Here is a 101,708-nt window from a genome sequence, read left to right as displayed (position 1 = left end):
TTGACATACAAAGTTGTCTCATATGTGAAGGACTAGTCTGGTGACAGTTCTAACTAGAATCTACAAACGCTGACTTTGTTAAAACCTTGCACTTAGTTTTCTTTTGTAGTTGTCTCTTTTTTTCCTATTTTCATCTATGACGATATCTATACATTTGGTGTATCCGGTGTGCACAGAATAGGAAGTGCTGATTAGCTATTATTTAGAAGCTATGCACACAGACCTATATATATCATACCCAGAGTATACTTGGAGTTATCTCTCCTAGATGAACTGCTATCCCTAGCCAACGAGCTTCATCTACCCGGGTTTAGAGTTAGAGCGCCTGATATTCGCTTTTTGCAATTATTTTCCCTGGATTTCTTAGATGTTTTTAGTAAATATACTAACCACTGGAATATCCCACCTCATCCTCCATGACTGAACACCAGTTGGTCCACCGCTATTTATTTGGTATTCAAGGCTAACTCTGGCTAACCGTTATATCTAAGGGTCCTTCACAATCCACAAGCTGAAACAAGTCGTTTGTTTTCTAAAGTAGTTATAAGAAGTAAAGTTGTGTTTTTTTTTCAATCCTAAACTATTTAATTGAACACCGAAAATAAGAGAACACTTGTCTCAAAATTATTATTTTGCAATTTTTAGATAGGCCTTCCTCCTCATGATCTAGAAAGATCTAGATAATCAATCTATTAAAATGTAGGGCCTACAATCTAAATCATAAGATGATTAACAGATTTGAATTATTTCGATCTAGGAATTTCGAAACGTTATCATAATGGAAACTAACAGGAAATGGCTTCATGATTAACAGATTTGAATTATTTCGATCTAGGAATTTCGGAAAGTTATCTTAATGGAAACTAACAGGAAATGGCTTCATATCATAGATTTGTGTAAATATATAGTTCTGTAAATAATGTTAATAACAGACCATTCTATTTAATCCGAAAAATGGTATTGCATTATTATTTATTTATTTTTATTAACGGTGATCTTTCAATGTGTAGTTATTGACATTTTTTAAAATCAAACATTTATTATGAAAATCTCAAGTTACTCTATTAAACCATTGTCAAGGTGTAAGGCCTAATTATAAATTATGATGACCTCATCGTTGTGTTGCTAGAACATTTGCTTCGAAGTGTCAAGCCTGCCGGCAGAAATATTTGAACCCCCCACACAAACGGGCATGTTGGGCCCCTCCTGCCTCCCCCCTCCTCCACATGCCAAAAAAAACTTCAAAAAAGTTTAGGCTACAAGAGGCATAAAAAAAAGCGTGAATCCGCCCCTTTTTCTGATAATGACCGGACTAAAGTCCTGATTGACCCCCACTCACCACCCCACCCCCACCTCCGGCGGCGGTCCTAGAAATATTACAATCTTAGGCCTTTCTGTGAGAATGTTTGCTATGGGAATGGGTGTGGGGAGCATGGGCGTCATGGATGAAAGAGCCTCAGGGCCACGTTCGTCAGCTCTTCTAAATAATTGACATGCTGCACGTAGACATTTTGTCCAAGAGTGTAGTGCAAAGATTGGGTGTATATAGGCCAGTGATGATGATATATCGTATGAATTGATTGTTGATATGACATCTTCGTGTCGTTAGCTGTGTTTATATGTAAGATTTTCTAGATTGTAAAGAATGAGTTACTTTAAAAAAATAATTTACTAAACTAATCTACATCTTCGTACTGTTGTCATTATATATCTAAGGCTTTGTCATCGTGTCCGAAACTTAAAGACGAGTCCACGTGAGTACTCATACCCAACGCGTTTGACGCCAGTCTATATGTAAAATTGCAAGAAATAAGACTGCCATAAGTATTTTTTAACTGACAATCGGATTGCGCAGACCAGTACCACTCTTTAGACTACATTTCGGCCAAAGGCTCATTAGGTTTGAGACTCTGTAGCCATTCTGATGCGTTGGGCCTACTTGTCAATGTTGGACGGCCATTTACATCCTAGAACCATAATGGAATATCTGAATTACGAATGGCACAGCATTGCCGTGATAGAAAAACAAAATAATGACACTTGCTGAATGGTGTTTGAAATCATGCCAAAGCTCTCTCTCTCTCTCTCTCTCTCTCTTTCTTTCTCTCTCTGTTCCACTCATTATCTCTCTCTCTCTCTTTCTGTCTGACCGTCTCTCTCCCTCTATCTTTCTCTCTCGGGTAAAGTAAATTCACTCTATCATTCTTGATCCCTCTCTGTTTCTCTATTTCTCTCTCTCTATCTCTGTATGTGTGTGTGTGTCTCTCTCTCTCTCTCTCTCTCTCTCTCTCTCTCTCTCTCTGCATGCATCCACTGAGTTTTCTAGCCGCACTGCACTATGAAACAAGGTAAACGTGTTTCAACATATTGGAACGAGGACAATTCCAGATAATTCTCACAGAGCTTCCTCAGCCAACCCCCTCCTTTCTTTCCTCTCCAAATGTAATCTCTCTTTTCTCTCCTTATCCTGCCAGACTCTACACCAGAGAATTTTAGCTGGCAGCCGTCTGCGTCCTTGAAAAAAAAATGGCAGCCTTGATAAACCCGCGCGCCCTAGCGAGTCGATAAAACATTTGGGATGGCTGCGAGACCGAGGCTAGCACAAGGAAAGCCAAGAACCAAGCGCTTGGCACAGAGAAGTGCTCAGATTTTCTCTTTCTCTATACCCCGGCACCTGACTCGAAATTCCAGATATTCCAACATAATGAACATCTCAAAGAGAAAAAAAATTATAATTTGAGAAAATAAAATGCGAAAAGAAAATCTTGCCGATTCGAAAGACGAATGAAAGGTATGAAATGTTGAACACATTTGATGAGGCTATAAGGTTGTGGTGTGTTCAAGAGAATACAATGTTTTTTTTTATATTTATCTTGCGGAAGATTCAGTAATACTGAATAAAGATGAATAACAGATATTCGCAGACGAAACATGAGATGACAAGTCCATAGCAAGCTTTAAAAAAAAAAAAAATATAAAAAACAAGCTTGTATTGAGTAAAGGGAGAGGACCGTCTAGTGGCTGTCATATTTCTTAATAATGCGAGGTTTATCTCCCTTTTTTCTATATAACAATAAATTAAATAATTACCACTAATTGATTAACTAATTGGTTATTGTTTTGATTGATTCACGTGTTGTCTTAGACAATGAATAATTGTGAAAAGTTTCAACTTGATCCGAGAATAGAAAGTGGCAGAGAACGAATGTGTAAAAGAATTCACCAAGACAAGAGTCGATATAAGCTTTGGAGAAATGACCTTGGAACAGCTGTACAATTTCTTGACTAGACATCCATTGAAAGAGACCAGTGTAAATCAATGAAAAGAAAACGAATTACATTTTGAAGTCTTCACGCCAGTAACATTGAAAATAAATAAGAATATAAATTAATTCTAAAATCATAAGAATTGGCATAAGTGATCTAGTTACATTGGATGGCTGTCTGGTCGTGCGCTATGCAAGCTGGTCCTGGGTTCATACCCTGCCCGCTGCCATCCCCCGTTGTCCTGCGGGAGGTTTCACTAGTGGATCCAGGTGTGATTTTTTCCAAACCATAACTCAATGTATAATAAACGTATATATATATATATATATATATATATATATATATATATATCTGAATCGGTGTGAAGCTCACTAATCAAATAGTGCTTATTGATAGGTATTGGTCAACTCTAAAGGATAAAATCTTAAGTTACAGACAGTTGTACTCAGGTACTAAAATGACAAAATATCAAGTATTATTTTGTAGTGTAGCTCCTTAATGCCATACTTAATAGTAACTACCATTAGTTGTAGGGGAAATCGACCCCCCCCCCTCCCAATCCCCACCGCCACAGAATCGCCCAAGATACCAGAAGAGGAACGACATAATATAAAGATTATATATATATACGTACATAGGTATCAATAATTAGCTTTTATCATATGGATATGTAACAAATTGTCTGCAAAAATAAAATTGGACTGCCCCTTTACACTCGAAATTTTATGGGGGGGGGGGGCGGAATTGACGCAATAGGCCCACCCCACCCCACCCCATTAAATTAGCAAACATACTAAATGGAGGGGGCGATATTATTGAAAAATAGGTTAGAATATAAATAATTATATATATATAATATATATATATATATATATATATATATATATATATATATATATATATATATATATATATAGTGGTCCGTCACATCTGCCCCCCCCGCCCCGAAGGATCCGCTAGCGGGAGGTTTGGACTCGGAAGTAAATTATCTTCAACTCTGAAGGAACATCCGAAACATGTAAAACATTTGACAAAACACATTTACAATGCAGAATGTAGGCCCCACAGCATTTTTGTTTGTTTCAAAGTTCTAAATCAGTTATTTGCTTGATAGTTTTGAAGCATAATTTAACACTAGACGTGAGAATTTAAGTAGTTAAGATGAACGCACGCTGGCTCATAACTCCAACAGGATTTAGTGAGGATTGGAACTCGAGACCATCGGGACGACATTCTGAAGGGAATTCCTCATGGCCAAGCGGCCAAATAAATACATGCGTCAGCATTAGACTTATACATTACAGACGTTCCTTCATTAGAGAAGATAATTAGGTCGTATCTAAGTGTAAATCTAGTCCTGCATGTTAATTAGAAAACGTTGTCCTGGCTGACTCAGGCAGCCCGTTCCATGCTCTAATGGAATTAGGAGGGAAGAAGTATCACTTACGTGAATTTGACTTTGTATATGGATAGAGAAATGTGCCTTTATTTGTTTGTGTATTTCTGAGTATTTTATTTGGTTGTGTTTTTTGTGTTTGTAAGTTAGGCTTAGGGTTATATTTATTATTTGTATGTCCCACTTGAAAAATCGCCCATTTTAAGTGCGGGCATTATTTTTTTTTTTAAGATCCACTGGGACTTATGGAATTGTCTAAAGGTCATGTATTCTCCAGCCCAGCCCAATGCGCGACAATTCCAGACTAGAATGGCTCTATGCGACAATGTCGATTTATTAGTTACACCCCCATACCTTGCCCCCCCCTCTCACACACACACAAACACCAGAGCCGTACTAAGGTACTCCTCGGCCTAGGATCAGGAATTTGTATGGTAAGCCAACTTCCCTACATTGAACATGACAAAAACAAATCTAATTCATACATAATGCACTCCTATGTACGTAAGTTTACTACCTTCATGAAGCTGTCATGACATTAAGTACTTGTACGATCCTTGTAAAATTACTATTAGGTGTTTCATATTGTCACGTAATGGTTTCAAGGTTTCATTGTTGGAATAATTAAGATGTTTAAAACAAATAAGTTGACAATATATTAATATTACTAAAAAAAAAAAAAAAAAGACATAGGTTGTTTTCTTTGTACTAAAATAGAAGGGTAATATAATAAGTGGGGTCTGGGAGTTGATTAAAAAAAATAATTTATCAAGTCTAATTTTGTGAATCTACTATTGAAATTAAATTAAATTGTATGTTTATAGTGTGTGTTCAACATTTTCATGATCTCAGTTTAAACGTGTATATTTGGTAAAGAGGATTTCTGCTCTGATTCTTCGCTTAAATATCTCCGGCAATACGGTGGAGTTTGTGTGTTACCAGCGATAGTTCTGAAAATTAGTAGTCAAGTTTACCTACACCATATCTCATCACAACATTTATCAACAAACAAATGTTTTATTATGTATTTTCATGTGTCATAAATTTACATTCTAACAAGTCGGCTTGTATGGAAACACAAACTCAGAGTCGACCCCCGAAGTAATACACACGGGCAGGTAAAAAGGCAGAGCTCAATATTTTCAGCAAGAATATCAGAAGTTATGAACTACAAACTATCAAGAACTACAATCCGACAATACAACAAGAAAACACTTGTACGTAAATGAAAGTGTTGCCAATATTATTATATTGTTAGACCTAATAACGACTTGATACCACAGGATACGGAGCTTTAATATATATGTAATTATTGTTATAGATTAAAATGTATGTATGAATTCAATGAACCGATTATTATAGAGATATGGTTTGATGTGAACCTGGCCTAATAGCTCAACAAATGTTACCGGATGACCATCTGATTTAAACGTATATACAGCGCTTATAAAATGTTGTTTAAAGATCTAAAATATCAAGATTTTTTTTACTATCTTTTCTGTTTTGTTCTTTTTATATCTAAACGGAACGGACGGACACGAGGGACAGACTAAATGTAAATAATAGCGGTTATTTCCCTTTCGGGTGCCGCTAAAAACTGTTGAACAATGTTACAATATAGTACTGTGTCCATCAGTTGTTAACCAGCTAAGATCAAATTTCCATTTACTTAGTATATATATCAAAATAATAAAATTAAAGCTTTTTACCATCAAGTTATTTCCCTTTCGGGTGCCGCTAAAAACTGTTGAACAATGTTACAATATAGTACTGTGTCCATCAGTTGTTAACCAGCTAAGATCAAATTTCCATTTACTTAGTATATATATCAAAATAATAAAATTAAAGCTTTTTACCATCAAGTAAAACAAAAATAAATTATGAATTAGGCTGTTTTTATCGCTAAATGAAAATAATAACAGTTGGCGCCAACCTGCTTTGTATTTTAGAGCTTTTATGCTTTGTAATTTATAATGATAATAATAATATAATTTATACCGTCTGCACCCCAAGTCTTCCACCACCAATCGGTAATATCTGACTACAAGACATTAGGCCGTGGTCTACGGAACATATATGGGGCCTAAAAATTGTAAAAGATGCGAGTTTTCAAAACAAGATTTAAATTCTCTATCTTATATAATACAGACGTTACTTCAAAAAAGAAGATGAATACGTCCTACGCGTCATGCACCTTGTCATGCATGTTAACCAATGACTTAAATTCTGCCAAGTCACTGGTTTTCCTGGCTGGCTCAGGCAACTCATTTCATGCTCTAATAGGGAAGAATGAGCATTTGTGTAAAATTATCATAGGATATGGAATGAGATGTGTATCATATCTTTGATTCTTTCTGAGTATTTTATTAAATTTTGTTTTTGTATTTGAAGATTATGGTCCACTATTTTATGAATAATTGCTACTTTACTTTTGAGTCTTATCTGCTGAAGGCTTTCTAAATTTAGTAATTTCACTAAAGGTGTTACTCTAGTCAAATGTGAATATTCGTTTGTTATGAATCTTAATGCTCTATTTTGTGTATGTTCCAGTTTCTTAATGTTTTCTTGAGTTGGGGGGTCCCAAACAGAGGATGCATATTCTATTATTGGCCTAACCAAGGTTAAATAACATTTTAGTTTTATGTTCTTATTTGATGTATAGAAATTTCTTTTCATAAACCCTAATGCTTTGTTTGATTTTTTGATAGTTTCATCAATATGGGGATTTAAAGACAGTATTTTTCGTTTATTATAACACCAAGGTATTATGTGTTTTTAGTTTGTGTTACTGGTTTACCATAAATAGGATAAATGGAATTAATTTGTTTTAGTTTGTTTTATTTTTTTGTTACTCTTAATAACTGACATTTTTCTGGGTGGAAAGACATGCTCCAATTTGATTCCCATTTCTGTAATTCATCTAATTCTCTTTGTAAAATTTCTGTATCTTGTGTTGTTTTTATTGTTCTATATATTATGTAATTGTCTGCAAATAATCTGCCTTTTGTTCCTGGACTAATGCAATTAGGTAAATCATTTATGTAAATTAAAAATAAATAAATAAATGACATATTCTCCTTACATAGCAAAAAACGACTCCAAGGCGACCCTACTGAACCTGAAAAATGTTGATGTTGTTATTGGTTTGAATGACGCATGGCTTGAGATTCACCAATAGGAAGACAAGGTACTCCACGGAAAGATCACGGCTTTATGGCATGGCGACAACATTGACGAGGCTGCTTCCCCTGCATGGATTAAAGTTGGCCAACTTTACGCTGAAGCAGAAGGCGTTGTGACCGTTATACAGGACAAAGCTATTAGCACTAAAGGTATATCCTGAGACTCAATATTATTGAAAAATGCCGAAATTGCGGAAACGTATGTGAGTCAAAAGAGTAGACCTATATAATAGCAGGTTGTTCAGCTCTGTCAGAATCTGCCTATCTAGATGATCATAATTTAGTTGCGAAACTGAAGTTACTTCAGCACCTGGCCTTGACCCATGACCCGATTAGAAAACAAAATACGCCCCCTTATTAGAAATACGCGCCAAAATTGGTTCTCATAACTCATGTTTACCCACTATCTACTATACTGATCACTTTTGACTGACAAAACAGTGAATTTTAACCCATCAGATGTAGTCTTCATTAGCAAAAAAATAAAACAAAATGTGTAATGGTCATCGACAACACAATAACACTATCCCATAATATAAAAACAGAAAGAGAAAATAATTAACAAAATACGAAAACCTAAGCTTAGAGATTAAGAGACTACGGGAGTTATATAAAATAACAATATACCCTGTCGTTAAATCAACCGAGGGGAAAGTGACAAATGACCTGGAAGCCCTAAGCAAGCCAAAGAAGATCCTCGTTACCTGTCAGAGGGCAGTATTGCTGCAAACCAGAGGCGTAGTGAGCAAAACGTTCTCCCGGGGCAAGGTACCTTACTGGCGCCCCCCCCCCCGCCCTTTAAAAGTGAACATCACTAGAAATATAGGATTATAAATAAAAAGTATTTCATAATAGTATAATACAAATAACCTTAGAATGTATTACCTAACTAAAAATGTCTACCTACAACATTTTTTGTGGCGCATCTCTGCGGCATCGTGCCCCTCTTGGCTTCCTCACTACGCCTCTGCTGCAGACCTGCCACATCATCACTGGACACTGTTGAAGGGACTACAAGGATTTGTGCTTTCCTAATAACGAAGCTCGACTCTGGCAGTGACAGTGACTATGAAAATTAATTCATTTCTACAACTCTACAAATAATATTGCGCACATTGGTTGAAGTAATTACACTTAGATGATGACTGCTCCATCAAATCAAGGAGTTTTCAGTTTATTTTAAAACAACTAACGATTTAAATGTTCAATGCTGTTGTGTGGTCACCTTGCGTTGTTATAAACGAATCACGAAACAATATTCAAAATCGAATCTACATTTTTTAGGTCTGAATTACTTTGAATGCCGTCAAAAAGTTATAGAGAATTTTCTTTTCTTTTATTTATTTTGTGTTTTTTGGGCAGTGACTTGGTTTTGAGGACGATATAAATATTTAGTACTTTTGATGTTTTTGCTTAAGAACTTCTTCAAACACTATTTCTAACTTGAAAATAAAAAAAAAATCACAGCTAAGAAATTGTCTCTATTACTTCTGTCAGTGAAACCACGACAGTGTTGCCAACTTAAGATTTTAAGTAAGTAAAGTTCCCCTTTCAGACTTTGTGATCTATAGGGCAGATGATGTAACGGTCATCGGTTTCTATGGCCAACGGTTAACAAGGGTGTCATGTGACCAGCAACTATTGTCAGGTAGACATTAGAGCTGGGGGGACTCAAACGCCCAAAGATTCCGAAATTTAAAATCCCAATCTTCACCAAGATTCGAACCTGGGACCCCGGCTTTGGAAGCCAAACACTTTACCGCTCAGCCACCGCGCCTCCTAAGAGTTTAAGTAGTCGGTAAATAATAATAATAATAATAGTAAAAAAAAAAACACGTTAAATTGCTGACCCATCGAAATATAGATTTGGGGGGGGGGGGGGGGGGGCTTTTCCTTTGGAGGCTCCAGGACGGTAGCTTCGCTTCTGTCTTTACTAGACGAGATGATCAGAGTATCAATCAACTCAGTCTTTTTTATTTCTTTACACTTCTCTCCGTAATCTTGCATCAGAATGATGAAGTTCTATTAAGTCTCCTACAGTTCATATTTAGTAGGCTACTTCAACTGGCGTTCTAAAACATTCTTAGACCTCCCGTCCGACTTCGACCTCTTACCCCCCATCCTCCTCCATGCCCCCCCACCCCCTCTCTCCTACTTGTCAGCTAAAACCCTTCGTATTCCCACACTCCTGCAGCCTGCTTATAACACACGGTACAAGCACATCTGCTGCCCGGCCGACTCGTTGAAAACGGCCAACCCCCTATCCACGCTGGCTCCCGGAAACCTGTCGATGTTGCGGGAGTCGAGCCTAAAGGGAAGCCACCAAAAGCCAGCTGGTTCGTTGTGGGCTTTTTAAAAAACATGAACGAAAGAAAGAAAGAGAGAAAACAACCAGAGCCAAAGTGAATCAAGGTGCTCTTGGTTGCCATCCGCGCATAAATCCATTTTCCTCTCGGATAGCAACGCATTTCATCTCCAGCGTCCCTCCCTAGGGCGAAAAGCTGGGCTATTTTTGGACAGTGGTTTAGATGGCTAGAAACTTCTGGTGATCTATGAAAACGTAGCTTTGACGCTTAAGCATATTTCTTGACATTTGCTCCTATAAAACAAATAACTTATGTTTATTAGAGATAGTTCCCTACTCACTTAGAATATTGTATTTGTCATCTCTTTATTAAGCAATAGCCCTAATCTAAGCATTGAATCAGTACTCTATTATTATAGTCTTTACATCATTATCTCCTAGCTCTAAACTCATCTTATTTATAATCATCAAAATCCGTTTGCGTGAGAGCTTATGAGACTCAAATGCTCCATTCTAAAAAAAAAACCTAGATAAGAAAAAGCAACATAATAGTCTACAATTGTCGTAATAGACCTGAGACAGGATGTCCAATAGGCCTACACTAAAAGTATGCACAATCGAGGACATTTACAAATTGGGCACGTCTTGCAATTACTTTTGTAAAAAAAAAGAAAGCTCAAGTACTACCATTATTGAGATCTTTCACGGTGAAATAAATAATTTTAAGGACGTTACATTTAATTTCAATGTTGCCAACTAAACTTTAAAAAATAAGCTACAGACAGGAAAGCTTCGAAAATTTGATTCTGCTGTCTTAAAAAGCGCACAAAAATAATCATATGGCCTACCCACTGATATCATATCTAGACTGGACATGGAGATCTGTTAACATTACAAAAAAAAATGTGAAAAACTTCAAAAAAAAAGCTGAAACAAGGCGAAGTAAAGTTGTTTTATTCAACCCTAACCAATGTAACATATAATTTAATGCTTAGATCTAGATATAGTAATTGAGCTTCGAAAATAAGAGCTTTCTCGTCTCATAATTATTATTTTGCAATTTTTAGATACATTATCAATCTATTTAAACGTGCACAAGAGGATTAAAATCACTATACGTGAATTATTATTTCGATCAAGCATTTTATCTCACTGGAAACTAACAGGAAATAGCTTTATTTCATAGATTTACGTAAATAAATAGTTATTTGATTAATAGCCCATTCTATTAAAAAATCCGCAAAATGGTATTGTATTATTTCTAAACTTTGAAAACTAAAGATCATAACTTTTCTGAGACAGAAAAAAATCGATTTTCCTAGACTTGGGGCGACTTCCTATGCAGCTTGAAAAAGAGTTACGTACATAACAATCTATATATATAGATATAGGTCTGTGATCTTATCATTATCGGATAAGAATTTGTTTCCGTTTTCCAGTCTGGATAAATATATATATATATATATATATAGGTCTGTGGGCCATTAAAAAAAAAAAAGAAGGAAAAAAAGTAGTTTATCAAAACTTTTTTCTGAACACCGAAAACACCAAAAAGCTAGCTATTTATAGTTTTGAAAATCTCTAATTCGATATGACAATTTTAGGCTTGCTGATTAGCTGAAAGCATTGCATAATAATCAGATATAGTGCCTGACATGTCCGATTCGTATTGTCTTGTGCATTCACGTGCATTCTTTCACACAGTGCTTCAACATAAGAACTCATCTTTGATACATTACTGGTCTCAATGTAAACGCACAGTGCCTAAAAGGCAAGGCCTCATTATCTATATTTAATTATTTGTTTTGTAACGTTAGATAATAAAGACAATTGAAACTATTGTTTTGAACAAAGCGAGTCGTTGGATCAATATTTTGAGGCTAATGGGGGAGACTGTAAAGCTTGGAACTCTTTGGCCTGATCAATAGCTTCGTTATTTTGTTGATCAAAAAAAAAATATTGTCTTATTCATTTTTCAAATGAACCTTGACTAATTTCTCTTCTCTGTCTTATCGTGGATAAACAAAATATTAGAAACATTTATTTTGAGGAATACACAGCAACATAGCAAACAGATAAAGCGAGTTCTGTTTCAGTACTCAATGGTCTGCATAAGTCTTGCGTTACCAGCCCAGGGACTGATGTTAACCCAAGGTTTCATAGACACTTAAGAGGGCCACAAACACACAAAAGGTGAATCCCAATTTGTAATAGGACTATCAAGTGTCCTATTACGTACCAAGTCATTTGCGAAACAAGAACTTTGAAAATATAAATATTTTTAGAAAGAGTAGAATACCTTGTGAGTATGAAGGATTCTTTGCGATTCTTTTCAGTCCCTTCTACACAGTGAGGTCAATCAACGTCCCAGAATAGGAGTACAATCATCCGAATTCGTACAATATCCACAGCCGCAGTGTCGTCAATCTCTACAATATCCCAAGCCTCCACCGTACATTAAGTTCAATCACTACAATACAACCAGTCGACATCGTACAGTGTGGTCAATCTCTACAATACCCCCAGTCGACATCGTACAGTGTGGTCAATCTCTACAATACCCCCAGTCGACATCGTACAGTGTGGTCAATCTCTACAATACCCCCAGTCGACATCGTACAGTGTGGTCAATCTCTACAATACCCCCAGTCGACATCGTACAGTGTGGTCAATCTCTACAATACCCCCAGTCGACATCGTACAGTGTGGTCAATCTCTACAATACCCCCAGTCGACATCGTACAGTGTGGTCAATCACTACAATATCACCGGCCAAGGCCTGTCCTACAGGTTGTGGGGCCCTATGCGAAACGGATTGCGCGGGGCCTAATTTGGGTTGTGATAATAAGTGAAAATTAATATTTATTAATGGCCCTATCAGAATCAGCCTACCTAGGTCGCCATAACCAAGTTGCAAAGTTAATACACCAACACCTGGCTTTGACGTACAAATTTTGATTTGTTTTTTAAATAAGAGGTCGAGATAGATTTAGATCTATATTTGTATGCTAATGACTATTGAAGTAAATTAAATATTTGAAGTTCTTGTTTGCTTAAAATTCAGCGAATTTTGCGAGTCGATAGTAAATCTAAAAGGCAGATCTGAATGTTTATCGGCTTTTTGTTGGAAAATTACTATCTACTGTAGATGACTCGTAAAGTTAATTTGACAGTGATTTTTTACTTAGTAAAACTATGAATAAAATGCAAAGACGAATTTATTTTCTAATACAAAATATTAATTTTAAAATTCAGCTTATTTTTTACATTTTTATTAAATGAAAACTTACAATGCCTTTTTTTTTAAAAAATCGCGAGTAGGATTTGTCTTTTCCTATATTGAATGACACATTAAAATGACAATTTTGTCTGTTTTAAAATTTGCATCGGTTTTCAGAAGATTTTAATAATCTCAGGACATTTTCATGTCTTTTTCTTATATTTTATACTTTCAGGAGAATTCAAGGAACCCTTTAATAATAAATTAAAATGGTTTAATTTAATAATTTACACCTAGAATTCGCATCGCGCGGGGCCTATGAAAGTGCGGGGCCCACTGCAGCCGCATAGGTTGCAGTGGCCTAAGACCGGCCCTGTCCCAGCCGTCACAGTAGAGTGTGGTCAATCACTACAATACGACCAGTCGACATCGTGGGGCCTACTATTTGACAATGGCCAGTTGCATATCAAACAAAGTGGTCAGTCGTAAGTAGTCACGGGTCAGTTTACAACTATAATACGTGTCGGACATATACGTGTGTGTACACTTACCTCCCTTTAATGTGTCAATGCGATTGAAAAGAAGCGAATTTTTAAAATGTATGGAATTGTTTGTAATCTAACACAAGAACGAAATGCCAGAAAATTTCAATAAATGAAAAATTTTTAAAAAATTAGACCTAAAAATAAATTCAAGGACATCACAAAAGCATTTTATGTATGCCCTTTTATAAGGGAAGGGGGTGTGACAACAGTAGTGACTGTGAAAATAAATACAATGGTATGGAAGTAAGTTATGAAATAGTGAATATAAGCCAAACAAAAACAAAGCTTCTCTTTAAATGCAACATGATAGGAGGATTTGTACTTCACTGAGAATGAATCAACATCTTGATAGTTATTTGTACGATACTCCACCACAAACACGTCAGCCAGCATCACTAGCGGATCCAGAACTTTCGGGGAGGGGGGGGGGGAGACGATTTTATTCCAAAGGCAAACCCTAACGCCCAGTAAACCCTAACCCTAAGCATAAACGCGAGTACAACATATATATATATATACCTACGCCATTTTTATTGAGGCCTTTCTCTTGACAGCTAAGGGATCTGGGGGAGCGTTGTTACCTCCCTCAGTGGGGTCCGGGGAGAAGACCTGACGCCAAAAGCGTTTTCTTTACTAAAATTCATCCTCTCCCCCCCCATCTTCGGGGGGAGGTCGGCCGAGTGGGAGGGGGGAGCGAATGCCCCTACCGCTCCTCCCTCCCCCCTGGATCCGCCAGTGACCAGTATTGTCCTGAGTTTTATTCCCCAAGATCGATACATGACTGCCGCCTTATTCAGCTGCAAAGAAATTCAATCATCTACATCGATAAAGCTAAAAATAAAAAAAAAAGGTCCTACTCCATGTTTAGGAAATAGCTTATCGATACCAGTGTCTGACACTCGCGCGCGTCAAGCTGTTACCTGGCCTAACAAACATGGTTAGCATAATGTGCGCAGATTCCAACCCCGGCGTCATGTGTTCACATCCTTGTTAGGATCAAGATTGTTTTCCCCTGACGGCTGTGGATTAATGTGAGTGTTCGCTGTCATGGCAACACAAAATGCGCTGATGCCATGGAGACAGTGGCTCCGTCTTGAAAATAAAATCTGCTTCTACATTACCAAAATCTTTTTGCAATACTATTCAACTGCTCTTCGATAAAGCTTGCAAAAGTGTCAGATATACGATATCCTTCTGTCTCCTTTGAAAAAAAAATTCCATTAGGGAATCGGAGCGTCTATGCATTTCCCATGTATCCCATGACCGTTGGAAAGGATTTCTCCCAACAGACAAGAATGGACATGGAGCTCTTCATCCCAAGTCCTGTCTGAAGGTTCCAGAATGGCTTTAGCCATTACTACGATTTGGTCGTGCCATATATAAGTAGCACGGAGCCCCACTCCTGAATCTGCTGTAAGCGTTCGAAAGATGCACAACTACGGGGGAATGTCTTCATAGTCTTACTCTGTAATCCCCTCAAACCTTGTAAAAGCCAGCACTCCAGCTACAGGAATCCTCGCCCTACTGTCACCAGATAATGAAACACTATAAACAGGGCCGGTCTTAGACCACTACAACCTATGCGGCCGCAGTGGGCCCCGCACTTTCATAGGCCCCGCGCGAATTCTATGTGTAAATTATTAAATTAAACCATTCCTAGAATTCTCATGAAATTACAAAATATACGAAAAAGTCATGAAAATCTCCTGAAATTATTAAAATCTTCTGAAAACTGATGCAAATTCTTAAAACAGACAAAATTGTCATTTTGATGTGTCATTCAATATGGACAACGCCAATCCTACTCAGCTTTCATTTAATAAAAAATGTAATAATAAGTCGAATTTTAACCAAAACAAGAAGTTCAAATACTTCATTTACTTTAACTATAGATATAAATAAATCTATCTCGACCTCTTTAAAAAAAAACAACAATATTTTGCTACTCGATAGTAGGCCTAAATCTAAAAGGCAGATCTGAATGTTTATCTGCTTTTTGTTGGAAAACTACTATCTACTGTAGATGGCTCGTAAAGTTAATTTGACAGTGATTTTGTACTTAGTAAAGAATCAATAAAATGCAAAGACGAATTTATTTTCTAATACAAAATCTTAATTTTCACTTATTATCCTTATCATAACCCAGAATGGGCCCCGCGCAATCCGTTTCGCATAGGGCCCCTCAATCTGTAGGACCGGCCCTGACTATAAATGAATTTAGATTAATGTGCGACAATGATTTCAAAATGTTTCCCTTTGAGATCTTGCGATCAATTGGGCTGATGATGTAAAGGTCGAAATGCCCAAAAATCCCAGTCTTGACCATGATTCGAATCCGGGACCCCTCGGTTCGGAAGCAAAGTGCCCTAACCAGTTTGTTTTTGTCAGATAATATTCATCATTGGCCTCCTACAGTCGAAAGACGACTATGGCTCATCTCGTAGAGGTCGAGTTGATAGCGTTGTTGTTGGCTCTGGTCGAAACACTGTCGCCCACGCAGAAAATATGATAGTGGATAAACCCAATTATGCATATTTGTACGATACATTTTAAACACAGTGATTTCTTCTTTTTTTTAAAAATAAGATTTATAAGATATGGTTTGTATTCTTAAAACCATAGAACACAATAAATAGTCAAAGAAGAGAAAGCGATCTGGGGAAACGAGGAGGGCAATATATGGTAATATAAAAAAAAAAAACGTAAGAAAATGTAGATAAAAAAATAAACTGGAGAGATTTTGATATAAAGATCGCCACATAGAGAAATCACTGTTGCCAACTATATAATTTGAATTACTTTGTGGTGCAAGCTAAAAATCTAGAAATTCGATTTTACAAAGATTTAAAAGTGCACACAAATTATCGTATATCCTTTAAAATGCATAGCTTAACACTACATATATTCTGTACACCGGATATACCAAAATAGCTAGTAATATTAGTTATCTGAAATTGACGTGACTCTTCAGTTTAGAAGACCAGGAAAAGGAACTAAATGATTTCAATATCGCGTCATTGCTTATTGTTTAGTGAGCGCCGGAGATCGTCACTATTTGACTTCACTTGTTGTCTTCACGCGAATTCTACTTCCTACTTTTTCTAAAGGAACGTACGAGCCTTATTCTTTTGCACATGACTAAACTCCCTTTCCATTCCCTCCAAATAAAAAGACCAATTAATGCATTTGTAAGGTTAGAAAAATTTGCATTTAGCACAGCTTAAATATATATCAGGTAAAGGGAATGAAGACTTTTTATTTCTAAGTTCACGGAAAAGTGTTGAATAAAAAAAATCCTTACAAAACTTAACACTGACTTTATATATAATTGTAATATATAGATCTATATATCATAAAGAGAAGATATTTTTAAACCGCTTTACCACAAAATGTTAATTTAAAACGTGTTCGTGAAAAAGTTATTTTAAAACGCTTTTCTTTAACAGTTTGAAACAGACCGCCGATGTGAGATGTCACATTCCAAAATGTCCTCAACAAAAATAACTTTAAAATCCGGTTGATAGTCTAGTTTGTATGTCGTCCTACGAAGATGACGTGGAGTGCTGGCAATAGGCAAAGATCTGATCGTTACTTGTATACCGCGTCGTGTTGAAGCTGTGCTAAACTTCCTAAATGGAATTGGTTTCGATTAATAAGTATCAGACTTTCAGAAATGAAAAAAATATGAAGTCCTGGACCAATCCTTCTGCAGAACAAGAGAGAGCAAGGTTCTAACTCGGGACTATCGTAACGACAATGCGAAATGTCAGATTGTAGTTCAGCTTCCGTGTTCGAATATTTAGATCACAATCTACCTAATCTGCATTCGTTTTAAAGAGTTTTGCTCAGAGCATAGACTTATATAGGCCTACTATATAGATGAAGGTCTATGGCTCAGAGATACAAATGAGATCAATATTTTTTACTTCAGTAATTAGCAGTTCAAAAAAAAAAATATATACCTATAATATATAAAGGCTATTCAATATTTATAAAATTAAGGACTCGTGATTTTATATGTGGAAAGGGGAATAATCCCAAAGAATATTATTGAAGCTTTATTTTCCCCACTGCACATCTGCAAAGATTGAGAGCCCTTGCTGCTTGAAATGCCTCGCTGTTTCTCTCTCCTGTCTTGAGCTGAATTAATGAGCCAGTCCCCGAATCCCTCTTATCCTTGGCTAGCTAGTTCACGTGACCAACATCTTGCCCCAGTGAGACTTGTGCTACACACGTGTGTCAAAAGAGAACCAAGACCCATCAAGGGCGATAAGGCTTGAGCGGGAGAGGGAAGGAAACAAAGATGGCTGCTCTTGTACGAGCCATACTTGCTGACTCATTCTTTTTTTTTCTTCATTGCAGCTCCTGGCACATATTATAGGTTTTTGCTTTAATGGGCTTGTGTCATTTGTTTGGGATTGATTTCCTCTTGCATGGCGTTACAGTTTGTAGCTGGCTTGTCCACCTTTAAAACGTCGATTTTATTCATTTATATAAACTGGGCGCGACCACCTTCTTTATTGTCGGGTGCCAAAATCGGCCAGGGCATTTCTATACAATCCGGCCCACAAATTGTTCACCATATGATGGGCATCCAATCATACCTGTCCTCAAAAGCATTGTGTGAAATGTAATAATGTATCCAAAGTAGTAGGCCTAAGCTTTATAGATAATTTATTAGATGATAAGCTCGATTACTAAATGAATAAAGTATAAAACTTGGAATACGGAATCTCTTAAATGTGAAAAAATTCCTGCTACCATATACATTAACATATTGGCCTACATACACTTGACATTCAGATTCAAGGCATCTGAAGATCCACCATCAACGAACATATTGTTTAGGATTCAGTTTCACTTCTTGCCATTTTCTCAAGCGTATAGACTTCAGTTTACAAATACACCTCTTCATCTTCCATTATTTAACAGCCCATCTCACAAGGTCATGGGGGCGCAGTTGCAGAGTGATTAAGCGCCTGTTTTAAAAACATGGGGTCCTGGGTTCCAATCTCGGTGAAGACTCTAACAGTCACCTGACTATAGTTGAGGAAAGTAAAGGCGATTGGTCGTCGTACTGGTTACATGGCACCCTGCTCGTTAACCGTTGGCCAAAGAAACAGATGACCTTCACAGCATCTGCCCTATAGATCACAAGGTCTTAAAGGGGAACTTTACTCACATGGTCATAGACTGTGTTAATTATCATGAACGAATAATAACAAGACTCTGGATATAACTTATAAGACATGAAATCAGCTTTTAATCTAACGCCATCTTGGTTGACAACAGTTACAAGGGATGTTACTCCCAAACACCGAGTGGTGCAACCTATATAAAACAAACATCAACATCCTTCCCTTTCTATATCCAACAAAACATATCAGAAATATTTGCTCGTTAACCGTTGGCCGAAGAAACAGATGACCTTAACAGCATCTGCCCTATAGATCGCAAGGTCTTAAAGGGGATACTTTACTCACATGGTCATAGACTGCTTTCTCAATAACTTGGGAACCTAGTTTGACTGTCTGCATCTTCATATTTTAGCCTCTTTGTATTTCGACTTAATTCTATATCTTTGTCGTCTTGGCATTAATGTTTCTTATGGCGTAGAGCCTGTTCATTCATAAATGCTGTTATCATAAAATTGATGAATCTTTTGTGCTTGCGAGAAAAGATTAATAATTTTACTAAATTTTTTTGGTTCAGGATTCTAGCAACAGTTGATTTTTATCTTATTTATTCCTGATTCTTCTTTTTCTATTATTTGCATTTTGATCCCAATCATTGCATCTCTACACTGTTCAAGATAATATAATTGTGTAATTTATGAAGGACTTTGTAGCGGGGCCAACTCGAGATCATGTGACAACTCCATCAAACCAATAAAAATTCGTTTGTGACTGGACATGTCATCTATAGGACTTGGAACGTTGTTTCTGATCGCTTTATAGATTCATCCGAATATATTCAATATAATATACACTAACGTCGATCACTATAAGAAATGAAAGACTTAAGTTTCTTCTTCATTGTTTAGTATGTATAAGGAATTGAGTCAATTGACGTCTACTAGAAGCACTATATACGGATGCAGGGTATTTACGACAATGCTTTAGATTAGGATTAGACTTTAAAGTGTATATCATGTTTGTTGTTTTTTTGTATCACGACGCTCAAAGTGTTGATTTTAATTAGAATATTATAAAATCTTAATACAATTTACTGGCATTCAATCGGCTCTTTCGGTGGCCCTACTGGTCCAGTTGGGTACCGGCCCATCGGGCATTTGCCCGAATGCCCATATATCCCCCCCCCCCCTTTTTGTTTTTCCCACTCCGAATTTGAAAACGTAATTTTGTATTATATAGAAAGTCAAAAAAATATATTTAGCAGATCTTCAAAGATGTGAACACGTGGCTGGCATTAATAACGGACGTTGCTATAGACTTGTAAACGCCATCATGAGATCACCATTGCTGTTGCCTACTAGAAGCTCTAAGGCTTGTCTTAAAGAGAATTTCTTCCATTAAAAAGCAGTACCTTTAATAAATTAAATTTTATAACATTTTTAGGCCAAGGTTTTGAAAGAAAAATAAAAAGATGAAGGCTACATAAAAAAAATGCAGTATCAAAGCTGGTTGCTATATCATCCAGCAGGCGGGAATAAAATTAGCGAAATATGAATCCAATGGATCACATTCCAATGAAAGTTAACCACAGAGAATTGACAAACTTCATGAACTCGTTCTTATTGCATTTCATCCCTGGATATTTATTTACCAGCATTGTACATTATGATGGAGTTCCTGAGAAAAAAAGGAGAAAAAAAAAAAGAAAGAAAAGGATTATTCAATCGTTTTATTGAAGGAAAACGGGACAGTCTGATTATGACATCGCGATAAGCTTGGCTTTTGATAAATAGATTTATGAGTGTTACAAAATTTTAGTCAGTTGTATCCAGTTCCTGATATACGATTCTTTTAACTCTTTCTCTCCGTAATTATTTATCACATTCTGATGGAATCAACGCTGGTATCGTCTGTTAGGAGAGAAAGAGTTAATCCTTGCTAAACTTTATTCTATTAGTTAGGCCTACTTATTGAGTCTTCAGCTAGTTCCAGAAAGGAAAAATTAAAGACTGGGAAGTAATCTACATCAAGATATCTAGATCTGTGAAGAGAGAAAAAAAAAAGGGGGGGGGGGAAGGAGTCAGTGTCCTTTGGTGTTGAATTGAAGGGTTCTTCAGTACAACTCTAGCAAGCAGTCTAGGTAAGGCGTCGTGAACTTTAGGCTCCGGGCCAACAGATTGTCAACTCGTGTGTATGCCTACACAGGCAGAGGGAGTGGACTCGTAGCCTTTAATTTACCATAACGACCAGATAGTTGACTGACCTACTTTTCAAAGCCGACGGGCTGCTGCCAGGGTTAGTCACCAACAAATTGTGGCGTACTAAGGTTGCAGGGCGAGCAATACCATTGGAACCCTAACAAATCGTGGCTTATTTAAAGCGTTTTTAATATACCGTAGTTATAACAGATTTGGATATGTTTTTTGATATTGTTTTTATCAGTGTCCGAATCTATTTATAAGACAATAGCTATATGACTTTATTATCTTATAGATTACAGACGTTACCGATACTTCAAAAGAGAAGATGATAACGTCCTACACATTTCACTGTCAATTTAGTCATGCATGTTAATCAGTGACTTCCACTTTGCTAAGTCCTTGGTTTTTCTGGCAGATTCAGTCAACCCATTATGCATCGTTTTAACAGACAATTACACGACCATAGGAGGACTTAGGAGAGCAAAGATTTATAAAATAGGGTGTAAAAAGAAAAGCTGCAAACCTACTAGATGATGTCTACATCAATTTAATGTTTCTCAATATTCTACAAGAGATCGTCCCCTTGGCGAAAAGCAAAAATCTCTTTATCCAGCTAGGTGTTCGGAAGACGTTCTTTAAAAACATTCACTGATCTCGATGTAAACGGTTTTATCTATAAAAAATATATATATATGAAACTCACAGTTCAAGGAGAAGTTTGTCCAAAAAAACGTGTCTTCTTTCTGCCTTGATTTCAAATTTGCAATACTGATCAAATATCTGAGCATCGCTAGCATCAATACCCAATTCCTTTAAGTACTGTATGCATGACAATCTATTTCTTCTTTCTCTTCCTCGTTCTCATTTTTATGTTGGAGCGTTCAGATGACTAGACCAATATATGAGATGAATAGCTTAGTGTTTTCCACATCAGGGAGCTATAAAGTTTTCTTTCTATTGGGGTGTTTTGGGGCCAGTGTCTTGTACGGGCCTCATGGTAAAAAGAACAGCTTTGAAGGACACGGTCAGCATTCTCTGGTGACACTCCACATGGCCATATTTCACTGGTTACATTTTTGAGCTTCCGGAACATATATTGTCTCATTCTGTTGTGTCCGGTCTTGAGCCGAAGGCTTAGACGTTGATCTTGTCGGGATAGCTTATAATAGGCATAATCTTTCTTGTGATTCGGATCAGAAGACTTCAATTTCTCATTTATTTTATTCACGATTAGTTTCTTTATTTCTTCTGGATAGAGTGCAATGGTATTTTGTGAGTTTGTTCTCCCTCTCTTGGCGAGTGTGTCAGCCTTCTCATTTCTTTCTAGTTCTATATGTGCTGGTAATGACAATATATCATTTATGAGGAGTGAATTTGTGTGTTAGGTAACGAAGGATTGAATTGGGCCTAACATCCATAACAGAGTGAAAGCCGCCGGACGTTTTCACTTTTTAGGCTAATCCTGCTGGACGGAAAACATGTCCACCTTTCGCCGGAAGTCTGGTAACGCTGGCCTAACAAATCTCAGAGGTAGGCTGCAATAGATTTTCTCTGAGTTCATGTACAATATCATATTTAAGATATGCAAGCAAATTAAATGAAGTTATCAGATTTAGGAATAATCAAGAAACTCAGTGTAATAGAAGCAAATTAAATAAAGTTATCAGATTTAGGAACAATCAAGAGATTCAGTGTAATAGAAGCAAATTAAATAAAGTTATCAGATTTAGGAACAATCAAGAGATTCAGTGTAATAGAAGCAAATTAAATAAAGTTATCAGATTTAGGAATAATCAAGAAACTCAGTGTAATAGAAGCAAATTAAATAAAGTTATCAGATTTAGGAACAATCAAGAGATTCAGTGTAATAGAAGCAAATTAAATAAAGTTATCAGATTTAGGAACAATCAAGAGATTCAGTGTAATAGAAGCAAATTAAATAAAGTTATCAGATTTAGGAACAATCAAGAGATTCGGTGTAATAGAAGCAAATTAAATAAAGTTACCAGATTTAGGAACAATCAAGAGATTCAGTGTAATAGAAGCAAATTAAATAAAGTTATCAGATTTAGGAACAATCAAGAGATTCAGTGTAATAGAAGCAAACTAAATAAAGTTATCAGATTTAGGAACAATCAAGAGATTCGGTGTAATAGAAGCAAATTAAATAAAGTTACCAGATTTAGGAACAAACAAGAGACTGAGTGTAATCGAAAATACAGTTCCCAATAACCTGGCTAGGCCAGTATAGTTCATTGAAACTTGAATACTTTGGACTCTGTTGAAATCTGGCACATCTGGACTAAGTTAATTAAATTCAAAACCCTCCCACTAAGGTAGACGTCATCAGGGCATCTGTTCACTTGGATGACATCACCATACTCCTCTGGTAGATGTTAGAGAAGAATGTTTTTTAAAAAAATGCACATTTGATATTTATAACATATCTGTACATGAACCTTATTAAACAAGTGCAAATCTCAAAATGTGTGTAGAAGCACGCTTCAGCAGATCCAAACTGCAATCGTTTTCTCTCTGTTCTATAATAGCCATTTGTTTTTTTTAGCGCCACCAATTTTGAGAGATTGCAGATTATTCTCGTCTGGAAAAGGAAGGGGACAAGGTGGCTGCATGATAAATAACTTGGCTTCTGAACCAAGAAGTCTCGAGTTCGAATCTCTTTAAAGACTAGTTTTTTGGAATTTTAAGAAGCCCCTGCATCCATACAACTTTGATGGTTGCTAGCCATATGCCAGCCCTTTAGGTCCCAAGGTCTGAAAGGGGCAATGTTATGGGAATTGCAATAGTTAAATCTCTGTTCTATACATTTGCACTGTCCAAATGTTGGTTTTTCGTCACCGCTTTGAGAGATTAAATTCCTTTATGTAATTTTTAAAAAGGTAGATGATGACTTGAACTTTGATGTTGCCAACTACATAAACGCTACAAATGGAAGAGCTTTAAAAACATTGAGATTCTGAAGTGCTGAAAAGTTGCACAATAATTATAATTTAACGTTTTTAAAACCATAACTTGAACAACTCTAGTATAGTATTTGCACACCGGATACACCAAAAAGCTTTTCTCTATATAGATTTGTCTCCGTGTCTGAAAATCTCCAATAGAGGCAACCTCTTGTTCAGAGCTGAGATTCGTCAAAGGTGAAAAGGTCAGGTGATACGTACAGGTACTAACCAACATTTGTGTTTAAACTTTACAAGCACAATGCAGGAAATAGTTGTAGATCTAGATCTAATGAGATATTATGCATCGGAAACTGTGCATTCCAGATCTATCTAACGCAAAACGATGCGAATAGACCAGTCTGTCTATGACTATTCTAAGAGGTCAACAGAAGGCCGAGACAGAATGTGCATGGTTCTAGGTTTAAAGCCACTTAAATCCACTTCGTCTAGATGGCCCACTCAGAGCCTGCTTAAGTTTGTGTTTTTTTTCCTCCCTGTGAATACAATAAACACTCTCCAAAATCAGTAAAATACATGAAAGATAATATATTTGTATTTTAGTTTGGGTTAGAAAGAAGAAGCCAAGAATATGGTTGAAAAATGTAAAAGCAAATCAAACTTTTGTTTTATAAATGAAGTTGAAGTTTTAATACTAGCAGAACTAAAGGTACCAAGGTTAGGAGAGAAGAAGGTGAAGAAAAGAAGGATGGGGGCCTCGAACCACTTACCCCGACCCAGCGCCATGGCCTAGCAGCGACCAGGTACCAATCTAACACCCTCTTTTCCTTCCGGCTCTCAACAAAAAAGGGCTTTCAATCGAGTTTTGTTATCTGGTCACGCATCACCACCCAGGGCCACGCGATATTGTACCTCCCCCAGAGCTCGCTCATATTTCTATCCATTAAAGTCCCCACAATCAATTCGATGTTTAGGGTCAACAAATACTGGACAAACATAAAGGCCCCAATTTAAATTGCATCTATCTCTTTATGGATAGGAAGGTGTGTGGGCTGGAGGGGGGGAGGCGCCGCGACGTTAACATCTTCGATAAGAATAAAGCATCTATTACAAACTAATATCAATAAGTAATGCCCAAATTACGACCCGCGGGATTAGCCTACTCGTTGCTGGCACCTTCTCATATCAAGCCGCAGAAGATGAGTTATATATGGAGACGCGGTTTGAATTATGGTGAAGACTGGGTAACTGACATTAGTTGGGGAAAAGTAAAGGCTGTGCTGACCACATGACACCCTCGTCAACAGTGGGCCACAAAAACAAATGACCTTTAAATCATCTTCCCTATCGCAAGGTCAGAATATATATATATATATATATATATATCGGTAAGCGGCACATAGCACGTGTCGGAAATCTTTTTTTTCCCCCGGATGAATACATTTGGACACTACGGAAATAGATGGAGATACATACATTGCTATGTTTCAAATGAATAAAAAGTACGTGTTGTTTTAGAAGGTGGATTTCATTCGTTTCTTGGTCAATACAAAACATGGATAGCGTAAGGGTTACTAAGACCGTTGTAATGACAAACTACATTTTTTTTCCTTGCTGAAGTGAATTTTTGTTTTTGCAAATCGGAAATAGTCAGGAAATTTAGTCCAGTATCTAGATTATTCTTGAACATCTAGAATCTAAAATGTTTAAACCTACTATTCGGATTTCACTGTTCCACGCATTATTATTTTTTTTACTAAGGGTTCCTGATCTTGATACTAAGATAAGATGTAATACTAAAAAAGAAATTGTTTTAATAATCACTTGGGGTCTTGATAAGCTTTGATGTAAGAATCACTGATTCTTCAAGCAATGCAAGCGTTAAATCTTTCGAATAACTTTTACGATATGTTAGGTCACCAAAGATGTGACTTCGAACGAAAAATGTGATCAATATAGGCCTACATGCATTGGTTTGAGAAGTAGCGATGTGCGGACATGTCAAATGGATGACACACCTGAGACACGACCAATGCGTATTCTTTTAAATCAGTACAACTGAAAAGAGAGTAGGCGGGGAGGGGGTGAGAGACAGACACCAATGCTGCCTTTTTTTTTTCTACAGAATATGATAAAATAATAATAAAGTCAAGACTGCAAGTGCAGGAGACGTGACCTACAAGATATTCTCCACAGCTGAAGTTTTTAAGAGTATTTCTAAGCCGCAACCACTCCTGAGAACAGATATGTTGCTACATCCGTGATGGTTCTTATAAATAGATCTAGCTACATACACCGTCTGTGTGCCTGGTCCGGTTTTTCTGGGTTGTTCTCACTGGCCACAATCGATTTAAGTTTTCACTCTTCTTGGCTGTCACAGCAGCGTCCGAGAATCCGGCGATCTCTCGACAGTTTGTAGACCGCTGCTTCGTGCTGCCACTTTCTCGATAACTCATTTCTCAAAGCACTTCTGTCATCGACATATTCTTCTTCTTAGCATTGAGTATTGATTTGAATGATATTTTATCCTATGTGCGTCTATCAATATTTGATTGAGAGGTCACATGGAAAATGTACAGCCTAGCAAAAGAAAAAGATCCAGAAACGTCCTAAGGAATCGACCAATTTGGTCACGGTACACAAGCATTTCTGTGTAGTGTCAAATGTACTTTAACTTATATCGTAGGTTAAAATGTATAGACCACATCTACGCTGGAAAAAAAAGGGGGGGGGGGGGATAGAATCCGTTTTGGTTTTAAACAGTATTAATAATATTTTAGAAGTTCTTTACAAAGCATGTTTAGGTGTTCATATAAGCCTATTATGTTCATATAAGCCTATTATATCCACAGAAGCCTATTATGTCCATACAGCCTATATAGGCCATGCAGGTTTACAATGGATTAACGTGTCTTTGAAAAACTGAATTGTAGAAAGACGTTCTTCTAAAAAAAACTAAGTAAAAAAAAACAAAGCAAAAATAAAACGTAACCTGGTTAATAGAGTTCAATGCATCATACAACTCTAAGAAAAGTCAAAGAGATGCTTTCTCAGGATGTTAAGACAACGCAATATTCGTTACCTTTTTGACCACTTTATTTTACTTCATTTTTTATTTATTAGTCATGTAAAGATGGACCCTTTTTATTTGTGCATACAGGACTCTAAGGCTATAACTATTAACAGGCTGCTTCTCGAGAATTTTTTTTTTTTTTTTTTTACACTTGAGGCCTCAGGTGACCATATTCCGCCTGATGGGCAATTTACTTCTGCTATATTTTGTGCTATGAATTTTCCTTTTAGCAAATAATTCATATGCATATTGTAGTTTTAAAAAGGTGTATATGTTTGAGTTTGTAGAGGGTAGGCCCTTGGTAGACGAACTGCTGTAAATCTGGAGCTGTACCGTTTTTACATGAAGTAAAAACAAGCATGCCACAACTACAAACGGACACCTCTTAATCACGTGACATTGTTGCCACCCGACGTAAGATTTAAATTGTTAGCGTTAAAAATGAGAAAAAAAAATACTTAAAAGTTTCTGAAATGTCGAAATTTCGATACATTTTTTCTTTTGTGGAGGGCCCTTTCTTGCAGTCTCCGGCGTTAGTTTGAATTTTAGCAGAACCCCTGCAAAATACGTAGTTCCCAACTGAGACAGCACAAACTTGTGAAATAATTCACTTAACCTAAATCTTCAGTCTAGAACACAATACCTTAGTATAAATATTTTCTTTGCGCCATTTTATCGTTTACTTTATAATATTTTTCTTAGATCTTGAAAATTATACTTTTTAAATCTACGAAACTGACAAGAAATGTACGTTTAAATAAACACCAGTGGTCTCAAAACTTTCCGACATAACAATGAAACGTGTAGTTTCTTTAAATTTATTTATATTTTTCTACTCCAATCTTTTAGATCTATGCACTTCTCCCAGCGATGTTTCCACCATTCCGACCACCTCGAAACTTTCCATTTAGCAGGCCTCTAACTGGCTATAATATAGCGTCTTTCCTGAAGCGCTCCTGGGATAGAGATATTTTCCTCTCGTGACGAGGCCATCACCTTTGTAAACAGCTATTTTATAGAGGAACACGTTAATGCTATTTAGTAAATAGTATCAATGAAATAGAAAAACAGAGACGTGATGACGTCATCATTATGTGAGTGGCTTATGAAAGGAGATTCTGCTTGTTGAAATCAGTAAAGCATCGGTTGAGAAGCAGCCCTGACAAGAGCACTTACAATGAAGGATTTCCAGTTCAAAGCTGGTAATAAAGACATTCTACAAGATATTGAAGCGATCATCGTAAACCAGCAGCCATTTGACACAGACAAATAATCGTCAGCCATCTTGACAACTGTTTGTCAACATTTGATAGCGGTCAAGTTGTATAGGCAAAAATGACAACAGGACGTCGCAGTGATCAAGTTGTATAGGCAGAAATAGCAACAAGACGTCACAGTGGTCAAGTTTTATAGGCAGAAATAGCATCAGGACGTCAGAGTGGTCAAGTTTTATAGACAGAAATAGCAACAGGACGTCAGAGTGGTCAAGTTGTATAGGCAGAAATAGCAACAAGACGTCACAGTGGCCAAGTTTTATAGGCAGAAATAGCAACAGGATGTCACAGTGGTCAAGTTGTATAGGCAGAAATAGCAACAAGATGTCACAGTGGTCAAGTTGTATAGGCAGAAATAGCAACAGGATGTCACAGTGGCCAAGTTTTATAGGCAGAAATAGCAACAAGACGTCACAGTGGCCAAGTTTTATAGGCAGAAATAGCAACAGGGTGTCACAGTGGTCAAGTTGTATAGGCAGAAATAGCAACAAGATGTCACAGTGGTCAAGTTGTATAGGCAGAAATAGCAACCGGACGTCATTTGTTTTTAAACTCGGAGATTGAGGGGGAAGACATTGTTATGGTTGGCAAAGGAAGGCAGGTAGAGACTTTTATTAGGGCAGGAACAGGCTGTTGGTAATAAATCGTTTCTCCCACCCAGCATTTAAAAAAAAAAAAAAATAAAATAGATCTAGTTTATGTCAATTAGCGTCATTAGCGATAACGCCAGCCAATCCACTCCCTCCTCCCAAAGTTTTGCTGCTGAGGCTATAGAAAGAATCAAAATACTACTTTATGAATAATGAATAGCGACTTGACATGAAATCATTAGTAACTAGATCTAGATACCTATTACACACATACCACATTACGCATACTCCTTGTGTGATTTTGGTGAATGCTGCGGCCGCTTTCTTATTAGAATCTTGATCTATATCCTCTCCTTACGTTTTTGCTGATTTTTAGCACTCATCCTTCCCCGTCCATCATGTAACATCTTGTAACTAACTCCTAGATCTGCTTTGATCCAGTAAATCAATGTTGCCTTACGGATCAAACATCATTATGCAGCCTACCTGGCTATGAACCAATTATCATTAGCCATTTGGATTGTTACTGATCACCTTCCGCGGACATTGTGTGTGTGTGTGTGTGTCACTGTGTGTGTGTGTGTGTAGGCCTATTTATTCCACACATTTTTTAGCAAGGGTTTTAACTTCGTAAAATGTAATATCTACATTAAATGAAAATTGCTAATTTAGGGAAAGTCTTTAAAAATAAATTGTGTCCTGGCAGTGCCCTCCATAAAGACCTAATTATTACCCAAAGAAAATGAGGTCTTTAATTTTTTCCTACCCTGACATAGATCTAGATCCATACTGAAGGGGGAATGTGCTTCAAATAATTGTTCAATACTTTGCAAGAACATGGATGCTTTTCAAGTCTATCAGCTAACGCTCTGTTGTAGGCCTACAGTTTGTGCGATCACTGAGACTAGGAATCTATATCTTTCGAATGCTGTACTTTGGCTGGAATGTATGGTCTGAAGAATAAAAAAATACAACGCAACGCAGATGATAGTGTGACTGTGACTGAGACGGTGTCCTCTTCTCGTGGCCTAAATTATCGCGACGCTAAGCACTGGCCAGATCGTGTGTGTTAAAAAACATTCAACAGTCATAGCCACGGCGTTATTATTACTAGACTACAGCACGAGACAGCAGTACAGCACTTAAAATGCGGGAATGAGGCCGTTTGCTGGTTCAGTAACAGACCCGAACAATCTCGTCTGCTAGCTAGCTAAACTTGTTTGCCCTGTTACAATGAAAATGTATAGGCCTAAAAAAGAAACTAGGAGAGGGAAAAAACCCCAGCCGAGCAGACGTTGGGCCAAGTTTATCGCCCTTGGCTTCTGCTGCGGTGGTCTAAAGCTCAGCGCTGCTTACAGAGAGAGGTGGGAGTATTGTGGCGGTGGTATCGGCGAGAGAGGGTCTGAATAGTTCAGATTGGATTTCATCGGCCGGCTGGCCAGAGTTTTAGTAAAAAGTATTGTCAGACTTTGAAGACATATACTAGATCTAAGATCTATCAGTAACTCTCAAAGATCATCCTTAATCTAACTAGACTGGGAATGCTAACATTAACTTAGCTGTCTAAAAATTTTAATAAAGAATCTGGTCATAATTTATTTTATTTATTTCAATCTGTTGCCAGCTTTTTTCTAGACTCCAAGCTTTTTTGTAGCGAGTTTTTGAAAGGAGTTGAAAATCGTCTCGGGGATAGCAATGAATGTACGCTGGAGTTAAGAGAATGTGTGAGAGAGGGGGGGGGCGGCGAGGAAGTAGAGTTGCTGTCAAGGCTGGCCCAGATGCGATCGACCTCTATCGCTGACGCTTCCTTCGTTTCTTTGTGCAGAGCGGGGACTAGCTCAAGCCCTGGTGCGAGTTCAGGAAAGTGGATCGGCCTAGCGCTGAGAGGAGGGAGGGGGGAGGTTCGATGCGCGAGGCGGGTAGTGGGGAAAATGGTGAACAATAAAGTCGCTCAACGACGAAGCTTGCTTTGCTGGGTTTCCCCTGAAGTTTTAGCCGTTTGTGCTGGTGGAGTGTGGTTGATAGATGACGCGGCCTAGCCAGCGTTGAACTTCGCTGTTTTTTTTTCCCTTCTCTCCCGCATGGGCTTGGCCTGGCTGATAACGAAACACGACAAAGCTTCACTGCGTGTTGCGACTGCTGGTTTGATCCTAGAAGACATTGCTTTGCCGTGTGCTTGCTCTTATCGCTGTACATGAACTGTTTAACTTAAATGGCAGTTTAGTTCGTCACCCATGAGGTCGGTAAATATAATCTTATTTGTTAGAATTTACGTTTAAGAATTAAACTCTTTGGAGATAGAGTCTGGATTTAAATTAGGGCTAGTCTCTTGATCTAGCATATGATGAAAATGGTGACTTGAAATTTTTCGTTCACTGTGACCTCTCTCCAAAGGGAAATGATGACGTCATAGTAATGGCGGCCAATCAATAAAACTAAAATAAAACGTTATATAGTTGTGATTGGGAAAATGATAGAATCTAGTCGTTTTAAATAATGATCTTTGAATTCTCCAGGGTCAGATCTAGATGTAAATACCATAGTTTAGATTCTAGATTTAGACTATACTATAACATCTAGATCTTGAGTAGATCTAGAATTCTAGACTAGATCTACATTTTTTTTACCTGGTCTGGATCATCAAAAATCAATCATGATCATGACGTCACATGATCATATCTAGATCTAGACATGACGTGACGTCACATGATCACATAGATCTAGTATACTATTATAACTAAAGGAACTAGTCTAGAGCTGTTAAACTATCTAGATATCTAGATCTTTTCAATCTTTTTTCTATATAAATCTAGATAGATTAAAGACATACATTAATTGTAACCTTAGCCTTAACTGAATAGCTGTCTCTGTTGCCTGAGTCAGGCTGAGTGTTACACTCTGTAGTAGTCTAGAAAGACTACATTATCTTGTCTAGAGGAGTCTACATGCATGCATCTAGACTCTAGTCTTTACACTATAGATAGATCTATATAAAGAGAAAATTAGAGATCTATTTTATTATCTAGACATTCTTGTGTAGATCTATCTAATCTATTTAGCTCTAGATCTATATTTTATTATTATACTAGATATAAAAATCTATATAGATTTATATCTAAAAAAAAATTTCCTAGAATGCCTAGATCAATCCCCCAGAAATAAATAGATCTAGATGATAATCTATGTAAACTATGTTTTTTTTTAATATAATTTACTTTAATACTAACCATCCAATTATGATTATGATGTTTTGTGACCTGTGTAATTTTTAACAATAGCTTTGAAAGTGTCTTATAGATTTCATGTTATAGTTCTAATAGATCTAGCACTAGTTTAAGTAAATTACTATAATGTCTGGGAAAGAAATGAATAATAAAGTATTTTGATGGTTGGCATTTCAATTTCATTTGATCAGTTCATATTTTAATTTCCATAACAAATTTAAAGTTAAATAATACCTAATAGTTCAATCACATAGATCAGTGTTGATTAGAATAATGAATATACAAATTTAAATTTTTAAAATAAGTATTTTCATGAAGATCTAGTCTAGTCTTACATTATGTTGTCACTGAAGTTAGTTCACATTGTAGTCATGTTTGCTGGGAAGGCCCTTTTCTCCCTTTTCAAGTTCTCATATCATTGGATCGAGTCTTCTCAACATTCACTGTCATTCACAAATTTATTTATATAAATTAATAAAATTATGTATACTCTCTCCAAATTATGAGTACTTTCCAACACAGTATGCAAATTTGTGGTCATGCTCCCACAATGCAAATCTTGATAAGAAGTAGAGTTGGCTGTTGTAATAATTTTAAAAAAATATATATTCACCTTAGCTATTTTTCGCAATTACCGGTAGCCTAAACTTCTATTGATGAATTGTGTAGAGTTGTTCACTTTTGATCATTATAAAGGCCAGATTAACAGACATGAAGTGATAGGCCAAGTTGGCCGAGGCCAGAAATGATTTTAAAAAATGATCTTGATGCTTCTTTTTGGCAATCTTAAGAAAACCATGTCTCACTCTTGGAAGACAAGATGAGAGCCTGCCATGACATTGGGTATAGTCAGAACAAATTGTCCACTTACAGCAATTCTCCCCCACCATGCAGCAGTTTGGTCCAAAGGAATGTCAAATAGCCTAGTCAATACAAAGGGAATGCATTGGGGGGGGGGGGGGGCTGAGAACAACTATGCTAATGAGAACTTATAATGTTGCATTATTATCTCATAGAAAAGTACTTGTCATACAGAAAACAATCATTTCTCTCTTTCTTTTTGTATACAATTTTCTTGAGTGACCCAGTAAGTTCAATGAAATATTTTGTTATTTTAATTTGTCTTTGTTTCTTTTCTTTTTATTGCTAATTTTTTATTTTTTTTATTTATTATTTTATACATGTACATTTTAACAGAGTGTAGTGAGTTCTCACTGGGCCATTTTAAGTCCACCCACAAACCAAATCAACTGATTTATGATGACAAAGGGATTAAACTAGAATTTCATATCTACTTATTCTCTCTATTGGCCACTGTCACATCTACTTATTCTCTTTATTGACACAATCACATCTACTTATTCTCTCTATTGACCAGTTACATCTACTTATTCTCTCTATTGGCCAGTTACATCTACTTATTCTCTCTATTGACCAGTTACATCTACTTATTCTCTCTATTGACCAGTCACATCTACTTATTCTCTCTATTGACCAGTCACTGCTACTTATTCTCTCTATTGACCAGTCACATCTACTTATTCTCTCTATTGACACAGTCACATCTACTTATTCTCTCTATTGACACAGTCACATCTACTTATTCTCTCTATTGGCCACCATCACATCTACTTATTCTCTCTATTGACCAGTCACATCTACTTATTCTCTCTATTGGCCACCATCACACCTACTTATTCTCTCTATTGGCCACCATCACATCTACTTATTCTCTCTATTGGCCACCATCACATCTACTTATTCTCTCTATTGACCAGTCACATCTACTTATTCTCTCTATTGACACAGTCACATCTACTTATTCTCTCTATTGACCAGTCACATCTACTTATTCTCTCTATTGACACAGTCACATCTACTTATTCTCTCTATTGACACAGTCACATCTACTTATTCTCTCTATTGACCAGTCACATCTACTTATTCTCTCTATTGGCCAATTACATCTACTTATTCTCTCTATTGACCATTCACATCTACTTATTCTCTCTATTGACCAGTCACATCTACTTATTCTCTCTATTGGCCACCATCACATCTACTTATTCTCTCTATTGGCCACCATCACATCTACTTATTCTCTCTATTGGCCACCAGTCACATCTACTTATTCTCTCTATTGACCAGTCACATCTACTTATTCTCTCTATTGACACAGTCACATCTACTTATTCTCTCTATTGACCAGTCACATCTACTTATTCTCTCTATTGACACAGTCACATCTACTTATTCTCTCTATTGACACAGTCACATCTACTTATTCTCTCTATTGGCCACCATCACATCTACTTATTCTCTCTATTGACCAGTCACATCTACCTATTCTCTCTATTGACACAGTCACATCTACTTATTCTCTCTATTGACCAGTCACATCTACTTATTCTCTCTATTGACCAGTCACATCTACTTATTCTCTCTATTGACCAGTCACATCTACTTATTCTCTCTATTGGCCACCATCACATCTACTTATTCTCTCTATTGACCAGTCACATCTACCTATTCTCTCTATTGACACAGTCACATCTACTTATTCTCTCTATTGACCAGTCACATCTACTTATTCTCTCTATTGACCAGTCACATCTACTTATTCTCTCTATTGACCAGTCACATCTACTTATTCTCTCTATTGACCAGTCACATCTACTTATTCTCTCTATTGACCAGTCACATCTACTTATTCTCTCTATTGACACAGTCACATCTACTTATTCTCTCTATTGACCAGTCACATCTACTTATTCTCTCTATTGACACAGTCACATCTACTTATTCTCTCTATTGGCCACCATCACACCTACTTATTCTCTCTATTGGCCACCATCACATCTACTTATTCTCTCTATTGGCCACCATCACATCTACTTATTCTCTCTATTGACCACCATCACACCTACTTATTCTCTCTATTGGCCACCATCACATCTACTTATTCTCTCTATTGGCCACCATCACATCTACTTATTCTCTCTATTGACCAGTCACATCTACTTATTCTCTCTATTGACACAGTCACATCTACTTATTCTCTCTATTGACCAGTCACATCTACTTATTCTCTCTATTGACACAGTCACATCTACTTATTCTCTCTATTGACACAGTCACATCTACTTATTCTCTCTATTGACCAGTCACATCTACTTATTCTCTCTATTGGCCAATTACATCTACTTATTCTCTCTATTGACCATTCACATCTACTTATTCTCTCTATTGACCAGTCACATCTACTTATTCTCTCTATTGGCCACCATCACATCTACTTATTCTCTCTATTGGCCACCATCACATCTACTTATTCTCTCTATTGGCCACCAGTCACATCTACTTATTCTCTCTATTGACCAGTCACATCTACTTATTCTCTCTATTGACACAGTCACATCTACTTATTCTCTCTATTGACACAGTCACATCTACTTATTCTCTCTATTGGCCACCATCACATCTACTTATTCTCTCTATTGACCAGTCACATCTACTTATTCTCTCTATTGACACAGTCACATCTACTTATTCTCTCTATTGACCAGTCACATCTACTTATTCTCTCTATTGACACAGTCACATCTACTTATTCTCTCTATTGACCAGTCACATCTACTTATTCTCTCTATTGGCCAATTACATCTACTTATTCTCTCTATTGACCATTCACATCTACCTATTCTCTCTATTGACCAGTCACATCTACTTATTCTCTCTATTGGCCACCATCACATCTACTTATTCTCTCTATTGGCCACCATCACATCTACTTATTCTCTCTATTGGCCACCATCACATCTACTTATTCTCTCTATTGGCCACCAGTCACATCTACTTATTCTCTCTATTGACCAGTCACATCTACTTATTCTCTCTATTGACACAGTCACATCTACTTATTCTCTCTATTGACCAGTCACATCTACTTATTCTCTCTATTGACACAGTCACATCTACTTATTCTCTCTATTGACACAGTCACATCTACTTATTCTCTCTATTGGCCACCATCACATCTACGTATTCTCTCTATTGGCCACCATCACATCTACTTATTCTCTCTATTGACCAGTCACATCTACCTATTCTCTCTATTGACACAGTCACATCTACTTATTCTCTCTATTGACCAGTCACATCTACTTATTCTCTCTATTGACCAGTCACATCTACTTATTCTCTCTATTGGCCACCATCACATCTACTTATTCTCTCTATTGACCAGTCACATCTACCTATTCTCTCTATTGACACAGTCACATCTACTTATTCTCTCTATTGACCAGTCACATCTACTTATTCTCTCTATTGACCAGTCACATCTACTTATACTCTCTATTGACCAGTCACATCTACTTATTCTCTCTATTGACCAGTCACATCTACTTATTCTCTCTATTGACACAGTCACATCTACTTATTCTCTCTATTGACACAGTCACATCTACTTATTCTCTCTATTGGCCACCATCACACCTACTTATTCTCTCTATTGGCCACCATCACATCTACTTATTCTCTCTATTGGCCACCATCACATCTACTTATTCTCTCTATTGACCACCATCACACCTACTTATTCTCTCTATTGGCCACCATCACATCTACTTATTCTCTCTATTGGCCACCATCACATCTACTTATTCTCTCTATTGACCAGTCACATCTACTTATTCTCTCTATTGACACAGTCACATCTACTTATTCTCTCTATTGACCAGTCACATCTACTTATTCTCTCTATTGACACAGTCACATCTACTTATTCTCTCTATTGACACAGTCACATCTACTTATTCTCTCTATTGACCAGTCACATCTACTTATTCTCTCTATTGGCCACCATCACATCTACTTATTCTCTCTATTGGCCACCATCACATCTACTTATTCTCTCTATTGGCCACCATCACATCTACTTATTCTCTCTATTGGCCACCAGTCACATCTACTTATTCTCTCTATTGACCAGTCACATCTACTTATTCTCTCTATTGACACAGTCACATCTACTTATTCTCTCTATTGACACAGTCACATCTACTTATTCTCTCTATTGACACAGTCACATCTACTTATTCTCTCTATTGGCCACCATCACATCTACTTATTCTCTCTATTGACCAGTCACATCTACTTATTCTCTCTATTGACACAGTCACATCTACTTATTCTCTCTATTGACCAGTCACATCTACTTATTCTCTCTATTGACACAGTCACATCTACTTATTCTCTCTATTGACACAGTCACATCTACTTATTCTCTCTATTGACCATTCACATCTACTTATTCTCTCTATTGACCAGTCACATCTACTTATTCTCTCTATTGGCCACCATCACATCTACTTATTCTCTCTATTGGCCACCATCACATCTACTTATTCTCTCTATTGGCCACCATCACATCTACTTATTCTCTCTATTGGCCACCAGTCACATCTACTTATTCTCTCTATTGACACAGTCACATCTACTTATTCTCTCTATTGACACAGTCACATCTACTTATTCTCTCTATTGACACAGTCACATCTACTTATTCTCTCTATTGGCCACCATCACATCTACTTATTCTCTCTATTGGCCACCATCACATCTACTTATTCTCTCTATTGGCCACCAGTCACATCTACTTATTCTCTCTATTGACCAGTCACATCTACTTATTCTCTCTATTGACACAGTCACATCTACTTATGCTCTCTATTGACCAGTCACATCTACTTATTCTCTCTATTGACACAGTCACATCTACTTATTCTCTCTATTGGCCACCATCACATCTACTTATTCTCTCTATTGGCCACCATCACATCTACTTATTCTCTCTATTGACACAGTCACATCTACTTATTCTCTCTATTGGCCACCATCACATCTACTTATTCTCTCTATTGGCCACCATCACATCTACTTATTCTCTCTATTGGCCACCATCACATCTACTTATTCTCTCTATTGGCCACCATCACATCTACTTATTCTCTCTATTGGCCACCAGTCACATCTACTTATTCTCTCTATTGACCAGTCACATCTACTTATTCTCTCTATTGACCAGTCACATCTACTTATTCTCTCTATTGACACAGTCACATCTACTTATTCTCTCTATTGACACAGTCACATCTACTTATTCTCTCTATTGACACAGTCACATCTACTTATTCTCTCTATTGACACAGTCACATCTACTTATTCTCTCTATTGACACAGTCACATCTACTTATTCTCTCTATTGGCCACCATCACATCTACTTACTCTCTCTATTGGCCACCGTCACAATTTATTGGATATAAAGATAGCAGGAAAGAAAAAAAAAGATGCTCTTAACATTTTTTTTTGGCTGAGTGATAAAATGTGGGATGATTAAAACTAAACCCCAGCCAGTTGTCAGGTATCCAACAGGTATTGGTACCCTACCTGTGCTCTGGACCTGAGTGCGAGGTGGCAGTGGCTCTCCAACCAGATATTGATTTCTGCTCTTGCTTCTCAGGGGAGGAGTGTCCTGGGCTGTGTTCAAGAAACATGTCTGTGTGCTGCTGGCTCATAAAGGAAGTGCCGGCCTCACCCGCTCCCCCCCCCTTCTTTCCCGCCTTGTCACACACGGTCCCTGGCAGAATATTAAGTGTCGATGGCAATACTTTGCGGATGCCTTACACTATCTGGAGTACAGTCTCTATTGATTAGTAGCTTGGGTTGGATTGGAAAAGGCATCTCTTTAAACTTTTTTAGGGATGTCTTTAACCAGCCAGTAGAGTAATGCTCGTAATTATTTTTGAATATGTAAACTAGTTAACTTAACATCATAATACCAGTACATAACAAGCTTATTCAGACAAAGACTGGTTAGGATGCTTTGAAGAGAACTATCCCTAGTTACAAGCTTTCAACTTAGGATACGGCATATAACATTTGGGGGGGGGGGTCCTTCTTTTATTTTTTAATGTATAAGTGTGTACATGCTGACAATTTATATTGATGAGAAATCTACTTTGGTTAAATAGTGTAAAGAGGTAGATGTTCAGCTTCCTTTTTTTTCCCCACTTTTATGCAAGCTTCCTGAAACCAATCTCTTCTGGATGGCTGCCTGGTCGTGAGGTATGCTGTTAGGACTGCCATCACAATGATCCAGAGCCTCCAGCACCTGCCGTCCTCTGGGAAGTTTGGACTAGGGCATTACAACTAGTCACTTCTATAGAGGAATAAACAAAACTCATTTTCAGATCTTTCACCTCCCTACAGTATTCACGAACATACTTATTACCCAACTAAGAAACGGTTTACAGCAAAGGGATGAGCACGCATTACCAGTTCTGGTAATTTGGTTTTCGTTCTGGTTAAATATAGTGTTTTATTGTAATAATCATCCACTTGTAAAGGGGTTTGGAAAGCTCCTTAGTCCACGAGGTCATGTCCCGTTATGTTCACGGTCATTTTATTCTGGGGACGCATTCCTGTTCTGTAACAGCTGAGTTTCATTGTGCATTAGTTGGCAATACCGGTACTTTGAATGTTGGTATGAATACAAGATGTATGTATACAATTGAAGTATTTTATTTGAGCGGGATGCAAAGAAACTACGTTTTTTTTTTTATTTTCCTTCTGTCGTTTGCTTCGAATGCGACTTCTTTGTCTAGGGAAGTAATTGTTCCCTGTATCTGCATTCTAACAGCCATGAACTGATAACGATTGGGTGTGTAGTGAACAGAGATAGCAGAGTCTCTGCATTGGCTGCGATGTCTGTGTAGAACTATTCATTTGTAATCCTACGTACGAATTCGATGTGAAGGAAGACTAGACGAGAACCTTTTAAGAGGTTTACACATAGCACTCAATGCCAGTGAACATTGTGACATAATCTTATGTTTTACATTTCAATGTAATACGTCTTAATAATATTCTTTTTTTCAAAATTCATTACTTTATATTGTTACCGAGCTATACGCATCTTCTAAAAATCTGATTGGTAAAGAATTCACGAATGATGAGCTTTCTAAAAACTATCGTCCTTTAAGTTGGGGCTAAATTTTAAGTGGTTGGACTCCTCAGCATTGACTTGAATTCCCTGATTGTGAAAGGTATTTCCGCAACTCTCTTCGTACAATCTCTTTTGTACATTTCGAGTCTTGTCCTGTCACCGAAATCTGCTGGCACATATTGTGACACGCCTGAACACTCTTGTGTACTGGGCAACACTAAGCACCCTCTCTCTCGCACTCCTCGATCTTCACACCAGGACACCGTCCTTGTCCTTTTAGTTACTAAAAGCAGGACGCTATCAAAATCTATTTTCAGTACAAAGAAAAGAATTCAAAGTCGAGCTTTCTAGTGCCCCCCCCCCATTCCCCCCCCCCCCTCCTTCTTGTTAACGTTGCACTTATCTGAAGAGGAGACCTTGCCTGTGCAGTCCTGTGCTTTGCTTCTCAATACGCCAGCTCTGGGCTAGCCAAATAGGTTTCATTGATTCCAACAGAAGACTAGCTTGCTCCATAGAAACCAGCGTGTGACGTGCCCTCCACGCCTCTCCCTCCCAGGCCTGCAGGTTGGGAATGTTGAGAAATAACCATTTGCTTATTGGCAACTCTGCCCAGGTTTTTTTTTTTTCTTCTTAAGTCCGTCGGTTCAAGAGAAGGTATCAACACGTTCAAGTGAAGGCATTAGAGCGCAGACGTGACTGCCATGAATTGTTAATTGCGCCTGTTTTGTCTTCAAAGTCGTATTTGCTCTTGTCCTTGTACAGTTTGATAGTTATTTCTACAATCGTATTTAAGGGTTTAGCCAGGTTGAAGTGGGCAGTCTAGTTAGCTGGTCGTGGTATGCGTTTGGGATGTAGGACACGATGGGCCGGAGTTCGAATACCCGGTACATGTGATCAGCTGGCTTTGAAAAGAATTCGATTTTGAGCGCAATTTTTTTTTTTGACGAAATTTTGTTGAAAGGGACAATTGTAAGTAATCATACATTGCATACAATACAAAATTTGGTGTCCATTTTTAATGGGCGAGTTCTGTCAGTGTAGGCTACATGCTGCTACAGATAACCGAGCTAAAGAAAGGAAATGTCTATTGTTTTGCTTTTTTGGTCTATGTCTTTTCCACATTTTTAGCGGCCTCCGAAAAGGGAACAAGCTGCCATTTTGTTTGGTCTGTCACGTTTAGATATCAAAAACTAAAATTAAAAAAAGGGTATTGAAAAAAAAATCATAATATTTTATACCTTTCAAAGTTTGGGTGCAATGGATACTTTGTACAAAGCTTTTATCAACTCACACTGTCTGTCTGGTAAAAAGTTTGAACATGCTTTTTTCTCCATTTCCCATTCTCGGATCAAGTTGAAATTTCGCATAATTATTCATAGTAGATAACAATACACGAATCATTCCAAAAATTTACCTATTGCCTAATCATTTAGTTCTAATTGATTATTTCCTTTTGTTTCATATAGCAGAAAGGGGGCTAAAGCCTGTAATTTTCGGATAAATGGAAGTAATTAGCGGCTATTTCCTCCTAGATAAGTTTTGGTTTTAAAAAGTAATCTTTTTTTTTTGTATATATAGTATTTACTATAAATATTAATACTAACGTACAATAACTCGAGAACAGAAATTATTTTCTGAATATATAAGAAGTTTTTTTTTTTTTTTTTTTTTGCCATCCATTTGTTCCTCTCTTTTGTTTACCTGTGAAATACACAATGTTTACGCTGTCCATGTTCAGACCGGAGACAAGCATTGGAACTCTTGGGTGGACCGCTTCGCCTCTTTATTATTTTTTGGGGTTTTTCTGTTTTCAAAATCTAATGAAACTTGGAAGTTGCTTTGCACTAAACTATCAAATATATCACAATTAGCTCGCCTGGGTCATTAATCTGTGCGCACACCGCCACGCTGCTAATGAAATGTTTCTTTTGCAACTATTGAATGCCCTACCTATATTCCGTCTGATCAAGGCTTGACGCTAACTTTTGAAGTACAACTGTCATGTCATTTTCTAAGTATCGATACAGGTATTGAAGAAAGTATTTTTTGTTTGACATGTTTCGGAAGTTCCGTCAGAATTGAAGATAATCTACTTCCTAGTCCAAACCTCCCGCAGAACGACGATGGATGGCAGCGAGCAGGGTATGAAACCGGGACCTTTGAGAAATCCGAACAACAGTCCAAGCGCATACCGCATGACCAGGCGAGGCAATCATGGTGTAACATTTTAGCTTGTTGGGGAAGGGGGGGGGCGTCTAAAGTAGACAAAAAAAACAACACACACACACATAAAAAGTGTAGTATCCATTGTGGGTTACTTATTGTTCTGAAGGGGGTGAAGAAATGGTCAGAGACTTCATATCGGACATGCTTCGAATACTGTAAAGCTTTTTTTTTTTTTTTGCTGTCTACGAAATAGAGAAAAAAATGGTGTGGTTTTAAATCCCAGTTTGGGTTGGTGGAAGCAAACGGTTGCTTTAGCTTATACCCATCTGCTAGAAGACTTAAGCTATGTAGCATGAAGTAGTGTCATTCACCAAAAGAGTTATAATTTTATGGCGGCCTGTGATTGCTGCCACCCAGGCTGAAACACACGAATGTCGTGCCAAGTATTTGTCCTCCTCCCCTCCCCCCCCCCCCCTCTGTATTACTGACAGCTGTAGCCCGGGCTCAACAACATAAGTGTTGTGACTGGGCGTCGAGAAAGCTGTGCCGCGCTGAAGGTCGCTGGATGTGTAATCCGCCTCGAGGCCTTCGCTGGGGGAAGAGGAAATAAGAGTCGAATATTGGAGGCTACACCACCAGCCTGTCACCACCACCACCACCCCTTCTCCATTTCCTTTTCCGAATGAAGGTTTAGTTCTGTAGCTTGGGCGCATGGAAGTTTATAAATATATCGCTATGTCGGTGGATGAATCAATCCCTTCTGCTGTTTTGCTTGCAGTCTATCTCGGGGCATGAACTAATGAGCTCGCCTTTAGTCGATCAATGCTTGCTACTCGGCGTGGTCATGGCTGGCGCATGGGCTGATCAATGCGACATCACATTAGTATACACCATTGTCCGTTGTTCAAATGGTCTGGCTTGCGGCCAAAGTCACACATCGACAAGCGTAGACAATGCTGTGCGGGGGGAGTTGAGGTAGAAGAAACATCTTACAGTTCTGTGGTGCATGTCTCTCGTTCAGTGTAGCCTACCTCCATGAGTAGCCTACCGCCATGAGTAGCCTCTATCAACCAAAACAATAGTTCAACAACCCATTCCGTTTCATAGTGTAAGCCTACGGGTGTAATCTGAATACCACTCTTGAGTCTATATCTTTGTTGTTTTGTTTTAAGTAGTATTTTGTTCACAGCTATGAGAAGTCCCCAATACGTTATTTTGACATCTCTTTTAATTATCGCCAAACATTATAAACTATTAACGATTAATAAGCATCATGTTCTTTTTGTTTTTAATATCAATTCAAAATTTTACTGTATCATTGAAGAGGTTTTTTTTAAAAGGTTATATATAATAGTTTAATAAATTATGTGAGGACTGTGCCATATGTTTTCCAAGATCTTGTGTGGTCATTTAATAAGTAGCTTGGGCCTATTATTTATTTGCTATACAAGATTATTAGCCATATTTTTTTAGTTGTTTTTTTTTTTAAAGGTGAAAAAAAAAACTTTTTTTTTCAATGAACAATGTATTTTAGTAGCACTGATCTTCATAGCCCTTACTAACTATACACTGGGTCCTACTTGAATGTTGCCCTCTTTTTACAATAGACTCTCTCTCCAAAATCACATTAGAAACGGTCATAGTCAGTGCATCTATAAGAACGTGCCTTGAATGACTTGCAGATTGGTCCAGTATGGAAATGTAGTCCAACATTCCTAGACTGTCTAAAAGTCAGTGTTATCTTTTTTTTTTTTTTTTGTGAAGGCTTACGCTCATTTGAAAATACAGTGGTGCAGTTGATTTTTGTGTGTTATTTTTGAAAGTCGGAATGGGTGTTTACAGTCTTTCAGGAGTGTTCATAATAAAAAACACGTTTTATTTACCTAGCCTAGATGAACATACAAGTATTGAGTATGGTTTTCTTTGTTGTGAAATCCTCGTCCAGATTGAGAAAGGTGGTTCTTCAGAACAACTGCAAGCGCATATAGCCGGATGTCTCTTCCCTATAAGCACGATATGCCTTCTAGATACGAAAGAAGTGTAAACACAACTGCTGAAAACAAACACTGTTGATTTCCACTAATGATATGTCAGAGAAATGTGCCCATAATTGTATGTTGTCATTGCATCAGGTAGCACACGTACGAAATAATAGTAATAAATAGTATGGTCTCGGCTAGCCCACATAGCATATTGTCTGCCCCGATAGGTAGCCCACATAGCATATTGTCTGCCCCGATAGGTAGCCCACATAGCATATTGTCTGCCCCGATAGGTAGCCCACATAGCATATTGTCTGCCCCGATAGGTAGCCCACATAGCATATTGTCTGCCCCGATAGGTAGCCCACATAGCATATTGTCTGCCCTGATAGCTAGTCCACATAGCATATTGTCTGCCCTAATAGGTAGCCCACATAGCATATTGTCTGCCCTGATAGGTAGCCCACATAGCATATTGTCTGCCCTGATAGGTAGCCCGCATAGCATATTGTCTGCCCTGATAGGTAGCCCTCATAGCATATTGTCTGCACTGGTTAGCATAAGTAATGCTTTATAATTACCGTATTCATTTGCTGCAAGAGAATGCTGATCACGACCTTCAATCGGCATATCAAGAGAGCCGACGGAGATAGTAGCCCTAGTACACTCCATTGAAAGAACAACTTGAATGTCTGTAAACCCATGTGTAATCATGAACATCTCCAGCGACACCAACGAGCTAGACACGTAGAGATTTGCATTCATACACAATAACCAGTCCATCTTTCACGTAATAACCTGTTTCTATGTTAGGTGATTTAGTGGAACTTTGGGAAGCCAACAGAACGATTCTTTCTTCTGGCGTTTTCTTGTGTCCGTATTAGGCGAACATTTGTAATTACCTGTGAATATTCAATGAAATAACTGTTTAACAGCTACTTCAGAAGCCTACAATTTGATTCCGAAATGCCTCCACCTGGTGCTTAATGAAAATACGTGTACAAATATCAAAACCACGATGAACAAGTTTTAGTTTTGAGAAAACGCTGAATTCAGTTCGCATTTTATTGAGGAAAATATTCTACGCGCTTTAGGTGACTTAAAATGATAGAGAACAATCGGTCCTCTAAGTGTTATTTCTTCATCCATCAATCCCAGCTAAAACCCCAGGGAGTGAAACGGCAAATGCTGTTAAATGGAATTCCTGGCTATATCGAACGAGCTTATCATAAACAACGTTGTGTAGGTTCAAAAATAGGAAGTTGCGCTGTAGGCCTGCTACTGTAGATTGTATCTCAAAGTCTTCCATTGTGTACCCAGTGGTATGATTCTGTAACCCTCCTTACTTCAGTGCGCTTGCAAAGGTCGTCTTTGGATCATTTCAAGCCACGCCACCACAGCGTGCTTGTCCAGCGAGTAGGGGCGAGAGAGGCGAACCAGCTGGGAAGCCGGCAACTTTTTTCCCCCCACGCCGTGTGTGCTTCAACACACACAGTTCTTCCAGCCAGGCCAGCCAGTCATTCCGGGCATCTATTTGGAGCTGTGGCCTCTGTACGCTTCAAAGGTTTGTCAAGGGAGAAGTTTTTTCCCCTTATCTTTTGTAGGCCTATGAAGCCCAAGTTAGGCTTTGCTCCTCCCCCCTCCCCTAGATTGTGTTAAGTGGGCACATGCTGACAGTACACGGCCCCTTGACCTCCACTATTGGATGAAACATTAGCAGAAGAAATGCGATTTGATAGGATAGTATCAAATACACCGATTCTCACTAGTAGAGATAGCCTACATTTTATGATTGCGTTTTATTGGGGGCTCTTTTTTCAAGAGTCAAAGAAACAACAACCTTAGCTTGGAGTTAGGGGCACACCTAAAGATCTTTCTGTTTGGAGTTAAAGTGTAGTAAGTTTGATTTATATAGTTTTCTCATTTGAAGCAAAACATAAAGGCTTGATATACTGGCAGTATGAAACATTCTTGGTAGACATAAGATATCAAGTGCACACGAACACCTGTAAGTTTCCAGATTTAATGGGTATCAAGTTGTAATACTAGGGTCATAGGCTACCCAATGGTTAGGATTTTCTTTGGTAGACCTATTTATCCTTTTGCATTTATTGTTAGTGTATAGATCTAGTATCTAAATGACCTATTCACTTGGTAGCCTTACTCATATAATCTGAAATGGTTGGACATTGATCATCTCCCTGGACTTGTGTTTCAAAAGACATCATTACATACATTACAGACATTGCTTTGTAGTTTAAACAAAAACATGCTGTAGCTTCTTTGAAGAGTTGTATCATTTAATTAGTCAAGTCTACTGTCCTGTTTGTAATTTGTTTCTCTTGTTCTTTGTGAACAAATTACAGCTGTGAATTTAATAACTTGTAAAGGCTTGAAAAGTTGTACAGACTTAAATTGAACTAATATTTTTTTTAAATATTTGAACTATTTGTCTTATTCTCTGTTCCAACTGTTTTTAGTGTATGAATATTACCTTTTTTTTTCTCATCTTGTTTGCCTGTTCATTAGACCTGCTAATTTGTACCAATTGAGGTTAACTTGTTTTTAAATAATTTTTTCAGGTTCTCACATCCTGTTATTGGTATCAGCTCATCTCACATAGACCAACAAGATAAAGACTAAGACCATGTCTAGTAACTGTGATAAGGATATTCAGGATACCATGACTCATGAAGCCCCAATAACAGATAACACAGCTGCTGACACAAGCCATGACTCAGTTACAAATCACCAGATTACAGAACAAGCTGATCTAGATTCTCAGAATGCAACATTAGACAAAAAAAATGAGAATGCAACAAATGAAAATGAAGAAAGCATGGACAAAATTAAACCTGCAAAAGAGATGAATCACTCAGAGACTAAAGCAGGAGAATCTAGTGTTAGCAACAAAGATTCAACCAGTGTGATGGATTGTGCAGAAGATACCCAAGAAGAGCTCAGCAATGGTAAAGAGAAATCTGATAAGGGGGTTGAGCTTACTAAGTCTGTTAATGCATCACCAAGCAAAACAGACTTGTCACAAAATAAAACTGAAGCTCTTGAGTCATCTAGTGCCAAAAGGTTTGGGGATTCTGAAAAGGAAGTGGATGAAAGTCAATCTCCATCTAGCAATGGTGGTTTACATAGCAAGAGTTTGGACAAATCTGTGAAGTATAGATGCCCAAAGTGTTCCAGAGTGATTAAAGACAAGAGACTTGTAGATAACCATTCCTGTGATATAGAGGTAGAGGATGAGAAAGTCAAAATCACCATTGTGCAGGATAAAGACAGCAATTCTTTTATATGCAAAGAGTGTGATTTTTCCAGTTCTGGTCATGGCTTTGAAGAGCATTTGATGTGTCATCTTATGATTCGGCCTTACCAATGCCTTTATTGCAAGGAGTGCTTTATCAATCGCAAAGAGATCAGTCGCCATGTCCACAAAGCACATAATGGTGCTAAAATGAGCTGTGCATTACGAGCATTGAGAAAGGCCAAAGCTCTGATAAAAGAAGTAACCACTGCAGGGGTAATAAGCTTCTTGGCTAAAGTGGCAGGGAAAGTCCCCCTAGAGAGAGATCCTGAGAAGAAAAAGCAAGGCACTGCTGAAAATAATGAGCAAAGAGAAAAAATTCAGAGTACTTCAAAAGAATCAAATGAAAATGTCATTAAAGCGACAGATGGTAATGATACAACAATAGGGAATGACTCTAAAAAGATTTCAAGTGTTGAATCAATTGTAGATAAAAAGTTAAATTCTTCCGAATCATTGATTAAAGAAAAGGATGTTAAAGATGAAACCATGAAAGATGCAACCGACAAAAAGGAGCCATTAGGGGAAGACAAAAATGAATTGTGCGATACTGAGAAGGGAGACACTAATGAAGGCATAGACGATAAGAAAAATGAACAATCTACTGTTGGTTTTTCCAAGTTGCGACAAGCTCTTACTATAGAAGATTCTGAAAATGTCACAGAAACTAAAAAAGATGACTGTAAAGCATCTAAAGACTCAGCTTCTGTTGAAGACACTGGTTTAAAAATAATAGCATCTTACAGCCTTCAGGATAGTTGTGATCAAGATATGGGTAAGGCAGAGGAAAATGTTTCAGGCAGTTCCGATCCTGCTGTAGAACCCAATTTTATTATGGAGCCTCCTAGTGATTCAAAGCTTCAAGAGCCTGAAGTTTTATCTTTTCTTGGTCCAGAGCAACCCATGTATAAAAGTGAGTCAGTGGGTGGCTTAATGCTTCCACCTCCACCCTTGCAGCCTGCACCATCTCAGCTTCACAGCCCTGCATCATTTCACAAAGGTGAAGTAAAATGTTCAAAGAATTCCAACTTCTTCATCTGTGGTTTTAACTGTTTGTTCAGCAGTATGAGCACCTCAGAGTTTAGGGAACATTCTATGAACTTTCACTCAGCTGAGACATTTTTCCCATGTTTTTATTGCGGCCACAGAAGCCCAAATGAGAACGACCTGGTTCGACACATATCAAACCACACTCAGACTCACAACAAGTCTTCTCCTTTGCTTGTTTGTGGGAATGATGGCTGCAGGTTTGGCACCAACATGGTAAGTGATTACATCAGCCACATAAAAACTTCACACCCAGAGATACTAGAGCCTCTGTGCTACTCTTGTGGGATCACCTTCCAGGATCTTGTGATGTTACAGAGTCATGTAGAGGAGAATGTCATCCACAGCATTAACTGCCCACACTGCCCCTCAAAAGCTACAGAGAGGAGAGCCATCATTGATCATATTCATTCTGCCCACCCTGGAAAAGCCAAAATGGTCTCTGTTGCCAAACAGTTGATTTGTAATGACCGAAAAGTCAATGACTATGAGCACATGAAGCACATCAGAGAGGTGATGCCCCCTGCTCTCACCCCTGCCCCAGGCTTCAGCTCCAATGGAAACTCTGTTGTGGATCAAATTTTAAACAGGCATGAAATACTGACATCACACTCTAGTGGCTCTCTCTCCCCTACATCCTACCATTCATCACCTGCGTCTAAGAAAAACTCTGAGAATCCAAAAAGTCCTAGCTCTGAGGGGTCAGACTTTGGCTTATTAAAAATTAAGGATGAGGTTGATGATGATTTTGATGAAGAGGAAGGCTGTGGTGGAACGGATGAGGCAACCACTGCCTACACTATTGATGAGGATGGAATCCGGAGGCGGATCTATGTTCCCATGAGCGAGCGACAAGCAGAGAATTACAAATGCCGCTATTGTACTTTCATAGCTAGAGATTTGAAACGGCTTAATTGTCATGAGAGGTCACATGGAATGCCCCCTACCAGAAAGGAACGATTCAAATGCATGTTTTGTCCCCAGGGGTTTGATAGTGAGATGAAGTTTAGGCTTCACATTACGTGTCACCCAGGTCTCATCAAATTCCTTCTCTATCGCTGCAAGAAATGTGAATTTGACACTAACCAAAAACACACCATTGTTAAACACATCACATGCAACAGAGATCGTAAGCATAGAGGTTTTGGACCTGTTGAAGAACAGTTTTCAGTTATATCTAGATCTCTAGAGTCTAGGGTGTTGGAATGTGAGAGATGTGATTACATGAGCAGACACAAAATCCACATGGCCATACACTACCAGAGGAAGCACAACATTCTGAGAGACAAAGGAGAGTTCACCATTGAGAGCCTGACCCCAACAGATACTCCTGTCTCCTCATATGATGTTTCATACCAAGATCCCAGCTTATCTCCGTCAAACAGCTTGATGTCTCCAGATAAATATGATGCCATGTTTGACTTTCCAAAGCCTGCTAGCAGCACTAAAAAGACCAAAGAGAAACTATCCCCAGATGGACCTCACATGACAACGATGATAACGGAAAGAAATGAGCTTTTCAACAAGATGGTGTCTCAACAAGCAGCGCTTCAGCCGGGGCAAGTTTTGGAAAATCAAATGAGAAAATTCAAATGCCCCATTTGCAAATACCTTCTTCCAAAGGCAGCAGATTTGAAAAACCATGTTAAACGTCACTCAGAGATAGGTCAAATAACTTTGGTCATGTTTCGCTGCAAGTACTGTAGCTGCATGTCTACTGCCAGGGAGTTGCTCTATGACCATCTCAGAGAGAAACATTTGGGCAAGCCTATTGCTCTAGTGAAGAAAATAGTAGCCATTGATACAACAGAAGTTGACAGGACATTTGCTGAGACTTCTATGGAAGAATCTCTAGACCTGCTGGAGGAATCCCTTCATAAAGAAATCATGACAAGCCTAAAAAAGCCTAGTTCTTCCCCTTCTAGGTCGCAGAAGTCAAGTTCCTCTTCATCCTCATACGAGCAGCTTTTTGTCATACCAGAAGGAGGGGAAACATTCAGTGCAGCCCTGCAGTGTCCCAAATGCCCATTTAAATCTCATAACAAAAGTGAGATTGTCCAGCATGTGACCTCTCTCCACTCTGAAGTCAAAGTTATTGGCAGTGATGAAGATGTGGATAAACTGGCTAAGGCTACAACTGAAGATATCAAACATGCAGTATCCAGCTCTAGTTCTTCCTCAAAACATTCTGTCACTTGCCAAGAAGAGGTGCTCATTGTTCCAGATGACCAGGTGTTCAAGGAGCCAGCTCTTTGTTCAAGGTGTGACTTTTACACTATGCTTCGCAGGGACATGGTCATCCACCTCCAAAAGAACCACCCTGACATTTCAGTCATGGGGCGCAACTCCTACCCTGTCCAGGTATCCTCTATGGGTCGTAGAACTGGTCTGGTGGATGAGAGCTGTGTTGTCGGTAGTGGCAGTCTTGATGCCAAAATTCGATGTTTGTATGAAAACTATGGGACACAAATGAAATGTTTGATTTGTGGTAGTGAGCGACCTAAAAAATTCTTCATTCATGTTCATATTCTTCGTCATCTCAACATCTACCTCTGGAAATGTGCCTTCTGTGTGCACAGAGGCCTGCAAAAATACAAAATGGTGGATCACATTAAAAAAATTCACCCAGGAAAAGCTATGAGTGTCCGGTACATCCGTGTCAATGTAGAGGCCAGAGTGGCCCAGTTCATGGCCCAGCATAATGTTGTCCGAGACAATATCAGTCCAGATGAAGGAAGAGAATTGTCATCTTATGAAGACTCCATGGATCAAAACAGCAATGATAGTTTTAGTTCTCGGCAGAAGTCTCCTGATTCTGTCAACACACTTGGTAGTGAGGAACTAGATGAGAAGATAAGATGTTTGTATGATTTCAGTGATGGTGTCTATTACAAGTGCATTGCCTGCTCCAATCAGTTCCAACGAAAGTTTGCTGTGCATCGTCACATAATCATAACACATCTGAAGGTAAGTAACAGCATGTTGAATACACAAAACTAGATCATATATAAATTACAATCTAGTTTATTTTAATTTACATATATCTATTATCAACGAAAAAATAAACACAGGATTTTAAGAATATGCCTTAAATAAATATATCTATATCATTATTCAATATTAAATCTTTTAAAATAAAAAAAAAAGTGAAACAAATAGTCTAGTTTATATTCAGAATGTTTTTACTATAATATAATTTTGTAGTTCACTAAATACTTTTTTTGAGGAATGCAATTGTTTAGCAGATATCTCTTTAATGAACAGAAGTAAATGTTAAGGATGTAATTTGATAATTAGGTAGATTACATTTCACTTTGTCATATAGTATTAGTTTATGTATTAAGCTACTAACTACTGGTAATGGCATTTAGTGTGTTTAAATTTGATGTTAGATAGTATTTACAATGTATAGCTTTGATAATAATTGTAATTGTGCATTATTGATATTATTAACTACAAGTTTCTGACTTTTTTATAAATAAGAAAAAAAAAGGATAAATAAGACTTTGTTTAAAAGTGTAGGCTATTAATTTCTATCCCTGACTGCTTGACTAAACAGGTCGCTTTACTGGCCTGTGGTTACTGTGGATTGGAAGGAGTGGAGAAACATCAAATGGTGGATCACATTCTGGCCTGCCATAAAACATCACCTGTCAGCATCCAGACCCTTGAGGTTGACCTCAGTGAAAAAGTGTCTGAGTTCTTGACCAAAGTAGCAGCAGGAGAACTAACATGTATGTTGACATTGTAAATGCATATAAACCTTCTATTGTGTTTTCTACTTCTTGATACACATAGTTTTTTAGACTAATACCTGGTTATAGTTCCTTTTTTTTAATGCTCCCATCATTATTACTTTTTAAAATAGTTTGTGTGTAAACTTATTTTTGTTCCTACTAAGTAAATATTTTTAGAAAGGTATTTTGAAATTTATTATTTTTTAATTATTTTTTTTATTCAAATTATTTTTTTTTAAATACATTTCCAGATTGTGGTGAGGATTCAGAGCAACATAACTTTAGGGACATCATGAAAAGTATTACTGGATCCAAATTTAAAGGACCTAAACCATTGATGGGACCAAAGTCTAAGATATTGAGTAGCAAGCTGTCCAAGTACAAGAGTGCAGGCTTAAAATTAGCTAACAAAAAGTTTAGCAGCCTTGTTGACCCTGGGGTTATCATGCTGGGCAGGGAGGCCTTGGACAGGGAGCTGGGTTGCCTATATCAGCTGCGGCCAACTGGACAAATTCGATGTCTGGTGTGCCGGTGGGAGTTTCCACGCAAATATCCACTTCATAGGCACATTATGTTGAAGCATTTGAAGTTAAACCTGGTGAGGTGTCCCTACTGTCCGTTTGAAGGTGTTGAAAAGTACAATGTAACAACTCATATTAAAGAAGAACACAAGGACATGCCAGTAAACATTCAGTATTGCCAGCCTGACGTTAAGACAAGGGTGAAAGAGTTTGTCAATGATATGGCTAACCTTGGTGGTGTGAGCCATGACTTGATCCAGAAGCCCAGGTCCAGGGACTCATCCCCACTGGTTGTTCCTAAAATTGAGAAAAAGGATGAAGATGAGAACGAGGATGAAGATAATGAAAGTAAAATGCACAGCAGCAGCTCACACGGAAGTCTTGTGGTTGCCATGTTTGGGAAGAAAAAACAGTCCAGTGAGGCTGCTAATGATATTGTTGTTAAGACAGAAGTTGTGGAAGAAGAAGGGGCTGAAGATGAAAGCTCCCTTAATGTGAAAGAAGATGAAGTGGAGGAGGAAGAGTACCCTGATGAATTCGATGAAGATAATTATAATGACGATGATGACCAGGAAGGACTGCAGCCTACTTTTGAGGATTCAGATGATGAATCTTCATTTACAGGCATGAGAGACGACTTTGATGATTCTTATGCTCCTGGGTCTTACCGATCACCTGCTGGAGGTAAACCTAAAGCGTTGGATGTGATTACCAAGATCAAGGTCTTGAAAGCTAAAGATGGCCCCATCACAAAATTTTACTGTGAGATGTGCAAATTTACTTCTTTACACAGGTCCAACATTGTCAGACATATCTACAAGATCCATGAGAAGTACCAGACCCACACATGTCCATTGTGTAACTATCAGACTTTGAGCTTGATGCTCATGCATAAGCATGTAGATAAAGCACACCCAGGTGTTAAATACAAAGATGACTGTTTCACTTTGAATCCTCCTCGTATTAAACCCAGGAGTAGACCACTCATAGGACCTTTAAGTTTCCAGAAAAAACGTCAAAAGCTCTTCAATAAGAAGATGTCTGCCAGTAGCCCAGCCAGTGTGAGCAGTGGTAGTGCACAGGGACCTAAGCAGTACGCCTGTGCTTACTGTCATTATGAGACAAACACACAGGAGGACATCCTGAAGCACACAAGAGTCAACCATTCTCAAGGTGATGACTTTATCAGATCACCCAAATCTAGTTCCATCTTTTCCAAGTCGGAAGATCGGTCCTCAGCTTGCTGGGATGGTAGCAAGAAGGCAGTGAAGAGAAGGATTGTAGACCCTGATGGGGATGGGCCATACAAGCGTAAGAAACGATTTGTCTTTGACAAGGGTGATGACCTGATCCAGTGTGGACACTGCGAAACCAAAGAAACATCTATGAGTAAAATGCAGGAGCACATCAACTGGGACCACCCAGATATGCCATTCAAAGCTAAGCGCATCCCTGCCTGGCGCTTCATCTGCAAATCATGTTCCGTCAAGACAATGGCCACCTCCAAGATGAAGTATCACTTGAATCGCCATGTGAACTACCGTCCATACACCTGCACTAACTGCGGTGCATTTTTTCCATCTCCTGATCAGTGTAGGCGACATTCTAGGTCACAAGGTAAGAGTTTCTTAATTATTTTATAAAGCATTCTTTTAGTCTTTAACAACTTACTGCTATTATTTTATAGTCATAATATTTAGTATAAACTTATTTTAAAGTTCATATGCACTTTAGTCAAATTATCTTGAGTATTATCAGCCTTTTAAATTTTTTTTTTTTTTCACTTTGATCAGTTTTAAAGGGTGAGATGCCCCTTAGAATTTTGTAAGCAACAATACAGAGATAATGCCATTAAAAATATAAAAATGTACAAATTATAATGGAGAAACAGAATATTTGAATTCCTCCTGACACCATTATATCGCAGACTACTTTATTGTTACTTGAGCTATTTATATATCACCAAACCCTGTGCCGTTGTATTTTTTAAATTTTTGTCTGTAATTAACGTCAAATATTTATTAATTAGAATTTCACTAACAAGAATTCTTTGCTTTAATTATTATCCTAGAACATCTTCTTGTATGTATACTTGCACAAGTAGCTTTTAAAGTCAAATGAGTTTCTTGAAAGGCCAATTAGAATTTAAAATACTTTCTTTTTCTATTCTATATAATTATTCTTTTTTCATATTTTATCTATATCACAAAGGTAATGGGCAAAATTTTCTAACAAAGAACTACTTTTAGCTCCTTCTATTCCAGACACCTCCTGAAAAAATTTAACAATATTTACATAATCTTTTTATAGGTCAGTAGGTATTAGTTTTCATTTAATTGGCAAAATTTTAGGAATCACCAACAGAACTAAGTGCCTATTTGTGCAACTAATGTAGTAACTCGTAAACTCTCACAATTGTTCACTATGTCTTCATTGTGTGTGCAGGGCATGAGGAGCAATACACATATGTTAGAAATGTCAAGAAAGAAAACAGGGTGGAGGAACTCTTGGAAGGAACCAGAAAGTTGGCTTTGAAGATTCAAGAGGAAGCCTCCAAAGACCCTGACTTTGATATCTCCCAAACAGACAGCTTCATTTCTAAGTTCCAGGACCCCAGCTGTAACCTTAAGAGAAGTGCCCCCACTGGAAGCAGGAGTGCCAAGAAACCCAAGATCCAACATGTGCTGGAAGATGGTACAATTGAAGAGAGTGGGCCACCGAAAAAGTCTGTGAGTATTTGTTGCTCTAAAATTGTTTATTGTTATTTCAAGGAAAGAATTGTTCCTTAATATTGCTTGGGTGGTCCCGCACATGTGTACACTTAACAGCAAAGAAGAGTTATCTTTTACTTCAACTTTTTTTTTTTTTTTTTCAAAGTTATACAATCTTCTTAAAGTCACTAAAATATTGTTCAAATTTTGAATTCTTGAGGGGGAAAATATTGTCATTTCTTTATGAGTACATGTTTTTTAAATTTTGAGAAGATATTTTATGATATTTATTCGTTAAGAAGGAGTAAAAGAATTTTATTGTCCTGATTAATAATTTCTAATGCATCTGATTTTTTTTTAAACAGAAAATATTATAATTATATACCTGTATTAAATTTACCATTTGATAAAAGTTTATATGTTTATATAGTTCTTGTCAACCAACAATAATCCTCAAATTAATAATTGATTATCTAACACTGAATGATATTTTGTTGGTCTCTAGATTGGCAAGTCTCCACAAACAGTTGGCGTAGAACTGGATGTGACTGTCAAATGCTACAGGTGTGAGTTCACTGCTTCCAATGTCAGCGATGTAAAGGAGCATCACATCGGGAGCCATCCAGATGAAAGGTTTCTTTGGACAGAGCTTGACAGAGGTTTTACATGTGACAGCACAGGAGAGGCTCTGCCAGACTGTGAGAGTGTGCCAAGTTCCTCTTCTGATGTGGGTTATACAACACGAATGACCTTGGGATCAGGAAACAGTCCAATGAGGTATATTTAAAACAAAAAAGTTTTTATATCACTATCTCAGTTGTTTTCTGTTTGTTTTCCTCAATGAAGTTTCATTCATTCATTTTTATTGAAAGGGAAACAACCTTACTAATAGTTCTCTGAGAAGAACCTATCCACACCATTTCTTCTTGTATTTTATTTTGGTTAAATGTTTTTTTTTTTAATAAATCTACATAAATACTCTCAACGGTACTAAATTACTCATGTCCGATTGGATACAATGGAATTATAAAACAAATCCTGATCTATTTATAGATTTACAAAAAAGAACTTGGGTGTGTTAAAAAAACAAGACTCTATATGTTTAATAAATAATTAATGACATTGTTTACACTAAGAAAGTATTTTATCAAGAGTACCTTGTGAGAGTCCATCCCTCTTTGATAATGAGGGATTCAATGTTGTAAACAAAATTATTAATGTCCTTTTATGATTTCAGATTCAAATGTAAGACATGTGACTTTTCCTCCTGTGTGATCCAAGCAATGAAGTCCCATTTGAAATCTCACCAGCCTAAAGGATTTATTTGTCCTTATTGCAGTCGTTCCTTCTCTGGAAAGTAAGTTACAACTGCTCTTTTCTAAATTGAAAGAGTTGTCTGTGCTTGAATTAACCTAATTGAGTTATGAAGAGTAATCTCATTGCAAAGAGTTGTCTGTACTTGAATTAACCTGGTTCAGGAGTTGTGAAGAGTAATCTCATTGCAAATGTAAAATCTTAACCACATTTTGTTTTTTAAATAACATTTATCTTACTATAAATCTAGGACTAAACAGAAGTAGCTACAGTCTAAGAAATAGAAACTGTTCACATATTAATGAAGGCTAATGATTGACAGGAACATAGAAGCAAATTATTCTAGTAATAATTGACACCCAGGGGTGTTTCCATGAACATAACGTATAGTGATTATTTATATAGAATAGAACAAACAAAAAAATTATAATAGAAATTAGTTTGGTAAAGAATAATGATAATTGTTTCAATAAGGTAATCAATAATTAACAATATTTAAAAAAAAAATATTTGACTACATAATCTACAGCTGAACTGGACTTCAGGCATTACTCAAAGGTTACAATCACAAACTTGTTCTTAGTGGTGAAGTAGCTCAATAGTCTTCTATCAGCAAACAGCAACACACTTATCAACTCATCAACTGCTTCTCCTAGGGGTTCTTCAAAACTTGGGTCCTAATAATTGCTTCATCTTCTCAAGACACACAGTTAACACCCAGAAACTGGCCCTAGAACAATAATATTGCAAAACATCGATATAGTCTAATTATAACCAGTTAAACAACTTTTACATAGTGTAAAATTGCAATTAACTTACCCACTTAAAGTGGATAGAGGACAATGGTATCAACAATTTAATAAACATCTGACATAAAGACAAACAGTATTTAAGTCAACAACATGGCCACCTGTTACAGGGCTATTCACCCTCTATTTGCAAATTACACACTGGTCATTCTCAAAAATCAAAACATTGAGGAGTCATTCACAAAGGTCACTTGGAGTCATCCATCATCTTTTAATAAATAGACTAAAAAATAATTATGTAGATATTGACAGTGGTTAAGAAGAGAGATTAAGGGCCTTGGCAATTTTTTTGTTTAATTTTATGATTGATTAATATGTACAAACAAAAATGTTTATAGTTAAACGCTCGCTAATTTAGCACCCCAAAAAATTACTGCTTAAAACTATTGTCTCTTGATTTTATAATAACAAATAAAAGAGAAAACTTAATTTCAAAATTTCTGTAACTTTAAAAAAATGTATTTCAATAAATTTAGCATGTACAATTTAATTATTTTCCCTTTTGTTTTTTTCAGAGAAAAGTTGATGCGCCATCAGTACTGTTTACATAAAGGACAGCAGCTTTGGGTAATCCACTTAAGGAGGGCAGGAGTTGCTGGCTCCACAGGTACAGGCAAAGGTAAAGGAAAGATGACTTCAATAGAAAAACAAATAGCGGCGGCTAAACTAGAGTCAGATCTTTCAGATAAGGAATCCTCCAACCTCGGAAAACGTGAGTAAGGGTAGCAATTTTTTCACTTTTATCATTGTAATTTTCTGTGCCATTGTCATTCATTTTTTTTTTAATTGTTGTTTTTTTGTTGGGGGGAAGGGAGACTTTTTATATGTTTTTTATATCTTAAATTTAAAAAAAAAAAAAAAGCCAAAGCCATTTAATTATTTTTTTTTAAATAATAATTTAATTTTTTCATTTGTTTTTAAGTGATGAAACCGAGCCAGCAGAATGTGACGATGTTTAATTGCAGTGAATGCTCATACTCTACAGAAAGTCTTTATAACTTCCGTCTGCACACAGCAGAGCAACATGAAGAGTTTCAATACAAGGTCCGGGATGTTTCTGGAGGCACAGCGCATGCAAAGTGCTTTATTTGCTGTGCAGAAATAGTCCATGAAGCAGACATTATGTTACATGTTGAACTGCATTCTCAGTGCAGCTTGTATCAATGTGGCTATTGTGAGTACATCCACCTGGACAGGACTGAGATTCAGCGACATTTGGAATCCAGCCATGGTCCCTTTGAGCCTAGAATGTCAGAGCTTGAAATGGACTCAAAGGAAAAACTTAGGGAACTGATCACTGCTAAGTTAAATGACTCCCAAATGCTTTTGAATCTGTCCCCCGAGGTGGTACTGGAGAAAATAAATGACTCTTTATTAAGCCAGTTAGGCTGTTTTGAGGACTCTGTGGAAGATGGCTCAGTGGAGGACACTGCTTATGAAGGTGAAGTTACCTCTGAAATGGCCTCTGACACCCAAGAACCTGCTGAAGACTTTGATGAAGGGGATGAAGAAGGAAGGCTGATGGTTGTGGAAAGAATAGACGAGCTAGAGAGCAGGAATGAAGATGACAGCGAAGATGATGACATGGATGAAGGGAGTGATGCACACAGAACTTTGGATGAGTGTGATTATGAAGCCAGTCAGGACTCAGAGCCTCAGGCACCTGATGTTCCAAATGAGGGAATGAATTTACCTGGCTTTGAGTCAGACTTGATGATCATACAGTTTGGAAACATCAACTCCAAACCTGTTGAGAGTACTCCAGACAAACCTCATGAACAAGATCATATGGATGGAGCTAGTGAGGAGCTGAAGAGCTCTGAATCTTCTGCTTTAATGCGGAGCAAAGACTCCACTCTTCTAGCGGCCCAGCAGAGCAATGATCAAGAGGACGATGAAAACAATGAGGAGCCTAACAATGATAATGATGAGGAGGATGATGATGACGACCTGGATGAGGTGAACTTTGATAATGACATAACTCTGGCTTCCCCACTTCCTATGATCTCTCTTGGGGATGGCGTTTCCATGTCTCCCTCCAACATAGAAGAGCGCAGTGCTTCCTCTTCACCAGATCATTCTGAATTGCTGTTGGATGTATAGTGACTTTTTCTTGAGCACAAAACTGTGTGCCTTGCTGCAGAGTTGTCAAGCTATTGGGTTGTGGTCTTTAGGAGGCATTTCCTCTTTTATTGTAACAAATAATGCAAAGCCATTAACAATACAAAATATAATGGTTTTAGAGTATGGGGAACTGTATTTGTGTGTGTGTGTGTGAAAGGATTCTATTTGGCTGTTTAGTTGGAAAGATATAACTGCCTGAATATTGTCTTACATTGTAAATAGAGTTAGAGATTATTGTTTATTTAATTATTTTTTTACTCAATAATCTGGAAAGGATTTATTGTAAATTTTTGTTGGCATAATGTTTTTTTTTTCTTCTGTTTGAAGTATATGATGTTACTTGGGATGCATTGTTAATGGTAGTCTATTTAAAGCATGAACATTTCATATATTGATCATCTTTGTACATTTTGAAAGCAGGTAACTTATACTTCAAATGTACATAGGCTTGTTATAAAAAACTTATTAGTACATAACATTTTGAGCAAGATTCATTAATATCTAAATGCTTTAAAGCTACTAGGATAATCTCTTTTGATTTCATGTAAATATATTTCTCTGCATTTAATTTCAACTGCACAGGGAAAGAAAAAGCAAGCAGATTTCACGGCTACTTTAAAGATAATTCAACTGAGGAATAAAACTTAAAATGAAGAGACTTAACAAGAGTAATGTTTGATATACTTGTAAATTGTCAAGACTGTGTACAGATATAGAGGGAAGGGGGGGGGGGGGGTACTGGGTATCACTCGTGTCATTTGTGTTGCATTTGTTTCATAATGGTAATCATTCCCTATTTTGTGGGCTAACATTTATTTGTACAGAAGTTGATGTCAGATTCAGATTTATACATGATAACAGATGTATATATGATGTCTGTACATTTCATTATTTATAGCATGTATACAATAATTTATTTCAGCTTTATTGTGACATAATTCCAGTTCCAAAATAAAGAAAATGTTTTTCTTTTGTTTTTACTATCTATTCATTCGTTTTTTTTTGTTTTTTATTTTTAAAAAATATGTAATAAACTAGAGTACAAAAATACATGCACTAGAGCAGGGGTGGGCAAATTACGGCCTGCGGATACCTACAGAAATCATGTGCCCACAGTTTAAATATACATATAAAAATATTTCTAATAATAATATATTTATAAATTATCGAAACTCTCGTTATGAAAAGTCTGAAACACAATCTCAGGCCAGTATTTATTCAATGCTTTGAAGAACTGTTTTGAGTGTTGGGTATGCTTGGAACAAGAATGAAAGTGTAACAACTGATAGAGCCCGATCTTTGACTTGAGAAAATTTTTTTAAAAGAATATCCTAACCATCAACTCTAAATAGAAAAGTTTGCACAAAGCTGCATATTTTCTCCTCCAACTACAGTTACATATAGGACACTAACAAAAGTCATCAGAGCTAGGGGGCCTTAACCACAGACAGTTTAGAAAAGTACTTGAAGATTTAGAAACTAAATATTCCGATGTATCAGCTGGCTTAGCATGTACAAGGTAATGAGAAGAATATAAATTCTCAAAGTAGAAATTTCTATGTTCTTTGAAGGACATTGTGACTTTGCTACTAATATTTCTAAGACATTTTATGTTTTTCATGGTAGCTATTGCAATAGGTTGCTTGCTTATGTAATGTATCTTAAATGTTTTCAAACAAGGCTTTGCAATTTCTCCAGGCCAGCAGGTGAAAACAGGTTTTGTCATTTTCCTTTGTTGAAAGGTGAAAATATTTCTAGTGAACTGGTTAATAGTACCAGACTTCTTTGGATTCTTAAATTATGGAATTTATAAAGGCAATTTTTAAGACGTCAAGAACCAGTTTTCAATACCATCAGCTCACCATTTAGTGCACAAGCTGATTCAGCTCCATAGAACATAACGCCATGCAAATTATGACCTGTAAGAGAAGTTCAAGTCAGTACTTCCGATGAAGCCTTAATGGGTGCCAGAAGCTGTATTTCCACACTTAAAAAAACTTTGCTGCTAAGCTTTAACATTATTTGGGTACACATACATCTGTGAACAAGTATTTATTTTGTGGAAAATAAACAAGTGTAATCAGAGGTCGATGGTGAATGACTGTAATTTGACAGCAGTCACAAGTATAACAACTAGAAAGCTAGTTCCACAATTCCGGAACATTACACACGAGTGTAAACAGTTAAATACTTAACATTAAGTACAACTGTACATTTGTGGTGAAATGTCGTGATATAAAAAGACATTAGGAAATAAAAAAAAAATCGTTAAATTGGTTTCAGAAATTGCTAATTATTGTGGTAAATCCCTTAATTTGGAGTGAGAAAAAAAGGAAAAGCGAATGTATAATACAGTAGGCCTATAAATATGAATTAAAAGACATCATACAGTTAGCTAGCGTATTTTTCTAAGTTGTAAGTATATATATATATATATATATATGTGTGTGTGTGTGTGTGTGCGGCCCCCCATTCCCAAAATTTTGATAATGCGGCCCTCGATACAAAAAGGTTGCCCACCCCTGTACTAGAGTAATGAAAGTTCCTGAAGATAGAAATGAGGGTAGATGACTTAATAGGAAGATGTTTGTAACTTTACATTCCTATTTGTCTCTTCTGTCAGCTCCATAATTAGCATATAATTTTTTTTCAAATTACACTCGAGGCATTGCGTAAATTTGCAACCAAATTTTAAAACTCTGTCCTTTCACTTTCTTTTCAATGGACATACCAGTACTCTTGACAATTAAGTTGTAAAGTAGGTGGAATTTGACTTCTCATTAGACTTGGCAACTTCTCATGTGACTAAAGAAGCCAATCCTTGATTCACGGGTAGGACATCTGTGATCACCAGGTACTGTTACACTTTCACCCTCATTTCCACTTCTGATGCGTAAGCCATCTACAATCTAGGACCCTTCCTTCATGCTAGCTCTATCCCGGTGGTGCCCCTTTTTCCCCGATTGTTAGTGCCAATGTTTAAGACATACTCCAATCTTTCATTTTAAAAGAAGTTTATAAAAGAAAATGAACTGATTGTAATATACAATATATTAAGTGTTAACCTCATTTATTAACATTGACAACATTTCATCCTAGTGCCAGACCAATGTAGACTGAACTTGATGTTTAGATTAGCAATAGTCCTACCTATCAAATTCAGTTGTTGTTTTTGTGATTGTATTTTTACTTTATATCGTATGGCTGTTTAGAAAGTCGATGGATGCACCTTATGAATCACAGGCGTTGATAGCTTGGCAGCTCGGCCTCTCTGGGGTATATTCTTGGTAGCCCATGTTGATGTGAACTCAAAGAATGCTACCTGTACGCGTTTCGTTTGGCACTACCTTGCAAGAGCTGTTGGACAGAATACCAAAGTTGGTAAGTCCTGTACCTTACCTAAATAAGGCTCCACTACTGTTTCCCCCAGCTTGACTTATGAAGGCTCAGCACCGCAACACAGCTATGGAGGAAACCAGAGTACCACTCTCTTTGATGAATTCAGCAGAATTGTGACTTGTATGATTCAACGTAAAGGGGATACAACTTGTAACATAATATGTAATTGTAAGATGAATTATCTTTCTTCGTAATTCTTTGGTATTTAAAAGAAAAATAATAGCTTTCAAACATTTAGGAAAAACTAATAAGCATGACCTAAGTAACTCGAGTTCATTAAGTTCAGATCTATTATGACGAATCATTGTCTGCCTTCACGGTTAATGTAACACGGTGTCACATCTAGTACCGTACCGGTATTGTATTAGGCATATCTATAATACCGGGGCCATTATTAGCACATGGTTTCCGCTCTACACATTAGCGGGTATATGATATGTCAGGGGTTCTCAACCTGTGGGTCGCGACCCCTTTGGGGCTTGAATGACCATTTGCTAGGGGTCACCTAAGAGTTCGACCATCAAAAGATTAGGGGAGGGGGGGGTGGCAATTTTTTAGCGGCCCCCGAAAGGAGAAAACACGCTATTAGTTTTGTGTGGCCTGTCTGTTTGTCCGTCCCGTTTATATCTCGTAAACTAGAAAAGATAGTGAAAATCCGACATCACAATATTTTAGACCATCCAAAGTTCTGATGCAACGGCTCCTTTTTTTTTTTCTGAAAGCGAAAAATCTAATTTTTTAAAATCACTTATGCAAGCAGTTGTTTCATAAAAATACACCACGTTTACAACTATTCACTATTAATAGTAACAAACACGGAAGTCTCTATATCAGGGGAGATACTAAATTTCCATAATTATAACACATTTATGCAAACGGTTGTAGATTTTTTGTCAAAAAAATATTATTTTTACATTTGTATTGTTAGGTTATGTAAGTTCTATTATACTAAGTACTATATTTACACACATAAAATGTTTAATATTTTTTTCAAGAGAAAAAATCTATTTAGTGAGCATAAGTTTTACATAATTTAAAACAACAATAAATAAGTAGTTTTTCATATTATCGCTCAAACACCAACGGTAGGAACACACTATAGAGCACTTAAACAAAGGAATTTTTTTTCTATTTTTTTTTTTTTTTTTTTTTTTTTTTTTTTTTTTTTTACGGAAATGTTTGTTTCTTGAGGAATAAAAGATTGACCCTTTACAAAACAATTAGATCAATTAGATATTCATTAGGCCCTTTGATCTGCTGTACCGTTGGGGCACTACACAAGATCTGTCAACCTTCTTTCTCCATTCTTATCTCTCATTTGTCTTTGATATAATTTCATTTGGATGTTCTTTCTGAAAATATTGAAGCCTGCCTGGGTGGACCACTTAGGGGGCCGATTTTAAGTTTGTGTTTCCACACAAACTGTCTTTGTAACCTTGTTTTAAATTGGTTCTTTGTTGTTTTTAATTGTCATTCAAAAATAAATGTTTCAGACAACATCTCCGTTGTTACCGGTATAGAATAAATTTTTTAACAAATGAATTTACTGTCCATCAAAGCGTCAAAACACCATTGCGGGATCAAACATTTCTTTGATAAAGATCTAATCAAGTCGTGAAAAATATTCAGTTAATAATACTCCAAGGTATTATAATCAATGGAAATAAATTCATTATGGAACAACTCTTGAACACGCGGACTTCGAACTAAAGAAAGTTAATAAAAGAAAAGAGAATGAGGAGTTTTGTGTGTGTGTGGGGGGGGGGGTTCGGTATTGTCTTTCTTCAATAGTTCAATTCAGAAACCCCGATGCGACTTTTGTAATGAAGTTCTCTCTTTCGTATGTATTGAATCCAAACAAAGGTCAGAGCTTTGCCTATTACGACATACAGTAGTTTAGTTTAGACTCAGATGGCAAGTACCATAATTAAAACATATCAGCCAATGAATCTAATTGTTTGGTTGCTCTCAGAATTTCCAAAGTTCAGAAACCTCACACCATTACCAAGGAGTTCTTGTCAGCGACCAAAGATATTGCTCATTATGATTGGAGCGAATTTTATTAATAAATTTAATTAAATTGCATACCTAATGACAGGAGGCCATGTTGTTGACTTAAATACTGTTTGTCTTATGTCAGATGTTTATTAAATTGTTGATACCATTGTCCTCTATCCACTTTTAGTGGATAAGTTAATTGCAATTTTACACTATGTAAAGGTTGTTTAACTGGTTATAATTAGACTATATCGATGTTTTGCAATATTATTGTTCTAGGGCCAGTTTCTGGGTGTTAACTGTGTGTCTTGTGAGAAGATGAAGCAATTATTAGGACCCAAGTTTTGAAGAACCCCTAGGAGAAGCAGTTGATGAGTTGATAAGTGTGTTGCTGTTTGCTGATAGAAGACTATTGAGCTACTTCACCACTAAGGACAAGTTTGTGATTGTAACCTTTGAGTAATGCCTGAAGTCCGGTTCAGCTATCTGTGTACTTCTTGTTAAGATCGACGCATTCTTTGTAACTATCAGTACACCACAGTCTTGAATGAGTAACGGTTCATTGTTGTTGAATGATGTTGGACTCTTCTCTCTTAAAGTATCGATCTGGCCTTGCACGGTAGGCTACGTATCAGTTTGTCCATCAATTAATTCATCGAATCCTGCAAGGAACACATTTTTTCGCCTTGTTTTCGTAACAGGTCCTGCATGGTGACCAGGAGATCGCCGATATCTGGATCCACCTCAAACAAATATGTCTCCGGATCCTTCCCTTCATCAACCAGAGCCTGCCGAAGACGTGCTATTAGAATGTCCTTATTCTTTTCAAAGCGTTTCAGACGCCTCCACTCGAGCTCTACCTTCAGATCCTTCAATTCCAGCTCGTCTAGCCGTTTCATTGATGTCATTTTAAATAAGCTTCTACCTGAGGCCTCCGTTGACACCAATGTAATAACTTAAGGGAGGCAACTCAAGGATGCAAGGATGTTTATTCACAGGACATTTCAAGCACACAAAACAACATCAGTCTTTAGCACAGTCTTTTCACTTCGGCTCTAGACTTGGGCGGAAATCGTTCTTCTTCTAATGTCAACATCCTTCTCAGTCTAGTTTCTAGCAGTGCGCACCTTTTGCACTTGAACGTCGGTGCGCATGGCAGAGTTATAACATTACACATAAATAGAACAGACACAACTTAAAGAGTTCATTCAGCGACTACACACAAGCATCTTGGTCCTTACCATGTTTCCTGTACAACGAGTGGCGCTGATATAGTCTGACCGAGTAAGGTACGAACGAATTTTTATACCGCTCTGCTCTTGTCTTGATTGACAGTAGTCGCCCATTTCGCGACGAATTGACTTAGTTATGATGGAGCGGGTGGCTGTTGTCTTCCAAGATTTTTCCGTTTTTTCTTAGACATTTTTGTTCAGAAAGTTCATTTAGATATGGTAATGTTGTGCGTGTGATATTTGATGCCCTTTTTATAATGTTTTCTAGGCACGCAACATTTTAGATGAAGCGTTGCTTTGCAAACAAGTTATTCCGTATGATAAAAGATTTTGCATAGTCGCGACGTAAAAATTACTTCGGATCTTCTATAACTATAACTATCAGGCTCAACGTATAACATTTCCCGTCTTATCAACAAACAACCTGTTCAAACATTTTGAATTCACCCGTATGATCGATGCAATACCGTAGGCCAACCCGTAGCAAACAATTATCTGTTTTAAAAAAAACAAACTTCATATATATATATATATATATATATATATATATATACAGTGGCGTAGCTACCAATGTGCGGGTGGTGCGGGCCGCACAGGGCACCAAGTGGAGAGGGGCACCAAGATTCCCTCAGTGTGTATTAATTTCCTATTTCCGTGAGCTTTTCAGTAAAAACGACTAATTGTATGGACACGAACAAACTTAAACTACTGTATTTTAAACATGAACTAACGATTTATAAACTAGTCATGTCGCTATTTTGTTTCATCTCCTTGACTATTTCTTCCATACAATGTAAGCTATAGAACAGTTTGACTCTAATTTACTAGATTTATTTCGGATACACGGTACATGTTGTCGCCCCTTTTATAGCGCTCATAGGCTGTAAGTACCGCCCTCTCCCTCTTTAAATGTAAAGGGGCCTCGTTTGTTAAGATTTCAGCAGCGTTTGTTGGGCTTGTCCGAAAGGTGCCACAAATGAACCTTAGTGCCTGTGATTGTACTCGGTCAAGTGATTCGAGGGCAGTTTTACTAGCATATACTTGAACTGTATAGATGTACTCAATGTGTGATCTGACTGCCCCTAAGTACAATGTGCGTAGCATGTAAGCTTTGGCACCCCACTTTGTGCTGGCCAGCTTTCTTAGTAACACTAACTTCTCCGAGGCTTTTCTTTCAACTTCCTTGACGTGCTGGAGCATTGACAACTTTCTATCCAGGGTCACCCCTAGATATTTTGGCGTGTTTTCACGTTGGAGTCGCAGCCCACTAAGTTGAAGCTCGAATGGAGCCTTAAGAATGTCGATCCATAGGCTGAACAGGGACCAGGTCGTTTTGGCAATGTTTATCTGAATCTGTCATTTGTCGCAATACGAGGAGATGGTTTGGAGGTCTGCTTGTAATGCCGCCTGTATTTGGTCGGCTTTCTTGCCGGTTGACCAGAGGACAATGTCATCCGCATAAAGCAGTTTCTTTGACTGCAGTGAGGTGCGTTTCTTAAATTTCTTAAGTCTAAAGAAGCATCGAGACAATTTCAAGTCACATCATTGCCAGAGTCCACCGACTATAGGCGAGCTGTTAATGGGTATGAATTAACTGAACAATTAAAAGCAACAAAGCAAGATGAGACGGTTATCATTGAATTCAGAAAAAAAAAGGATGAGGCAGACATCGTGAAAAGAAGAAAATACTTCAATACCGCAGGTTCTAGAGACTAAAGGACAGCACACAAGCATGTCCTCAAAAATTCATACTGAAGAAGCTGAACCATCAGACAGTGTAAACAATACAGAAAGCAGGATAATAAACTCTAGACTGAACGACATTGGAGATTGGCCTGATGTCATGACAGATAATATTCGCATACACCTTTTCACTCAAGGATCTGAAACAGTCAATTCAGAGAGGCGTATAGACACCAAGAATCAGCAAAAGGAAAGGCTAGAAAGCTTTCAAAGGCTTGGTTTTTCCGGCAAATGTCAAACGGCGAGAAAGTTTTTAGAAAGTGGATGTGTTATTCGCCAAAAAAAAAATTTATTATTTTGCTTCCCCTGCATGCTCTTCTCAACAAGATCAAGTACCAAATCTTCATTTAAATCCAAAGATGGATTCAATGAGTGGTGGAGGTTATCCCCGAAAATAGAAAAACATGAGACCAGCAGAGCTCACATTCAGTCATCGCTTGCTTGGAGGGAACTTGAAGTTTGCCTGAGAGTAGGGAACAATATTGACAACAAGGCCCAAGATTTGATTATACAAGAGACGAAAACCTGGAGAGTTAGTAAAATTACTATCAAAGTACGATCCACTCTTGAGGGAGCATGTGCTTCGAACTAAGCTTTGTTCCATATCGAATATATACATGTCTCCACAAATACAAATTGAATTTATTACAATATTGGTGGATCACGCTAAAAAAACAAATCATACAGCAAGTAAAACAAGCCAAATATTTCTCTATTATTTTTGACAGTACACCTGACATCTCAAAGCTGGATCTAATTTCCCAAATTTTACGGTATGTTGTCATGGAGAATGACAGGGTGCAGGTTCGTGAGTCTTTTGTTGACTTCATCGACACAAAGGCTATGATAATGCTGCGGTCATGAAAGGTCATTAAGGTCATGAAAGAATTAACAATATTTGATTAATGAATAGGCCTACATATTATTTTGAAAAAAAAAGTAAGGTTTTGCAATGTTATTAATTAGTTAGTTGTTTTGTGTTTTTTTTTGGGGGGGGGGCATCAAGAAGAGGTACCGCACCAGGCATCATATATTCTAGCTACGCCACTGTATATATATATATATATATATATATATATATATATATATATATATATATATATATATATATATATATATATATATATATATATATATATATGAATTTTTTTTGTATCTATATCACAGACGTTACTTCAAAAAAAGAAGATGATTACTTTTTACGTCCTATATATTCTGTATCCGGTGGTAAGTGTTGCTAAGTTGTGTTATTTTTTAAAGGTATAGGAAAACTTGTTTACACTTTTTAGCCCCTAGAAATCACATTTTTTAAAGCTCTTCCGTTTGTATGTAACACAAAATAATGACTAAATATAGGAAGCATAAACTTTCGGTGTATGACCTCGGGCCTGAGACAAATGGGCAACTAAGAAGCTGCTGGCTAATAAAGGAGATATGATACGACGACTGACTACCACGCATAGAGGTATTGTTAAATCAGAGATCAATTCTTTGTTGTTGTTGTTTTTTAGTTGGCAGCAGGGAATTTCATTTTAGCGTCCTGACTATAATGTTCAGTTTATAGATCTACTTAGTGAACATCTCCAGTACATTTCCAACTTTGTAATTGTCTCCCCTTACCAATGATTATAAATGGCATTTGTTTATTGCACACCTGCAGTGAACGGCTCTGCTTGCGTAATAAATTAGACTCTGCACTATAAGCGGATGGCTTATCTTAAGTAATAATGGGTTTAATTTTTTTTTAAATGTTGTCAGGATTGAGTTGTAAACAGTCTGGTTGATGTTTATATCATTTTTTTCCCTCATGGTGTTGAAAAGATAAGATTTCAAAAAGGAGTTTAACTTGGATAGGAGGCAATTATGTTTGTTCTAGTAGATGTATATTTGATTATTATTTCAATAATGTGGTGCTCTTCAATACTAACATGACATTTAGATTTCTGTGGATGGACTTAAACCATGGAACTATACTAACTTCTTGTTTAGAATAATCATATTGATTGCTCATTTTTTTTTTTCAATTCCAACTAGACCTATTAGATTGTGTCACAGACTGTGTTTGTGTATGTAATGGTAGGGCTACATTTATAGGTATACTCTACCATGGCTTGCACAAGATGGTGAGATCCTGGTCAACAGGTCCACGTGAATGTGTGTAGGGGTAGATGAGATGTGTGAATTTTTGATGTTGGTGACTGGACTCTGAGAGAATGAGAGTGTGGATATTGTCAGAGTCGGAGACTATAGTTTGAGTTAGTCGGGAATTGTTTAGTAGGAAAGTCTTTTCCAATCGTAGATATAGTCCGTGTTGAACGTCATATTTTCAGTTGATCTGATGATATATATAGGTACTACTTGTAAATCAGTTTCAAAAGTTCCGAGTTGTGTCTCTTTGGAGAATATGTTCAGGCTCCACTATTACATGTTAAGATGACCCTGTCGTCAAGAGTGACTCTCAACTATAGGGCTTGGAAGTCGCTTCCCAGTGATTTCCCCCCAACCCCCCCCTCCCAACTTGACAACGACCTTTACAACCAGTCAGGTCAATCCTAAATATAGGCTGTTTGTAACAACTTACACTGTCTTTATGGGTGGAAGGAGAAAGTTCTTGTAGCTTGAAAACAGCTCTAAGGATTTTCTTTGAAATTTGACAGTTTTATTTTTATCTTAGGAAAAAAAAAACACTAGTTACTTTGCTCACACTGAAAACTCTGGTTTGATGGTTATTTTTTTTTTATCATCTTAAAATCAAATTTTGTTTACAACTTTTATCAATGACCTTGACGTTAAGAAAAAAAATTCCACATTACGTCACACGGCTTTAGCGGGAATTACCGCATTCGACTCAAATGTTTCTTTGTATTCAATAATGAGTTGGAAAAAATTTTTGTTAGTTTGTAAAATGTTTTACATGTTTTGGATGTTCCTTCAAAGTTGAAGATAATGGCAGCGGACAGGGTATGAACCCGGGACCATCGACAAATCCGAATGACTGACCAGCGGGGATACCGCACGACAGGCAGCCACCTGAATGAACATGAACATTTTGCGTACTGTCTCGTGTAGACGAAAGTTCAGTGTCTACGTTCACTTGATGAACAGCAAGTGTAAGCTCTTAGAATGTTTTGAAATATACAACTGTCAATTATTAGACGAAATCTTGATTCTCAATTGTAATTTATGCCAATTAATGATTTTGCAAAGCTCAATGGAAAGACTTCTAGTAATCATGAAATAATCGACTACCATCAGTTTCAAAAGTAGGAATAGATTTTTTAAAAACATCCTTGTATGTTAATGTCACTTGTTTTTATGTAAAGACATCAATTGTGGCAGTGATATTCTTTTATTACTGTGTATTGAAGTTTACCAATTACGTACCTGGTAGTCATTAGTGTATTTGTATATGTGCAAATGATAACTGAACAAACATTTATGTTAGTAAAGTTCCCCTTTCAGATCTTGAGATCTATGGAGCAGATGATGTCAAGGTCATCTGTTTCTGTGGCCCACGGTTAACGAGGGTGTCAACGATCAACCGCCTTTACTTTTCCCAGAATGTCAGGTACCCATTAGAACTGTGTGGACTCAGAGGTACCCAAGAATTCCAAAATTAAAAATCCTAGTCCTCATCAGGACCCCGGTTTAGACGTCAAGCGCTTTACCTCTCAGCTCAGTTCGTAAGTAGACATATTTAATAGTAGCCTATAGTTCACTTCATTTACAACGCACTGCTTTCGGTTTGTCGGTGTCTTTGTCTACATTAAAAAAAAGTTTTGTTTTTTTTAAATAAGCCCTACCTTTAAAAAAAAATTATAAATCAGTTATTTCATTAAATGTGTATAAGATCTAGACCAGTAATAATAAATCTGTGCGAATAGAAACTTTTTTTTTCCCATTGTTTTTTTTTTTTTTAGCTAGGGTTGTGGTTGTTGATATTTTTGTACTTCATAGCTCCTGATATTCATGTTGAAAATATTGAAACCTTCCTTTTTACCTCTCAGAGTGACCACTTCGGGGGCCGATTATGAGGTTGTGTTTCACCACAAATTATCTTTGTAATCTTGTTTAAAATAGTGTAGCCTATATTTTTGCGTTTGAGCTAAAGATGACGACCCGCACAGTCTGTAGCCTATCTGCCGTAAATCCGACGGTCCTACCCTTAAACGGATCCATATAGGCTAAGTGCCGCATAATAGTTATTTTTAATTAAGCATGAGTATTTGAAGGACTATTTCAGACTTGTTTGCCCCGAATCCCTTTCTGTCTGTCTCAAAGTTATATAAATTAGCCTATAGTCAGCGAAACTACTATAGATTACCATTCTGAGCAACAGATCTCTGTGAGATTAAAAAAAACAACAACACATCTGCGTTTCCTGATCAAGATCTATGAAGTCTCTCTGCTTATCCTTTTATTTCTAATTTACATTGATGTAGAATCTAGGCATATAGTAGAGTCACTATTGCGGAGCAGGCATGTTTGCGGAACAGCTCGTCGAAATTAGTTAAAATCTATTTTATTTTGAAATTTTCTGCTAAACTACTGTAACGGTACTGCGCATGGTCCATTTCTCTACATTTCCAATATAAGGGTTTTCCTTTCACAGCAGAAAATTAATTTTGACTCCAGGTTAAAGTTAACAGGTGTGGAATCGTCCATTATTTTTCACGTACCAAGAGAACCGCATAGGCCATGGCTTAAGGGCTTTTTAAAAATGATAATGACACATCACCTGCATGATACACATATTTTTCGGTTTATAAATGGATGAGGAAAAATTTCATTTCATAGCTATCTACCAGGAATTCAATTTTTAAAAAATTAGGAGGTGTTTATCCTGTTTTTACCTTTTTAAAGATAGTCACAATTGTGGAACACTATAGATGTTATTTATTTGACCTGCGCATTTACTATCATTGAGCTTAATATTTACATACTGATTTAGATATCGGAATTTAAATATGATTTTGTATTAGTATACATAAATTTAAAAACATTTAGAGAATAATATTACATATAATATATAATTTATGATTACCATACGTCCAGCAAAATGAAGACAAATCATAATATTAATATAACAAAAAGAATAGTGGGGAAAAAAACTTGTAAGGAAAATAAGGGTAGTGTGACGTCAAATACAATTAAAGAACAGGTAGAGAATCTAAAAGTGACAATGTGTTGTCTTAAGCTTTAATAAAATAAAATTAATGTAAAGGATAAGGAGTTCAAGTATTAGACTAATAAAATATATGCTTTATATAGGCTTTGTTCCGACATTTTTACCGTGTTCCGCAATTGTGACTTCTTTAAAAATCCTGTTCCGTAATTGTGACTACCCATATCTCAGTCGAATTGAATGTAAAATTTAAATATCTGTTGAAAAACTAAACAAAGCGTCTATTTTTATAGGAAAATGGATGGGCAATGCCTAGATACTTTTAGTTTTTCCATAGGTCTAACCATTACGGAACAAAAAATTGAAAACTAAAAGTAGCTGCAAACTGTTCCGCAATAGTGACTCTACTCTACATGCAGAGATGTAATTGTATGCGAATCGATACTTTAAAGAGAAAATAATACAGTGCAGTCCAGTCAGTGGCGGCGCAAGACCTACATTTTATGTGGGCGAAGTATATCTTGCGGCATGTCTCTCTTATATACTGTACAATAATGGACATGTAACTAATTATTTTTTTTTAAATGGTATTTAAAAAAAGAATTAAAAAAAAACATTTGAAAGATCCTTCTTTAAGTATTGCTAAAATCCGATAATATTAATAATTATTATAGTAGGCCTACTCATATTCATCTAAAAGGTCTAGGGGCTATATTGATACAACGGCAACATATAAAGATTCCTTGTGTGAGGTATTTCTTAAATATTTTTTTTCATTTTATTTCTGAAAAACTTCTTACAGTGAAGGCTGCAATTATGTAATTAGCGATATCATTAACAAAATTTGAACGACAATATCTACATTTTTTTTGGGTGAACTTTCAATTTATTTTACATATGTTCTGTAGTCACAGATTAATAATAAATTACTGTAGACGTTACTATTTAATAATGATTATAACGAGACTGTCATGATCAAGGTAGACATATATAACTAACTTTTTATTTCCGTCCGATTCTTTGTTTTCGCATAAAACATAAACAACAAACGATGACGTAATATCTTCTAATATTAGTACATCCTTCCTTTTGAAGCCATTATCACATCCTTCCTTTTAAAGTTCTTAATACTTATATTTACAAGGAATTTTGACAACTCGACCACTTCTGGTTGTCTTGACCGGCACAGCAAGTTCTCTAGATGTTGGTTTATAATTGTCTGTTTCTTTTGTTCTAACAGTTTGCTGTTCATTGTCTTCGTCGGTGTCATAGTACCTAGAGATGTCTTCTTCGTAGCTCTTGTTTAAAAACCGTTGATTTCGTCTGTATGTTTTCCCATCATTTGTCTTTATGATGTAAGATCTGGGTGATGGATGTTTCTTAATGACGACTGCTTTCTGCCATGTTTGTCCTAGACGAACTCTCACCTTCTCCCCGACAGAGTAGTCTTTAGGTAACCTTGCTTTTGCATCGTACCTCACTTTGCTTTTCCTCTGTCGTTCGTTAAGTAATGTCTCTGCATTTTCAGCTACCGATGGTTTCAATAGTTTGGGATCAGTTGGAATGATGTCCCTGAGTCTTCTACTCATCAGCAGTTGTGATGGCGAATAAAGCAGTCCGCTTATCGGAGTATTTCTATACTCGAGCATAGCGAGATATGGATCTTTCCCACTTTTGTATGCTTTGTTGAATATCTGCTTTACGATACCAACATACACCTCACTTTGTCCATTTGATTGAGGGTATCTGGGACTTGATGTTGTTATCTTGAAACCCCATTCAGAAGCAAACTCTCTATATTGATAGCTATTGAATGGCATATTGTCGCTCACTATTTCTTCTGGTATGCCATGTCTAGCAAAAATACCTTTCATTGCCCTGATCTAGCAAATAGTCATTGTTTCGCCATTCAAACAAATCTGTCGCAACCTTTTTCCATGGTCTGTCTGGTACAGCATGAGGTAGCAATTTTTCCTTCACATTATTTCTTTTGAACGTTGCACATTTTGCGCATTTCATTATTGTCGAAAAAATATCTTTAGACAATCCTGGCCAAAACACACTCTGTTTTGCCTTCGATCTGGTTTTCTCAAGACCAAAATGACCTATGTGCAACTTGTCAAGAATTTCATTTCTCATACTTGAAGGAATTATAATTCTGTTCTCATAAAACAATATTCCATTCTCTTCATGAATACTGTCTTTAAATGACCAATACACTTTCACTGTTTCATGAACTTGAGTTTTTATCTTTGGCCAACCTTCTCTGACATAATTCATTACAAGTTTTAATTTAGCATCAGATTCAGTTTTCCTTCTAATTTCAATAATCTTCTGATCACTTCCCGGAAACTGTGCTGTTGCGCTATGAATTCTCATAACCATGTCATCATTTGAATTTGATTGTTCTTGACCATTGATGTACGCACGCGATAACGTATCAGCTATTTGCATTTTTGAACCTGGAGTGTAAGTTACTGTTAATTGATATCTCAACAGTCTTAACATCATCAACTGAAGTCTTGGTGAAATCTTATGTAAAGGCTTAGTCACAATAGTTTGCAAAGGTTTGTGATCTGATTGTACAGTCACAGTTCTTCCAAAAATATAATGGTGAAAATGTTCAGCTGCAAACACTATAGCTAACATTTCCTTTTCTATTTGTGCATATCTACACTCTGTTTCTGTCAATGATCTTGACGTATAGGCAACTGGTTTATCTTCTTGCATTAAACATGCTCCCAACCCTTTAGAAGAAGCGTCACACTGAATAGTAACTGGCTTTTCTGGGTTAAACAATTGCAGAACTGGAGCTTCACTAAGTGTTTTCTTTATTAGTTGGAAAGCATTTTCTTGCTCTGCATTCCACTGCCACAATACATCTTTCTTTAGCAATTCACGCAATGGACTGGTAATTGTTGACATGTTTGGAATGAAACTTGACAGAAAGTTCAACATCCCTAGCAGTCTTTGAATTCCTGTTCGATCTGTTGGTGCTGGCATCTCCATTATTGCTTTGATTTTAGCTGGATCTGGACGAATACCATCTGCTCCAATTTGTCTTCCGAGATAATTAACACCAGAAAGTTTATATTGTATCTTGTTCTTGTTGAACTTTACATTGTTCTTTCTAGCTCTCTTCAGAACATTTTCAAAAATTTGATCATGTTCTTTTTCATCTTTTGCTGCAATCAGCATGTCATCTGACATGATATGTACACCTGGTATGTCTCCGAATACTTGATAAGCACGTTTCTGTAATACTTCACTAGCTGAGGATATACCAAAAGGCATTCTCAAGAATCTGTATCTTCCAAACGGAGTATTGAATGTTCATAAATAAGAGCTTGGTTCATCCAACTCAACTTGCCAATATGCATCCTTTTGATCAAGTATACTAAACAGTTTTGCTGCTCCCAGTGAACTATTGATTTGATCAAATGTTGGTATAGTGAAATGTTCTCTCATTATATATTTGTTCAGTTCTCGGGGATCTAAACACAACCTCAAAGAATTATCTTTCTTCTTCGCTATAACCAAGTTATGAACCCATTCTGTTGGTTCATCAACTTCTGTGATCACTCCATCTTGTTGCATTTGTGTGAGTTTTCTTTTTAATTCTTCATAGAGTGATGGTGCAACTCTGCGCGCACATTGAATAACTGGTTTTGCATCTGACGTCAGTTTAATGTGATACTTCATTTTGTATGTACCGAGTCCTTCGAATACTTGCTTATATTTTTTCATCAACACTTGTGGAACTTCATTTTGTTGCTTGACATCGTGTACTTCGACATTTCTCTTTGCCTCAATTAGTTTTAAAGCAATAGATGTCTTCAGACCTAGTATAGCAGTGATGCCCAAACTACGGCCCGCGGGCCAGATCCGGCCCGCGACGTGGTTCTAACCGGCCTCTCCAAAACAGCACAAAAAGAAGAAAATGAAACAAATATATATTAAAAAAAGGTTGAAAAATGTATTTTCTCTATGTTAGGACTCTCACGTTTTCTTGGATGTATTTCATACTATAATCTATTGTCTTGTTAGTTATTTATGTTCATTTTTTATTCTATAAGAACACAGGTTGTAGGTTTTTTTGGCGACAAGAATTGACAGTTATTTTAGAGTCTTGGACGAGTCTTGAGCTAGCCGTGTCCTTGACATCTCATGTGCGTAATGCAGCGCATCTTTTCTTCATTTTGGTTCGGGTACTTCTGACATCAACATGATTGGTGCCATTCCATGTAACATTTGTGCGTTAATGACATGGGAATGTCGAAGAATTGGATGTTAAAACTTAAAACAAGTGGACAAATCTTTATTAAATCTAAATTAACAAGACAACATGTTTGATTTTTACAGAGAGTGTGGCTGTTTTAAAGAACATAACATAAAAAGACATCCTAAAACAAACCATTACAAAAATATGGTGGCATTGTTGGCTTGAGCCACTAAGAAAAAAAGAGTCGCTAAGTTAAGTCTAGAGTTGACCGATTGACACAAATATTTACCAGGAAATAAAGAAAATGAGTCGGCTGTAATGGAGGCTACCGAGTTGCTCACATTTCAAGAAGAGAATTGAAGCATTAAAAAGTGCTTGCTATCAGTGATGGAATAAAATCGGCCTGAAAGAAAAATGTAGAAGCTGTCAACCAGGCCTGACAATTACAAAACTATTGGACGATGTTGGTGAAAATCTCCATTCAAAACTAAATGACATAACAAGAGATTTTGAAATCATTTCTATTGCCGCTTAGGATTGACACCAACTGGAACTGATTGACTTAGAACGCCAGACTTCCATGCAGACATTTCGAGCAATACAGACAATAGATTTCTACAACATTTTGTATACATAAACCTGCACATTTCCGAAAACAATTACTGAGTATGATCACTATGTTTAGAAGCACTTAATTTGTAGAAAAACTTTTTTCCGTTACAAGACGACTATAACCCTTGTTACATAATTGACTTATGGCTGTAAGTAGGTTTTCTGCATCCACGGGATTGTGATAAGACTATTTAAAATGGTTTAGTTACTATTTCATTTTTTTAAATCTTTTCATTAATGTGGCCCGCGACACGAGTGTCGGAAATTAAAATGGCCCGCAGGCTGTATAAGGTTGGGCACCACTGTCTAAGTATAGGATTTATACTTTTCTTGATCACGTACAGATCATCTTTAACTTCTACATCGCCGACTTTAAATGTGACCGATGCAACTCCCTTCAGTTCTAATGCTTCATCCCCAATGCTCGTAGGGTAGTATTTGAATTCTTTAACTGAGTATCAGTTTCTAAATTGTTCCACGTTGACTCTGATATCACATTAGCTTGTGCTCCTGTGTCAATCTTCATTTTGACTATTTTTCCCATAATATTGACATCAACCATCCAAACTTTGACATTGTTGTCTGTACCAATTACCTCAAACCACAATTCATTTACTTGGCTTGACTGACTTTTATCTTCCAGTAAATCACCAGCCTTGAAGTGTTTCGAACGACATTTTACAGCGAAATGATTTCTTTTTTTTACATTTTCGGCATGTCTGTCCGAATGCTGGGCAATTGTTTTTTCTGTGAGATCCACCACAAGATCTGCAATCTCTAATGAAACTTGTTACATGATTCTTTGCCATTTTTCCCTGTGAGGTTTTGTCTGGCTTTCTATCTTCTGTCTTCTTTAATTTATTAGCAGCATCCACATGTAGTCCTTTCATATCTATCATTTGGTTCTGTGTATGCTCGTCAGCACGAATTATGCTTGCTGCTTTCTCTAAAGTTAAGTCTACATCTCTCAGAAGTCTCTCTCTCACTCGATCCGACTGTATGCCACATACCAATCGATCTCTGATGAGTTCATCTCGAAGGTTGTCAAACTTGCATTCTTTTGCCAAATTCTTTAAATCAGTATAATACTGTTCAAACGTTTCTCCGACTTTCTGCTTTCTTGAAAAGAATTTAAATCTGTCATACACAGTGTTGGACTTAGGCAAAAAATGATTCTGAAACCTTTCAATTACTTTGTCTACAGTCTCATCTTCACATACTTGAAAAGTATTGTAGATGTCTCGAGCGGGTTCACCGATCAGGTGTAACAATAAAGCTTTCTTCACTGGCTCGGGCTTCGTATTTTTTTCAGTGGCGACCATAAACAGTTCAAAACTTTGTCTCCATTTTTTCCATCTTCCAGATAGATTACCGTCTAGTGACAACGGTTTAGAAGGATCGAATAATTCCATTATTCGTACTGATTCTAGATTCTATGTCTAGATCTAGATCTAACAACATGAACTAACGACACCACAAATAAAATGTACTTTTAGCAATTTAGAAACCACTAGACTATATCTAAAGATCTACCTGTTACCAGCACTTTAAAGCAATGTGACACTAGATTTGACACCTAATCTAACACCAGATCTGACACAAGATCTGAAAACAAATCTGACACCATGTTCTGTAGTCACAGATTAATAATAAATTACTGTAGACGTTACTATTTAATAATGATAATAACGAGACTGTCTTGATAAAAGGTAGACATATAATATATATAACTAACTTTTTATTTCCGTCCGATTCTTTGTTTTCGCATAAAACATAAACAACAAACAATGACGTAATATCTTCTAATATTAGTACAACATATATGTACTCGAATTTAGAATAGCTGCTTAACATTTAATGACAAGGGGTAAATAAGATATCAACTTGTGCATTTCCTCATATAATTCGAAAGGTTGGAAGTTAGGCCTACTGCTCTTTACCCACGTCTCATAGGGCTAATTCCCCCCTTAAAAAAAAAAAAAACGAGGTTCAACGCCACTATTTAGTAAAAGTAAAATAAGTAATTAAGAGTCTATGTGGTAGATCAGCGGTTCTCAACCTTTTTTGCTCGGCGACCCGGGCCTTATTATAATCCCCCACTCTGCCGCGACCCCCACCCACACAGCAATAGAAGAATAGACAATAACAATCCATATTTTCGATGGTCTTAGGTCGCGACCCACAGGTTGAAAACCCCTGGGGTAGATGATGTAAAGGTCATCTTTTTCTGTGGCACACTATTTATGACGTTGTTTTGTAGCCAGCACAACGGCCAACCGCCTTTACTTTTCCCTTACTGGTGTCAGTTGTGTCAGGTAGGTCTACCCATGTTAGAGCTGGGTGGACTCAGAGGCCTTCTATTTGGAATACTTAACCCATTTTGATAGGCCCTAATATGACAAATCTTAAAAATAACTTAAAGTTGTTAAACTTTACGGTTTCTGGTGCATTTGAGAAATATATATAGGCCTATGTTGCTTTTTTACCCTACTAATCTTAGGTAGGCCTAACTGTTTTAATCTGTTTTGACATCTGTGTGGCGTGTTCAACTTTTAAAAAAAATAGAAGTTGTGGATTCTGATAATGGACCTCATTCACCAATCGTAAACAAACACTATTTTGCCACGTGGTTCTTTATCTCTTCTATACAAATTACGATCTAATTTTAATACACAGTGGCTGTCACGTGACAGTTTTTTTTTCGTTGTTTTATCAATATGATCACGTGACTAAATGTTGTATGTTTACGATTGGTGAATGAGGTCCATATATATTATACAATATATATATATATATATATATATATATAGGCCTATTATACAATTATGTACCACCAGATGCACATATTTTAAGTAGGCCTATTGAAAAAAACCTGCGAGGCACCTCGAACCGCGAGGCCGCCCACGTCGCCTACTTTTTGCGCCGCTTCTGAGTCTTGCAAGCCTGATATAGATTATAGTCTGCTATGATCAATGACCCATGTAACTAATGTAAGTTTAACAGGATTGCATAAACAAGTGACACTCACAGAGCGTGATCCGAAGTAGATCTCTCTATCTCTCTCTCTCTCTCTCTCTCTCTCTCTCTATATATATATATATATATATATATATATATATATATATATATTATAGTTATGCTTATAGATCTATATATATAAATATAGACTCATAGATCTAGATCTATGTTATGTTAATGTATTAAGGTAGTATAAGAGTCTAGTTTAAGATTCTGGAACTGCTTTAAACATTACATTCTTCTTTGCTCTATTATAGTTTTATAAGACACTTATTATGACTTATATAAAAAAAAGTACACTCTAGATCTAGATGTCTTATAATTGTCTTAGACTGTATACTGTGTCTGTTATTCTGTAGTAATTATACTAGTATGTACTTAGACTTGAGTGAAATCAACTGTCTCAAAGTGTATAGATGTAGTTTTTTAATACACAATTTAAAGGTTATCACGTGACAGTTTGTTTTTTTTTTCGTTGTTTTATCAATATTATCACGTTACTAAATGTTTGTTTACGACTGCTACAATACATGATCTACTCTAGACTAGTATAGGTCTAGAATACTTTAGAATCTAGATCTAGAATTCTAGATAGATCTAATTATAAATTATAATTAGATCTATCTTACTATCTAGAATATAATAGATCTTTTGTCTACTTATACTAAACTTATATCTACTACTTAATACATATGATGTGACTAATATAATACTATATACATACTTATTAATTACAATTACATTTATATTACTTTAAGATTACCTACTTTAATACTATTGAGTTGACTATTGTATATATGACTAGGCCTACTACTAGATCTACATCTAATTTCTAGATTTAGATCAAGCTTTTATAGTTTGTTTGTAGTTTGTGTATTTTCTCACAACTTCCTTAATGGTAATTACTCATCTTTTAGTTTTTAGTAATTTTAGTCTTACCTTATATAGACTGGGTCAAATAGTGTTTTTTATTTATGCCTTGCATCATTATAACTTATAGCCCTAATGAATTTAAGTATACAAACTTTTGTTATAGCAGGCTATAACTATAGATATAATATGATTAATAATATGCATAGGCAACTCTTAATATTAAGGAACTCTTTGAAGCTTACATTTTTAATTACTAGAAAAATATATAGATCTATATATGAATCTAAATTATTCTAAATATATTATAACTAAAGATATTGCTAGAATTATATTGAGCTGACAATTAAGTGGAACACCTTTTTAATTTTGTATGTGTGTGTGTGGAGTGGAGATGAAATGGAAGAAAAAAGCAATTAAATTATATATATTAGGCCTATAATATTTATATATATATGGACAGTATAGAGGAACTTAATTCTTATGGTCTGACAGTTACGCTGGGCAGGGCACGTATCCCGTATGGGAGATGAACGTATGCCAAAGGCAGTCTTTATTGGTGAGCTAAAAGGTGGTCGACATAATAGAGGCGCCCTGGATGTTGCAAAATATGTAGGTCATAGCTGGGGCTGCGTAGACAGGGGAAATACTGCATTCCTCACTAATCTTTGGACTCAGAGACAAGCCTTGTTTGATATATATATAATATATAATAAATATAGTTCTTTTTTTAGTAAAGAATTATAGGTGCCGGTACTTAATGGATTGCCTAACTATTAGATATAACTACCAATAAATTAATAATAAACGTAAAATACAAGAAAAGTAATAATTTTTTTCCCAACATTGAAAAATGTGCCGATACGCCGTAGTGGGGTGCATACTGTCACAAAAAAGCACTGTGTATATACATATATATATACACAAGTTCCCCTTGTGGATGTATAAATATTTTCTTGATCTAGTCAATTTTCATTTTAAAAAGTGTAGATTACATTATGAAAGATACATAATAACATAGAACAATGTAATACATATTTATATAAGGATAGGCCCTATAGGTGAATATATAGTATGTTCATATTTGTGTGTCTAACACACTTCCACTTGACATTTTGTTGGCCAATTCAAAGCACCTCAACATCAATAATTGACTGAAGAATTCTTGTTCATAAATTTAAACATATGTTGTTATAGTGTTGTGCAAAAAGAAGAATAGATCTCACATATGAAGTCCCTTTTCAACTAATTTTCATTTTTATGTGTGCAAGCTGTCACCCTTTTATCTATTAGACTATGTGTAAGACATTAAACATTAAATTTGGACAAAGTCCTTACCATTGTTGTGCTCCAACAGAACCTGTAGATCACCATATTAAAAAAAAAAAGATCTATATTATAATATCTATATAAAACAAACATCACAAAAGCTTTGAGAAAAATAAAGATTATTTATACACATGTCTATATTAACTTATAAAATTATTTTGGCCTATATATCCATTTGAGTCTGTGCATATAACATTATGGATATATATCTGGGTAATAAAAAGATAACCAGATCTAGATCTAGATACAAACTAAGCCCTGGTATTTTCTTTTTATCTTTTTTTTTGTTTTGTAAGTGATGAACAGCCAGAGTGTTTGCTAATTGAAATGTTATAGCCTACAATATACGCTGGATAAACTGATGTGCATTAATGATTGTGTCTTAAATGTCATTATTATACAAGGGAAATAAAGAGATTTTCTTATTTATTCTCTTGGCAGATTAGAAATACATTTGATTCTTTAAAACATGACAGAGACAGATGAATCTTCACCTCTCATAAAGTCTGATTCTGGGACTACCAAAACAAATGGCACAGGTCAGTCTCTTAACTTTAAATCTGTTTTATAATAACTAATTGTCACTGGGTCAGTCTCTTAATTAATTAACTTTAAGTCTGTTTTATAATAACTAATTGTCACTGGGTCAGTTTCCTAATTAATTAAATCTAATTTTAAGTCTGTTTTTATAATAATTTATTTTCACTGGGTCAGTCACTTAACTTTAAGTCTGTTTTGTATAACTGATAGTCACTGGGTCAGTCTCTTTTACTTTAAGTCTGTTTTATAACAGCTAATTGTCACTGGGTCAGTCACTTTACTTTAATAAGTCTGTTTTATAATAAACGTCACTGGGTAAATTGGGGCCTTATTAAAGAGTACAAAGAGTGGCCATCATATTTTATATAGTTTAGAACGTGAAAGAACTGAACCATATGAATGATATTCATCAATTTTATGACCCAAAGTTTGAAGTACCAGAGAACATAGGAAAATAAAAGCAAGTCTGCATATAAATATAAAAAAAAAAGTCTAAGTGAAGATCTAGAAGATTCAACACATCTTCTTGGTCATGTGGTATGAGCTAAGGCAGCGGTTCTCAACTTTTTAAGTTCGGCTACCCCTTTTTACAATCCCCCACTTTTCTGAGACCCCCCCCCCACAACACACACACACACACACATACAGCAATAAAAGAATAGACAATAACAATCAATATTTTTGATGGTCTTAGACGACGCCTGGCAAATGGTCAATCGACCCCCAAGGGGTCGTGATCCACAGGTTGAGAACCCCTGAGCTAAGGACTGTTATCTCCATGATCCTGGTCCCTGCCCCCCTCCCCTCCAACGTCCTGAGGGAGGTTTGAGTTAGGATGTTATAATTTTCAATTCTGAAGCATGTCAAACAAACAAACATCTGTTACGCTAATTACTAATATCATAAGGAAGTCAACAAAGAGGATTCATTTCTACATGCAAAACTTTAAAAAAAAAAATTGTTGGATTATTTTTATTTTTTTTTTAACCATTTAACTTTTTATAAAGAATACACTAGAAGGAAACCTTTTTTTATTCATAGTATTCCTTGAACTTAATCTCTAACATCTCTAACATAATCTAAAGTGTCAAAGAGAAATAATTGTTATCAATGTAACAAAGTAAGCTAATATGTACTTCGGTCAGATTATGATCAAGTAACTCGAATTTTTTGTTTTGCCAATATGCAAACCATGTTGTACCATCACTGTATTTTATTGTGTGTTTAATTTCAAAGCTATAACATTTTTTAAATAAATGTGTAAACAAAGATATACATTTCTTTTTTTTTAGTTTTAGTTTCCCTTTCAGACCCTCGTAAGATGTGACCCATTCGTTTCCTCTACAATCCAAAGATCTGCATCTCTATTTTTCTTTGAACATCTCCCAGAGTTTGGTATCTTCTACTTTGTCATACCACTGTATTACAAGATTTGTTGAATGGTGCTTTGTCTTTTACTAGCTAACACTTTTTTTGCTTGATTATAAAAATTCAATGAAATAGTAAATCAGTCATTTTATATTTTGTTAGTTTACTTTTTAATTTATACTGTGGATGGGTCACATTAGACATTTTGTTTCAGATGCCATACAAAACGATATTGTTGATTCACCATTGGCTATTGTACCACTGGGTGCTACTGCAGTCAAAAATAAAACAGAAGAAAAAGAAAAGTTTGCTTTTCGACGCTTGACCAGAAGAAATAAATTGGTCATAGTTCTATTGTCCATGGCTAATTTCTTTACTGGATGTGGCTACTCTTTGCTGGCTCCATTTTTCCCACAAGAGGTGAGGGGCAGGTAAAATGTTTATTATCTGTATATAAAATTTCTATTTTACAAAGCTTATATCAACTCACTCTGTCTGTCTGTCTGGTTATTTCTCTGACACTTAATCTTGGATCAAGATGAAATTTTGCACTATTGTTTCTTTTACCTGACAACACAAGAATCAATTTAAAAAAATTAAACAATTAACTGTTGGTAATTAATTATTTTGTTTGGTTTCTCGAACATAGGAAAGAAATTGTTCTTTACTGAAGTAGTGGTATAAGTTGAATTAGTTTCCTTTATAAATAAACAATACATAAGTATACAATCTTCTTTAGTTATAAGCACCTCAATAGCAGAGTGGTTAGAATGTCAGCTTGAGGAGGCATGGGCCATAAGTTTAAATTCAGATTGTCCCCCACCCCCTTTTTTTTTTTTTGTAAATGCTTTTAAAAACCAAATACAGTAAAATTCACCCAGACTCATTTCTTTCTCTCCCCCCCCCCCCCCCCCCCCCCCCCCCCAAAAAAAATAATTTCATTTTCCCAACTGGTCCAGATTAGTAATATATATAGGATCATATTGAGAAAGCTAAAAGCATGAAATAATGTTAAACAAAAAATATTTCTAGTCGCACAGATTTATTGTTGTTGGTCGAGATCTTTTACAAATTTAATTGCATGACTTATCCAAACAAACTGATACAATTACACTTCATATAAGCTTTGGTTTTTAAAAAAAAAAGCATTTTATTTTTTTTTTTTTGGTTATTGGTGTTTTTATTGTACAAGGCAATACTAAGATATGAATTTATATTTATCATGCTAGAAAATCCTGAACCTAAAAAAAAACATAGAAAAAAACTTGTATACATCATGCCACTGTTGAATAACTGCCTCAGAAAATTATCTAATGTGTGAAGGTTATCTACACTAGTTATAATAATTGTTATTTAATAAGATAATATAGTTTAACTTAGAGTTGTTGTGGAACTCATATATAACAATCTGTTACTGGTACCTAAGTTTAATGGTTATAATAAAATATATGATAAGTTTTAACTTCCCATTGCAGGCTGTTGCTATCAGTTTATAAGATACATTGTTTAATTTTGTGTTTACAGGCAGAGTATAAAGGTGTCTCCACAACAGTTACAGGATTAATTTTCAGCCTATTCCAGCTAGTTATCTTTATCTCCTCTCCAATTTATGGAAACTTTGTAAGGATATTTTACAACTTTTTATTATGATGTATTGTTTACATTGGTAGTACAGTAGAATCTCAAAAACTTGGCACCCAACAGTGCTGTGCTCTTACCCAATCATCATGTTGACGATGAAGCAGCAAAAGAGAGTGCATTCATACAGTGTGGACAACATTAGAACTTTGTACATTTCTGTAATTTAAAAAAAAGACAGTTGTAGCAATATAGGATTGTGGTGGCTGAGTTGTAAAGGGGTTTCTGGTTCAAATCCCAGTAAAAATTTGAAATTTTTAATTTTGGGAATTTAAGGGTGCTTTGAGTGTACCTAACTCTAATGGCTACCTGACATTAGTTGGGGAAAAGTAAAGGCAGTTAAGTTGTGATGGCCACATGACATTCTTGTTATTGTTCATACATTTCCTTTAATTATATTTGGGCAATTTTTTTCTCTGTTGTATTTTCTGTATTTTTCTTTTCAAACCCCATTTATGATAGCTCTGCATTTTTACAAACTCTGGCACATCAGTACTTATGTTTTCTGAACTCAACGAAAATTCAATAATGTTTTTCCATTAGAGTTAATTAGGGTCTTATATGGTGAGCACAAAGCATTGAGAATTATCCTCAAATTTCACTTAAAAACTCCAGTTTCTCACCCTCACCTACATGTGAGCTTTAACTTGGCAGTCATCAACTCAGGTCACAATGCTGTCATAACCGTGTATCAAATGTTTAATATCAACCTCCACCTGACTTTTGACTTGAAACCAAATGTTTACCAATAAAGATCAGCTTGTCCCTTTTTAAATATAAGGAATGCATCCTTTGAATTGTATGCATGACAACATAACAGCATATCAACTGTTTAGTTTTATCATTTTTCATTGACACAGACTTAAGTTTTATATTTATAGCCTGCACAAATGTTTTAATACTTATGCCTCTTTTCCAAATAGCTGACAAGAATTGGTCCAAAATTTTTGTTTGTTTCTGGCATATTAGTTGGAGGATCTTGTTCTATTTTATTTGGGTAAGGTTTGACTATCAAACTTTCATTTAAGTTAGGTTAGTTTCTTGTTTATTTTTTAGGACTTTTTTATGCCTCTTTATTTAAGCTAAAATAATCACATAAATAGTAATAGCATGTGACAAGTTATTGACAATACAAAGAAGAAAAAGAAACTCTTTAATTAGCAATGTAAATAGTTTAAACCAAATGTTGCTTGACTCGATTAAATAATTGGATAGAGTAATGTCATGACAGTTATAAATGTATTCTTATATTAGGCGCAGTGGCTGAGCAGTAAAGCGCTTGGCTTCCGAACCGGGGGTCCAGGTTCGATTCCTGGTGAAGACTGGGATTTTAATTTCAGGATCTTTGGGCGCCTCTGAGTCCACCCATCTCTAATGGGTACCGGACTTTAATTGGGGAAAAGTAAAGGCAGTTGGTCATTGTACTGACCACATTACACCCTCATTAATCTTGGGCCACAGAAACAATGACCTTTACATCATCTGCTCCATAGATCGTAAGATCTGAAAAGGGAACTTTACTTTTTTTATTCTAACATTACTCATTTACATTAGGTGTTTGTTCTTTCACTATCATTTGTTTTTTTAAAACAGTATCCTTGATAAAAGTCCATCAGGCTTGCCTTTCATTATCATCTGTTTTGCTTGCCGAAGTGTCGAAGCATTAGGACTCTCGGCTTTAATAACCTCATCTTTAGCAATCATCTCAAATGAATTTCCAAAACATGTAGCGACTGTTTTTGTAAGTTTCATCTTCTCATGTTGTAAGTATTGTAGAATAAAAATATTTTCCTGAGGCCACATCTCCAGGGTAAAAAGGACAGTCAATAAGGATTTTGGTTTGCTAAATGTTAAAACCTTTTTTTTTTAAGGTATCAAAATCTGATGAGTTTTTGAAAGCAGGAAATAAGAAGCTACCTAATAGTTTTACCTAATACTAATTGGAATCCCCTCCTTTTTATTTTATCATATAAATTGCATCCTCCACATTCTAAAAGTAAAAAACTTCAGTAAGGCAGTAGCCAGTATATCTCTGTATTGTAATGCTATTTTTAAAGACAATATAGTTTATTATTTCAAAATAAAAAGTGCAATTATCTATTCAACTTTATCTTATCTTTATTATCTTTCTTTCTTAGGGTTTTTTGGAAACATCTAATGGTATAGGTCTAATGGCTGGACCAGCTATAGGTGGATTTCTTTATGAGGTACTATTAAAAGTTGTATCTATAGCTTATTATACTAAAGCAATTAAAAACCCTTTATTTATACAGTTAGTCAAAGAGGAAATTTTTCCTCATAACAGGCTGGTGGCTACGGTTTACCTTTCTTTGTGATTGGCGGTGCAGTTTTAGCTACTGGCATGCTGATGTTTTTCATTCTACCAGTTCCACATGGTAACAACCCCTATTTATGTTTAATTGATATTAGTTGGTAGCAGTTTTGAACAATTGTAAGCTTTATTGAATAGATTAGAAAGTAGTAGTTTTAATAAATGTTGAAGTATTTTTTCTATTTGTTTCATTTTTTTTCTTCTTTCAGATGGTAATTTTGAAAGAAAAGGCAGCCTATTGAAATTATTGATGAGTCCTATTGTATGGTTTTCTTCAATCGGCATATTAGCCAGTAGTATAGCCATTGTGTACCTTGATCCAATTTTTGCTAATTATTTGGAAAAGGTGAATACAGTTTTACTTCTTTTATTTATCTTCTATATATCAGTGTTGGTGGCTGACTGGTAAAATGCTTAGCGTCTGAACTGAAAGGTTTCAGGTTTGAATCTGGGTGAAGATTGGGATTTTGAATTTCTGGATCTTTAGGATGTTCCTGATTCCACCCAACTGTAAAGGGTACCTGACTTTTATTGGGGAAAGTAAATCCGGTTAGTCATTGGGATAGACACCCGCATTTACCATCGGCCATAGAAACAGATTACCTTTACATCAGCTGAATAATAGATCACAAGGACTGGAAAGGGTACTTTAGTTGTTTTTTTTAAATTAGGGTTATATACATTTTTAATGGCTATTTTAATTGTAGATGTGAATCTTTAAATGAAAGATTAGTCTGAGCACTATTTGTAATTTGCAGATGAATGCAGGTATTTTATTTTTGTAAATTCAATTTCATTTTTTATACTTAAATGTTCTCTACTTTTCTTTTTATTTCAGTTCAATTTATCCACATCTACAATAGGCTTGATATTTGTCATAGCACCTGGCCTTTATGGATTAACATCACCTCTATGGGGCTATATTAGTGACAGAACAGTAGGTTATTTAAGACTTGATAACATTTTAGGCAATGAATAGCTCTTAAATTAGAAAATAATAAGTTAAAGTAATTGTAGTTTTCTCCAATTTTAGACCCCATTTTTTTTTACTAACTGCAACCTGCATGTTTGGTCAATTAATTTAAAATACTGAAGATAGTGAAGGCAGATTCATTTTAAAATAAAGGAAGGAAATAATAAATATGTCTGATTACTAACCTCAAGCTACATTGAAATTGATTTTATTTAAAATATTTCCTTTATTATAAACATTGAACCAGTGTTCAGGGAAACATATCCAAATCTTAATGACCTGAGTAAAGATCTGGGCTATATATTAGTTATTGAATTAACAAATTGATTAAAAGGGAGCAGAATACATTCTGGTAATCTGTTTTTGTGGCCATGGTTGATGTGATTATAATGTGGTCATCTTTTACTTTCCTCCCAAAATGTCAGATTTGCATTAGAGTTGGGTGAATTTACTGTCATCCTAAAATCGCATCATTCTTTAAACTCATACTCATCAGTTTCAAAATTTTGACATTATCTATTACCTATCTTGCTCTGAATAAGATGAACTCATAAGGCTGAGCATTTTAGTTTTACTAGTAGAAGTAAGAAGTATGAACTTTATACAAGTGTGATAATAAAAGAGGAATGTCAATTTCATGGATTTTACAAGATTCAATTTGAAACTATAGTTTGTCGTAGCAGGCTAACGTAGAAAAAATATTAATTAAACTCAATTTGATTCATGTTTGTTTTTCATAATAGTGTTTTCTATCCTATTCCTAGGGATATAATCCTCCAATGATAATTCTTGGCAACTTAATGTGTGGAATAGCATTTCTTCTGATAGGACCAGCTCCATTTCTGTCTTTCTTACCAGTGTAAGTTTTTTTTTTTTTTTTTTTTAATAAAATTTTTAATTTGTCAGCAAATCTTTTTTTCATAAACTTAAGGGTTGACTATAAGTGGCAGTTAAATTAGAGTTATCTTTTCTATGTCCGATATGTTTCACCTTCACCTGTCCTTTAGTATGTTGGACCATTGGGGCACCACACAAGATTTGTCGACCGTCTCTCTACATTCCTCTCTGTCTTTTGCCTCTTTCAATAACAGGCCTGTCCGATTTTTTTATGTTGCCTTCCCATCGCTTTCTCTGTCTGCCTCTTCTTCTTTTTGCTACTACTGTTCCCTTAAGGAAGGTCTTTATTGATCAGGCAAAAATCAGTCCTGTCGAACTCTGACTTGGTCGTTGAGTTGAAGTAGTTTGTTGACTTCGAGCTAATCCTTGATTGTGATACGACCTGTTGATTGTTTGAACATGGTCGCCAATATAAAGTGGTGTTTAATGTAATCTAATACTTTGTATTAATGTCGTCATAATTGTGCGTTCATTAGAAGTCACCTAAAGCGCGCCTCTAGATAATCAAATCATAAGAGAATGAAGACTTAATATTAAGCTATTGAAAAACATAAGTGATACAAAGTGAAAATTGACATATCAGGATGAAAACATGATGAATCAAATAAATGTATTGCAAAATGTAACTATATAGATAAAAGTAAAGTGAAAGAGCTCATGCTAATTTTAAGCAAGTGTTAAAAAAAAAAAAAGAGAGATCATATTTTTTAAACATTTTTAAGTGATGTAAAATTGACAATAAAGCTTTATCTTTGATTCTGAAGATTAAGATGAGTGCAATATTTCATGTGATCTCGCAAACCCAGCTGCAACATGCATATTTTGCCTCATCTGATGTACATAGAACCTTGTCCTTTACCATTTGTATTTTGTTGGCAAGGGCTTTTCTTTGGGTCTCAGTTGTGTGTTCTGCAACCTCCGTGAGAGCTCTCTTGACATTATATTGTTGTTTTTTTTGTTTAATGAGTGTTTAAACCAAGATGATTTCATAAGATGCACCTATTTCTTTTATTCATCATCATAAAACCTAATATGTAGTTATCATCATCATCAAACTCCATTAGAGTGAGGGATTGAGAGGCTCAAATCCTCTCTTGCAAAAGCCCTGGACGGAAACCCTGCTGTCTTGCATAGTGCATAAAAGCACTGTGATAATCCGCCTTTACTTTCCCCAACTAATGTCAGGTTCAGGTACCCATTAGAGCTGGGTGGAATCAGAGGCCCTTAAAAATCCTGAAATTAAAAATCCCAGGATTTGAACCCAGGTTCAGAAGCCATGCGCTTTACTGCTCAGCCACTGCGCCTCCAATAGCCTGAGCCAGCCAGGAAAACCAATGACTTGGCAGAATTTAAGTCATTGGTTAACATGCATGGTTAGATGCATGACGTGTAGGACGTAATCATCTTCTTTTTTTAAGTAATGTCTGCATTTTATAAGATAAAATAACCCTGAATGCACTTAATGTCTTTTAATTTCACAGCAAGTTGTGGGTCATTATTATTGGTCTTGTCATCACTGGAACTTTCTTTGGTGCCACTGTTGTGCCTTCTATGAAATGTTTACTGATTGGTGCTTTGTAAGTCCAACAGTTTTTTGTTGTTTTTTTTTAGGAAAAGGTTGACTTACAAATTTTACTTTGTAAATGCTAGCTGAAAATTACAAAATAAAAGTATCTTTACATTTCAAGAAAGTGTTTTAAAACTAAAAGAAATCATATTTGATTTCGAAATGATATTTTTCTGATTGTTTTATACCAAATATGCAAAGATTTGAATATTTACTATGTTTTATTGATGACCTGGTTTACATTTACAGGGAGGTTGGTTTTGAGGACAACTTGGATACATATGGAGTTGTTTCAGGGCTGTTTGTCTCAGTTTTCTCTATAGGGTAAACATATTTTTTCATTGTAAGTTTTTACCTCATTTATATATCAGTCAATTCAATTCATCTGTTGGTCTGGTCAAAATATTGTACACGTTATTTCTCCCCATTCTTGGAGCAAGTGGAAACTTTGCACAATTATTGTCAATAACAACACGTGATTCAATTTTAAAAAATTAACCACTTATTTGGTCAATTTGTTGTGATTAATTAATTATGTTTTATATGTGCTTTTTTTGTTGAAAAGGGAGTCAAAACTTACAATAATAGGGTTTAATCAGCATTATAATCTCCCCTATTTAGTAATTTAAAATTAAAAAAAAAAAAAAAAAATGGCACCAGACATGCCCTCCAATAATCTGAAGTTTGAGCCTATCAATAATATTCTTTTATTTATTCATTTTTACCTTGCTTATATCTCTTTCTGTCTATCTGGTCATAGTCTTTTCTACATTATTTCTCCCACTTCCCACTCTTAGAACAAATTGAAATTTAATAATTATTCATTCTCAATGATAACACATGAATCAATTTTAAGAATTTAACCAATTAGTCAATTAATTAGTCATAATAAATTAATTATGTTTTATATGGAAACTGTACTAAATTATACTAAATTTATACTTCACAAGCAGGAGTAGAAATTTATATACCGATATCATACATAAAAAACACTTTCTTCAATTGAAAATTAAAGATTTTTTAGTGGCATTGATAGCATCAATAGAGTGCTCGAAAAATGTATATATTCATTTATTCATTAATGGCTACATAAGCCTTTTTTGCAAAATATGTGTTTACAAAATTTACAAAAGAAAAAAGAATAAACAAACAACATAATGAACACACACATACATACTTAGAAAAGTGTAGGGCTCTTTAGAGTATAACATGTCGATTGCACGTATATGGTTAAATTTGGAGTTATACAAAAAAATTATTATTTGATTGATTTCAAAGGATTGATCCGATTTCATTCACTTTAAGCGAGGTTTTTAATACGTTTTTTTTTTATATTAAACTTGTCCTATTTAATCCATAACTCAGAAAATATTGGGTTGATAGTTAAAAGAGGGAAGCCATTATCATGAAAAAGTAGCCTTGAATATACATACATTAATTAACCACAGTCAAAATTTTCAAGCAAGCATACTTCACATGTACTAGTTTAAGAAACAAAATTCATTTAATAATATAATCACTAAAGAAACAAAAGAGTTGTTTATTATAGTAGATGATGCTAATTTGTTTTTAAAGTCAAAATTGCAAAACAAACTTACAGATAAGGTTACAGCACAATTTTTCTTTAAGATAATAAGATTCTTAGCACTAAAAATTTTCATATTTTGCTACTGATTTACTCCTACCTTTAGTACTGCACCCTGTGAAAGTTGGTCTTGAAGTGTGTTATGTTTCTGTTTGCATTCCTTTTAGAAATGACACTATATTACAGAACACAGCAAGCAAGTTAAAACTGTGAGACAATTGACTCAATTTGCCAGACGTCCAAAACATAATTAATTAAATATACCATTCAACTAACAGCCGTCTAAAAAAAATTAATCACATATACCATTCAATTATCCATCCATCTAAATCATTATTAATTACTTTTACTATTCTATTATCCAGCCATCTAAAACATTAATATTCACATTTACCATTCTATTATCCAGCCATCTAAAACATTATTATTCACATTTACTATTTCAATTATCCAGCTTGCCAAGCTATTTTAAAAGCTCCTCTAAGTTCTAGTACATGTCATGGGAGAAAGGAATACATTGGTTTATTTTTTTATAACCTATTGGCCATAAAATCTATTGAATTCTGCCTCTTATTCTTTAAATATTTCCTTTTTTTTTTATTTCCTTAGGTCCTTTATAAGTCCAATGATGGCTGGAGTCCTGGTGGATGAAATAGGCTTTAGAAATGGGGCAGTAGTAGTGAGTGGGATAAATTTTTGTGTGGTAAGTACTTCAATCCTCATTCACTAGTACCACTTATTTGAGCAGTTTCTTCTTCTTCTTCTAGTCAGCTTTTTGCTGCTGAGCTGTCAGCTCTTTTGCAGACTGTGCCAAGGAAAAATAGTGTGCTGTTCTCTTCTGTAGACTGTACCAAGGAAAACTAGTGTGCTGTTCTCTTCAGTTGTATTTGAGCAGTTAGCAGGGTTTATTTTTTTTAATGCCACAAATTATGTTTAGAAAATTTTTTTTTTAGCTTAGAAAAAGATTCAATCTTATCTTTTAAATTACAGATGCTCTTTCAAAGACATGTCCTACAATGTTCTTAATGTATCAGAAATGTTTATTTTATTCTACAAGAAAAGTTTATCTAAACAATGTCAACAATTCTGGCTTTAAATTTAGGTTATTTCATATTAATAATTGTTTATTACCTTTGCAACATTTCTCTGGTTTGTTGTGATAGTTTACTTAAGACATAACATCTGAAGAACTATTTCGTACAAACATAATTTTTTTTATATAAACTAAACAAAGTGACATGAAGACATTACATGATATTTATTTACATAAACCTGAATTTCTATCAAATTGTTTCAGATGATTTTGTCATCTATCTTTTTTACTCTACGTTGGTATAGACGTCCATCCCTTGCTGATGATGTTTATGTAAGATATGACAGTATAGTTCCTCAGGCTATGACGGATGAACGGGTAGAAATTTCTTTTTCTGCAGAGTTTTCTAAAACAAAAGGTAAATAATGTATTACATAAACTTGGTACTAGACTATCAGATTTAGAACATTGTTATACAGAGAAAAAGCTGTAAACTTTATAATTTTTTGGCTGTACTTATATAAGCCAATCGCCTATGAAAAAAAAAACATTGAAAAGTCTAAATGACAGTCTAGCGCGCAACCCGCATGACCATGCTGCCATGTTATAGTCATGTTTAAGTGATGCCAGTGGATATGGTATACATAAATGTCCAGCACTCTGACCTTGGAACAAAACATTTAGTTTTGGAAAGATGCTTAATAGGCCTACTATTGGATGTGTTGAAGTGTGATAATTGCTGTGTGATAATACATAGATGTATAAGGATATCATGAAGAGGAACACAAATTAATAAAGAAAGAAATATACATTTCATTATTAGGTGGGAAACTTTTCAGACTACATGCATAGAATAAATATATATTTCAGTTGCAGGAAAAATGATCTTTAATTTTCATTTAGTAAATGAAAAAAAAAAATTTCCCCTTTCAGACCTTGTAGTCTACAGGGCAGATGATGTAAAGATCTGTTTCTGTGGCCCACGGTTAACGAGGGTGTCAATCAGCACAATGACCAACTTTACTTTTCCCCAACTAATGTCAGGTACCCATTAGAGCTGGGTGGACTCAGAGGCGCCCAAAGATCCTGAAATTAAAAATCCCAGTCTTCACCAGGATTTGAACCCAGGACCCCAGGTTCGGAAGCCAAGTGCATTACCGCTCAGTCAGTGCATCTCCTTAGTAAATGAAGCATCCATGGAATGAAAGAGTTTTGTGGGGTTTTTTTTATTAATAATGAAAGCAGCTGTCCATTACCGGTATTTATTTATTTTTTATAAAATATGCAAATATATTTTATATCCGTTATTTCATTGTTCTATTTACAGATAGCCATCCTTGATATGATAAACATCAATTTGTTTCTGCCTGCCAATGATTTTGTTGATGTATATTTTTAGCTTAGAAAACTTTTTATTTTAAATGAATTCTTTTGTTATTGTCAAATGTATCAATTTCTCCCAGAGCGACAAAGTATAGAAGTTGTTACTAAAAATGAGATTTATCAAAATATATTTAGAAGCCATTGAATTAATACCATTATTTTAAAAGGATAAATTCAAGTCTTCTTTCAGTCTCAAAATGTGCAATAACTATAGAATCATGGTTGAACTGTACTGCAATTCCTATGACCCTGGGATTTTTAGACCTCAAACAGGACATTCATTCTACAAAGCTGTGAATATTGGCAATGATTCAGATATTACACTGTACATAATACAAAGAATATACAAGTATTGTTGATGAAGCTCAAAGCTTCATTCATCTCTGTTGTACTTTGATATTTGTTATGATTTCATTAATAGGAACTGTTCATAGTCAAACATGCTTTAAATTATTTTTTACATCCTTGGTTGTACTCATTAATCTTTCCATTAATTCGTTAATGGCTGCTGTTCATACATTGTTCAGGATGGCTGTCTGGTCATGTGGTATATGTGCTCTGTACTGTTGTCTGGATGGTCTTGGATTTGAACCCTAACTGCTGCCATTCCCCCCCCCCCAATGCTGTGGGAAATTTAGGTTAGGATGTAATCATAAATTCTGAAGGAACACCCAAAACATGAAAGCACAAGTTACATTGAAATATCTCATATTTATGTATGTGTCAACATTTTTCTCTCTCAGCAATATTTCAACAAGTCTGTTTGTCTTTCATGGTTACCTGACATCATCTGTGTGCCATTGAAAAGTGCTCTCAAATCAAGCATTGCATACTTAATATGGTGACTTAGGGTTAAGAATGAGTCATGTGTTACAACTGTACCTGTTTAGTTGATGCAAACTAAGTTATGGAATTATACTGCAGGGTCCCTAAAGATTGTTAATATTTAATTATATTTTTCTTAAATATGATTTCTTATTCATTTTTTTGTACTAAACATCAAGCCTTCATAAGTTTGCTTTGTAATTTTTCTTTGTTGATCTGTTGAATGTCATTCAAAAACAAAACTGTGCATCGCATGTAACATAGCTGTATGTATAGACCTGATAGCCTTATGGTAATTGATCATTGTTCATATCATTTGCATTTCCTTAAGAGGACTGTCATCTTTATTCCTGCTACTTATTTCTCTCTCCACTACATTCCCTGTTAACTTTGTTCCTAGTGCACAAAGACAGTAAAACTTAGATAAAATTGTAGTATGAATTAAGAATTTTTAAAAAGATGTAAAACAGTGTAAATCACATTACAAATACTTAGAAGTAATTTTAAAAAATTATTCTGTACTGTCTAATCAAGTTGCTTGAATTATTTCTTTGTAATATCATTTGAAAATGAAAAAAAAAGCGACAGAACATAACTTTTTAAAAATTATTTACATATGGAAGAGTTATTTTACTTTATTTGCTCTCATGGTATGAATGATGAACAGAATGCACAATATGTGGTCTGAATCTTTTGACTTTTCTGATGGCATCTAGAGTTTTGTTAGTGTTTGGGGTCAGTATGTTGAAAGAAAGACTGCTTGTTTACTGTGGCTGTGTTTGGTATGTTGAAAGAAAGACTGCTTGTTTACTGTGGCTGTGTTGGTATGTTGAAAGAAAGACTGCTTGTTTACTGTGGATGTTTTTTTGGAAATAACATTATTCTTTGTTATGCTAAATTAATTTTTTGTGTTTAATCATTTAGTAATTTTAAATGTTAAATACAAATTTATTATTAATCAGTCAGGAAAACCAATGACTTAGTAGAGTTTAAATCTCTAATCAATATGCAAGACTAGATTGACACACATTATTCTTTTTTTAAGGAATGCCTGTAATATATAAGATGATGAGTTATTGTAATTTTTGGTCTCTATACCTGGTTGCCAATGTTTTACACTTGGTATTCTTTGGTACATTATCTTCGATAAATATTGTTTTGTTGAGATAGTCTTAGATAGATTGTCTTGAATTAATAATTGTTATATTTTTGAGGTATTTTTATGTAGATAATCTTGAATAAATTTTATTTTGTTTAGGTACTTTAAGGTAGATTATCTTGAATAAAAGTAACCTACACAAATAAAAATTATAATTTTCACTGAACATTTTGTCAAGTTGTCGAAAGGTCCAGATGCCACATCACAAATATGTTCATTGGTTAGAAAGAAAGGCATAAATTGTAAACAAGTTATCTTATATATCCAAAAAATATGCAAAGGGATTATTTGACTCTATTGAAAGCCAGGAAGACAAAAGGATTTGTGCCTTTCATGACTGAAGAATAAATAAATTTCTTGTATTTTTCAGGAGATGTCATTTTAATAAATTTTAACTACTTAAAATGCCTTGTACCTATATCCATTTGACATAAACCAATTCATTGTCTTTTTTAACACAATTTGCATTGTCATGGAGCTATTTAAAACTTAAAATAATTTTGAAAATTATGAACTTTGTTATTGCTGTATAAATCTAGAAACAAATGTGATTTACTTGTTGTTTTTTTTCAATAAGCAGCTAAAAGTACACTAACATTTCTTGGATCTTTAGTATTATACCATCTAATAGTTACACCTATTCAATATTGCTTCTTAATTACTCTTGATTACCTATTTTAAAATGTCATTTTTTTTTAATTTTACTTTTTAAAAAAAAAAAAAGCTAAATTTGGCATTGTTTAAAAATTGTTTTTCTGCATTTTTTTTTTTAGAAATAAGTATTTTATTTATTGTTTTTTTTTATCAATGTCAGAGAAAATGTCTACAATAAATAAGTTATTAACCATATAACATATTATAGTGTTGTGTTTATTCTTATAAATATGTTCTTAGTTGTAGTTGTTGCTTATATTTTAATATTACACCAATTACAAGGCGATAGTTTTAAAAGCTGGAATGGCTGGTATGTGCTCTGGACTGTCATCTCACTAGTCCTGGGTTCAAATCTGCCTGCCACCATATAGCCTAACATACCCTACTATACTGCAGGAGGTTTGGGGGAGGATGTTTAAGTTAATCTTCAACTCTGCTAAAACAAGGTTTTTTTGAAGTAACATATCTGTATTTTATAAGATAGGAAGATAATGGGTCTGTCGTTGAAAGATATTCTATATATCCAAGGCATATGACAGAATGGAGAAAGACGGTGGTGCCTCAACGGTTCTTATCTTATCTTATATAATACAGACGTTACTTCAAAAAAGAAGATGATTACGTCCTACCCGTCATGCATTTAGTCATGCATATTAACCAATGACTTAAATTCTGCCAAGTCACTGGTTTTCCTGGCTAGCTCAGGCAACCCATTCCATGCTCTAATAGCACTAGGGAAGAAGGAGTATTTGTACAAATTTGTCCTAGCATATGGGACGAGGAATGTGCCTTTATCTTTGTGTCTTTCAGAGTATTTTATTAAATTTTGTTTTTGTATTTGAAGATTATGGTTCAGTGTTTTGAGCCTTCTGTCCTGAAGGCTTTCTAAATTTAGTGATTTTACTAAAGGTGTTACTCTAGTCAAATGTGAATATTCGTTTGTTATGAATCGCACTGCTCTATTTTGTGTCTGTTCTAGTTTCTTAATGTTTTCTTGAGTTGAGGGGTCCCAAACAGAGGATGCATATTCTATTATTGGCCTAACCAAGGTTAAATAACATTTTAGTTTTATGTTCTTATTTGATTTATAGAAATTTCTTTTAATAAATCCTAATGCTTTGTTTGATTTTTTTGTAGTTTCATCAATATGTGGATTCCATGACAGTTTTTCATTTATTATAACACCTAGGTATTTTGCGTTTTTAGTCTGTGTTACTGGTTTGCCATGAATAAGATAAGTGGAATTAATTTGTTTTAGTTTTTTTGTTACTCTTAACAACTGACATTTTTCTAGGTGGAAAGACATGCTCCAATTTGATTCCCATTTCTGTAATTCATCTAATTCTCTTTGTAAAATATCTGTGTCTTGTGTTGTTTTTATTGTTCTATATATTATGCAATCGTCTGCAAATAATCTGACTTTTGTTCCTGAAGTAATGCAATTTGGTAAATCATTTATGTAAATTAAAAATAGTAGTGGACCCAAGACTGTTCCTTGAGGTACACCTGAGTTTACTGTTATCTGTGTTGATTTAGAACCATTTATTATTACAGTTTGTTCTCTCCCTATCAGAAAGTCTTTAATCCACTGATGCAGTGGACCATTAATGCCGAAATATTTTAATTTTTTAAGCAAACTATGGTGGTGAACTTTGTCAAAAGCCTTAGAAAAATCTAGTAAGATAGCATCTATTTGTTCACTATTATCTAAACCTTTTGAAAAATCATCAATTAGTCCTATTAGTTGTGTTTCACATGATCTATATTTCCTAAAGCCATGTTGGTATGGTGTGACGACATTATGTTTGTCTAAGTGGTTTATGATGTTGCTACATATTATGTGTTCTAGGATTTTACATGTGATGCTGGTAAGTGATACTGGTCTGTAGTTTCCTGGGTCAGATTTTTCTCCTTTTTTAAATAGGGGGGTGACATTAGCTTCTTTCCAGTCCTTTGGTACTCTGCCCTGGTTAAGTGAAGCCTGAAAGAGTATTTTGAACACTGGGACTAGCTCATTACTTAGTTCTTTGAGTAATCTAGCTGGAATACCATCAGGTCCAGAAGCTTTATTTGGTTTGGTGTTGGCTAATAGTTTTTGAATTCCATTTTCTTGTACTACTATATCTTCTATGTT

At 35.9% G+C, this 101,708-nt stretch overlaps 2 protein-coding genes and 1 long non-coding RNA gene across 6 annotated transcripts; 2 read left to right on the top strand and 1 right to left on the bottom strand.

Moving 5' to 3' along the window:
* Nucleotides 1–30,982: 30,982 nt before the first annotated feature.
* On the top strand, nucleotides 30,983–61,057 carry LOC106068084 (uncharacterized). Of its 4 annotated transcripts, none has more exons than XM_013227382.2 (9): nucleotides 30,983–31,351; nucleotides 47,076–51,823; nucleotides 52,416–52,590; nucleotides 52,845–54,731; nucleotides 55,560–55,843; nucleotides 56,331–56,602; nucleotides 57,063–57,182; nucleotides 58,464–58,664; nucleotides 58,871–59,051. In XM_013227382.2, exons 2-9 carry the CDS (start codon nucleotides 47,141–47,143, stop codon nucleotides 58,905–58,907), a joined length of 7,659 nt encoding a protein of 2,552 aa, XP_013082836.2. In that variant the 5' UTR covers nucleotides 30,983–31,351; nucleotides 47,076–47,140; the 3' UTR covers nucleotides 58,908–59,051. The 4 variants fall into 4 exon arrangements, with proteins under 4 accessions (XP_013082836.2, XP_013082832.2, XP_013082834.2 ...); XM_013227378.2 differs by having other exon boundaries at nucleotides 30,990–31,351; nucleotides 58,464–58,660; nucleotides 58,871–61,057; XM_013227380.2 differs by lacking the exon at nucleotides 30,983–31,351 and adding an exon at nucleotides 31,498–31,642 and having other exon boundaries at nucleotides 58,464–58,660; nucleotides 58,871–61,057.
* Nucleotides 57,070–83,770, bottom strand: LOC106068089 (uncharacterized). Its single transcript, XR_001217830.2, has 2 exons — nucleotides 83,630–83,770; nucleotides 57,070–57,869 (listed from the first exon to the last, which is right to left on the bottom strand). It is a non-coding gene; the product is annotated as an uncharacterized LOC106068089 (long non-coding RNA).
* Nucleotides 83,771–83,937: 167 nt separating this feature from the next.
* Nucleotides 83,938–99,776, top strand: LOC106068087 (MFS-type transporter SLC18B1-like). Its single transcript, XM_056015611.1, has 15 exons — nucleotides 83,938–84,159; nucleotides 85,743–85,948; nucleotides 87,053–87,148; nucleotides 88,090–88,163; nucleotides 88,760–88,907; nucleotides 89,305–89,373; nucleotides 89,472–89,562; nucleotides 89,708–89,844; nucleotides 90,337–90,435; nucleotides 91,236–91,330; nucleotides 92,850–92,945; nucleotides 93,185–93,259; nucleotides 95,130–95,223; nucleotides 95,818–95,971; nucleotides 96,881–99,776. Exons 1-15 carry the CDS (start codon nucleotides 84,090–84,092, stop codon nucleotides 96,892–96,894), a joined length of 1,518 nt encoding a protein of 505 aa, XP_055871586.1. The 5' UTR covers nucleotides 83,938–84,089; the 3' UTR covers nucleotides 96,895–99,776.
* The last annotated feature ends 1,932 nt before the right edge of the window (nucleotides 99,777–101,708 follow it).

This window comes from Biomphalaria glabrata, chromosome 17, assembly GCF_947242115.1.
Source record: "Biomphalaria glabrata chromosome 17, xgBioGlab47.1, whole genome shotgun sequence".
NCBI lineage: Eukaryota > Metazoa > Mollusca > Gastropoda > Planorbidae > Biomphalaria > Biomphalaria glabrata.
Note: the sequence above shows the minus strand (reverse complement) of the source record. Positions and strands in the feature narration are given on the sequence as shown.

What these genes read in the sequence shown, in the direction of transcription:
- LOC106068084 (XM_013227378.2), top strand. Translation starts at nt 47,141, where the DNA reads ATGTCTAGTAACTGTGATAAGGATATTCAGGATACCATGACTCATGAA. An exon ending in AGCAGCAGGAGAACTAACAT is followed by an intron (nt 52,591 to 52,844) that starts GTATGTTGACAT and finishes ATACATTTCCAG; the next exon opens with ATTGTGGTGAGGATTCAGAG. An exon ending in GCGACATTCTAGGTCACAAG is followed by an intron (nt 54,732 to 55,559) that starts GTAAGAGTTTCT and finishes TTGTGTGTGCAG; the next exon opens with GGCATGAGGAGCAATACACA.
- LOC106068087 (XM_056015611.1), top strand. Translation starts at nt 84,090, where the DNA reads ATGACAGAGACAGATGAATCTTCACCTCTCATAAAGTCTGATTCTGGG. An exon ending in TCTTGTTCTATTTTATTTGG is followed by an intron (nt 88,164 to 88,759) that starts GTAAGGTTTGAC and finishes TTTTTAAAACAG; the next exon opens with TATCCTTGATAAAAGTCCAT. An exon ending in GTGGGATAAATTTTTGTGTG is followed by an intron (nt 95,224 to 95,817) that starts GTAAGTACTTCA and finishes AAATTGTTTCAG; the next exon opens with ATGATTTTGTCATCTATCTT.